The following is a 113,466-nucleotide window of genomic DNA, read 5'->3' as shown; positions in this document are numbered from 1 at the left end:
TGCGTTGTGGTCCTGGTTCATGTGTGCTAATCCAGAAGTCTGCTCTCTGGCTTGTGGTGTGTGTGTGTGTGTGTGTGTGTGTGTGTGTGTGTGTGTGTGTGTCCAGCGGTGATCAGCATCTTCCTGTTTATTGCAGTTATGCAGATAAACATTTCGTCTGTGTCTTACATTGCAGCAGCTGGCAAACTTATAGCTAATTCTATGGAACTAACTAAACACATTTTACTTTTTTTAAATTTTTTTTTATTGAAAAAAAATTTCCGCCTCCTCCCAGCCTCCCATTTCCCTCTCTCTGCTCCCACTCCTCTCCCCCTCTCCCCACTTCTCTCCCCCTCCCTCTCCAGTCCGAAGAGCAGTCAGGCTTCCCTGCCCTGTGGAAAGTCCAAGGTCCTCCCCCCTCCATCCAGGTGAAGGAAGGTGAGCATCCAAACTGGCTAGGCTCCCACAAAGCCAGAACATGAAGTAGTATCAAAAACCAGTGCCAAGGACATATTTTACTTTTAACCACTAATTAAGTGTACAGACCAAGATGCTCTGTAATAGATAAGAGGTTAAACAAGTGTATTAGACTTTCTGTCGCTGATAATAAAATACCTGACATTAATCAGCAGAATTCATTTGGGCCCACGGTTTCAGTGGTTCATCGTGCTTGGCTTCCATTGCTTTGGGACTTGTGAGGAGGCACAGCTCCTAGGGGACTAATTAACAGAGGCTACTCAGTTCATGACAGAGACATACGGATCGGTCTGGGATTGGCTATAGTTCCCAAGGACACCCACGATGGTCTACTTCCTCTACTAGGCTCAAACTCCAGAACTTCGAGAAGTATTCAAAATGATGCTGCTAACGGCTGAGGGTTGCGCTTTCAGGACCTGAGTTTCTTCGGGGATCCTTCACGTGGGGTCATAACTGCGAACAGAACGTTAAAGCATCGCTGTCCTTTTGTGAACTGCGCAGGATTCATGGTATTACAACCCAGCAGTTAGAGTTCCAGATGTTTTGAGTCTCTAGAATTCTCATGTGCTTCTGTTCTCAGAAATCATATGAACAGAAATGGGCCAGCAGAAAATACGTGGACATTTGGTTGATCTCCCTCCAGTCTGCCTTCTAACGTGCAGGAGAGTCACTTAGCAGTGGAAGACTCGTAAGGAACAAGAGCAGATCTATTCGGGGATTAAAGGTCGCTGTTGGAGGTGCATGGTTTTGAGTTAGCCCCGGGAAAGGTCAAAGGGCAGCCATCGGTCTCATGTAGACCCGAGCGTCTTTGTAAGCAATGAAATCTGTCTGAATCACCACACTCTGGAGATGGGAAACGTCAAAGCAAGAACAGTACACCAGCAGCCAAACATAACGTGAGGAGGAGTAGACAAATAAGGAAAGGAGATGACAAAGAAGACATCGGGCAACCGAAACACTTCCATCAAGGATGCTGTGATTAAACAGATGAATCTTTCAAAAAAATGGGACATACAACTTTATACAGCTATTTAAATATGAAACCCCTTTTTAACTTTTAAAATTGCACATTATACAACTAACTATGAAAAGACAAGATCAGATCCTCAATGATATCTAAAATATCCCTCGGATTTATTCTGACTCTGTGAAACTTTCCTTAAGGCATAAATATTATCTCAAAATGTAAACTTTCTGTTTTGATATTAATGGTTAAATAGAGTACTAATTCTAACCTTAGAGTTTATGTCGCTTCCTGTACATCATTTCAGGCCTTTTTATTGCATTGCTGCCAGAATTCCTTGGATGTTAAACATCTTCTGTGTGAGAAAAACTGATGAAGGAGAGAGAAGAATGATATCCACAGGATTCCTGTTCTTTGACCCAACTATGAACCTCTCTAAGCACCTGTTTCCTCTTCTAAACGTAAGACAATCCAGGGTATTTAATGTAACAATATTTTAAAGGACATACAGCATTAGCATGTGGTAAGCTCTCATCAAATATTAGCTTTATAATCCATTTAAACAATGTGATTCTTAAAAGTACAGATAGTTACTGTTTGCACATGTTGTGTTTGAGTTAAAACAACTTGCTTAAATCTCATAATAGTATTATAGAGTGTCTATAAGCCAGATTCCTAGGCCCTCCCTTTATTCTCTTGAACTCAACAGACAGTAGCCAATGTCAACAGAATAAAATGGCCCCAGATGTATGCTATTACATTAATCCATGGGAAAGAAAGACAGTCCATTCTGGGTTCTGTCTTAATTCATTATCTTCCAAACTAAAAGTATTCAGTTCATGGAACTGCTCCCTTTCTTTTTTTGTTAGGAATTGATTACATTCAGCTTTTATTCTTGCCAAGAGCCTATTTGAAATGTCCATAAATAATTGATCTTCAAGAGCAGACTTATTCTTTAGGCATAAACTCTTTAGTGGTTTCTTCTGTCTAAATTAAGGTAGAACTACCTTCAGGGAAGCAAGGAGTTTCTCATGTGGAAAAATGGCGTAGTTGACAGAAATGATTAGGCAACCTTCTATCCTGACAAAATGTCCACACCCTCATCTCCACAGCCCTTGGCAGGTAATTTGATTAAAAGGAAGGCATGTAAGTAGGGCTTAAAAGATGGGCAAGAATTTGTGCAAGACAAGAATGGCTAAGCGCTCTCTTCCCTGAGTGAGACAGATAAATCAGCAAACAGGAGTCTCACTACTTTTCTCTTACAGTGGTGAAATATTGTGATGAAGACGATTTACAGAAGTAAGACTTTATAAGGGCTCACGATTGCAGAGAGAGAGTCCACAATGTCAGCGGAGGCATGGCAGGAGGCCGCTGGACCAAGAAGCTGGCAGAAATCTTCAATCATACACTTGAAGCAGAAAGAGTGAATTGATAGTGGGGCAAGGCTATTGACCCTCAAATCCTGCCCCCAGTGATGCATTTTCTCCTGGAAGAACGCGTTACCCTGCAACGTTCCCAAACAGTATCACCAATCAGGGAACCAAATGTTCAAAAATGTGAACCTAAGGAGGGGATATATCTTAAAGCAGCAGCACACTTGGTCAGGAAGAGGGTTCTCACAAAGAATTCAATTTGTCAGCATGGTCTTGAACTTCCAACCTTGAGAACAGTGAAAAATAAGAACCTATAGATTATGTCTATATGCTTTTATGGTAGCAGTCTAAGCTGGCTAAGACTGGTGTCCAGATTACATTCAAACTAGATATTTCAGAAATGTCAGTAGCAGCAGAAATTCTCCATACACAACTCTTATGACTATATTAAGTTTTTGTTCTCTTGTTTTCCATGGTTGTGTTTGCTGAGGAAATGTCCACACAAGAAGAAGCTTGTATCTACCACAGGCCACTCCGGCCATAGAGAAGCAGTTTGTTTTTTTTTTTTAATTTTACATTTTGTAATATTTAATAGTTTTTGATTTAAGGACTTTATAAAAATATTTTCTTTGGCTGGGCAGTGGCGGCACATGCCTTTCATCCCAACATTCGGGAGGAATGAGCAGGCAGATCTCTGTGAGTTCAAGGCCAACCTAGTCTACAAGAGCTAGATCCAGGACAGCTAGGACTGTAACACAGAGAAGCCCTGTCTTGAAAAACAAACAAACAAATACTTTCTTTGTGACAGTGGATGGATTCTAGAGCCTGAAGATTTTCTTTACCATCCTCTCAGAGCTGGAAAAACATCAACAGCATAGTAATTGGTGCATTCCCTAGTATTTATTATTTTTCTCATTACATGCAAACACTAGGACTATGTATAAGGAAAGACCTCTTCCTGCATTGAGAATTAGGTTAGGTTTGAGCAAGCACCAATGCTGAAGAGAAAGGCTGAGAGAAGAGGGGAGGCCATGGGTCAGGAGTTCCCTCTGGGACAGGAAATCCTCCTGGGGAGAATGAGGCACGTTTCCAAGAATGTGAATGAGAATGCGAACTGCCACTTGTTCCTTGTGACTCTTAAAGTTTAACTGGTTGTGTAGATAGGCACAAATGTGGATAATGAGCCACCAATCACTTCTTCCAGACGCCACATCTGCCACTCCTCTTCAGGGCTGCAGCTCAGCAATTAGCTAAGCACAGACTCTTTACCTTTCTCACAGAGTAGCTCTATGGGTCTGGTATGACATTGGGAAGCATATAGATCTCTCCTAGTCTAGCCTCTGCATATGGACATTTGGTTATCTTTATCATAACCTACAGAGCCTATGAGAGAGTTAGCAAAATAGAGAGCATCTAAAGAGGTTAGAAGTCCCATGACTAACTTAATACACTCCTGGTCTCAGAAGTGAAGAAGTGCTGAGACCTCATGGTGAACACAGAGTGTTTTTGTATAAAAAGAGGACACACAAAAGTTAAGAAGACAGGATTGCTCTTTGTAAAATTTTATTTATTTTACATGTATGGGTGCTTTGTCTGCATGTATGTCTGTGCACCATATATGTACCTGATGCTCAGGGAAGGCAGAGGTGGGTGTCAGATTCTGAGGGACCGGAGTTACAAATGTCATATCGGCAGCCATGATATGACATTCATAGAAATAGAACCCAGGTCATCCAGCAGAGCAGTCAGTGCTCCTATCTACTGAGCCAGCTCTCCAGTCTCCAAGATTTCTCTTCTGAAGACAGCTCTAAGCATCATCATTGGGTCCAGCAAGAGTCCCATTTGTTTTCCCAAGACTGCATCCCCAAGCCCTAAGGGTCCCCCACTGCACCCTAAGGATCTGCCGCTACTCCCTCCCTCTTAAGAGCACTGCCACCTCTCACATCACCACGCTGAGACCCACGTCTCTGAAGCATGAACCATCTTGAGGAAAAACAAACTACACACCATCTGTATCCATTGACCACTCCACTTGGTCAAGAGCATCTTTACCAGAGCAGCATGGTTCATTGCCAGCTGCAGACTTAGACTTGTCTTAGTCAACAAGAGAAGAATCTAGACTAATGGCTGCTCATCAGGTATCTAACATCTCTCTTAAATCCTTGAGTTACAAGAATTCCTTTCTGTCCACATTCTGTAAGCACAGACTAGGGGAAAAGGCCACCTTGACTGTGTGAGATGATAGGAAGAAATGGGAATGATCAGAATAATCTATACAATCTTAAGCATTTATAGAAGGCTTGCTCTTTGTCAGACATTATTCTACACTTTGTACTGCCTGTTATTTCAGTGGTCCCCATTATCATGAGATTGATGGGCTCTGTTCAGACTAAGTCCAGCCACAGACAAGATAATATAGAAATATTTACTTCTTACATAGCTATACAATATATGCAATAACATATACAACACACATATACATACATATATACAACACAATATAAATATTTATATATTTTATTAATATATTTAATATTTTATGTGTATTACTGAGAGCAGGTGAACAGTGAAAACAGCGTCTTTATGGAGCAATGTCTTCAAACCTACACAGAGAGAGACTGATCTTCTCAGATCAGGCAAACAACTTATATGCTCCCTATTGGTGTCTGTCAGTTGGTGCACTTATTTCACACAGCCTGGAATCCATTAGCTCTGAGGAAAGAAGAAACACACTCAAGTGAAGAGCAAAGTGTACCCTCCCTCCTATACACTTGAGCTGCTTACAATGAGGGAGGAAGGGCATCACTGAAAAGATACACATGGGAGAAAATGCCATCTCTTTGCAAATGCAGGGACACATCTCTTCCTGACAGGTGTGGATAGGGCTGTCACCTCTCATTGACTTAGGCATGAGCTAAGAAGGGACTGTGGGGTTTCATCCCTCTCTTTCCATCTGCTTAATGGACAATGAACCTGCTTTTAGACAACCAGCTCTTGGTGTTTGGCGGCCTCACCTACTGAACTGCACCCTGAGAGTAGCTTCTTTTCAGGAGGAATTTGGAATAAGGGGTGGGACTGTGACGAAGCACATTTTAAGAAACTTTCATATGCAAGAGCTGGAAATACTCTATAGCATTTTCTTGTACCTGATCCAGCAAACCTAGGGAAGTAGGAGAATTTCACAGAAAACTCCCTGGACATTGGTTTCACATTTTTTTTTTTTATTGCCATCAGGGGAAAGGAAAGCGGGAGTGTGAAGAACAAGACGTTTCATGGAAACTAGAACTACCTTTCATTTGGTCCATTTGTTTGGAAGGCACTGCAAAAAGCTGTATAATTGTTAAAGCAACTAATTCCTAAAACCCATTACCTATCTCTCAATGAAAACACAAGTGGCTCAGACAAGTCTGCCTTTAAATGGAATTCTAAAGGAGTTTCTTAAGTCAGTTTGTTCAGTCGCAGGAGTCCATTGCAGTGTCTCTTAGCATGGATAAGCAGTCACTGACTGGATGGCAAGCATGGTTGGCTGCTGGTATTCCCATAACTATGAGTATTGCCAGGAAACCATGTCAGTATATCTCCACTTCTGAGATCAGGGTGTATTAAGTGAGGCATGGGACTTTAAATGGAGCTAACTTTTTCTCTTTATGGTGTCCACCTTGGTAGTGGTGATGATGGGAACCAAGTCTTGGAGCAGTTGCGTTAAGTCTACATGGACCTAGGGTGGTAATTTAGAGACTAGTATTGGCGAATAAAAGAATTCAGAGGAGCAGGTGAGTAAAGGCCTAGAATGCTGTGTACAGAGCATTCCAGAAGAGTGTGGGGGGGTAGAATAATGACCAGGGAAGACATGGAGTATCTGAGAGACTCATGAAGTGATTTGACTGAGTAATGATAGAAATACAGACAGGAGCAGAGTCATTGTGAGGTCTCCGGTGGATTCTGATAGACATGGATACATCCTGCACATTTGCAACGCAAATGAACCAGGAAAAGCGAATGGCATGTCAAGTTTCTTCCCATAGTGGGCACCTCCAACATAAACAAGTATCTCTGACTTGGTCCAAGGATTCAGTACTGATAGTTTTCAAAGTTAGTAACTATATACTGCATACTAGGGAATTGTTGTGAATAAATACTGCCTGAAGGGCCCAGAACCTTAGTCCCTAGGAATTGCCACAATATTTATAAAGATGCCAGATCCACAACCACCATCACCAGAACTTTCCAGTGAGTTTCATTTTTTTTCATCCACCATGTAGATTGCCTAACACATTGTTCTTCCAGTTTCTTGGGCTTTTTCGCTTTGTTTTGTTTTAGTTTATTCTGAAGTTACCTCATAATTCTTTCTACCATAAAGAAGGGCTTGGCAGAACTTCAGAGTAAACAAACATCTCAGCAGACTTTTTAGGACTTGGGCACCATGCACGTTTGCTCTGCTAACCAATTTTCTTCAAACTCCGAGATTCACTTACAGTTTCTTTTTCTGGCATCAAGTGTTTAAAAAAAATATTCGAAGCTTGAAAACACTTCTCTCTACAGTCTTTTTATGGAATATCTTAGATTAAGCCTTACATCTGCCATTTAAATTTTGTCTTGATTTTAAATGCTATATTTTAGACTAACACAGTAACATATCATGAAAGTAACTTAATTATGATTGCAACAGATCTGCCCTGATACGGAAGAAGTGAGGGTTTGAGATTATCACATTTTCCCTGTTAAGTTTTGAATTTTTAAAAAAATTAATCATTTATGAGTACTTTTCTATTTTCTTATAGAAATGTCAAATTTGAAGAACTGAACACGAACAAGGAAGTAAAGATTTAGATGAAAATTCTGTGGGCTATGTGGGTTGCTCCCAACAGATGCATATATGGCTAGGAAATCGAGATTAATAACATGCACGGCATTTGAAGTGGCCTCAGATGAAAACACCCTGTGAGTCCTATCAGTGTCATAAAGAAACATTTGGAGGGCACACCACCATCACAAACCCAGACGCTGACTTTCTAAGGAAGGAAACTGGATGCAACAAACACTCCAAGGGACAGAGGGCTTCTGCAAGAAATGGAATCCTTTTCCATCTCCGTGAAACACATAGAGACTTTCTAGATCCTGAGAAGTCTCCAACCAATGGATCTACATTATGTTGTGGTCCTGTAAATCCTGGTTGGAAATGACTTTGGTATCTTCTGTGTAATCAAGCAAGCAAATCTGCCCTAGCTGTTCGCTAGAACTTTGACAATTGAATCGCCCTTCCCCTCATCTCTGCTGAGTAGTTTCTGTTGAGTGGAAGATGCTAATGGCTGCCTTTGCAAACACCCCCCCCCCCCACACACACACCCAGGTACCATATCTGGTGCTGTCACCATTTAATTCTACGTGTAACTGTCCAACTCACATAAAGGACATTATCCTCAAAGTTTACAGGTCATGGAGGTCAAATATTTTTACAATTCAATGAAAAGTAGGGAGTCGTGGTGTTTAGAAGTGTTACTGTTCCCTAAAGGCCTGTGTGTTCATGGTTTCTTCCCCAGCGTGGCACTCTTGGGAAGCAGTGACACTGTAACCAGAAGGGGCTAGTGAGAGATCAGTTAGCAACTTAAGGCCTGCCTGAGGGGGTAGTGAGACCCTTCCCTTTCCTCTCTGTACTCTACTTCACTTCCCGGCTATGGCATGAACACGTGGTTCTAGTTTGGGGACTGAACAGATGCCACCACACTTGCAAGAGTCGGTTATTCTGTTCATTCTTCTGGCAAAAGACCCCAAGGATGACGTGAACTGTTTTCCACTAAGAGAGAAGTGACTGTTCGTGCCGCCACCCCTGTGCACTAATACTCATTGTCATCTGTGAATTTCCTGAAACAGTTTTTGAAAAACACACACTGTCTCTCACCCACATCCTTTCAGGTCCAGCATGTCCCCCTTGTCCTTGTCTCATGGTTCTAATACTGTTGCAGAAGCAGAAGGCAATGGCTTGGCTTGGCTTTGTCGATTGTTAATGGGCCCTCACAAGCAGGTCTAGGGAACCCTATAACAGAGAGTCTCTCCAGGAAAATAATTTTTGATAATATTTTTATTTAGTAAAATGCCAAAATAATAAAAAAAAAGTTACAAGACTCGGACACGGAGTGTCCATGCTTCTTTTACTTGGCTATCCACAGTCCCTCCCTTTTTTCCAGGTGTACACAGGTGACAGAGGTGAACGTGATCATATATCATATACACATGAGAGATACATGCAGTTTCTTCCCACCGCTTGGCCTGGAACTCAGGACAGCATGCATGCTAGGCGATTTTGCTCTGCTATTGAGCTATATCTCCGTCCCTAAAAGACCGGGTGGAATTCTAATTAATGTGCAAGCATCTGAATCAGATTATTAGTGGCATAGCAACTTGTTATATACACAGGTGATGAGAATGATGTCCTGTCTGGTGCTTCTAATTGCCTGTATAATTCCTATTACTTTCCTTGTAATGAATTTCAGTTCCAGAAAGAGAAAGAGCGTGTTTAATGAGACTCTACCAGCCTCTGAAGAAACCCACTGGGGTGTTTTAGTCGTACCCTTGGGAAACTGGGGCTTGGCAAGTGGTAACTATTAGACCCGATGCCTGGAGACTAGTGGAGGTAGTAAAGGACTTTAAACGGATTTTCTTTTCAAATCCATGCCTAAAAAGTCAGAATGAATATAGCTCTGCTAATACCGATTCAAAAACCCTACTATGCATCTTTCTCTTGCCTTAAAGTTGATCTTGTTTTTAAAGTCGTATCCTTTACCAGACTGAACACTGGGACTTAATTTGGGAGAGAGTATGAAATGATATCAGCAGTAAAATCCAAGCCCCCTGGTGACAGAGTCACTCAATAGCAGAGCCCTTGCCTGGCATGCATGAGCCTTCTGCTCTATCCCCAGAATCACACACACATGCACAAGAAGGAAGGAAGAAAGAGGGCTTGAGAGGAGGGCAGAGGAGGGAAAGGAAATTAGTTCAAATTCCAGAAAACAAAATGTTTGGAAATCTCCACAACGAACCACAGTAAGGTTTTCTTCATTAGTATTAGTGGTTTCTTTAGAAAACGCTATCAAGGTATTTTAACTAGAATAAAAGCTTCACAGATGTACACCAAATAATACAAAACTTAATTCTTACACAGACACTAAAATGGTCAGCAGAAATACTTATGAAGCTATTAAAAAGGATAAAAATAAGTCTCATTTTCTACTTCTGAGCTAAAACTTTCCTCCTTGGATTTCACGGCTCAACATGGCAGTAGCGGATCATTTGGTCATGTATATTTGAGAACATGTTACCACTGCGCTCTCCTGCAGGCTCTCTGTATGCAAGCTTTAATCCACGTCGCAATGCCTTAATTAGATTAGATTATCACATTTTCACTGTAAGCCTTTTATTATGAAAATTTTGCTATTAGTATGTTTTACATGGATTAATAGGAAGTAAATTTTCATTGTTAAATAAAATAGACTTTGCCACATATAGAGTCAAAACAAAAAAAAAGCATTTGTTTTGTGATATATTGTGCTATGGAGACTATTTCTAATGTTAAACATGAAAATATTCTTTGATAAATGCAGAACTATTTTATACCACATTTGATCTAATGTCTAATTGCTTATTTTCTAAAAAAAGAAAAAAGGGGGGGAATAAAAGGAAAGAAATACACACGCAAAGATGTAGCTGAAAAGAAGGAGCAGGCCTAATGTTCTACAGATGCTGTGCTTAAATAAGGAAATTTAATCGGACACAGCCTTGAAAAGGCCAGAAGCTCCTACAAGATTAAACACTGTCACTTCTGTATTTTAAAGGCAACACTATCACAAATACAATTTAATAACCACGGCATTGCACTGGGCACAGGCTGTAGGTGAATCCATGGCTTTATATAGTTGAACTTGGCTATAATTGCCTGGGATATGTACAATGTGCTGGATTTTGAGTGCAGGTAGTGATTGTTCTAGAACAAGACTATGTCCTCAAAAGTCACTTTTGAGGTTTGTTTCTTAAATAGAGGATTGAAATGCTGAAGTGTATACATTTTGTTATGTTAAGTGGGAGGCAGAGGAGACAAGGACTTAGTTCCTGAAATTTCAACACTGCTTTTCATCTTCTGTAATCCTAAAGTCATTTCAGAGATTCTGCAAGTCCTCAAAGGAGTCAAATCCGTACGCATGTGGCTCCCTAATCTACTCCCGACGCTTTGCCTAAGAAGTTGGCATTTCCATCTTCCACATCTTTCTGCTGGAACCATGGCTTAGAATTAGGTCCTTGCTGCTGATAAGCATCCAGAAAATGACAGATCCCAGGAATGTCACTAGGGAAGTTTGGTGGAAGCTCCTCCCTTGATCTCGGGGTAAACACAAAACCAGGACAATCTTTGAGTAACCTGAAAATAAAATATAATAAAATAAAAAAATCTAATGCTAACAGAAACATTTGGCAGTTCATGACAAGACAACAGAAATAATTGGGTATTACTACAGTAGTCACATTAGGGATAACTGATAAAAAGATTCCCATTAGTCAACAGATAGTTACACACACACACACAGACAAATGCTACAAAGAATCTAAATCATACATTTGGCTCATAGTAAAAGAAAAATTAATTATGCAATATCGGGGATAATGTGATTGACATAACAATGAGATTCATAAACATAAACTTTAAGTTTTAATCATAACAAACATATATCATTTTAATGTCACTGAAAAGGGTTTCTCCTAAGTTAAAAATGATAAATGATTATCCAATGTGGGATTCTCCTCTGTATGCTGTGAATGTCATTGGTTAATAAAGGAACTGGCTTGGCCTGATAGGGTAGAACAGAGCTAGGTGAGAAAAACTAAACTGAATGCTGGGAGAAGGAAGGCGGAGTTTGAGGAGAAGCCATGGAGCTGCTGCAGAAAAGACACACTGAAACCTTGCTGGTCGGCCACAGCCTCGTGGTGATGCACAGATTAATAGAGATGGGTTAAATTAAGATGTAAGAGTTAGCCAATAAGATGCTAGAGCTAATGGACCAAGCAATGATTTAATTAGTACAGTTTCTGTGTGATTATTTCGGGGCTGAGCAGCTAAGAACCAGCAAGTGCCTCCCCAAAACAATTGGCCATTCATTCATTCACTCATAACTATACAAATTCAATTAAGAAGAAAACATGGCCAAGAAATTGTGGGAAAAAAAGGTAAAATTATAGAAGTGATATGAAATTGGTTTTTAAAATATTAGTGGATTTTTAAAATGAATTCCATAAATGTAGGATTCAAATGAGCTCTTTGGTGGGAGGGGCTTGTTGGAGACAGTGCTTCTTGTAGCCCAGTTTGGCTTACAACACACTATTTACCTAAGGATGACCTTGTACATCCGAACTTCCTGACCCCATCTTCTGCGTACTGGGATTGCAGCATGCACAACCACTGTTGGTTCATGCAGTGGTGGGGATATCACCCCAGAGCTTCAAGCATGCTACATAAGCATGATACCAATGGAGACGCATCTCCAGTCCCTAAATGAGCTTCAGTTGCATGTGTAGAACTCTTACTGTCAGTATCTATTTGTATAAAGGCGCATGAACATAAGGGAATGGCGAGAAAATGACTTGCAATATAGAAGCTTTTATGTTTTCGTAAGGTGAAATAGTATGATATTCTTGGGATCTGTAGGGATCTGGAATACTTTGTTACTTTGGAGTCTCCATTAAAGGGCTTTTTTTTAATAAGACAAAATCTATAAAATAATTGAAGTCTATGGACATAGAGTAGCTGTTTATTTCCTGGTTAAATGTGGATAAATGGTACCACAAGACAGGAAATCATTGGCTCAGGTTGCTAAGTGACTGTACTGGGATTGAACCTACAGCTTCATTCAAGCTAGGTCAGCCCTTTACTACTGAGCCATGTCTCCAGTCCTCCTTTAGCTTTTTAAAAACGATTTACTTATTCATATTTTATGTGTATGGGTGTTTTGTCTGCATTTTATATGTGTCTGGTTGTCCTTGAAGCCAGAAGAGGGTTGCTGGATCATCTGGAACTGGAATTACAAAGGTGAGGGTGCTTGATACTGAACCTGAGTCCTCTGGGAGAGCAGCAACTGCTCTTAACTCTGAGCCATCTTTCCAGACCTCTCCTTAATGTTTTCATTTTGTGACAGTCTCATAAATTTTCCAGACTGGCTTTGAACTCACTGCAGTTCAAACTCTCCCTGAACTTGATCTCATCCCGATTCAGCCTTCAGAGTAACCTGAATTCCAGGCCTGTGCCACCACTCACACTAAGATCTCCTCTTGATGCTGCATGACACTTGGCTCCTGTGTTACAATGTCACCAATTGCTGCTGGGCCTCAAGAATGCAGACTGAAATTGGTTAAGGACCTGACAGTTTTCCTCTGCTGGACCCCCCTCCCCCCCTCCACACACACACTTTTGTCCCTGTGGTTCTGAAGCAAGGAATTTAACCCTTGTCCTTGGTTGTCAGAGTGACCCCCAAACCCTTGGAAATTTCCTGAGTTACAGAATTGCTGCTGGTTTGTTGTTGTTGCTGCTGCTGCTGGTGGTGGTGGTGGTTTTTTGTTTGTTTGTTTGTTTGTTTTTGTTGTTGTTGTTTAAACCCTTTGGGTCCCACCTGGTTTATATTAATGAGATGACCCAGAGTGGGGCCAGAGTTCCAGAAATATCTTCCAGGTTAGAAGAGGGCTTGAGGCAGGGGACTGGAAACTGTGTTTTATTAACCAAGCAGGTGGGGCAGTCCATCCTCCCTCAGAGCAGGGGATGCAGGCATTAACTGTTAAAAGAGCAGAGCCTCCTGGTTATGCCTCCACTGTTGTGGCAAGAGCCAGTAATACGTCCAGATTGCATAGGAACTCTGCATTTGGAGCCCAGCCAGGCTTCACCTTCTTCATTTGCCTGATCGTGACTTGTATTCTTTACAATTAAGGCATCCTGGGTTGCTCAGGCATCACTTGCCTGAATCTGACATTATTCTAAGGACTCCTTTGGAGGGCTCAAGGCAGCCCTCATATCTGAAGTTAGTTGGTCAAAAGCGATATAGCCCAAGCACTCTTGGAGTGTGGCCGGTGTCTGATCTTAATCAGTTTTGTTGAGCACTGACCCCTCTAAAATGTTGTCATTGTGTTAACTCTGGCCAGCTACTGTCAGAACTGTACACCAAGATACCAGCTGGTGTCAGAATACCCACTGATATACTGAGAAGGTTAACACACATTTAATAAAAATAAATATGGAAGAAGATGTGATATCTGTTAAGAGAGTAGTGAAAGCCTTAAAGCAAGTTAAAGTAAGAATTCTAAACATTATTTCATTTCATTTTCCTGCAACATTTCCAATGCAAATAAAACAGAAGGGAGGACAGATACAAAAGACAACGGCATCAAAGGGAAAACCATGCATTTTAGGTTCTTAATGCAGTCGGTACCTGTATGTTGTGGGGCTGGCATTGATTAATGCAATGGGTACCTGTATGTTGTGGGTAGGCTCCTAATTCAATCAGTACCTGTATGTTGTGGGGCTGACATTGATCTTCCGCGGTACACTGCAGGACTCAAATTTGTTAGCCAGAGTGACGTTGTTTCCAAACAGGCAGTAACGGGGCATTTTGACTCCGACAACCCCTGCGAACACTGACCCAGAATGCAATCCAATCCGCATCTGAAAGCAAAATAACAGTATTCCCATATTCCCAGTCTCTGGAAAGTCACTTCCCACTTGCCAGTATTGTTTGAATGCGTTGTCTAGATGCTTCTAACCAGTGTAACTAACTATAGTGGCAGTTCATTTGTATTTTAATAAACAACAGCCACACTGGCCAGTCTTACAGATCAGGCAGTAATAACACTCACCTTTAATCCCAGTAGCCACACTAGTTTGCCATAGAAACCAGCTGGTAGTGGTGCACACCCTTAATCTCAGAATTAGAGAGGGTTATATAATGGGAGAAGACAGCTCTCAGACTCAGTTTCTTTCTGACGTTTCCTGGAGGCAAGATTGCCATTTCGAACTCAGATCAAGATAAGAGTCAGTGACTGCCTTGTTTCTCTGCTCTTCGGGTTGAACTCCAGGATCTGTCTCGGAAGTTTCATTAATCAATTGTCCTTCAACTAACTCCAGCACGTTCCTCTCTTTCAGTGAGTCACCCTCTAATGGCCACACAAAACTACAGTACCAGGAGTCAGTGGTCACAGCAGGTAACTCTGCTCCGCAGGGTGTTTTGTTTTATTTCACCTGTCTTTAGCATCTGGAATAAACTTGTTCTCAGGCCGCTCAGGAGCACTGCGGCAGAATAATTAAGAACCCCTGGGTTGCTGACACAAAGCTGCTCTGTCCTTTAAAGGAGAGAAACAGCCTTTCTAGAGTCTAGCAGGAAATTCTTTTTTTTTCTTTTATTTTTTTTTAAATTTATTTATTTATTAAAGATTTCTGTCTCTTCCCAGCCACCGCCTCCCATTTTCCTCCCTCTCCCCTAATTAAGTCCCCCCCCCCCAGCCCGAAGGACCACCTGTAGTTGCAGATAGTCAGAAGGCTAGCGTAGGTTGTTCTCCTGAACTCTGGAGCTTGAGGTCAGCTTGTGGGATCTAAAACAAAACACTTTGCTTTACAGTAATTGTATGCCAAACACAAGTCCTTTATTTAAGTGACTAGCAACTGAGGAAAAGAATTGTAACATTGAACTGGAAATGATAGAGGGTAGAGAAAATTGTAGAGTGTCGGGAACCCAGAGCCCTGTCGCTACCTTCTCTACTGTCTAGACTCAGGAACCTAAAGTCCAGACTCATACAACATGAAACTTAGACGATATCTAAATATCGTCTAGATACAGCCCCAGCTGTCCTGGAGCTGACGATATAGCTGAGCAGAGTCTTGAATATCTGATTCTCCTGTTTCCACCTCCAAGTGTTGGAATTGGGATTAAAGGCTTTAAGTGGGTTTCTCTTAAAGATCCAGGCCCTTGAGGAAATGAAAGGATGCACACATTCTTAACCGACGGCTGCAGCAAGCATGCTAACAGACAGTAAGGATATGATATTATGCTCTCGTTTTCAGCTTCTATATCCAGCTGTTCATCTGAAAAGTTTTATTAGTTGTATGCCCTTTAAATAAAGGCCGAAGACCCGGTTATCTGAGGGGTTGCTTGCAATTAAAAGATTCTGCGTGTTTTTAATTTCTAAAAATACCTTTATTATTCAGGTGTGGTGGCTCATGCCTTGAATCCTAACACCCCAGAGGCAGAGGCGGAGGTAGAGACAGGTAGATCTCTGTGGTTTGAGACCACTCTGATCTATATCGTGAGTGCCAGGACAATCAGGGCTGCATAAAGAAACCCTGCCTCAAAAATAAAAAGTGATGGGGGATGGAACATAGCACAGCAATCCGTGGAGGTCTGAGGCCAGCTCCGCAGGGTGGGTTCTCTCCTACCTTTGACTGTTGAGGAGAGAACTCACCAAGGCTGCACGGTGTCTTTGGTTATTGCTGAGCCATCTCTCCAGTTCAGGCACTTCTTAGTTTAAAGCTAATGTTGGGCATTTGCTAGCAACTTCCTAGAATCATTCAACATGTCCTACCCCAAATTCCCCATTGTTCACAGACCAGAGCATCAGGAGAGGAGACTTCTGAAGATCTGCTTCCTGTGCCTTCGTCTCCCTCTGCTTATTCCTTCATCAATAAACAGGGGTGGGGATTCCTAAAGCCAGAAGTCTACACTAATAAACAAAACTTAGCTGTCTCCTGTACCTAGGTTTTTCATCCTTAGTAGAATATGGATTTACACAGTAATAATTGTGCAATGTTAAGTTGCACAAATACAACCTTAGCACAACTATGCTAAGAAGGTTGTGTTCTCTTGGGCACACTCTTTTGCTCCGGTTTCTCTTTTGATTTTCAGATTTTTTTTAAATAAGTTTACCATAACGTTTTCTTGTTTTATTTCATAAGTAATATGTGAGTGTATTCCCCTCAGAGATACAGCCAAAGCCCCACACGTTCCTCCCACACAGCTCTCCCTGTCTCCCCTTCTCCAGCTCTCTATCTCACATTTATCCCAAATTCAAGAACAGAAGGTCACCCATAAGATGATCAGCATGTCTGAATGAACTTCCTTTCCCCTGGGAAAAGACAGGAAAATAATGAAAGGCAAAAGGAATTACATCTCTCATAACTCTCGAAGGGAACCTTCTGTAATAGGGAAGCCCTTGGTTGGAGGATTGTTTTGGTGTTGCCTGTTTAATCTCCTAGGCAGCTAAGCGAGGAAGGTACCTGATTCGAATTTTCCTCTTTCCTGCCTCTTATTGACTTTCACTGTGAATCCAATTCCCAGCTCTCTACCCCATAGCCTGCTCAGAGTTTTCCACTCTGAGGGGATGAGGATGAGTGAGGAGAGCAGGAAGAAGGGACTTCGTGATGCAGGTATGTGACTATGCTAGGGGACAGCACAAAGTTAAGAAACAAACAAACAAACACATCCAAAAACCAAAACAAAGAAACACCAGGGAAATAGTTTTTACTTTTTTGTGAGGAAACCAGATGAATCCAAGACTTCAAATTCAGATTCCCAAGGAACTTAAACAGCCTTCAAATGTTGTCCCCCAAATTAAATGAGACAATGTCTAAATCACAGTGTGCAGCCCTCCATGCACACTCATGTTTCCCTGTCTGCTAAAAGCACTCCCCCCTCAACCCTGAGTTGTTCACTGTAAGTCTCTAAATCCTTCAGGTATTTCACAGGACTGCAGATGAATAGGCAATGAAAGAACTAATTAATATCTCACTTCACAGGTCACTAAGGCTAACCTGTTATTACCCAGGTAATTGTCTTTAAGGTTAACTATAAATAATTCTCCTAGCTGCAAAAATAAGAAAGACTACATTGAGGCAGCTAACAAAAATCCTGCCATTAATCTTTCTGATACGGATCTGACATATAAAATAATTTAAGTGGCTATCTTGACCTTATTGCTCACAGTCTAGATAGTTTTTAATATTTATTGTGATGTTATGAACTCTTTTACCAAAATATTAGAAAATAACCATGTGTTTCTTCTCTAAAAATGCAAGGATAGAAACTAAATCTGTTAATGTGAGATGCCGGGAAGCTACTGAAACACAGCTGCAAGGGATTCCGTACCCATCTTCTGTAGGGTTGGAAGCTGCGCTCCCTCCCCTGAGCAGACAGGTGACTGCCGTGAATGACAGAAGAGGCGGAAATGCCTATTCTGTGTAAGGTTAAGTCATGGAAGGCCATGCAACATCTGCCTGTCATTCGCTGAAATGTCAGCCACCATGGGAAACGTACGAGTACTCTTAGCCCACCATGCTGGAGCATGTAGTGTGTGCGTAGACAGTTGTAGCTGATGCCAGACTTCCTACCGTCCTACCCAGCAGGTGCGTAAAGCTGCTATTTCGGAATGGATCCTTCTGTTCATGCACTACAAGCCTAACTTTTCAACAGACTCCAATCCACTTGGTTATTCTTAGCGAGAGTCCCAGATATTTTACACCAAAAACTTGGCAGCCTTCTCTTAAGTTCTTCAGGCTCATGATGTGCAGAATCAATGTATAACAAACGGCTGTGGATTCACACTAGTGAATGTTGGGACGTAGGCAACAGAAATCTATGAATGAGCTGACCGACGAATTTGAGAAGCTCGTGAAGGCTTAGACACACGGCTTCTCTTAAGGTTACAGAAGGCCAAGGCAAAACTTGCTTTCAGCATAGCTTTATTTTTATGTTTCGCTTATTCCTTGAAATTGGATACTGAAAATTGGGATAGAGTTTTGCATTATTTTTAGAGCTCAGAGCTGAAAAGTCATCAAGTAAAGAGTGTTAAGATTAAGTGGTCAGTTTACTATAAGACAGCGCCTATAATCCACTCAGGTTTTATCCATGAAGCCAACTCTTGGTATTTTGCTTTTATTTTCTTTTTTGCAATAGTACAGTATTCTTATTTATTTATTGTTAGTTAGTTTCAAAACAGAATTTCCTTTTATAACCCTTGATATCCTGGAACTGTCTCTGTAGACTAGGCTGGCCTTGAACTCACAGAGATCTGCCTGCTTCTGCCTCCCAAGTGCTGAGATTAAAGGCATGTGCCACCACTGCCCCGTCCACAATAGTACATGATTCTGTTTATGTCTCATCTCGAAGTCCAATAGTATCACAAGCCTAGAGAATCCTGCTGGTTTCATAGTCAATATTCTTTCACTTTTATATTTTTATTAAAACTTTGTTATAAAAAAAAGTTTGCAAATAAAAACATAGCAGACAGGGAAATTAACCATATCCAATCTGGCGATGCCCTCTATAGACTTAGAATAGTCATTCCACAGTCAATTTCCTAAGGGGATATCCGCTGTTATTGCTGGAAAACAGATACTTCATTTTCTAAACTGCCTGTCCTGGATTAAATACATAAAGCTGACTGGATGCTGCACACGCGCATTGGGCTCGGGAAGGTCAGCTTCCCGTGGGGACTGTGTCCCTTCTATTTCCAACTGTGAGTACAGTCATGGGAGCTTTGGGACTGTCTTATAGCATGCTTAGGAGAGCGCATTTGCCAGTCTCATATCTTGCAACAGTAGTGATGCAAGAATTTCCATCTTGCCAGTTAAATTCCCAGCAGGTGTCAGACTGCCTTTCAGCCACCAGTATAAGAAGCAGCTTTCTGCTCAGCATGGTTTTATGCCAAACCTGCAGCCACGGAGGTCTGGCATATGATTCCAAACCACAGGAAAGCACTGGTCTGCTGTAGATCTTTAGAAGATGGTTTAAAATAAAAAAAAAAAAAAAAAACCAACTTGCAAGGAATTTTCACTTATCTTGGTTTTCTTGTAAGGCCGTGTAACAGCCTATGGTGAACCCCTGCCCCCCCCCCACACACACATATCTAAACAAACTTGAGAAGACCTTCCTCTTTAAAACTGAACAATGGTCAGTGTACCAGGTTTTTCACAACCAGATAATCTGCCACTTTGCCATTGTCTTACCTTGATGGGTTCTCCGTGGGGAGACATGACCTCGTTGGAGAGCTCCATCATCTTCAGGGCCATCAGGGCTATCTGGACAGCATGGGTATCACTCTCTCTGTGCAGTCCCCCGGCCACACAGTATGCATCCCCAATTGTCTCCACCTGGATAGAGTACAGTTTGTCCGTTAAATAACAGTTAGGAAGGAGCCAGCCCAGCATAGTCTTATGGCAGACACTGGAGCATTCTGGCCCTGGGTAGAAGCTGCAACAATGGTGAAGGTAACCATTCATTTCATAAAATGCACAAGAGGCCAACTGCTGAGCTCAGGGACGTGAAATAAAGGACTGCACAGTCTGTGAAGACCCAATCAAATGGTCTCTATTGTAGACTACGACTAATCACATGTGTTCTTCCCTAAAAAGCAAACAAGCAGCAACAGAAACTATATATAATAGTACAAAATGTATTTGTTGCTTAGATGTTTTTTTAGATTTCACTTTTATTCATTATATGATTTATGTATATGTGTTTTTGGAAACCGTGTGTGTATGAGTACCTATGGATTCCAGAAGACGGCATTGGATTCCCTGGAGCTGGAGTTACAGGCAGTTGTGAGACTCCCCGTGTAGGTGCCCAGAACTAAACTCATGTCTTCTGGAGGATCAGCAAGATCTCTTAATGGCTGAAGCATTTCTTCAGCATAGTTTGAATTTCTAGTGAATTTTGATAGTGGAATCAATTTCCCATCACAAAACTACATTTCACATGAACTCACTCTCCCTCAACAATATTTTATGAATGCAATAAAAAAGTATGATGTAAAACTGAGATACTAGTAGGCATAACAATAAAAGATATAGAGCTTCTCAAAAATATTCCTGAGAATTTTGGCAATTATTAATATACTCAAGTATATTAAACACAAAGGATAGGTAGAAACCAAATTATCAAGATGGGAAATAAAAATAACGGTGCTCAAAAAGCTATTGGAAAACAAGTTGTTTAAATTTGAACTAGGCTTAGTATCTTTATCATTGTTGTTTCCACAGCTTCCTCTGTCTGTGAGTGGCTACCGAGAGGTAAGTGTTAATTTATCAATTTAAGTACATATATAATTCTTCTACTCCCAGTGGTCAAACTTTTTCTGTCCTTACATTATGCTATTCTCATCTACAGAGTCCATTATGAATTATGTAAGCAATAAGAGAACCAAAGGAAGGATGGGCAAACATAATGAGCTACTTCAATTCATTTCCATTATCTGTGCGAAAGCTGCAGTGTTTGGAATGCCTCCAGAGTTGCTCTGAGCCTGTCTTTGCCAAGTTATAACTCTATTTCATTGCATCTCTTTCTCAGGTCACTGAAGTTCCATTATCACTCAACCACACCAAGCACAATCTCACTTACTCTTCATTTACCTAGAACAAACAGTAGATACCTGTTTGCTTATCATTCATATCCTTAAAACATCACCTATTATGGCATACACCTTTAACTCCAGCACTCAGGAGGCAGAGGCAGGGGGATCTCTGTGAATTCAAGGCCAACTAGTTCCAGGACACGCTCCAAAGCTTACAGAGAAACCCTGTCTCAAAAGTCCAAAAAAGAACAAAAGTCTACCAATTAGAAATGTCTATTTTAAGTCTTGTGTAGAACTATGATCTTTTAGGGTCTTCATATACTCCTTAATCAGCTCTCTGTTTCTTCAAAAAATTCCATCAACTGGAGTTTTATTTAGAGCCCCAGCTTCTTCCCCACCACACTAGAATGTAAAAGGCTCTGAGTATGGCCATGGAAGTCACTGCATCACCTGCACCCATAATGCACGAACAGGCAACTTTTCCTCACTAATAGGCTCATAAGAAACACCCATCCTAATGCAAAACATCATGCCAAACAGCACTTAGGAGAAGTATCACTTTCCACTTGTACTGCTAGCTGCCTATTCTGCTGTCATCATGGTTTCTGCCTACTAGAATAGTGAGGCATCCAACACATCACATAGAAAGTGGACATTTGTTAAATCTCTTCGTCTTCCCACATATGAGCTCTGCTCAGACAGGACCGATGGTATTTATAGTCCACTCATGATTGGATAATCAACAGTAATATGCTAAGATAAGAAGGGGTCAGAGAAAGGAACAGGAAAAATGCTTGAAAGACTGAAATACAACAAGAAAATGAAATCGTGTAGTTATTTCCTTCAACACAAGCAATTGACTATTCTTTAAAGTCATATTCAATCACAGGGCATGCTAAGCTCATTTTATTCAGAAAAGCCAGTACTAGGAATGAGTTGCACTTTTTTGAGTCGTTGTCTAATATAGGTCCCACGTACCCTTAAAAATACAATCTATTGTCAGTGCTGTGGATTACTCCCCAGAAATTGGCAGTAAGATTTTTTTCTTTCTTTATTCCTTCCTCCCTACCTTTTTTCTTTTTTGGTTTTTGAGACAGGGTTTCTCTGTGTAGCTTTGGAGACTGCCCTGGAACTCACTGTGTAGACCAGGTTGTCCTCAAACTCACAGAGATCCACCTGCCTCTACCTCCAAGTGCTGGGATTAAAGGTGTGCACCGCCACCACTCAGCTTCTCAGTAAGCTCTTATTGCTGAATGGTGTGGGAGGTCCTTCTGTCTGTGTGTTGTTTTTATTGGCTAATGAATAAAGAACTGTTTTGAGCCTATAGCAGGGAAAAACAGAACTAGGTGGGGAAAGCTAGGCTGTATGCTGGGAGAAACTAGGGCAGAGTTAAAGTGAGACACCACATAGCCAGACCAGAGATGGATGCTAGAATTTTAGCCAGTAAGCTACAGCCATGTGGTGAAACACAGATTAATAGAAATGGGTTAAATTAAGATGTAAGCCAAAGACAATGGCATGGGGTTTTGATCCTACGCAATGTGTTGGCTTTGTGGGAGCCTAGCCAGTTTGGATGTTCACCTTCCTAGATATGGACAAAGGGGGGAGGACCTAGGACTTACCACAGGGCAGGGAACCCTGACTGCTCTTTGGACTGGAGGGGGAGGGGGAGAGAAATGGGAGGCTGGGGGGAGGTAGAAACTTGTTTTTTTTTCTTCCTTTTCTCAATAATAAAAAAAAATGAAAAAAAAAATTAAGATGTAAGAGTTAGCCAATAAGAAGCTAGGGCTAATGGGGCAAGCAGTGATTTAATTAATACAGTATCTGTGTGATTATTTCAGGTCTAAGCTAGCAGGGTAGCTGGGACCAACAAGCAGCCCTCTACCAATAGCTGAAGACATTACATATTTGGGGCATAGAACATGGAGCAGGTTAACTGATACTCAACTGGAAACTTCAACCCTAATGGCTTGCTTTTATGGTGCTGGTGCTAGAGGGTTGTCAAAGGCAATTTGAGAAGCAAAGTAATAATCTTACCCAACTGTGAACACTGTAAGTTACATGAATGACATGCCTGGCAAGATATATCAAGGCTATAACCAACCACATTAAGAAATTGGATCCAGTGCTCATTCTACAAGATGGAACCTGTACTTGATAATTTCAAGGAGACCAAAAACATGTGGTTAGAGAGGTTATGGGCTATAGGTGAAAACCTACTATTACTACTCTGCTAAATGGATGTAGCATCAAAATTATTTGTAATGATATATTTCTATGCCCACAAATCAGTACATCTCTCAATTCTCACCAGAGAACCTTCTTACGATAGATGGTAAATAACATTGAGACTCACAACTGGTCAATGTGTAGAAAATAGGAATTTTGGAATGCTCAGCATTAAATGGGATGCCTATATTCCCTCAAGGTTTGGAATCTACTTGGAAGAGAAGACAGAAATATTGTTGGAATAGAGGCAGAAGATGACTTCAGGGAAACAGTCTATTAAACACACAACAGAGCAGATGCACATAAGAACTTGTAGCGATTGCAACAGCACGCAAATGTCCTATGAAAACGCTACCCAGACCAAAGCCCAGCCTGGAAGAAGTAGGGTAGAAATGATCTTCCAGCTCCAGCTGAGAAGGAAGTTTTGGCATTTGACTGCTGCAGGGAGAGGAAGAGTCAGTTTTCCATAGTGATGTGGCACCCAGTCTATTAAGCACACTCCATGACAGGGCCTATTCCCAGAAGTAGCTGGCCAACACAAGCTGGACTTGGTACCCACCAAGTGACTAAGAGACCGAGAATTTGACATTGAGTGGGTAGATAGGTAAGAGGGGTTCAGGGAGGGAAATCAATATGATCAAAATATAATGTATGAAACTCTTAAAGAATTCATAAAAATGCTTTAAAATAGGCCCTTCTAAAGCTATTTTCAGTTCTGTCTATGCAGAATCAGAAATAAGGAAAAGGTGGAAATGAGGACTGGGAAAGTGGTGATCAGTTGTGTACTGTCTGCTTCTGCTGAAGCCTGTTAGTCAAGGAACTCTATGGACACCCTTCTTGGAGGGGATATAGCCAGGAATTCTTCATAGTGTCATTGCCACTAAAAGCAGGGGTGACAAGTCCTTCTGAGGCACTCAGAACTGCCTATTTGCTGGAAAAAGATTTGTTTCTCTTGGTTCTGAGGAAGGATCTGCTCTCCGTAGAGAACATAACTAGAAATCAACAGTGAATTCCACAAGAGGCCATCAGACATAACTGAATCAGGGCCAATTATTTTATCTGTAATTATACAAGGTTCTCTTCCCTCCCCTCCCCTGAGAAAAATCACAACTCCCTCAGAGATTTCCTGTAAGGAATGTCACAAGATGTTGCTAGCCTGGCCTCAGCAACAAGGCTGGGACTATGCTTTCCCATAGGTGATATTTCCTTCTTCCCAGTAGTTTATTTCTTTTGTGTTGTGCTGACCTCTGCACCAGCCGCTGCGACCAGCTAAACAGATGACTTGAGTCAGACACAGATGAATGTGTTATTCTTACTGCCACTGTCCAAAATGAGCCAAAAGGATTTGAACAAGAAAACCTTTTCATCGAATAAAACAAGCAGAGCCTGAAATTTCACTTCTCTCCCCTTTCATAATACTTCATTTCAAGAAAATGATATATTTAGCTCCAGGACATAATAGTGTTGTTGGATCACCATACCTAGAGAGGCACCTACATGGTCACTAACACCTTTTCAAGAATCCTGGATCCTCAGCATCTACAAAGTCTTCATGATGGTCCTGTTCTCAAAGGTTATGGGATATGGAACGTTATTTATGGGTGTAGGTGCTGGAAAGAGCTATTGTGTTTGCTGTTTTACAATTGGGAAATCACTTGCTCTGTTCACAAAGCAGAGGAGAGGATGGGATTCGAAGGCAGAGCTCTTTGAGTATCTCTGCCTGCGAAGACACATTCAGCGTCTGAAGTGGCTGATTTTGATTTGCTGCTTACAGTCTATGAAAAGTGTCAAGTGGACCGTGTATTGCATTAATCTATTTTAGGACAGTTTGTATGAACCTTTTGTTTCTTTCTTTTTAAAGACACAAAGGATAAAGTTTCCCTGTCTGAGTCATACCTTTAATTAGCTCTTGTTTAACTCAGTTTCCATAGCTAAGTGGCTGGTCCACGGATGGCTTAATGCCTTGCTTCTCACCGTGGGAATCATCATTCAGCCTAACCTCTCTCCACTCTGTTGCTCATCTCCGGGAACAATTGGTTCTTATTAAGCTATTTCTGGCTGGAGAACACCCACCTAATTAACGCACAATACCTGATCCCCAGATATAGCCTGTGTGACCCAAATGCGGAGATCTACTCATCAGCATTGCAGTTCACTCAGGCGCTCTCCCAAAGTGATGTCTGCCTGCCCGACCATCCCTGTCCCACCTCCCCTACCTTGTAGACATCCAGCTCTCCACACTGCTGGTCGAACCGTGTGTAGAGCGCGTTGAGCATGGTGATGACCTGCAGGGGTGAACACTGAGAGCAGATGGCCGTGAACCCCACGATGTCGGAGAAAAGCATGGTGACGTTACTGAACTTCTTGGCTTGCACAATTTGTCCTTGCCACAGCTGCTGAGCAACCTCACAGGGAAAGATGGAGCACAGAAGATCCACTGTCTTCTTCTTCTCCTCCTCCAGGGCCTGGTGGGCATGCTCCAGGGTGGCTTTCAGCTTCCCCAGCCTCTTCTTGAGGCCATCTTGAGCCCGAGCCTGCTCCCCTATCAAGACAACATCCCTCAGGGCATTATGAATTGGGATGTCAGACAGATAGAGCCCTCGTCCCGTGAAATCTTCCAATCTGTCCACACAGGGAGATCCCAAGAACAAGATGGCGCTGGATTCCACAATGTAGATCATTTGACCTTTGAGATCCATAACCTGCCAAGCAAAGGAGCACCAATTACAGTGTGTTAGCCAACGTCCCCACACCTTTCTAAAAACAAGAGAGGGAGCGGATGTAATCTCCTTTGTTTCCAATTTGCTATAGAAGAATAATAAGCTTTCTAACCACGTCCAGTGTTCTGTCAGTTCTAAAATTTATGCAGACATTTGGAGAATATGTCAGAATATACTACACAGACATGAGCTCTGTGAGGAATGCGTAGAACACCTAGCTCTCAGGACCTGTGAAGGCATACAGGTGCTGCTACTACTGGATTCTTATGGTTTTCATATGCATTTGATCTGGAGCTAGAGATCTCACATAATGACGTACCTATGAAAACCATTTCCATTCTCCCTTCCCCCTCATTCTTTTTCTCACTATGGTTTCTTCATTTTTTTTTCTTCTCCATCTTCTATTTTAGCAAGCTTCTCTTCTGCCATGAGTTTCTTGCTCCATCTGGCAAGCATTGAGACTAAAATGTCTCCAAACATGTATCTGAACATTTCTTTCTATTCTGTCTGGAGATGGCAAGAGAAAACATCTTTTGGGTGTGATTATTTCTCCAGCGATTGCAGTCTAAGATAGCAAGGTCTCACAAGAGAAGCCATGTCTGTGTTTTGGTTTTGCCTTCAGATCTTAACAAAGGCTATTCTCCAAAACATAAGGAAAAGTACTACCCAACCTAGTATACCCAGAGGGTCTCGCAAGCAGTGGGACTTCAAATGAGTCTGCCCTGGACCACACAATTCCCTTGTACAGACAAGTACAAACGTGTGTTTGCACTGTATCAGAGTCCAAGCAACCCAAGTTTTCATCAAGGAGAGACTGGACAAATAAAATCAAGTATAACAATGCAATATAATCTACAATTCCAAAACATAGAGATAAACCACTGTCCAACAACAGCGATGGAAGACCAAATTCTGTCCTTCAGGGATGCAAGTAGTGTAGGGATTTGTTGCTGCTGTTATAAGTGAGAAAGCATACATCACTTTGCTTGTATTTTGATGTAGTGAACAACATTAACATCATTATAAGATAACAAAGTGTATTTTTTAGCCAAAAAATAGCTATACAGCTGTTTTCATTTTGAGGAACAGTCAGTGTATTTGGGGGAGGGGGCTATGTTTCTAAGGTTACTCCTTATCCATGTATATGGTTTCTCCAGACAGTTAGCGGGCATCTGTTCCTGGGATTAAATGATTGCCAGTGTTCTTTACCATGAGAGCATGACCTCCCTTCCACATACATTCGATAGTGATCCATCAAGCTATTTATTTATCCATGTATTTGTATACTGATTGAAATTTACTTACTAGCTTCTTACAGCTTTGTTCTTGCAGAACAGCATTTTAATTATTCAAGCCAGCTAAGCTATTTGATAATAATCAAAAACAAATTTTCATATGAACACTTCTACCTTGGTTGTAAAGTTCTTCATTATGATTTTATATTTGTTTGTTTACTTATCTTTAAATGACTTTACCTTTATTTCTGGGGGGGGGAGGGGGGCTTACACAGGCCACAACACATGTGGAGGTCTAGGTTTTCCTTCTACCCTGTAGTTCCAGAACTCATACTCAGGCTGGGCGGCAACCACCTTTACCCACTGAGCCATCTTGCCCCAAATCTTGTTTTGAGATAGGATTCCATTTATTTTGAGCTGGCCTTGAATTAGATATATAATCAAGATGACTAGGAGCCCCTGATTCCCCTGCCTCTACCTCCTGAATGATGGGATTAAAAATGCGTTATGAACCAGGTCTTTCTGGAGGTCAGGCAGGCCTTCTGCGCACGAGAGGTACACACCCACACCATCCTTGGGATTTAAAGAGGCAAACCACAGCCAAAAAATGTTTGTAATGAATGAAGTAGACAAGAAAATGAACATAGAAAAAAAATGACTTCCTAAAGTTGTTTTAGAATTTTTGACAGATGTGTTACCAAAATAGCATGTGCTCATTCGTTCTGTGAGTTGTTTCCCTTAAATATTACACAACTGGCTTCATTTTTTTGACTAAAACGTTTTCTTTTCCTTACCCTTGATGATTTCTTCACAGAGTTATCCCATCTCCTCACTCGGATGACAAACTGCATGTTCAACATCGTCATGATGCCGCTAAACGTCTGGTTGATTTTGGGAGTCAGAATTTCAAAGAACTCTTCAAAGTTGGGCTTCCCTTGGAAGTCCCTCTTGTTCACCAGCCTTCTGATGCCGTTACCCAGCTGCAGGATGGCCAGGTCTCGGTCCAGCATGAAGTGGAATGGGAAGGTCTTGCAGAAGAGCGAAACAGGGATCACCAGCGAAGACTGAGGCTTGCCTGGGGACAGCGAAGGCTTGGTGCTCTTCACTTGGACAGAGTAGAGCAAATAGGGCTGGTTCACAAATTCGGCGCAGTCACTTCGGAAGCAGGGAGGCATCAGCGACACCTCCACGAGGCTTTCGTACAATATGCGAGCAGCCGCTTTAATGATACCAGGGAGAAGCAGGGCTGTGGTTCTCTTGGGGAAGAAGTAGTAAACATTTAGGAAGTCATGGTCCTTGTCCAGGCATAAGATGGAGGCATCTTCCAGTCGCCCCCTCTTCTCTGCCTCTTGGCAGTGACTGCTCTGCTTCAGGAGCGTGCTGAAGCTATTCAGGAAGTCCTTCAGTGTGCCGCCAACCACGCCCAGCGTGTGCTCATCTTCCTCATAACAGATCTTGAACAGCTCCTCACCCAGCGAGTCTTTGAGCGCCTCCACGGGGACCCCTGAAAGCACACAAAAGGGTAGGCTAGCAAGTGTGTCAACCCAAACTCAGAAGGGATGACTGGCGCGACCAAACGCAACCTCCCTTGATTCGTGGTTAACTTCCTTTACTCTTTCAGGAGCGCCAACTCAACTCAAAAGCTCACACCCAACTTATCAACACAGATAAGCTTCTAGAATCCTGGGAACTCTGATTAACAATCTTCAAACTGTTTATTTTAAGCCAAGAATGACTAGGTGAGCAGAATGGACTATTTTTATCTTTCTTAACTCTAGAACAACCAGAATTCCAGGGTAAGGACCATTTCCGATGATGCCTGTCTGTCTTTCTCTTAGCGATACAACATGGCTCTTCTGGAAGTTCCAGGAGGCTGGAACAGTGTAAGAGTCACACCTGGAATTAATTTAAAACACAAGACCATTTTATCTGGAGATGATTTCAGGAGGGTCTGTTAGTTGAGTTCCCTAAGCGAATATTTGCATGAACATTGAACATCTTCTATCTATTCACCTTGAGCATCTTCTTCCCAGGCTTCTGTCTTGCCTACATATGCTGGGCACTACAGCTTTCATTATTTCTATTGAGAATATAAAATAATGACATCATTTCCCCCTTCCTTTCTTTCCTCCAGATCCTCCCATATACCCTGCCTTTCTCGCTTTCAAATTCATGACCTCTCGTTTACATACACTGTCGCTGCATGCACATGTGCATCTGTATATATAGCTACAAGTCTAAATAGAAACTGCCCAGTCTGTATAATACTATTTGAATGTGAGTTTTCAGGGCTGAGCATTTGGTACTGGTTGATGAGTTAATTGGCCTGCTCTTATCCCAGGAAGACTATTTCTCCTACGCTGGGATTCCTCAGTTGCCTGCAGTTCTTCGCAGAGGGTTGAGGCTTGTGGGCTTCTCTTCATTCATTTTGGCAGGCCCACTGTCCTTATGCAGCTCATGTTTAGGCAGACATGTTGCTGAGACTTTCTGAGTCTAGCTTCTTATATTGCTAGGAGACACAATCTTACAGCAAACTCTCTGGTCCATTGACTCTTCCCATCTTTCTTCCACCTCTTCTGTAATGTTCCCTTACATATCTTAGCGACTCCCAGCCTGTGCTACATACATGAATGCTTTGTAGATGTTCCATTGGGACTGGATTCCATGACTCTATAATTTGATTGGTTGTGGGTTGTTTTTTTTTTGTTTGTTTGTTTTTGTTTTTGTTTGCAATTGGTCTCCATCTATTGCAGAGAAGTTTCACACATTTTTCTCTTGTAAAATAGGAGACAATGCTACCCTCTTGGAGGAATATTGTGTGCCGTGGAAATTATTTTAGAACAGTGTCTGTATCTTCCAAGAATGGCTCAGTACAAAGTAGCTGTTGCTAACGTTATATTTCATAAACGCAGTACTTGTGCAAGCCTGTAGCCTCTCGTTTTCACACCCATATTCTGAAAGGGCTCGCCAGCAGTCTCCCCTCACCTGTCTTTGCCCTGGAGCTAATTATTAATGTGGGAACTCTGCCAGACTGTTTTCCCATGAGTACTTCCAACCTTTGAAAATACTCTTTAATCTGCTTTGTGGAACAGATTTTTTGTATGCAAACGAGGAAGACATGGTTTGGATTAAGACCACAGCCTGTAAATGTGAATGCCTGTGAATCAGCTTCCCACACAGCCTTATCTGCTTCTCAGTAAATAAACAGTTTAAAAAGAGGAAATGTTTGAGGACTCACAAAAACATACAGTATACAAAGGGTTACTCTGCATTAGTACACAGAGTTCAAACACTTCATGCTAGAATCGCTAAGCAATAAATTCAAAAATGTTGAGAAAAATATTAATTATTCAGGAATGTGGTATATGTCCTAATTTCATATATTTAAACAATTTTATTTATTACCTGCTGCAATTGCTTGCTCCGCAATTATTTTTTCAAGGTCTTCTTTTTCTGAAGATTTCCTGGAAATAATTAATTATCTTAAATTATAAACTGATTAAATAAATGCTGGAAATTCAGATTATATACAACATATAGATAACATCAGTTAATTATTTTCCAGAAACAAATCTTGACTTGCAGTATATGAAACAAGCAGTTAGAAACAACTCAAGACACTTTTGGGAAGACCCCAAAGTATACATAGTGTGGAGAGTCTTATAATTCCTCACCAGGCTTCTTTGTCTCTGTGGTTCACTTTACAGAAGCCATTGAGAAAGAGAATTTACACTGGCAAGTCACCAGGAGGATGACAAGCCACTGTTAAATGGCAGAGGAACTGAATTGTCTATGGAGGGCCTGGGTCCCACCCCTTACCACCAATATAAATAAATAAAAAGATACTAATATGTTCTCAAGGGGCTGATTGTCTGAGATAAAAATCTATCTATGGTGAATTTCACTGTAGTTCCATGTTGTCTTTTCCTGAAGCTAAAACATAAAATACAGGAGTCCTTGCTGCTGAAATTAGGGATCTTTATATCAGATGTTATTCCTCCATGCTTATACCTAGTCTTATATGTTAACTAGTTTCAAATCTATTTTTCTCATCAATTATTGCATTCTAGATAAAGGAATCTTAAAACAAAGATAGCACACATGGGCATCAATAGGAAGCTGAAATAATTTCAATTGGGCCATCTTTATATTTTTTTAACTGTAGAAAAAATTAGGATTTATTTATCTTATTTATCAGATAATTTGCTATAAAAGTATGATTTTCCTTTGGATTTTTAGATTCTTTTTCTGTATGTCTAGTTTTTGTTGTCATAGGCTAAAATCAGCATCTTCTTCATTTTTTTTCTGTAGTTCCTAATTGATCATTTATACTTTTTGACATTTCTGTGTGTAAGAACAACATGTTCTTCATGCCCACTGATGCTCAGCCATCGAGAACGTCGTTGGCTTCGTTCACTGACTGGACAACTTTGTGAGATATCGTTGCCTAGTTGCTTTCTGAAAACTCCTCATTATGGTGACTGATGATGGGCACTTTTGCCAAACTATTCAAGAGCTTTACAAGTATCAAAGAATCTATTTAATTGCGAGGTTCAGCTTACCATTGGCTGAGCCAAGTTTAAATGCAGGTATAGTTCTCTATTTTAAACAGCCTTTCAATAAAACATGATACAATTTAAGAAGTTTTAGGAGTAAATATTTGCAGGAGGAAAATGGCCCAGAGCACAGCCCTGTTCCATAGAACTGTGATGCCTCTGAGTACGGACAGTGCTGGCTGGGATACTTTATCCAAATGGACTTGGGATCATAGTACAACCCTGTGCCAAATCTGCATGTGGAGACTCGCAGTCCCTTTGTTAGCCAAACCACTATCACACCAAATACTTATTTTTCCTTCCTTTTTTTTTTTTTATTTAGGCATATTTTTCCCCCTAAAAAGTAAGAGTGAGTCTCCTAGGTTTAATTCTGCCATTTCCTCACACTCACACTGTCGGATAAAAGCAGAGTGTTGAGCGTTGTCATTCCAGACAGCAGCAAGGACCTCTAAACTAAGTATCCCTTGTTTAGCAAACACAGCTGACAGGAAGACTTGGGAGCAGCCAGTAGAGGCATCCATCACACCACACACACACATACACACATACACACACACACACCAGTTGTGAATTCATCCACCTCTAGTGAAAGAAGTGGGGGAGGGACGGCATCAAGAGGGGGTCACAGTGACTGTATTAGATAAGAACTGGGCTTTGTCCCTTCATTCAAGGCAAGTGGACGGCTTCATGCGTTATTTGTGTTCTGCTGGTTTTTAAGTCCCAGAAATAAGCTGCATGAAACAGGTTTTTAGGTGTTTTCATCTGCTGGCAGATCAAGGATAGCACAAACACGTGAGACTCCAAGCAAGCGAGGGACAGAAGCACACAGAATTAAAGGAAGGCGAAGGAGCCAGAGCCACTCCACACCAGCAGGCAGAAGGGAAAACCCTACTGCACCAACTGGGTCATCATCATGAATAAGCATTCTCTTTTCCTTAAGAAAGGATTTCCAAATGAAAGGATTCTGAGGGCTCTCCTACAGGGTGCACCGCAGAAAACAAATCTCCATCCAGCAGCAGGGATGTTTCAGAGCACAAAGGCCTGAGAATAAATCTCAAACAAGCTGACTGCCAGGGAGCCAGGGACGTGCGCAGACAGCCCCAGTAGCGCAGAAAGATTGACTCCTGGCTATCTTATCAGCATGTCTGGGAATTGTGGGTAGAGGCAAAGGCGCCTCTGGGATGCTTGTCAGGTCTGTCCTATAAACAAAGCTTCTGTCAGACAAGGATTCACACCCTCCTGGGCAGTTTCCGACTCTTGCTTGGCTCAGCCCAGCTGCCTGTCTGAAGTCTGGCTGCAGCTACTCGGCAGGAAAATCCAGCCCAGACAATCCAAGAACAGACAACGTGCTTGTGGGGAGGAAGGGTGAATGAAGGTGTTTGTACATTGTGCCCACTGTGGTGTTGGCATGCAAAACTCCTATGCTCTCTGCAAATTTGCACTCAGAATAAAAAAATAATTATATTATTCACAAATTAAATATGGAGAACAGGGGTACAGATTTATCCACCAGAAGCTCATGTGACCAGCCTTATTAAAAAAAAAAGTAAACAAAAACCTAACAATACAAAGCAGATTTTTTTAAAAGCACCAACCTTCCAACTCTGACGAACCTTTAAAAGTGAGTGGTGCATTTATTCAGTTCAACTCAGAGATATAACAGAAATCCAGCACGAGCCAATATATGCAGTAAGGATGCATCATTTTGAACAGTGTCTCCATGATGGGGGTTCATTCAGCTAGAGGGGCTCACTCACCTGTCTTCTTCAATTTTATGCTTTGCCAGAGTTCTCTGAAGTGCAAGGTTCAGTCGCTCAAACTGGAAATACAAAGAAATATTTGCAACAGTTTCCTTAAGGTTTCTCATAAGGGAATGGGGACTTTCACTGGACAGCAAGGGTGGTGCATTTGCCGTGTTGGGAACTGAGACTTCTTTCCCACGTGTTTTTCAATCCTGGGAAGAATCAGTGAGCTCAGACTATTTTGCGTTTGGTTGTGTAGGGGTCCCAAGGCCGTAAGTCTCACAGAGAGTTCAACTTAGTCTGACCTCAAACAGAAAATGTCAGGTCCTCTGCAATGCACGAATCCATACCATCTCTTCCTCCTGGCCAAGAAGTCTCCCTGGACACACTGCCAATATTTCAGCTGCAGCTCAAGCCAAACACGCTGTTCCCCTCCACAGTTCACCACGGACTACAGTGCCTTTCCCACACTCTGCTCACATTTCAGACTCTCCTCAAAACATCTGCAGTTATCTCTGCTTCCCTTTTAAGTCCTCAACTTCATCTGTCAACAGGATTGTTTATTTCAAGTGTCATGGGTCTACCTCAACTATACCAATTTCCAGGTTCTGAACTAACAATCCTTACCAATCATTGGTACTCTTACTCTCTTTCATTGTGTTCTGAGAGTTTGAGTTTTTCTTTTTTGTGAAACGTACATAGGCAATGCTCCCTCCCATAAACACTTTTGGATTCTCTTTTAATGTATCTTTGCTTCTACTTAATAAATGTCAAGGGGGACACTGACAAGAAATGTTCAGTTTTGCAACTTGAATGAAAATCGCAAATGTCTAGGCGTGGAGACATGATCATTGATTCTTATTTTCAGTTTACACAGAGGAAAGTCAAGAACTTTCTGGATAGGGTCCAAGTTGGGAAATTCCTTTTGCCTTAATCTATTTATATCTCTCATCAAGTTTCCACTAGCCACAGAAGGCAATGTTAAAAAAAAGTAGCAATCGTTTTTTCATAAAGGACTTTGAGTTTTAAACATGCAGATCAAGCTTAGAAAATACATATAAAATATATTCAAAGAAAACATAACCCCTCAAAACAAATTCCAAGAGATTTTAAATTTATAGTATAGCGTAAAGTTTTTGATGGTTCGGGAATGGAGAATGGGGACCCATCTGTGACAGGATGAAGAAAAACAGGTAAATGTACCAAAAGGTAGACTCTGAGTATGTCTTGATGACCCTGTGACAGCAAAGAGCCTGAGAGATAACAGGTGAGCAATAGGCTCAGAAGGGAACAGGTTGGCGTACTTCCCAGTAGTCTTACATGCCAAGGTAAGAGAAAGGCCCAATGCAACTTATGAGAGTATTAAGGAGTGTTCCAGGCAGGTGCCTAAGAAACTCATTTTCTCAAGAGCCTTCCTCGCCGCAGTTAGTCTACATTACTAGCTATAGACGCCAGTGTGATACAAACCAAAGAAACCACAGACTTCTGAGAATTCTCCATTCTGAGGAAGATACCCATGTGAGGAACAGATCATGGCAGGGAGTAGGGTGCAGCTTCTCTGTGCAGGAGGTCTTGATTTTCCTTCAGTGTTGCTACTCAAGCAGTTTTTCACTTGTTTTCTGGCGTAGAAGCCCACAGTGAACAAGAAAAGTCCATTTTGCCCATCTCTATCAGCTCTTGATCAGAACCCTTTGATGGACCATGAAGGAAGGAAGAAAATGCTGTCAATAGGAAATTGGTCCTTTCTCCTGTGTGGTGCTATTGGCGACATCTTTCTCTCACTCTCCAATTTCAAGTACCCCCTCTGGTGCACTCTTTGGCTGGTTTTAAAGCTCCTCCCCTTGTGTTTCCAGTCCTTCCTATGGTCTCCAGTGTCTTTGTTGGGTCTTTCCTCCTAACATGTGTTACGGGAGGTCCTCCCACTCCTCCAGCCTATCGCTGCTGAGATACCAGCCCATTGGGGCGTGGTCTCTCTCCCTTTAAAAAAGCTGCCACTTCCCTCTCCTCTCTCTCTTCACTTCCTGCTCCGCCGGCGACTAGACTCACTTCCTGGTTGTGCAGAGGGCTGACAGTGATCTGTAAGTTTTTTCCCCTTTAAATAAATACCACCCTATTAATCATAATTCCAAACTGGTGTGGCATTGTTTATGACTTACGCCTTCAAACATGCACTGGCATAGTAAGTTGGACAGGAGTAAACTCAATGCATTTCTCCAACATTGCTAGAGATGGTGGAACAGATGCTTTTTTGGATTTTTTACTTGAATCAGACAGATCTTCCTTTAAAAGAAGCAATGGATTCTTAAGAGAACATGAGTAGAATGTTACAGTGAACGTCTGCGGGACTATAATTTGTCTTATAACAATGCTGTATTTGGTGGCTTCTTCTATGCCAGACAAGCCCAGAGCCTGACATGAGCACCAGGCATCATTCAAGAGAGTTTGCTATGGTAACGTACAAAATGGCCTTGGCCCCATAGTTAGAACAATGGAATAAAATACAGCAATAACTAAGTCTATTGATATGGTACACAAGTTGTTAACACTCCCTAACAAAAGAAATTGGGAACGGGATAGGGACTCGATCCCTCCCTGGGATTCCAGTAATTTTTTTTTTCTGCTGTCCTATAAATGTGCTTGATCTTGGGGGATTCAGGAGTCTAAAAGAGGTAGAAGATTAATTTAAGAGACTCTTTATTTCACTTTGAGAAGTCCTCACTCGCCTTGTGTTTAGACTTTTGGATGATACAGCTGTTTGTGGACTACCTATAGTCTCATTAGTAACCCTGATAAGCTTATCAGTTCACAAAACTGTCCTTGGACGGAATTCTTATATTCATCTGCAGTCACTATGCCCTGTCTGGGGTAATTAGAGCATGTTACATGTCTCTCTAGGAAAAATCAGACAACATTCATTGTTGTTATTAAAGTGAATTGGTTCAAATAAAATATAAGGTTTTTCTAGGCAAAGAGTTTCCTGGCAAAGGCCTGGTGCACAAGGTGTCTTTCTTCATGTTGTATGTCTTTAGATTTCTCCAGCCAGACACTGAAGTGGTAAATATGTATGTGCAAGGGTGTTTGTCTGTATACATGCTCTACCTGTGTGTGCAGGTGGACTCCAGTGATCAAACATGGGTATTGTTCCCTGGGTTTGTTTTTGTTCTCATATTAAAGCAAGACATCTCTCTGAGTTTTGCTAATGAAGCTTGTCTAGCCGGCAAGCAAGACCGGCGAGACGCGTAGCTCCCTCAACCTTCCTAGTGCTGGGGTTAGGTTTCTAGAGCTCTGAGCATTAACCTCAGGCTCTGATGTTGCATACAAAGCACTTTGCCCACTGAGCTGTCTCCCCGGAAGACTCTTCAGAGGTCAGTGTCTTAATAAACCAATGGGTTTTAATCACAAGGATAAATTATAATGCTATGAATTACTAATGAGATAGAGTTCTCCATCACAGTTATCTCTTTCACTTTGAACAAATGATCTAACTTGATGTGCCTTAGCTGTTGCTTTTCAAGTAGAAATGGTAATTTTTCATTTGGTGATCAAGGAAGCTCCTTCAAATACAACTATTTCATTTTTTTATTAATAATTTACTAAGGCTAATGAATTTTCATTCTTGCCATCCCCTATGAGGACACAACTGAAGAGTTAAATCTGATAACCTGAAGTAAGAACTACTATTATGAATTGAATTTTGAATATCTTTCATAAGTCTATTAAAGGTACTGAAGCGAAAACGTAAGATTGAATGTGCCAACTCAAAACTTAACTCATGAAAAGCAGATGTTTTTATGAAAAGACCAAGCAGATATTTGGACAGTTGATAAAGCAGAACAGACTGATTGATACTCATTTCAGACATATTTAACAATGTGACATTTGCTGCTCTAAAACAAATGATCTTAACTGTTGGAAGAACGCCAATAAATAGTGCTAACATATTCCTCCCTACCAGAATTCCTATGGTTTGCAGTAGTCTGCCTGTTTCTTCTGGATTGTGGCAAGGAGATGAGGAGAGAAAATAGAAGTACATGGCATAGAAAAGATCTCTGAGACTTCTGAGAACTTGTGGTTGGGCAATTGCTCAAGGGATTTCCAGCATTAAAGTTGGCTATCAGTGGTTGGCAATGCAGTGGCACCTTGAGTACATAAATAGCAAAGCAAAGCAATACAGAGAACCAGGAGATGGGGACAGTGGACAGAGAACCAGGAGACGGGGACAGTGGGCAGAAATTAATCCCCAGCCATCAACCCTAGAGGCATGGCAGGTAACTCGGAACAATAATCTTGAGGAAGTTTAATAACATGTGAGAGAATGTTGACAATGAAAGACAAGAAAATTATTCATGAGCAAAATGAAATAGCAACAGAAATCAGTAAAGAAAATATTGAGCACCACCCCTTTTGCCGCCCTCTACTTCACTCTGTCTTTGAGGAAAACCTCCAGGACTACAATATAAGTCACTTCCATGGGAAGGGCTATGTCTCCCCGTCTCAACATAGCTGAGTATCTAATGACTGGCATTGGGAAAAATGATTAAATATTTGCAGTTCAAAGGTGTTACATGCAGTAAATACCATCTTTGAAATAAATGTCTTCAACTTTCTGCTAGCTCTACTTTACCTTTTCTTGGAGCTTCACTTCTGGTCTCCCATTCCACAGGCACCACCACCTACCCCGCCCCACCCCTCCCTGGCCTGTGTTGTTAGAACAGCATTGCTCTCCCATTTAAAGGAGGTTTAATTGGGATCACACCATCCCACCTGTCTAGCATTTCCGGGGGCAAGAGTAGGGGGTGATTTCATTCAGTGAGCAGTAACACTCAGAGGTAGGCGTGACCCAGCTTCATGTTACAGATAACGGAAGCTGAGATTGGGGGGATGAAGCAAAGACTACACAAGTTTGTCAGAGTTTCATGATTTTTTGAATGAAATTCGTGTTGACTGAATAAGAGTGGATGGAGTGGATAGACGGGAGGTGGGGGAGGAAATGGGAAGAGAGGAGGGAAGAAAAACTGTGGTTGGTATGCAAAATACATGAAAAATTTAATTAAAAGAAGAAAGGAATTCAAGATATGAGACTTAAGAAGATGACCCACAATTTAGAATGATTATTTAAAAAGATAGTTTTCATATGTTTCAAGGAAATTCTGTTCGTCATGCCATTAAAAGCAAGAGACACATTTCTAAATATCTTCTCTTGGAAACCTTTTCTTTTCGAATTCTGAAACACCATTGTCCTTGTTAAAGGGAAAACACTCACCTCTGGAAAGATGAGCTTTCGGATGCTTTCTGCCAGAGTGTGGAGGTAGACTCTGTTGCGGCTTGTCTTTCTTTGGGGAAGATTCCCTTGTGGATTCTTTTCAGGAATGTTCTGGCAGATGGGTAGAGTAGCCCGGCAGCCCTCAGAGCCTCCTGCCACCTCCTCTGTAGGCTCTGTAGGAACCTGACCAGGGGCCAGTAAGGAGAAAGGACACTCCCCTGTGATCTTGAGATCCTTAAACTTCCTGCAGAACATGATGCTCTCCAGGCTCTTCTTAGGTTTCCCGCTGACCAACTGGTGTTGGTGTGAACTGAAGAGGATCTGCTCCTTCTACCAACTCAAGGACACTGGTGACCAGGCATCTGTGGGCAGCAGGAAATCAGAACAGAACGAGGAGAGAGGTGACTTCACATGCAACACAAAGCTCGGCACATAAAGGAAGAGTGTGCAGTCATACAAGGGGAAATGGCCAATGCAGTACCCACTGAAGAGAAGCACATTAGGAAACAACTTTAACATGTGCACATTTCAGTATACTTCAGCAGAAAAATACTTGCCTAGAGTAAATTAAAAATCTTTAAAATAAAATCTTGTCTTCCCTAAATGTCCCTGGCACAAACTACCGATTTCCACCTTTGCAATCCATTTGTTTGTTTGATTTCACAAGGATAAAACATTACAGTCTTCGCTTCATTAATGCTAGAAGTATTTCATTTCATTGCATCCTGTCTAAGCACCAGAATAGTACAAAGCCAATGTTTCCCTTACATATTTCAATCGATGTTTATTTCACACACATGGAGAAACTATCTGGATGGGGGGAGAATGGAACGTAGGATCAACTCGACTTTAGTTAGCTGGTGTTGGGTCAAAACTTTCGGAATCTGACCCCAAGCAATGTATTTCTTACACATTTAAATACAGAAAAACTCTGGGAAAAAAAGTTTCCACGTGACAATTATCACAACAAAGCTTTAGCCATGGCTGCATCTGAGACTCCATTGCAGAGTGTAGCCTTCAGCAGAACCCCTTTTACACAAATGATCATGAATGTATTCCAATAAAGCTTTTGCATATCAGACTGAGTATCAAGGAATCTGGACCACAGGCTGTGACTTGCTGACTCCTGGCTCTAAACAGCTCTAAATCAATGGCACCATTTGAATCCAAATGTAAGGATAATGTTGCTCTTCTTTGCCCTCTCGGTGTGGGAAGTCCTTCTGTTGTATATGTGTTGCTTTTAATGGTTAATGAATAAAGAATCTGCCTTGGTCTGTGATAGGGTAGAGTAGATCTAGGCAGGGAAAACTAAACTGAAGCTGGGAGAAAGAAGGCGGAGTCAGGAGAGATGCCACGTTGCCACCAGAGGGGAAAGACGTGAGCTCCCAGCTAGAACCTTGTCAGTAACCCACGAGCCTCGTGGTAAAATATAAAATAATGGAAATGGGTTAATTCTAGATGTAAGAGCTAGCTAGCAATATGCTCAAGCTATTGGCCAAGCAGGGATTTAAATAATATAGTTTCTGTGTGGTTATTTTGGGAGTCTGGGCAAGCCTGGAAACATACAAGTGGCCTCTTACAACCCTCTCCTCTGTTTAAAGGAGGTGGATCCTATGTGGTTATGAATGTTTCCAAAGATAATTTAAGGTGTCACACTTGCTGGGCAAGCACGCTGCTCTTGCACTGCATCCCAACACATAGATGTTTGCAGTTCTAGGGGAGAACCTAGCAGATCACATGTTCTGGAGAAGCACTCTCCTCCTGAGCAGCATCCAGGAGTATGGATCCACATTTGTAGAACTTGTAAGTAGATTAGAAGATAATTTAAAATACACATTTATTTCTAGAATAATAATGATGACGCTTCTATATTATTATTCAAATGAAATATCCGTAATTTAGCAACGCCTCATCTTCAGTTCTCTCTAAGTATGAACATAATAACCAGAATAGGGGACTCAAAAGTGAGACAAAGTTAATAATTAATAGATCATGGGTTGAATCTGCCAGAAATATAGCGCTGCTTCTTATAGTAAGTTATTCTAAAACATACCAGAGTTTGAGTGTTGGTTTTGGGCATTTGGCAGAATACTTCATGATAAATCTTTCCATCATACTTCATCTTTCTTCCACAATGCATTTGAACCTTGGACCCCAAGTCTAATACTTCCCTGGCTGCTCAGACTGCCTACAAAGTATATATAACCTGTCAGCTAACCTTGTAATTCTCCCTTCTTTTGAATTGCACAATGCTCCCATTTCCAGAAAATGTTCTTGGCATGGCTTTTTATTAATTTGGAAAAAGCAATGGGAAGTAGGTTGCACTTATTGAAGTTTGGCTGAGTGTTTAGCCTCATTAAATCACACATGTATAAACAAAGTAATTAGGAGTCTTCATCTGTGACTGATGAATTCGCACTGTGAAACACATACAAGGATCAACACACTTGAAACCTCTGTGTGTCTTGGGTTTGCCAGGAACACAGGAGACATTCTTTCACTAAACTAGAGATTATTTTTATGTGTGATGTCAGCACTCACTTCAGAAAGAGTGTGGTCACTTGATGGGGTCAGTATAGAGCTTGCTGGGAAGAGGGCAGATATGCTAAGGAAAAAACAAATTAAAATAATAAGTTTAATGACAATGGCTTGGCAACCAGTGAGATCATATGTTCTCACAAACTTGAAAGAGTTTCTTGCTATCCTAAAAGCTGATTATTAAACAACCCCCCTCCCAAATATTAAATGTCTCTTATTTTCCCTGAGAGATTAACTCTTTATTGATGATATAGTAAGCCCTCTATGGGTTTATGTTAAAACCCAGGGTATTTTGTTGTTCAGATAAGGGCAATCTTCATCATAAACTCTAACATTTCGTTAACCATGAAAACTTGGCTGCTGTCAATGGTTTCATGCAGACCCGAGAAGAGAGCTTCTTGGTCAGCTAACGACAGGTGTTGCTCTCTCAGCAGCAATTGAAGAGCAGATTTCAGACTTAGCAGAAGCTCTGAGGAAGGTGCAGTTTAGGAACGAGGCCCTCCACCTGAAGAGAAAGCATCGGCTGTGTCCAATGTTGATTGTATAAGGCCTAGACAGGCCTGTGACTTCAGCGGTATACCCATTTTAACATGGACCACCAAAGTTGAGGGTTTTAAGACAAGCCAAAGGGAGAGGGGCTCAAAAATATCAGATTTCTACATCAGGGTACAATTTGCACCCCCTCGTTACAGACTGCAATCCTTTATAAGTAAAAGGAAGGACAACAGTGACTACTGAGGTGGATGGGAAGAGTCAAAGTTCTTCAACCTTCACAACTAGGGAAATGCCGCAGGGTTATCTCAAACAGAGCGATCTAATCCGCAGTGGGAAACACTTAGGGAATTTCTCCTGGAGTCAAAACAAGATGATTAGAAAAATTGGGGAGCATGTCCAAGTCTCCCCAGTATTGCTATTTCTTTAAGGTGCTACCCCATAGACTTTTTAGCTGGATCATTTCTCTCAGAGCAACCGCTGTCTCTAGCTACTCATTTCCTGAAAGGACAGGGCTGTGACTGAGTTTACTTTCGCTTATCACGTCTATTTCCTGGGCTTCAACTTTCTGGCTTTGTTGTTGTTGATGACGATTTATCTGTTATTTATTTCTGTTTTTGCATTCCAATCAAAGTCTCCTCTCCTTCCCCTTTTTCCAGTGCCCCCCCTTACCCTCTCCTCCACCCCTCTTCCCTCCTTGTATCTCTCAAGATACAGGCCGGCTTTGCCAGGGAGATCAGCCAGCCACCATGTATCAAGCTGCAGTGAGGCTAGACTCCTCCTCTTCTATTAAGGATGGATGAGGCAGTTCAGTAGGAGGAGAAAGTCCCAAAAGCAGGCAACAGAGTCAGAGACCCTGCTCTCACTGTTACCAGGCAAGTGATGGAAACAGAATTAGAGACCCAGAGCCAAACATTAGGCTAAGCTCTGGAATCCTGCAGAAGAGGGGAAAGAAGAATTTTAAGAGTGGCGTCAAGGCACCACAAGAAAACCCAGAGAATCCATTATTCTGGGGTCATAGGGACTCACAGAGACTGAACCAACAACCAGGGAGCCTGCATGGGACTGACCTAGGCCCTCTGCATATACGGTATAGTTGTGTAACTTGGTCTTCATATGAGACTCTTTTGCAGTTTTATTTCTAAGAAATGACTGCAACTTCCTTGTTAAGTCAATCAATAATGCTTGCAAGACGAACCTCAAGATTCTCTTGCCTTTTAAAAAAATTAAATTCTTAATTTGTTTTTTCCTTTACATAATTTTGACCCACACTGTCATTAAAATCTCTAGATGCCCTTCTACCTCATTTATTCTGTTCCACAAATCTGACCATCTTGCTGAGCAGTCTTTACGACACAGTGGCCCAGTGACAGCCAAAGGCACTCTTTGCTCTCCCAGAGCCCATGCTCTGTGGCTCTGGACATCTGGGACATTGGTTCCCAGAGACAATGCTCGGTGCCGTGGGAATGCAAATCAGGGCCCAGCTTCACTCATGTGAAAATACCTTCATTAAAAATAGCATGCTTGAATAGTAAGATGCCATGTTTAAGAGCCTGCAGTCATTCCAGGCTGACTCAATTAGGGCATCTATCAAGGAAAGCAAGGGGAGAAGATGAAAGCTTAAACGAACATAGGTCACCATTGAGCAGGCTTCTGTGATTAAGGAAAACGAGCAAAAGTTCCACAGTATGGTGGGCATCAACTGGACAGAGAATCCAAAGTCAGTGTGAATGACTGACTTCATTTCTGGAAGATTGGTGGAGATGCATAATGGAAGCCGGGTGAGAGTTGCACAGATAAGAAAGCCAAGGTGGGCTGAATGCAGACTCTGAGGATGAAGGTGTGGACCAACTCCACAAAGGTTTGCTGGAGAAAAACCACAGGTCATGGTCAGGTCTTGAGACTGAACCCTAAATAAATCCACTGAAGTTTCTCTCTCTGCAGGCCATGACGTGCAATCAATATAGAAAATAATGTCCTTGTTTACCTTGGTTATTTGATTATAATGACATTCAAAATCAGGTTTCTGGTAACATATTACTCCTTGTATTACATTTTATGAGAGTTGGGGCACATCAGTTCATCTGACAAAATTCTTTGTAATTTTTAAACTTAAGATAATAATCCTGATTCTTGTGAGCCTGAGACAGGAGAACCATGAAACAATGGTATGAAACACTGCAACCTTATCACCAAAGAAAACAAAACAAAATGCATTTTAACTCTATAAATTTCCAGATTTCTTGTCTAATGTTCAAATAGACATTGAGCAGCTCTACAATGTGAATTGACTCAGAAGACCGTGGGTAGAGGCAAGTTTCTGCGTGGAGTGGAGTGCACAGACGGTCACACCAGATCCCCCATCTCAGAAGTACACATTTTCCTCTCCTCCCCACAGTCTTCACACTCACAAAACCATTTCTTTTCATGTTTTTCTCCTCTTTTCCTTGAAATCAAAGCCTATAGTCCCTGTTGGATGATTTGCACCAGAATTCAGCATTTGTCTTTTAACTAAGCTTAAGAATTGCCTTTTAGGATTGTTACTGCCTTATTAGGGCTCATAGATAACGTGAAGCTTTTCCTCTAAGTATTTCCTTCCCAAAAGGTTTATGTATTTGCAGTGTGGAGGTTTGCCGTACTCAGGATGGTTCTGCCAGATAGGATGCATCAGCAAAGCTTCTTCCCGGTTTATCAAGTTCCACTTTTAATGGAGAACACTGTCAGTTGATGACAGCTGTGGGAGGGAGAGGCAGCTTTGTTCAGGGATGTTTCCCCTGAGCGGCTACTCATGTACTAGTAGCTGGTCATCCAGCCATGCACACGAAGGTTATTTATTGAAATATTAGATTTTGATATTTATATCTCACGTAATATTGATATATTTAATTGGGGGTTACATGTCTGTCATGTAAGAGAACAGAATTGATACAGAGGTTGAGGAAGTCAAAATTAACTGGGAATTGATTTATTTAGAAAGAAAATCCTAAATGAAGAGACAACAGGTAAACTCATGGTTCTTTTAACACAGCTGAAGGGGAACACTCAAGATGAAGTAATCCCACACTAGCTCCAAATAGGGTGTGATAAGGGGTTCTTGGGGAACTCACAGAGAACAACAAGGAACAGAAACAGGCACTAATATCTAGGTTTGAGAGTGGGGAGGGGAGAAAGGAAGAGGAAGAGAAAGAGGTATGCATGTACCTTTTGGTACCCAAAGCCACACCCAAGCTGGTCCAGCCTCTCAAAGGCCATTGGCTGAAGGAGGTTCCCCCATCACCCTGGGAACTTTTTGTGAGTACCTTGGCAAAATGAATCCAAGTGACATAGCCATGGCTAATTCACACTTTAATGCACTATTGGAAGTGAAAACTTTTCAAACATGATCAAGACCTGATTAATCAAGTGATGGGCTTGGCCACAGCGAGTACACCAAAAAGTGTCTGGAAAGAGCAAGGATAAACATGTCAATCACAGAGTGGGAGAGGTGCCAGTGAGGTCTCAAAGGCCTCAAGAGGATGCCCTTCCAGAGACTGCCTGGTGGCTCAACCACTGTCCAGCAGGTCCTGTGAACAACTGGAGCTTCTTGAACAGGCAGGTCAGCAGCACAGTTCTTTCTGATCCTTAAGGCAGAAAATGAACTTTGGTTGCCAATACTGGGACAGTGTAATACATTTCCCTAAGGTTCATGCCAGGACCAAGCTAGTAGCCGACAGAAAATGCTAGCACAAATCCAGTTCATTTTGAATATTTATGCAATGCTTAGTTCTGAAGGAATCATGACCAAAAGTGCGTTTGGCTTGTTAACATTTACTTAAGGTGTATATCTAGATACTAGTAAGGAATGTGTGGAGAAGAACAGAGCTTTTTCCCACTACACTCAAAACCACAGCCTTATTGTTTAAATATTTTCTGCTTCCTCACTGATTCAAAACAGGGAACTAAAAGAAATCTGTGTGTGTGTTCACAGTAACCCTCAATTTTCACTTTTCTTTCGGTATCTTTTACCTAAAGTCACTGAATATGCACGCTCTAGAGAAGAGAAGTTTTAACCCCAATACATGTTAGAGAGCATTTGCTGTGGTCTCTTGTACTTGACAGACGACAGATGTCCCAGGGCTCTTCAGGGACAAAGGTGATGCAGGAATCCAGTTAGTCTGTGAGCACAAAGTCGCGCAGTTCACCCTGACCACTTTCCTCAGCTTAAACGCAGAAATGCTCCTCCTATGGACTCTCTAATTCTAGCTTAGGGCCTCACAAAGGCTGGGTAAGTGCTCCCCCACTGGCCTACACACATTGGGTCTCCACTTAATTCTGTTGAGTTCTATAGGCAGTCAATGACACCGTGAAACACCCGTTTTCTCCCCTCTTTCATGGCACGTCATCCAGGAAACACAGTGCATGCTCCCTATGGCTCAAACCCTTTGAAAAGCTCCTTGAACAATTTCCTCTGTTACTGAACATGCAATGACTATAACTCTCATTGGTACACATGTTAACCTTCAACTATCTTCTCCAAGCAATATACGGAAGAAAACACCAGCAATAAAAATTATAAAAACAAATAAAATTAAGCTAGATCAGAACCTAAAAGTTACACTACCTCTGAGGAGCAGGGTTGGACACAGGTTGTTATAAATTCATTTTTAATTCAGTCAAAATTCAGCGACTGTGAAAAAATGATTTCCTTTTATATTCCTGAAAGGCTAACACGAATAGTGCATCCTCACACTAACTTCCCTGAAGGGCCATCACAAAGGCAGAGTGGGCGAGAAATAGATTATGGACAATGTATAGAAGAAACATCACTTTCAGGCAGCAACCAACAGGTTAGGTAAAAAGCCATCTAGAAACAGGCAGAATTTGAGTATCAGTATGAAGGTAACCAGGTTTAGACACAAAGACACTGGCAAAGGACCACAGAAGAACCGCCCAGTGAAGGCAGGGATGAAGGAAGCTGTGGGAAAGAAGCAGGAAAGGATGGCTGCTGGAGATAATGGGAAATTAACTGTGCATGAGATGGCAGCTAAGGAGCTCCAAGGACCACAGTGGCTCTGGGGCTCCGTCCAAAGAGATAACAAGGGCATTAATAGAAAGGGGTAACAGAAGGAACTCAGGAGATGCTAACGGCTGGGGAACTGTCTTTCTGTTTATGTGGCTTTTGGTTGTTAGGAGAGTATTTAGGGAGAAGTGCATTTGAATACGGAAGACTTTCCTTCAAGAGGAACTCACTGGAGACTTTACCCTGTGGCCCTCCCCCAAAGGAAGCTAGAGAATGCAGAACTTTAATTCAAGGTCCAAATGTGACATACAGAGAAACAAAAACAGCTAAATTTAGGCTCTGGGACTTGGGGTGTTTAAGGATTAGAAGAGAGACGTTATGAGTAAGTCATAGAAGTCGCAATAAGCAAAGCATAATGGGAACAAACACAAAAAAGGGAGACGTGTTCGAAAAGAGATGGGTGGGGCAAGAGAGCCAGGAGTTTGAGGGCATTGTTAGTGTTTCAGATTGGGAAGGAATGCACAAACTGAAACAATAAAGTTGAGTATTCATAGTGGGGTGGACTGAAAGGAAGGAAGGAATCAAGATGAGCACACTGATACCATAACTAAGGGCAGCTTGCTGTGAGTACTTCATTGACAAACACAAGTTCAAAAGAAAATATTTTTAGGATAGTAATTCTCTTTTATTTGTCCACAGTCATCATAAATAAAAACAATTATTATACCGTAACCTTCAACAATATATGTACAGCCATTAATTCTGACCAAGTTGAAGAAAGTCACAAGATACTCTCAGCTCCAGCTCTACCAATGAGAACTAACCATTCTTCACCATCATCAACAGAAGCGTGACTTCTTGTGCAAAGGAAGGATGACTCCTCTCACCGCGTCTACCCATCAACACTGTGACACCGGTGCCATTGCGCTCCACTAAGAAGAAACTTGACAGAGAAAGGATGTCTGGATTTTATGTGCACGGAGAATTGTTTGTGTGTAAATTCAGAAGTGATCCATGAAGCAAACATGAACCAAGAAGAAAATGTGGAGGGAGTTCAGGTCACAAGAGTAACATAGAAAAGTCCATTGTAACTTTAATCGTAAGAGTAAACAATTGGGAAACGGCTCGAAATATCAAATGTTTTTACAATGCAGAATAACTAAAGCATCTGTATGCTGCTGCTAACCAAATAGTACCGTTACACTAGCTTGACATTTTTATAAAATTTTAAGTACTCCCTACAACATGATGTATCTTTTCCAATTTTACATGTTTATTCAAGAGAAATATAAACACATGTTCAAATATAGATTAGTGTGTAAATGTTCATACCGGCTTTACTTGTATTCATGGATAAGCCCTCTCTCAGTCCCTTCAGTTTTATTTGTAAGAACCAAAAATTGAAAGCACTTCTAATGTCATCACTGTATAAATAAAATATTGTGCAGCCAGCCACCCATGAATGGGAATATTACTCAGAGGATGTGCACTTGACCAAACAGACAGATTTCAGAATCATCATTGTGAGTGAGTGAGACCACACACAAGAGGACAAACTGTGAAGTTATTTTTATATAAAACATGGGAACTAAAACAAATCTCCAAAAACATACAGCAGAATTCCAGCTGCCTGGAGACGAAGGAGATGGGAGGGATGGAAGGAGACAGGACCCAAGGACGTTTTCAAGGAGCTCAAAGGGTCTGTTATCTTGATTTCAGCCATTGCTTTTCAGGTATACCTGGCTACACGTGCAGTTCATTGTATATTATTTTTGCATGACCGAGCTGCTTACAACAATAACAACTCCCAGGACTTAAGAAACCTGTGTTCCTTGATCACAGGGAAGAAGGCTACTTCCTACGCCCTAGCCCCTCACAGCAACCTCCTGCCCTCTGCCCCTGTCCCCATCAAGGTAGCAGGAAAGAGCCTGCATGTGAGTGAGCTCTGTAGACTACAGCTTCTCATGCCAGATACTTGCAACTGCCTGGCCAACACTTATTTTGCTGATGATACTTTGGTCCTAGCCTTCTGTAGCTACAGGGCAGCTTTCCAGAGGCTATGACTTGTGAGGATGATATTATTCTAACAGAATTTATGGCTGGGCTAAATTTTCTAAACTAAATCTAGTATCTGCATTATAGGCTGGTACAATTCATCCTCAGAGGAGGTACACAGGACCAAATAGACAGATTTCATAATCACTATTGTGAGTGAGTGAGATCATGCACATGAGAGAACAAACTGTTAAAACATTTCTAATCTCCTCAACTATGTTTTTATATTCTTTAATCTCTTAATACTCTAATGAATGCTTACTAATATCCATGAATTAACATGTACATTTTGAAACCCTACATTTCTCTTATACTTACAGGAGGCAACTGCACATTATGGTTTGGTGGAATAATCAAATCATTTTAACATGTCTAAACTTAAGTTTTTTTAAAAGATATTACCATCATATTTACTTATATCTTAAGGAAATCTATTTGTGTATTCCTTATAATGAAGGTTGCACATTTGACTCAGAAGGAAGAGACAAAAATGCCCTCAGTCCACAGCTGTAGGACCTCCATCTGCCGTGACTGATGGATTTATAACACTTAAGATTCCTCATGAGACAGCACTGACATAATTCATGCAGCTCTCTGGTCCTGAGTAACGAGCTGGGCTTGCCATGTGTAATGTCTGCAGCTCCGAGTATATCTGTGGTTTCTAGTAGACCAGCATGCTACATGACAGTGATGTGTGACATTATGCAAATGGGATGGCTCAGAAAAGATGACAGAGCTTAGGTTAATGAGATCTTCAAGGCCCACGCTGCACAATATCTTTTAGAAAATTGTCACATCTTAATTGCAGTGTCAGACCAGAAATAACCACAACGTATGATACTACACACTAAAATACTCTTCAGATACATCTGTGTAATGCTCGTTTGTCATGTATTGCCAAAAACCTTCATTTGTTCAATGATAAAATATATACATTTTATTTCAAAGCATCCTATAGCATGATTGTGGATTCTTTTACCAAGTCAATAGTTACTGCTTAGAAATGGTATGCTCTTAAGTTTATAAGTCACTAATCTTATTGGTGACACTACCAAGTCCGTTAAGTGCCACATTAACTCATTGTCTGTGACAGAATCATCTTCACACGTGGTGATTCTTTCCCTTTTAAAGCCAACATTCCCTCAATGCTCTAGACTCCATCATGTCCTCCTTTCTTCAGGACCTTTCCTTGCTAACCTCTACACCTATCCTTCTCTTAGAATCTCCCATCAATTCATCCACTCATACATTATTATCCACCTGTTCATCCATTCACAGATCCCCAACAATACATCTCTGCTACAGTTACATTCTCGAGGCTGTAGTTTTAGAGATTTAGAGCAGAACCCAAGTCCATACCCTTAAAGCAAAGATTGTATGTGGAGATCAGAGTCACATGAGTTCATTTCAAGGTGAACTAATGTGTTGTGATGGGTTGGGATGGTGGCTTCAGAAGCTTGCATCGAAACCTGTGTGACATGGGCATTCTCTTTCTGAAAACATACACAAGCAGAGCTTTGTAAGACAAATAGGAAACAGTGGGGCAGAGAACTCAAGAAAGGATTTTCCAGGATAAAACGTAAGTGTGCCAAATACAAAGACGCAGGAAGAAAGAAGAATGTGATAACAACTTGCAGTGGAGGCGATTGGTCGATTGCCCTGAAGGAAGGGGAAGAAAAGGCGAAGTTGCAGTGGCAGGGGTGTGACCCACCGACGTGTTGCCAGCCTGAACTCTTTTTTTTTATTGAGAAAAGGAAAAAAAACAAGTTTCCACCTCCTCCCAGCCTCCCATTTCCCTCCCCCTCCACCCACCTTTCTCCCCCTCCTCCCACACTTCTCCCCCTACCCCCACTCCTCTCCCCCTCCCTCTCCAGTCCAAAGAGCAGTCAGGGTTCCCTGCCCTGTGGTAAGTCCTAGGTCCTCCCCCCTCCGTCCTTATCTAGGAAGGTGAACATCCAAACTGGCGAGGCTCCCACAAAGCCAGAACATTAAGAGGATAGGGAACCTGAAATGACCCTATCCTATAGCAATACTGACGAATATCTTGCATATCACCATAGAACCTTCATCTGGCGATGGATGGAGATAGAGACAGAGACCCACACTGGAGCACTGGACTGAGCTCCCAATGTCCCAATGAGGAGCAGAAGGAGGGAGAACATGAGCAAGGAAGTCAGGACCACGAGGGGTGCACCCACCCACTGAGACAGTGGAGCTGATCTATTGGGAGCTCACCAAGGCCAGCTGGACTATGACTGAAAAAGCATGGGATAAAACCGGGCTCTCTGAACATGGCGAACAATGAGGGCTGATGAGAAGCCAAGGACAATGGCACGGGGTTTTGATCAGCCTGAACTCTTAAACAGGTAGACTTGAACGCCCTTTTAAAATAGTTCTAAGTGCACAGCACACCATAAAAATCTACCAAGATTTGTGTTCACTGAACCAAGCTTCATTTATCAAAGAGGATTAATGCAACCATAGCCACATAAAAATGTACTGTGGAACCCTGGACTCGCAACCAACAGCTAGTAATCTCTGCTATGAAATGAATCACCACTGGTCATACAACAGAAACAGTTAAGCTGGTTTAATCTGGCTTGATTTAGATAATCAAAGCTTCAAACTGCTGGTGAAGAAAAATGTCCCAAACATCGCTACTAATGAAGACAACTGATAAGCTACCCCAAGGTGAATCTACTTTCTCCTAACCCCCTTTCTACCATGTGTGCACCATGTTGCTGCCCAGCACACCCATGTGGCCCTGCCTTTCTTACCCATGCCACAAGTGCGGTGGCTTCTTTCTTTCCTTAACTTTCTATTAACTTTAACAGTCTTTGCCCAGATGCCATGTTCTTGGGTGAAGGCAGTCAACATTCTAATAAAAGGCACTTTTGATCTTAGGCAAGCAATGTTATACTGGATAAAAGCTTTTCTGTGGAAGCCTAGAGGTCAAATGAAAAACATCACATCAATCCTAAGAAACTTAAGACTTAGGGCAGGACCAGGGGGACAGAAACATGGGTAAAAGTTAAACCGGGAATACCCCCCCCCCCATATGTATGGCCTTGCTCTTGGCTACGCCAACAAATGAGCCGAAGGTGGTAAGAGGTGTAAGTTAAAATGGGCTCATAGCTATGGCAGAGTAGGAAAGGGGGAAAGAAGATGCTGGAACTTCAGTTAGAACAATTTGCCTTTTAAGTAAGTGACAAACTTTATCAGGTAATACCACCAGTCCCTTCCAAACACTGCAGAATATCTAGCATAAGGCAACATAGTAAGGACATAAGAATTACCCTGAAGCTGTACAACAGAAAAAGACTCAGAAATTGATGTTGGGGCACATTCAATTATTACTTAGGGTACAACTGGAAGAGGAAGAGTGTCAACCATGATTAGTGACTGGCTTTGAAACATTTGAAGATGTGGAATTTTACCTCAATTTTCACCCAAAATCTCGTCCTATGCTAATCACAATTACAAACATGTACAGCCACTCCAGTGTAAATATACCTGGTTTTAAGTCAGCTAAAGGGGAATGTCCTGGCTCTTAGGAAGCCAAGACATGAGGAATGGTGAGTTCAAGCCAGAACAGAGTAAATTGGAGGCTAGCCTGGGCAACTTAGTGGTGTACTGTCTCAAACAAAACAGTACAAAAAGAACATCATGGAGGAAGATTAAATCTCAGCATCTCCGGTGTTAATCTTTTTATTGAGCCTATCCAAACCTCCTTTCATGTCACATATGCAACCTTCTAAATAATTCGTTCATGCTGACACTGTCACAAAGTTTATAATAGCAACTGCACAGTTTAACACATCACCTCTGCGAATGCAATATTGAAAACACTTCTCCAGTGCTTTGCTAACTCAGTGTTACAATCCCCTTTTGATTGATTTGATTTTCCTGAGAGATGCCTCAGATCCTAGAAAGCACAAATAGTATCAAACCAAATTTATTCATGCTATGTGTACATACATATCTATGATACCCTTGAATTTCTAAATTAAACACAAGAGATAGGAAACAATATATTAATATCTGTAATAATGCCTTGTCATAAAAGTTATAGAAAATTTAGGAATTATTTATCTCTGGAATGGTGTATCTAATATTTTCAGACCACTGTTAGCTGCAGATAAATGAGAGCATAAGAATCAAAACCATAGATACAAAGATTGTTGTAACATATATGAATCACGTTTGTTCAATTGCTTATAAGAAAGCATATCTGAATTTGCAGGGTGATGATTGACAACTGAGACTCTGCAGCTGACAATGTGTGTGTATGTGTGTGAGTGCGAGCCTGTGTGTATGAGTGTGTGTGTATGAGTGTGTGTGTATGTGTGTGAGTGTGTGTGTATGAGTGTGTGTGTATGAGTGTGTGTGTATGAGTGTGTGTGTATGTGTGTGAGTGTGAGTGTGTGTGTATGAGTGTGTGTATGAGTGTGTGTGTATGAGTGTGTGTATGAGTGTGTGTGTATGAGTGTGTGAGTGTGAGTATGTGGGAATGTACATGAGTGTGTGAATATGTGTGTGTTGGTGTGTGTGTGAGTGTGAGTATGCGTTTATGTGTGTATGAATGTGTATGAGTGTGTGTGAGAGTGTGCATGAGTGTGTGAATGTGTGTGTGGTAAATAACCATCCTTAACAAAAACACCCAGAATCTAAGAATTTTTTTAGTATTATGAAGACACATAAAAATCATGCAATGCTTGAATGATTGTATCCCCACCATAAGTCATAACTTAGTCCCAGTGTGATGGTATGTTGACTTGAAGATCTTTGGAATCCTTCATGAACAGAAGCCTCCCGTCTATGACCATCTCTTACAATACTGTAAGTGTGCTAGAACACAGTGTAATAATATCAGACAATTTCCTGGTTAAGTGCTCAAATACATTTTGAACTCTAGATGACTAGAATTGATTTATGAATATCTACTTAAAACTGGTGTGTATACCTTACAGCCATCCCCCAACTTGAAAAAGCATCAACACTGCTCCCCACTACCTAATGAAGCAAAGACTCTACCTAACATCCTGCCTTCTGATCTTATCCCTTCTTATCTTGAATGCCTTGCACAAAAGTACAAGGCCACACCATGACACACACTTTCTAGGTATTTATGAGAGGTCAGATTTTCTTCTGGGTGGTCATGAACAGAATGGGTATTTAGACTAACATCCCCCAACCCAAAAAACATACGAACGGGGGAAAGAGGACTCCAAATACAGTTATAATACAGTATGAGAATATAGAGGGAATGTGCAGGGTGTTGTACAAATGGGTATCAAGACACTCAGTTCAGAATTGGAAGAACAGGAGAGCTGATCTACAGTTTAAAGAATAAGTCAATGTGGGTCTCCCAACATATAAACAAGGAGTAAATTAAACACCAGGGCAGTCATTGCCATGGAAGAGACCACACCTGGAAGTGGCACACAACTGTAGCTAATCTAAAGACTGAGGCACGACCTGGGGCTAGGCCAGTCAGAGTAAGACCTGGTTTCAAAACCAAAACCAAAACCAGAACTGTGACTTGCAACATGCCCATGCTCTGCCCCCTCCCCAGTACCTGCCTGCCCCTTCATAACCTGAAAGACAACCTTGTAAGAGGATCAAGTCAATGAAAACCTGAAACAGAAGAGTTCTGGGACTGTGTTAAGGCTCCTTCCAGTTCATCATTCTGCAGTTACTTGGATAAAATGTGTCTCTTGCTTTGTCCCTTGCTGGCACACTGTTTCCACTACTCTGATACATAAACCATGTGTGTCCTGTGGAACCCAATACACTAGCCTCATCTTGGGCTGCTTCTGGAAATAGTTCCTCAGGTTTTCCACCGCAGGACCGCCTGCCTTCTCAGTTCTTTAGAACCTATTAAAACTGCCACACGCATATCAAGCTGCTCGTTAAGGGCTGACATGTATAATTTGGAGACTATTTCTTGCTTTTGCTAGCTGCCATGTGCAGACTTTAAATTCCATTTAATCAAAGGCTGTGTCATCAACTTGGTTGTGTCTCCTCGGTGACAAGCATAATCTGTAATAAACTTTATTGAGAGAAGAACAAAAGAGCGGCTGGTCCTCCAAGAAGGGCCCCATAAATTACAAAGCATGAAATGAAACCGGAGTCTTTAAAACCTACCATCACAAAAATGTCTTTTGATTTCTGTTACTGATGGGAATAGATAAAGCAGCAATGACGGCATTTTTATTGGATGTGGGAAAAGCGTTCTGCCTTTAAGAAGACAGAGAAGGGTGTGTGGTACTCTATCCTCAGACAGTCTGTGTGACTCTAGACTCAGTGCCACTGCTGTCCCCTCGCCCCCATCAGTAATATTGAGACAAAAAGTAGAATAAAAACTACATAGTCCAGGATATGCAATGCTATAAAACCTTCTAGATGAGTTCAAGACTGGTCAAAAGGAGAAATCACACTGAAGAGTACCCAAAGGATTTGTGAGTAAGATGATGGAATTGCCCACACAGATTTTTTTCAAAATACAATGATGCTGAGCTTCTGTAGTGCAGCTGTGACCACAGCGCTCAGGAGGCTGAGGCAAGGGTATCATGAGCTCTAGGTCACCTTGGGCTATGTGGGAAGATCATGTATCAATATAGAAACTGAAAGGAAGCGGGGGAGAAGAGAAGGGGAAAGAAACTGAAGGAAACAAATGAGAAGCACTGTGTTAGAGAACAAGAAATGCAGCCATGGGCTCAGTTTGCAAAATAAAGTGCATCCCACTGACCCACACCAAAAAACAAACTTGACAGTAATACCAGGCACAGATCCAAGAAGATTCTTTAAAACGTGCTACTTAAGTATTGAACATGTGATGTGCTGTTAACAGGTCATTGTCAATGAGCCCAGCATGACTGCTTTTGGGTTTTGATAGTTATTTAATGTCATTTCTGCAGAAAGTGGAAGAAGATTCTGTCAGGGGTCTGACCAGGTCTGTCTGCCCCAGTAAACTCTTGGATCAAACAAAGAATGTAAACTCCAAGAAAAGAAAGCTGTGAGCCTTCATAACCTGCAGGACAGCCTTGTAAGAAGATCAACTCAATGATGACCATACTGATAAAATCTGTTAATGCCTCTATGGTGAGAAATGTTTGATCTGTATTATCAAATTGGAATCCAAAGAGATTCTGACCTTCTGTAACAATAACACGAAAATAAAGATTAAATGTAACTGTAGTAAGTATATTTTGTAACTCCTAAATTCCAGGCAGGTGTGCTAACACCCAGCTCTAACACAAGCTCTGAGTATTCAGAAGCAGGAAATTGAAAGCTCAAGGACAACTGGGAATACATAGTAAAGCCAAATCAGGCAGCCAAAAGCAAAATTAGGGGAAAGTAATGTATTTGTAGAAGAATGTGCAAAAGATGTGTGGCATTCAACACTGTAGGAAGAATATAAAATAAAGCAGAGAAAGAACAAAGGAAAGAAAAGAGGAGTGAAGAAAGGAAAGGAGAGAGAAAGGGCGAGAGAGAGAAAGAGAGAGAGAGACTTACAATGCACCACCCAGTGGAAATGAACCAGTACATCTGAGAGCATCGTGACAGTCTTTCACATATGTATGCTCAGCTATGAGATCTACATTTTAAGAAAAATGTAGCTTATTCAAAAGAGAAAATTCTCAGTAGCAAAGTCTCTCGTCTTCTACCACTATGAATGAATAAAAACCACTGATCATCTTAGAAATTACAAGAGCTGTTACACGTAAAAAAAAAAAAACCCTCAAATTTAAACAAAACATTCAAAACAAAATAGTGTGTCATTTGATACAAGATAGGGAGGGGCTTTTATGTTCAAAACTGGTCTCCTAAAGAAAGACCAACTCAAAGTAGCCTTACAAAAAATGTCTCAGTCCTTGTAACTGAAATTAGCCAATATAATCACTTGATAAGTATAAAGACTCAGGGTAGGCTGAATAGACAAAGAAAACTGATAAAAGTCTAGAACATTTGCTGCAGATACAGAATTATTGATACAGAATAAATCAAGAAGAAAAGATAGCTTCACAACCCTGTCAACATTAAAAAAAAAATGATGCCTATTAAGTGTCCATTGTTCTGAAGGCAGAGCAGGTCAGTAGGTGGTCACGCCAGAGAGGCAATGGAGTTAGTCTTCCAGTTGAATTCATCCCAAGGAAGGCTTTAAGACAGATGTTCCAAGGAAGCTGACAGAGTCTGCTGGGTCTTTGGGAAAAGATTTGGGAGTTGAGCAGAGTTGAAATTTGAGTCTAAAATGGGTTGGTTAAAAATAGAAAACTGTTAGAAAAGGAGAAACAAAATGGAGAGAAAGATATTGAGTAGTTAATAAGTTAGTAAAGTTTTTATTTGGAAGGACAGGAGAATTTTCTCAAAAAAGACCATGGGTCTCCTAGTTTTTTAGTTGAGGCTCAAAGTGACGAGAACCATAGGAGACTATGTTCTTAATGGTTCTTTAGAGAGTCGAGCAGGTTACGGTCAAAGCTGAAAATAGAGCAAGCACATTGATAGATGTTGAGGGAAGGCCTGACCACACAGGAAGCCTGGAAGGCGGTTCACCAAGCTGCTGTTGGTCTGGACTGGAGGGGGGTGAGGGATGCTCAGAAGGTCAGTGGGTGCTGACAATGGAGATGAGTACCAAGTGTAACGGATGAAAGTGCAGTTGGTGACAGAGATGCCACATCACGATGAAAAGCCTATATAAACACGCAGAAGGACATCAGCATGGCCATGCTCATAACAATCCACAGGTGTGCTCCCAAAACACGCACTGTGCTTTGCATGGTGTTCATGAATAACACCACCCATAACATCGGACACAAAATGCCTTAACTCAGTACCAGCAAGGAGTAACTCACTAGATACCTACTGTGTGGCCTGCACGGTTTTGTGAATCCTGTGGCAGAGAACTGAGACTGGCCAGAGACGCAGACATGGCAACAGATACCTTCCATGTCGTGTGGCAAGGTGGAAAGGTGGCCGGAGGGTTAATGTGGAAGTTTATCTAGCTTCCTTTCAGCCACCATCTCCCACTTGACCTCTTGCTGATCCTTACTACGTGGGGAGTAGCTGGTATGCGAGTTAGATCGACTTCCATTGTACAGAAAGAAAGGCTTGCTTTAATAAAAGATTAATACTACCTGGGAAGCATGCTGGGCGAGGAACTTTAGTAACCACAGGCACCAACAGCCACACTTCTGTGGCAAAAAATAAAATCATGCCGCAGAGCCTCTGCGGTTGTTATAAGCATTATTCTCTCATGGTACACTGAAGGTGCCCGTGGCCCCAATCTCCTCTCACCTGTCCTCCGAAACAATTTTTTTTTTTTCTGTAAGCTCTCTGGACTAGAGGAAGTGGACACCGACTGGCCTAGATATATGAAATAGATAAAGTATTTCGGAATGATTCTGAAGGAAGTAGAAGAACAAGAAAGCTCATGAGGCGGTTCAGTAGGTCAGGGTTCTTAACTGAACTACTGAGGGGCGGAGTTTAACCCCCAAGACATGCACATTCGAAGGTAAGCATGCGCGGAAAGCTGTCCTCTGTCCTCCACATGTATGCTGTGGTCTATGCATACCCATGCATGCACACACACACACACACGCACACACACACACACACACACACATGCACAGACACACACCCACAGAATGAGTGAGTGTAAAGAAAATGAGTCATCAGGAACAAGATGGACAAGAAAGTACCCAGTTTCCAAGAAGTCGACTCCTTCAAAGACACTGAAGCACTAACGCATTCGAGATTGTTGGAAGCTCTTGTGCCAGGGTAAGATGATGACAACTAAGGAAACTGCTGCCCAGAGGAGCCATCTAGATGGACTGGAAAGGACAACCACTGTCATTATGGATGCTTGGGAAAGAGACAGTTCCTTCTGCAAATGTGCGGAGACGTGATCGATGGGATGTCTAAGGAAAGTTCTCTTGGGTAAATAGTTTTAATCAAGTAGCATAAAAATAGTTCCTTAAAAGTTGAATATCCTCTCAAAGCAAACAAGGAAAGTCAACGACTTCCTTGTGAATCTGACATCGAAAGTAATTCCAACACGCTACATCCTACCATTCCCCCACCAGCACCAATAACAGATTTTAGCTTGTTCGTCTAAATATTACTCTGCTTTTCAGTTCCTCTCACTTAAATAGACCCGTTCTTAAAGCTAATTTGGTGTTTATTTTTTTAAAGATTCACTGGAGACTTGAGAAACTTATCAAGCTTCTGAAAATAACTTCTAAACAAAATCACTATTCTCCCATACACACTGTGCCAGTAAGTAGGAGGACTGGTGTTTCTTCCACTGTTTCTGACACAATCCAATGTTACATGATTTTAATTGTTCAGTAGAATAGTTGTTTTTCAAAGTCTGAAGATCTCTCTGACAAATCACTGACAATTTAATGCTCTAGGTAATCTACTGATACATTACTCATAACAGCACAATGTTAGTGTCGCTACTTAAGCTTGCAATGACGTCAACAAGCTAAGACAACTTTCCAGAATGTCTTGAGACAAGGTTATCTAATAAGCCATAGTTATGAGACACCAGCACTAAATATTATGAATTCTTTCCTACTGTTGGATATAAATCATAACTTCACATTTCCTCCCTCGTTCTCGAGTGGCAGAAGATAGTCATATATTATGCCTGAACATGCATAATGGGGTCTCTCTGGGGCTGTTTACACGCCATGGGACACCATATGAAGCAGAATTACTTCGTATTTCAGGTTGACTTCAACAAGAGAATTATGTCTTATTTTCTGTAATAACTGAAGAGATTTAACAGTGCAAGCAGAAACAAAAGGCACCATCTATGCATCGCAAACTCTATTGAGTAACTTCCATAGGAATCACGCTTGCAAGGAAGGCAGTTAATACTGGGCTCACGCCTACTTCATATGAACTTTTCTTCTTTTATTTTATTTAGTATACAAAGTAGGGGATATCGTTGTGACATTTTCAAGTATATGCATGATTATACTCTACGTTGTTTGGGTTTGCTCCCCTGCCTTTCTCACCTTGTTTGCTTCTCTTTCCCCAAGATAGTTTCTCCTTGTTTTCATATTTTATATATACCCAGTTGCCCTTCTTTGTCCCCATCCCTCCTGACTTTGGCTCACTTCCCTCCTTCTCATAGTTCTTCCATATATAACGTTTTATATATAAAAACATATATATATATGACTCTAGATTTTATATATGAGAAAAATGCCTTTTGTCTGTTTTGTTTCTCTGTGAATGGTGTCCAGTTCCATCCATTTTCCTGCAAATGTCAAAATCTGATTCCTCTGTAAAGAGGAATAAATGCGTATATATCCATCATGGGTATGTCCACATTGTCTTTATGCATTCATTGGCTGCTGGGCACTAGGCTGGGTCCATATCTTGGCTATTGTACCAAATATCTCTGTTGTGTGCTGACACAAAAATCTTACCTGTATATACCCGAGTTTACATAGCTCAATCCAGTGGTTATTTCTATTTTTAAATATTTTGAGGAACCTCCATCCTAATTTCCATCGCAGTCTCCCCCATTTGCATCTCCCTCCAGGGAGCGTATACGGATTCTTCTCCCTCTGACACCTCGCGAGCACTTGGACTATTTAACTACTGCAGTGCTATTCCTGACATCTTCTGCTAGTCTGTGTCTGCACACCATTCATACAGACGCTAGGATCTGAACCAGAAAATGTTCAGCTTAACTCTGGTCCCCATTTTCCTAATGGGTCGCAAATTTCTCTGTACAACAGAGTTCATTCTATTTCCCTAAAAATGCAACAGCTCGAACACTTGCTTATAATTTCTGAGAGTACCAAAACCCCTAAATAGCTGAACAAAAGCAACGTCCTATAGCTCCAGATCTCTAGACACTTTCATGTGGTCATCCTTGGCCTCGCTTGACCACCAGTGCCCTACACAATAGAGTACCTGACGCGAACTTTCCTGAAGAAAAACAACATCGCCCGTTTAGGAAAAACAACAGATTGCGCATACATTGTGAGGAACAGAGAGACATAATTGCTTATCTTTAAGTACCTCAACTCAACGTGTATGCAACACGAAGGTGAACACCAAGCCCAGAGTTAGTCTGAATACAGACAAGAAACATTGTTGGGGGCTGATCCTAAGAAACCACTACGAAAACTGTAATGAAGGTAATTTATATTCTTTTAAACCCAGCAAGGTTTCAACTTGTTGGAAGCCAAGATGCAACCAACTACTCCAGGGAGTGGGCTGAACAACCAACCCTCTGGCTAACATCAGAAGACATAAACTGTTTATCACATTCAAAACGAAGGGACAACGCTGTGAACCCCAGAAAGCAAAAGAAAGGTTCAGGAAACTTGTACCCTAGAACCACGTGACCACAGTGCAAGGCAGTCCTTCACACCAAAGTCGCTTAGGGGCAGCTCTGAGAAGCCAGGACAGGCTGTCCACTCAGCTAGGCCCTGGAGACTGTTGTGATGCCGGGCCGGGACACTGTCTTCCCTTCCAGCCTGTCACAGTCATAACAAGAGAAAGGCGGGCTAGTGAGCAGTCAGGCTCGCTCACTCTGCATGCAAGGCACACTTTGCTGCGGGGCCCCAGCAGCGGCTGGAAGTTTGCAGTTTGCATTCTCTGAGGTTTTGAGCTGCTTGTCCACCCTGGGGGAGGAAAGCCCAGATGAGGCCACAAGCTGGAGGCTATAGGTCCCGTTGCTACTGGGTGAGGGAGGCCACACAGTTTCTCAGAGCTGGAGGCCAGGCGTGGAAGACAGCCGCCCACGCTTGACACATCCCCACTGAGGGCCCACAACGCCAGCCAGAGCTGCTCCCGTGGACACTCCCAATCACTCCCGGGAGTCCCTTCCCTGCTTCTCCCCAGCGTGGGAACCGTGATCTTGCTTCCCAGGGCTGGGCAGGATCCCGGGAGGGCGTGGGAAAGGACTGGGCCAGGGCTCGGCAGAGGGCCGCGTGCCCGGTGAGCCCCCGCCGAGCAGGCGAGGGCGCCTCGAGCACTTACTCAGTGGCTTCCAGGTTCGCGACCACCCGCAGCTGCCGAGCACACCCAGCACAGCACAACCGCACAGGATCCAAGACAGAGGGCGGCAGCGCCGGCGGTGGACAGAGAGGTGACGCTGCAGTCGCACCTGTCTGTCCCCGCACGGGATCCCCGGGGACTCTCACCGCCACGCCGAACACACCCGGTGCATTCTGTCAATCGGCTCCATGGGCGCGGCGGGACCCACGGAACACCCCCAGCGCCCGGTGCCTACGTTACTCTAAACAGTTACTCCTCGCCTTTGTTTCTCCCTGTCATGACCCAAAGGGCTCTCCCGTGTCTTTCACGTCTCAGTGACATGCCTCTTCCCTTTCTCCAGCCCCCAAACATTAGAAAAGCAAGTCCGCCGCGCAAACCCACCATGGTGCGGTCACGCGAGGTCAGGACCACCGGGACACCGCGCCGCAGGTGTCCTAGCTCAGCTGACTCCCCAGGCTGTGCACTGCTGTGCTCTTAGTCTTGGGATCCGACTGGCAGACACTGGAGGAAGACTGCCTGGAAGGCTGCGGTGTGAGAAACCCTCTGCTCCGAGTCCCTCCCACTCCTCCCAGGCTCAGCTGGAGAACTGAGTCCTGTTCCCCGCCCAATCGCCATCCTCCAAACCACTAAAGCCACACACACACACACACACACACACACACACACACACACACACACACACACACCAGGAAAGGCTACAAGGAAAAGCAAACAAAGGAGAGACTCTAGGAAAAGTTGGCACATTAAAAACAAAACGAAAACCTTGTCTCTAGTACAGGCTGGTACAGAGCAACTGTAGTTTCCTAATCTAAACTTAACTCTTTTGTGGGGAAGTTTCTCTCTCTTTGGTTGGCTTTGGTGGCCTGGTTCTTAGGTCTGAGGCCAGTCTCCTCCTTGCAAAGATAATTGTGTGGTCACAGAAATGTAATTTCTTTTGAGTAAGGTCTTGCCTCTATTTGGTTTCACTATACAATTCTATTTGCACAGGAATGTGAGCATAACTGTTCTTTTATTTTTTAAAATCATCACACACACACACACAAACACAATCAAATTACTTCTGGTGTCTTCTCAATCCTTCAACTCCAAGAAATCTGAGACAGATAGTACCTGAGTGTCTCTTGACATATCTGCTTCCTGACTTCACCACCTACTTTGATTCCACTGAGGAATCAAAGCTTTGCCTACCACATAGCAAACATCAGAAGAATCGGCATAAAGAAAGGATAGAAGTGGAAAGAAACAGAATTAGCCGGAAATACCAACACAACTACAGGAACCAGGGAAATTTTGGCCCTAAGATCCAACTAAACCTCACAGCTCCAATGCTGGTTATGGTTCAGGCTTTGTCGTTGTTTTCTTGCTATATCATACACTTCCCTTACTCCTAAATGAACCAATGATGTTCTCTTAGATAAGTAGAAAAATCTATCCTCAAACTACTTTGAAGTTAAGATCCAAAAAAAAAAGGATACAAAAATAAATCACATAATGAAAAGGAGCCAGCCCTCTTAGTTTTAAAGTAATTAAATTATATGAACATACGAAGGAGGAGCAAGGCTGTGACAAATCAAATGTTCTGAAGTAAGGTGTCAGTGTTGGATCTAAGAGTCCCTCATATTTGGGAGAGGACGGTGGAAGGGCAGCTTGGTACTAACAGAAGAAACAGAAGAAAGGCCCATGAGCAGGGGGCAGATGGGGCTACGGTGGCAAATAGGAATGACCACACAGGGCAGGAGCTAAAGGTGGGTAAAGGAAAGTGTAGGAAAAGCAGAGGGCACAGGAGCGTGTCTCCACTGGGCTGGGAGGGTCATGGAAGGGCTCGATGCTACTCTGCTACACTGGCATGGGTCTTTCCTGTACGGCCTCCTTTCAGAGACATTGTCTGCTGAGCAGCTAGTGACACCTGAAGAATACTGCGTCTTCAAGTCTATTCTGACCCCTGAGTGTCATGTCCTAAAGTCTTCTCTCTGTTGGGAACAAGGAAGTCGTGCCAGTTTAACAGAAATGCTACCAAAGGCAGTTTCTCAGTGCCAAGCAAGCTTTCTGCAACCTCTTTGGCCCTGTCAGAAAATGTAAATATTGCAAAGAAACCCAATACAAGCAATACATGCATAAAACATATTCCCCAATGAAAAGTTAAGATCCAGTCAGAGGGAAGCTTCAGCTCCAACTGCGATTCTTACCATAGAGCCATTCATTCTGAAGTCTCTGGTTTGGTTAATTTTGCTGCATTCTCTTTTGTCTTCAAACTCTTGTTTGTGGTGAAGTTATAAAGAAAAACGTTAAGATTTGAAAGAAGACAGGGTCGTAGAAGCCAGGTGAACCCATCTGGTGCTGGGTTTCTGTGAGGGACAACTTGTTCTCTCATTGATTGTATGGGTCTATTTATAACTATTTTCATCTTCTGACTTTATTTTGATAGATCATATGCATCTAAAAACTCAGCAATTTCTTCTAGGTTTTTGAGCTTTGGGGAGTTTAAGCTTTCAAAAAATCCCCTCCTGAGGGTCTGCTTTCGCTGGAGTCTGTTCTAAGGACACCATTTTCATCTCCAAGGGAGACACCTCCTGCTTTCTTCCTCTTTCTTGACAGACTGGTCGGTGGCCTGCCAATCTCGGTAACTTCTGCCAAGCACCGACTCTTGTCTGATTGACTTTGTGTGTTATTCTTTTGGTCCCCACTTCATTAATTTCTTCCCTAATCTGTTATTTTTTGCCATTCGTTGGGTCTGGGATTGATTTCTTGTTGCTTTTAAGGTGCCTCAAGCTGTATCATTAGGTTGTTTATTTGAAATTCCTAATCTTTTTTTTTTTATATGAGCACTTATAGCCATTAAGGCTACACTCAGTACCAACTTGGCTGTGTCCCAGAGATTCAGTTAGGTTGTATTTTTATTTTCATTTGACTATAGGAGTTTAAATTTTCCTCTCTGACTTCTTGCAATCCACTATTTACTTGAAAATGCACTGTTAAATCTCCCAGGATTGCTATGGTTTCTGTAATTTCTCTTGTTCAACCACAAAAGACCATGAGAGAGATTTTATTTTAAAAATAAAAATGAAATGAAAGGGAAACAGAGGTTGCAGATGAAATGATACCACCATTATCTGTATGGACCCAGTGTAATTATACAGATATTTCTAAAAATCGGGAGACAGGAAGGCCAGCGTGAGAAACGGGCAGTAGGAATGAAATGGTGGAGCAAAGGCTTCCTGTGCCATTTCCAGCCCCAAGGATGGAAGGGAGCCAGAACGCTTGCTGCCTCTACACAGGGATGAGGGGAGATTATTTTACCTTAGATTGCCCACAAAAGAAAGCAGCTCCATTGTCACCCTGGGCTCGTTCTCGTCAAACTCAGTTCAGACTTCTGTAAGTAAAGAAGCCCAGGCTTCCAAAAGTATTATGGAGAGTTCTGCACCATGGGAACAAACAGGAAATTCACAGAGAATTTTGATAGTGTGGGAAGTGGGCGGTAATCGAACAAAGACCTAACAATGTGTCTTTGGACCTGTGGAATAGTAGAGGCTGTATGGATTTGGTACAGACAGCTTTTGAAAAGCCTAGAGTTTGTTACGAACGCTTTCAAAAGAAATACAAGTGTAAATATTGGTAGGGATCTCAGGTAAGACTCATGGTGGAATAAAGACTTGTCACGCTAGAGAATATACATAGTCATGAGGAGCGGACCGTGGACACAAACATGAGCTCGAACTGAGGACGGAGATGGAAGCGCATGAAGAAATGTTGTGGGAATTTCACGGAACAACACTCCTCTACACAGCGGTAGGAAAGCTCAGCCGAGGTGCGCAGTGTCAATGCTTGGAAATCATAATGTTGCCGGATGGCCGGGCGATGGTGGCGCACGCCTTTAATCCCAGCACTCGGGAGGCAGAGGCAGGCGGATCTCTGTGAGTTCGAGACCAGTCTGGTCTACAGAGCTAGTTCCAGGACAGGCTCCAAAGCCACAGAGAAACCCTGTCTCGAAAAACCAAAAATAATAATAATAATAATAATAATAATAATAATAATAATGTTGCCGGTTGAGCAGCAATTTCTGAGCAGTCTTTCTTGAAGGTGCAGCCTGAGTATTTTGTTGGAGCATATGAGAAAGTGGCCGTCTGTAACAAGGACTGCTAAGTAACTTGGAAATAGATAATTTAAGAAATTCTTAGTCTGTTCAAGTTTTTAGCGTGTGTGTGTGTGTGTATATATAGAGAGAAAGAACAAGAAAAAGAGAGATGCTGTGGGACAATGGTCTGTATTCTGTCTCTTGTATTATTTTTACTAAAATGCTGATTGGTCAGTAGCCAGGCAGGAAGTATAGGCAGGGCGACCAGGCAGGAAGTAGAAATGGGGCAATGAGAACAGGAGAATTCTGGGAAGAGGGAAGCTCTTCCCAGTGACCCAGCCACAAAGGAAGCAAGATGTGAGTGTCTCTCTGAAAAAGTTACCAAGCCACGTGACCAACATAGACAAAAATTATGGGCTAATATAAGTTATAAGAATTAGTTAATAAGAAGAGCCTGAGATACTGGACCAATCAGTTTATAATTGATGTAGACTTCTGTGTTCTTCTTTGGGACTGGATGACTGCAGCACCAGGCAGGACAGAAATCTCAGTCAACAGAGAGAGACATGTAATATTTATGTGTGATGTACATGCGTGTCTCCAGAGGCCAGAGGAACCTATCAGGTATTCTGTTCTGTTGCTGCTTCATTTATTTCATTGAAGTAAAGTCTACCACAGAAACGGGAGCTAAGTCAGTGGCCAAGCAACTGCAATGAAAGTCCTGTTTATGCTCTCATGTGTGAGTTCCCAGGATTTGAACCCATGTCCTCATGGCTGCGATACTCTCTACCTGCTCCAGCCATCTCTAAGCCCAGTAAGTACTTCTATCTGCTGAGGCATCTTTCAAGCCCCACTATTTACATCTTTAAAAAGGTACTGTATCCTTTGTCCCTGTAAACCTAAAGTCTTTTTGACTTTCACAACACTGAATTATCACACCAAATCTGAAACTGGGAAGTGAACTCAATATATTAACATGAAAACTCTGTGTATGTTTATCTTAAAGTCATAGTTACATTGGATGCCTTCATGAGGGCAACTTAAACTGCACTGACTTTGGTGTTTGAAACTCAGATGTAGGCTATACACACTGATTGACAGAGGAGTAAGGAGCGTGTGTTCTTGATAATGTAAAATCCAAATTTGAAATTTGTTTCACGGCTCTTGCAATATTTTCACATAAGATATTCCCCACAAATAAAATTTGGCAAGAACTCAGCAAAATAAGTTATGAATCAAAAAGAATCTATAAGTAGATAGCTATAAATAGATTTTTATTTTGAGTGGGCTCCCTGCAACCTTCTTATTTTTCAATAATGCTGTTTTCCCCTCTAGCTTGGTCCCTCTTGCACAGCCTTATATTTTCATGGGGACTTGAGGCTCCCTAAAACAACTGAAGATTTGAAGATAGATTTTTATTTTGTTGTACTTGAAAGTCTCTGTCTTTCCTCACACATACACAGACATACTTGAGTTTCATCTCCACTCTAGCTTTAGTTTATTCGTGTGTTGATTTATTCTTAATTTCTTAGTTATATTTATTTATTAATTTTTGTGAGTATTTTAGCTGCACGTACATATAGCACCACCTGCACGCTTAGTGCCTCTGAGGTCAGAAGAGGGCATTGGATCTCCTACAACTGGAGTTACATATGGCTGTGAGCCATCATGTGCTTATTGGAAATATAAACTGGTCCTCTGCAATAGCAACAATCTTAGCTACTGATGCATCTCTCTAGTCCTTATTTATTTTTATGGCACTGAAGATGAACCTCAAAGTCTCATGTACACAAGGCAAGCACTCATCCACTAAACTTTATATTCTACTATTGAGTGTTCTATTTTCTTTCTTTCTTTTTTTCTTGTTGGTTTTTTGAAGCAGGGTTTCTCTGTGGCTTTGGACCCTGTTCTGGAACTAGCTCATGTAGACCAGGCTGGCCTTGAACTCACAGAGATCTGTCTGCCTCTGCCTCCCGAGTGCTGGGATTAAAGGTGTGTGCCACCACCACCTGGCTGACTTTTCTATTTTCTAAATAGAAATTAATGCCAGTTTCCAACAAAGAGATTAGCAAATAATGAACAAATGGTTCTTTGCCACGGTTGTAACATTTTAATTGTCAAAAGAATTACACCAGCTGATATTATAGGATGTTAATCACATGCAGGCCCTAATGAAGCCAGGCACTATTTATATACATAACTGGATTAATATGAAAGATCTGTACATATTTAGTTTTAGTAAACCATAGTCATATTATGATGTCACCTTTGGAAAAAATGGAGATACAGGGATATTAAGTATCATTTCCCCCAATCACATAGCTAGCAAGTGGGAAAATCAGGGCTTAAACTCAAGAAGTCTAAGAAGAGTATTGTCCAGGTCTGTCATTTTGAAGAGTTCTTATAAAGTATCAGAATAAAAGTCCCCAGTCAGATTCAATAAATCTTTTTAAAGGTGTAGGCACTGGGAACTTGAATCTTGACAGACATCTGTAGATAATTTTGATGACTGACTTGCAAGATAGAAACACCACTGTACCAAGAAGGTTCTCAGGCAGGGGCACACTGAAGATCACTTTATGTCAGAGGCCAGAGTCACCGTGACAATAGTCCCTACTATCTAATTTCACCATTTCCTTGCTTGCTGATATTTAGAGATACCAAGGGAACAGCGCATAGCACGAATCAGAACTTGATAGAAAACTGCAATTGATCATGTTGAATAATACTTTATACTTTGGATCCTCTAAAAAGGTCCATGTGTTCAAGGCCTGGCCTCCAGGGTGGTCCTGTTGAGAAGTAGTAGAATCATCAAGAGGGGAGGGGCTTAATGGGACGTATCCATGTAGGCCACTGTATGGGTGTCCTCCAAGGAGATAGTGGGAAACCCAGCCCCTTCCCTCTCCCTTCCTGGTCATGAGATGAAGTGGTTTGTTCTGCCATGTATCCATACAATTATCCACACCCTCATCAGAAACAACATGACCAACGAATCGTGAAATGAAGCCTCCAGTTCCTGAGCCAAGGAGAGTATTTGCTTTAATGGAATGAAGGAAGAGGAAAGGAGAAAAGGAGATTACCGAAGCAAGCAGGCAAATCACTGTAAACGAACACAGCAGTCTATGGGTAGAAAACACACTCAGGTGCAGAGAAGCTCGGGATGCTTTGGCCCAGTTTTTCAAATTTCATACAAATTGTCATTTCCCCTTCCTTTCTTGGAAAAACTTGTTTTAAAATTTGTTGATTAAATAAATGTCTGTTTAGATAGCTGAACATTCTCTGCATTCTCTATTTGTAGACATCAGATATGTAATCATCCCAAATATCCTGAGACAATATCTCCCAAGGCTCTCCTTAGTGGTGGAGCTGCTCCCTGAAGAGTTTCTTGAATAGCTGGATTGAAGTAGGGTTTAAAGCCAAAGCTCCAAACACAGAATATAGCTCAGGAACAGATCATTTATCTAGCATGTGTAGGAAAGGTCTTGGGACTGATCCTAAGCACACTAGAAAGGAAAACAAAAGAATAATAAAAATTACAGTTTTAACAGTATCACTTTTTAGGATACATGTCCTGAAATTTGAAAATCTGAAGTGTGGATATTTCTAAGCACTGATTATTCTCTTCCGGGGACTAAATCCAGGGCTTTGCATCTTCTAGGCAAATGCTTTACTACTGAGCTATATACCCACACTTGAAAAAAATTATTTTTATTTATGTTTGTTCTGTGTGGTGGTGTCTCTGTAAATGTCACACATGTGGGTGCCTGTGGAGGACAGAAGTGGGTGTTAGAGCCTTTGGAGCTGTAGTTACAGGAGGTTGAGAGCTACCTGATGTAGACCCTCTTTGCTGAGGACTCTCAACTTTCAACCGTACCATAGAGTCATCCTGTGTTTTAGTTGTGCTGACAAAATTCGCACGGCACCAAACTGGGTCAGTTTAGTCTGCGTCCACCTACACCTTGTGGTTATATGTGCTTGTATGTTTATATTTCCTTAGCTTCTCTTTTGTAACCGCTTTTCTCTCAGTCACCCAGTATTATGGCCCCGTCCTCACACTTAAAAAAAAAATATCCCAGAGTCACAAGGGACTTCCTTCCAGCACAGAAAGATTATTTTGTGATTGTTGAAAGGGTGGGGACAACAATCAAAGCATATGTTAGTCAGTTAAAGGTCCTCTCATTTCAATATGATAACAGGGAAAACTTGGTCTCTCTCTCTCTCTCTTGGATTATACTTTCATAGTGGTAATATATGGGCTGAGAAAATAACATAACTGTTCTGGGCATTCTGCAGGAGTGAGGGATGGTTATTTTCATTATTCCTATGGAGTGTACACTAATCTACAGTATTTTTATTAATGAGATAGTTGAAATCCTTCAGAAACACCGGATGAACAGGTGTTAATTCTGCTGATGAGTCTCCTTTAGAAACCAGGGTGTTTCTTGGATTTTCATACCTGTGTTTCAGGTGTGCTGCTTCCTGTGGGTCTCAGACTGGATAAGGATCCAAGATGAGTTGGGGAATCCCAGTGGCTGTCTCACTGATAGGACCAAAATGCCCATCCTGCGCCATGGCTGAAAGAAAGAAAGAGAGAGAGAGAGAGAGAGAGAGAGAGAGAAGAAAGAAAAGAAAGGAAGGAAGGAAGGAAGGAAAGAAAGAAAGAAAGAAAGAAAGAAAGAAAGAAAGAGAGAGAGATTCAGGCCTCCCAGAAAAGAGCACTCTACTTTGACATTAATAAAGGCAAATTGTGCAGAGGCAGACTTGTTAGAATCTCATTTTATGAAAATGACAGTTATGACTGCTGTGCTCCTGTTTATGAAATGCTTCGTTTAAACAGCTGACAATATTACCGAAGGGAAAGAGCATCTCACCAAATCTCTTCCTTACTATTTCGTAGAGAGGTCTATTTTGCCGTTATTTTAAACAGAAGATCTCTGCTCTGCAACGTGGTAGAGTATATATAGCAAAAGCCTTTCCCAAAGCAAATATGAAGGAAGTCAGATAAAAGCTACCTTTGATTTTGAGGTTTAGCCAGGCTGTGTGTCTAGAAGAAGAGACTAGATCCTGTGAGAAAGGAAGGGACCACTGGAGAGCCAGTGTCTGCCACACACAAGGTCCCTTAAGTCACTGCCTGGGCCTAGTTGGCTAAGGCCTGGAGATTGGCCAGAAGAGACAGGGGGGACAATTAGCCACTCCCAGGAAATCACAGCCCACCTGTAGGAACCACATGGGATGAGGAGATGGGGGAGTATTTTCACACAAAATGCTGTGTCTTTGTGGCTTGGAAAAGAACATGAAAGAAACAGCTCCTTCTTGCGAGTCTCAAACCTAGAGCCTGTGTGTACTTCCCCTGTGCTGGATTAGCACCAGCTGTGTAGCTTGGAAATGTCAGGCCGGATCCTTACAGTGAGCATGGATTGAGACAGCTCCAGGAGTTCTGCAGAGGTGAACACAGATCTTCACTGAGGAAATCCACTTTAAAGAGAGGCCTCGGATAATCTTTACAGATGGACTCTCGAGAAAAGGAGCTGCAATGAGAGAGGGCCCCAGTTCTGGTGGCATTTCTGCAAGAAAGTACCCTGACAAAATGCAGCTTATGGGACAAAAGAGTTTAATGCTAAAACTCCAAAGTAAGGGGCTGTAGAGATGGCTCAGCAGTTCCTAACTCTTGCTGGCCTTCTAGAGGACCCGAGTTCAATTCCCATGACCATCTCTGGATGGCTCACAACCTGTAACTGCAGCTCCAGGGAATGTGACACCCTCTCTCAACACAACCTACACATAGTGTCAGACACATACATGCATAAATAAAGACAACATTTTAAAAAAAAAATCTAGAGGACAGCCTACCTTTGCTGGGAGTCAAGGCAGGGAGAGCTAGTCACCAGACATCTACATCAGGAGCGGAGAGAAATGAACGTGCACGCTTAGCCATCTCTCAAACGTTCAGGAGGCCCTGTGAGCCACAAGCCTCCCTGTTCCCAGTAGCTCCGCAGGCCAGAGACCCAGCCTTTAACATCTGTAAGACTGTGGGCCCACTAAAGAGCCAAACAAGATCACTATCCAAAATAGAATATAAAGTAATCGTTTTCATATACTGAAAAATTAAGTATATTGGTGATGTAGGGGAAACAATAAAATATGAAAGTTAACCAGTCTGAAACCAGAATCCAAAAGAATCTCCAGGGAAGAAAAGTATAACAATTGAAAACAAAATCTCCTGAGTTGGACTGCAAACTAGAGAAAATTGAAGATAGCATTCATTTTAACTCAGAGATAGTTATAAAGGAACAGTCCAGATTAAAACAAAGAGCAAGATGAAAATCGAAAGCTAATGGAGAAAATCTATCAAGTGTACCGCAAAGGAGGAAAAGAGATGAAAAGGAAGTCAGTGTACTCTGTGAGACAAAACCTGAGATTTCAGAACGTAGGTCAGTCATGTCTCCTCTGACTAGCCCAACAGTTTCTAGCAACTTTTAAGTTTTTCTTAAGACAGGTTTTCATGTAGTCCCTGCTGTCCTTAAACACAACTTACTATGTAGTCAAAAATGACCGTGAACTCCTGACCCTGTTTCTGCCTACCAGGTCCTGGGTTTAGTCACCTGTGCTCAGGAAATAGCTAAGGTTTTAAAGTCCACTCAAATTCTTGGTTAAACTGACTACCGCAGAGAAAATTAAATGTTTGACCCTGCAAGAAGCAGGCACAGCAGCGACCGACTCCCAACCTTGCTGACTTCTTAAGAGGTGCGAGCAGAGGCCAAAGAAAATGGGCCATGGTATAAAAAAACCAGAAAGCAATGTAAGAAAAGGACTGGCGGAATAGAATTTTATGTACTGCAAACTGACCTTCAGCAATCGGAAAGCCGGTGGCTTGGACATTAAGAAACTAAAGCATACTGAACATCTGTCAGAATAATTACTAAATAGAAGACCACAAAGGTGAGAGGGAGGAAGAGGAATGTAGAAGGAGTTAGGGGGGCGGAGTGTGGGGTAGAAGGGAGGCAGCACTTATGTGTGAAATTCTCCAAGTTTTATTAAATTAAATGTAAAAAATAAAATACAGCCCCTAGATTTTTTTAAAGACTTGACAGAGCCTGCACTACAGAAAGTGGATTTCTATTTCTAGCAGAAAGCCACAGTACAGAAGGACAGAGAGCAAGGAGAACAGCAAACAGGAAGTCTGAGTTTTCATTCAGTTTAAAGTAGTGCTACTATCATACAAAGAATTAGGTCCATGATGGCATTTTTCAAACAGATTTGGTTTGCTATTTCTTTTCCTTACTTCTTCCCCCTCACCCAGGTACCCTCCTGCCTCCAGTACCCCCTTCTCTGATTTTATGTCACTATAACCTCTAGCCCACCCCCCCACTCTTTCCCCCATACCTCATACTTTTTAATCACACCCCAAGGACCACACTCTGATTTTTTTAGCCTTTGCTCTCTCATTTACTCATGTCCTGTGGTGTCTTGAATATGAATGGGCCCCATTCACATATATGAATGCTTGTTCTCCAGCCAGAACTTTTTGGGAAGGATTGGGAGGTGTGGCCTTGTTAGAGAAAGCATGTGACTGGGGTGGGCTTTGAGCTATCTAAAGCCCACACCTTTCCTAGTCTCCCTCTTCCTCTCCCTTTCCCTACCCACTCCAACCTTTGTTCCTCTTTGTTGTTGTCTCAAGATGTAACCTCTCAACCCCAGAGCCATACCTGCCTGACACTGAGATATCCACCACAATATCATGGCCATGGACTCACCCTCTGAAACTCAGCCCAATAACTCTTTCTTCTGTAAGTTTACTTGGTCGTGGTGTCTCTTCATGGCAAAAGAAAAACAGCTAAGACACGAATATTAAAAGTTAGGATTTGCATATATGAGAAAATATCATGTTTTGTCTTTATGAATCTAGATGACCTCACTTAATGTGATACTTTCCAGATCTAAGCACATCCTTGCAAATTTCATAAACTCGTTTCTCTTTGGAACCAAATGAAATTCCTTTGTGTATCTAGGACAGTTACATTTTTCTGAGTAAACAGGGAATGGCTTAGAGGAATAAGCTGATGAACTGTGTCAATTTTTAATTTTGGAACTTCTGTTTATTAAAGACAGTCTAAGATGAGCTGAAAGCTAAATCAAATGTGACGTACAAGACACAATCGCGAACAGATGGAAGAGTTTGCCACGGTTTTGCCTGCATGCCTTTTGATTTCCTTTGATCCATTTTCAAGAACTTTGATTTCAGAAAAATACATTAGATTATAGGGACTAATGTCATTGACTATATGTCTTGGCAAGTCTTGTCGAAGGGTGTAATTGCATTAGCTTCAGGTAAAGGATCATTTACATGCTTCTTGGTTTTTTTTTTTATTAAATGCCTAGGTAGTTTTTATTAAACATGAATGCTAAATTCTATTTCTTTTATGGCGATATTAACTATTTCCTGAGCTTTTATCATCATTTTCATCACAACTATATATAACTGAAGCTTTTGTAATTGCCCTGACATAGTGAAAGACATTTCAAAGGAGGTCTTCACGCCCCTGCCTTCAGCTATCAGACCCCTGAAACAATGAACAGATAATAATTAGAATTTCCTCAGAAATGTCGTGGTGGGGAAAGGGACATGCTGGAAGTGGCAGTGAGAAAAGGCACTTGCATCTCAGAAACAGAATCCACAGAGTTCTGAGAATTTACAGGGTTGTCTTGAAGGAGAAAGTGGAGCTGGGAAGTTGATGGGTTGAGGATGGAACACACCTGGAAAAGAACTGCTTGGTTGTGAATTACCTCTTGCCTTCTCTTTAACAAGATTTCATTTCAGTATTGTTAGCATCACTAAAAGTAAGCAGAGGTTTCATTCCTGGAGTAATCAAATAGACTACTTCTCCCCTCTCTACTTTCACTCTTTCTTGTCTCTTTAATGCTATTGGAGATGGTGGCTGAGCCTAGCTGTTAGAGACCAGACCGTTACCCTGAAACCTCTATGTTTGTGTCATTTGCTCTTGGTTGACATTAACAGTGTTTCCCAGTTATTCAGAATTTGTTTATATGATGAGAATAGTAACTCACTCTATTAACATTTTGATCCTCATTATCGAATTCATAACATAGAGTATAAATCACATAGAGTATAGATAACATAGAGTATAGATCACAGGGGAATTTAAAAAGAAGCAATAGAAGAAAATAATGCTCAGCTCTGGGCTGATCATTTTGCTTTTCAGTTCAAACACCACCTGTAGAATGATGCCTTCAAGAGGCCAATGAATAGACATGGCATTCTTTCTTCCCAGCCCTCTCTCTTATTAACCCTTTCACTGAACAGGAAACACAGGGAAAACACTTGCTAGTGATCACTTAGTTAATATGTTGCAATGCTTTATCAAATGACAATTATACCTAAGCACTGCCCAGAAGCTTAGGGACAATGCAATAAAGACCACTGTTGCAATGGTTCTCCCAATGTATATACATATATATACACATATGCATACGTACATATATATCATACTCCAAATATAGTATGATACACAGTTTAAAATTTCATGAAGTATATATATATGCAATGTCAGTAATATATATGGAGGAAAAATAAAACTGAGGAGAGTTTGTGGGTGAAGAGTAATAAGGAAGGGACATGGGAGGAAACACCTGTTTTTCAGGCAGCTTCAGCTGTTTCATGCACTGTTTCTTTAAATTTGTTATATGTTACATATGTTTTTGTGACAAGCACTCATGAGAATTGTTTTCCTCAGGAAAACAGAAACCATTTTATACAATTTGGACAGGAAAAGGTACTAACAGGAAGACCCGAGGGCAGAATTCAGGAAAGAGAAGAAAATACTATTGGTGATATGAGCTTCCTGCATCGTGGGTGGTGATCAAAATCACAAGACCATTTGTCCCTGCAGGGTCACAGCTCTGGCCAGAGAGGACAGTTATTCCCCCTTTGCTCTGCCGTGTAAGTCTCCCATGAACTTCCAATCTAATTTCAACCTATGGTTGGCAAGGGATTCTGGGAGCACTCATTTCGCTCTTTGCATTGTGAGTGTGATTGTGTGAGTGTACCCAGAGTGAACTGAGTTGATCACAGAGTCACAACAACTCCAAAGCCGGAGAGCAGATCTACTGTCCCAAACACTGCAAACGTTTGTTGTTATCCAATCGCTCCACACAATTGTTTGCTACAGGGTGTTGGACTTGTTCATTTCAGTTCATCTAAGCTATAGATGAATTGACTTGGTTTGAGCTAATTAAGACATTTGGAGCACAGAGATGACACTGGACTGAGAACAGCCTAGAAGGTAGAGTAGAGGCTGTGGAGAAAGCCCTCTCCAGCTCCTTTCAGAGTTCTTAAGTAGATCAAGTTTAAGCATTAAGAGTTGTCTGAATATTAATTTATTTAATCATATTTCAGATCTATTTATGCATGTAGAATATTTATCTTATTTGTTATGAGATTAACTTCTAAAGTCAGTGGTATTCTCTAATCATTTAACAATGTTTTATACTTGGGTTTAATTGAGATAAAAAAAAAGCTAATCTAGTCACTGGTCCACAAAAGCTCAAAGTCTAGACTGGAAAGAGAAATTGGAAAATAATTATAGTACGATGATATGAATGTTGAAACTGAGGCGACCACTAGGTTCTTTTGGGGCCCAAGAAAGGTCAACATTCATTTTGATGAACTTAGATCTCTGAACTGTCAAATCAAGACTGCGTAGAAACTTCCTTAATAGAAGCCTAAGTTGCTGTCACAAAAGAGGAAGTTAGGAATTTGAATTGGTTAAGACTGTTTTGAAGTTGTACCGGGCTCAGAAAGGCCAGATTCAAAACAAAGGGCGCTAACATCAGCTTGTGCTGAGTATGCGGACAGGAGAGGACCTGAGATTCCTATAGCTTTTGGGAACCATTGAGAAATAGTTGAAGATGGATGAAATAAAAATCACAATATAATTGAATCTTTTTGCATGCTGCTTATTGCTTTCATTTTAGAAGGAGAAAGAAAAGTTGAAACAACCATTATTATGACAACTATAGCCTATTCAAGAAGCAAGATTAAAATTGCTTTTATTTTTATGAACATAATCCATCAGTAAAGGACCAGGAGCAGATATTCACTGGAATTAGGTAAGAGCTAATTTAGGTGAAATTTATAATTCAGCATTAGTCTTATCATCCTTTCAAGATGACTTTCAGTATGAGGTTTTAGTTAGCACTGGGTTCACCTCATTACTAAGTGGAATAAGGAATTGCTTAAATTTCCTGGTAAATTGAATCATCATGTAAACACTTGAACTCTATCTAACAGAAAAACAATTTCTGTTCATTTCAGAAATGGCTACAACTCAGCCTTCTGAGTTTCCACTAGCCTCCTTTGTTAAAGGTTCACTTTCTGTGGTAAACAGGCATGTGTGTTATGTCTCTGGAAGAAAAGGCTCTTCCAGAACACTTAGGCAAGAGGTACTTATGAAATATCTCCAGTGTAGTCAGAAGCTGGTGCACTAAGCTAGGGAAGCAATTCTCTGCAACAAAACTTTTAAAAGACTCTTACATAGGCCTGAAATGCTGATTCATGGTGGGGAAAAAAATCACAACAAAGTGACTGAAAATACAGTCGTTCTAAGCAAGTCCCACGGAACTCTAATCTCTCTCCTGAACACATACTGTGGTGGGGATCCAGGGCCCAGGACAGAGTACTAAGATGTTGGAATGCAGATCCACTGGACTGGAAGACCATCCTGTAGTACTTGGCAAGATCATCACATACAGGCAGAGGGGAAGATTTCACAGAATGGTGTAGTAGAGGTCTCCTGCCCTGTCCTAGCCCAGTATTTTTTTTTTTAAATGTGCTTAGCTGGAGAAAAGGTGATCTGGATAACATAAGAGGTCAGGCGCCATGTTTTCTTCAGCTCTATGACCAAAACAGCTGCAGAAGTACAGGCCGTAGAGGTTCAAGGGATACGGGATATGGGTGGCAAACAGACACAGATCTAAATAGTGTTTTCACCACAGCCCATACCTGATTGGGAACTTTGATTATCCTCCAAAGAAGGTACCATTAGAACATCTGTGAATTTTGAAACTTTGAATCGAGGCAACAGAGAAAATACCAATGCTAGTTAGATTTATATATTAATCATCCACTTGAAACAATATAGAAAGAATCACCTGAGAAAGGATCATCAGTTGAGAGGCATGCCAGATCAAATTGGCCTGGGGAAATATCTAGAAGTCATATCTCCATTGGAAACTGATGTAGGAGGGCCCCATCCAATATGAGAAGAACCGTTTCCAAGGCTGGGGGTCCTGGGCGGTATAGAAAAGCTAGCAGGGCACGTGACTGTGAGTGAACCAATAAGCAGCCTTCCCAGGTATTTTCTGCTCCCCTCCCCTCCTTGAGTTCCTGACTGACTGGCTCACCCATGGCCTCTGACTTGAAGTGAAGGCCGAATAAACCCTTCCTCCTCCTAAGTATTTTTTAGGAGAAGCATTTAATTTATGACAGCAACAGAAAATAAACCAGAATAAATCCCATTCTCAAAGAAAACAGAACAAAATAAAAGAAAACCCAGCTTCAAAGGAACAAAAACATCAGGGAGGTAGCCTGACCTTGCGGCCACTCCCACTCCCACTCCAGATTTATTCCGTTATTTGTGTCTTACGTCAATGTGGCATACTTGCGACAATTAGTAACCAGCACTGGTTTACTCCTGTAACCTGGTGTTTACACGGCTCTACAGTTTCCTTAGCTTGGCCCTTTTCTTTCTCTTCCCAGCACTACTTTACACTTGGGTTCCTTTGGGCTGTGTTGATGCCTCAAGGTCTCATTTTGTGGGGCTGGAATGCGCGTTTGGGAAGTTGTCATGTGCTCTTAAAGCTTGTTAAAAGCAGACTCTGAGAGTGAAGTGGGCTCTCCTGACTCAGACTCCGGTTATTTCTTTCACGTAGTCTCAAAAATGTTCTTCAAAGCACTGCTTCCTGGGACAGGCTAGCCACCCATCTCTCACGCTGAGCAAAGCGAGAAACAAAACAGCTGGAGCAAAATCATTGAACTCCTGGAAAACAACTCCGGTCAAAGTCTTCTGAGAGAAACCTTCGCTCCGAAGCCCTTGTTTAGCACAAGATCTGGAAAGTGTGCAGAGGAAGGGCAGAACTGGAAGTGACCGGTGGAAAGCTCTTCCATGAAGAGAGAGCTTAATCAGGCACTCCTGTTGACTGCCTAACCTATCCGGTCGGTTTCAGCTGGGACGACAGCATCATCTGCCTGTCATTCCTCTACTTGAAAACCTGCTTGGAGGGGCTCGGGCTCTGCCCAGGACTCTGTCTTGGGCAGAAACTCAAGCTGACTGCTTCAACCAGACCTTTTTCCTAGTCTATTTCTACTGAATGTTTGCAAGGCCCCGATTTGTTGAGGGGGTCTCTCTATCTTCTACTGACCATGTGTTCTTTTGCTTTTGTTTGCCACACATTTAATAAAGCCATTGATACAAATCCAAAAGCTTACATAGAACATAGCTGTTGCGGTCAGCGTCAGTCAGTCACAGGATAACAGCTTTCTTTCTTTTTTTTCTCTTTCTTTTTTTAATTTTTAAGGCTTTGATCATATCCTTTTCCTTACTCAATTCCTTCCATACCCCTTCCCCTTCCCTATCCACTCACCCAACTTTAGGTTCTTTCTCAAAAAATAAACAAAAACCCAATACATCAACAAAATCCCCCCAGGAAACCAAGAAAACAAAATAAAATTACACTCAAGATGAAAAAAAAAATCACAAAACTGTAAGCAAATAAAAGTATAAACACAAAAATAAAAAGCTACAAAGTCCATTATACGTTGGTCTGAACACATGAGGCCTGTCCTGCAGCGGTTGTTACACCCAGTGTTACTCTTCTGGACTAAACTGATGCTTCCTTTCCCAGCACGTGTGACGTGTGACAGTTCAGTCATCAACCTTTACCCTAGTAGCTAGGTTCTCATCCTTTCATCTTTTAAAAATATAGTAATACAAGACTACCACGTCAAAGTTAGATGAGACAAACTCCTAGAAAGAAAATTGTCCAAGAGAAAGCCCAATAGTCAGAGACCTGCTCACTCTTAGACTCAGCAGTCCCATAAGAAACACAGAATGGAAGCCCTAATATACACACTGAGAGCCATTCGAAGACCAGCACAGGCTCTATGCATGCTGCTTCAGTCTCTGAGTCTGTAAGAGCTTTCCTCACGCTGATTTAGAGGCCTTTTCTTAGTGTCCTCCGTCCCCTCTGGCTCTTGCTCTCTTTCCACTTCTCCTTGGGGAATGGCCTTGAACTCACTGGCACAGGAAAAGACTTTCTGAACAGAACCCTGCTAGCACAGGAACTAAGATCAACAATTAATAAATGGGGCCTCGTGAAACTGAGACATTTTTGTTTCAAAGGAGTAAATATTCCAAGGTTGCTGAGGAAATCTCTGGCTGAGAAGATTTCCCTTTTTCCAAGTTGGCTCAGACGTGGGTCAAGCAGACTGGTGTGGACTAGCAAGTTGAAAACGTCTGAGCCACATCATGTGGCTCGGACTTTGCAAATGGTTCCTTGGAGAAATTATCTGATGATTTTGACCTGATGAGGCTGGTGCTATTGAAAACTGAGATTAAACAGGACAAGAAAAAATTCACTTTTGGAAAAGAAGATGGGAGATTTACAGAGCCTATAACAACTGAACTGTCCCTTACAATGGCTGTGGGAGGGAAAGCCAGTTTCCTCCAATAGACTGACATGGGGCACATCAACCACTCCGGAACAGAAATGTTTTAGTGTCAGACATCTGTTCTCAGACACCAAGTGCATACTCACCAAAATCTAGTCAAGAAAGCCACAGGCAAAAGAGAAGCAAGATCAAGGCCTGGAAAGTCTCTAAGAGCTGCTGCAGCCGGGTCACACTGGGACTTCAACACCAGGGACGGTGATATGTGGAATGATTATGAAGGGAGTGAGAATAAACTCCACAAAAACCTGGACTTCCATGTGTCTACTGAAGAAAGCCAAGGAGAATAAAGCCTGCGTCTAAAACTGCAAAGACAGAGCTAACAGGTTAAGAGTTTTGGTTCCCTGTGTATTTTCTCTTCTTCATTTTATTTGTTATGAAAAGCGCTTACTGATCAGGGTCAATGATATCTCAGCATGCTCTTGTAATTCTTAGACTCTGTGAAAACACCGCACACACATGCATACACACACACACACACACACACACACAGTCTCTCAATATAAAAATCTAACCAGTGAAGATGTTTGCCTGGCACAGAAAATCAGATTACTTTTCATAGTTAAACAATACATAAGGAAAGAATCTTAATTTGTTACCCTAGTCCTTCAATATAATTTAAGTAAAAAGGACAGTAAGTAGTTGAGAAAAATGTTTAAAAGCTACAAGGTTAAAAATATTTTATATAAAAAAGAATTCATATGGTAAAAGATAACAATTTCCAAAATAAAAATATATAAACAATATTAACAAAGTTTAAATCCAAGCCATAAGGAGTTGGATAAGTCATCTAAGATTTGTAGAGAATAGAAGGTAGTGATGATATATTTAATAATTAAAGTTTATTAAAATCTCTATGGTGCTATCAGTCTGCTCATGTGAACACTTATGAACACTGACCATAAGTAAATAAACAAATAAATAAAAAAATATCTAAAAATAGCAATTGCTTGTGTTTTCCTAATTTTATCAGGCTTCTGTCACTTAGCAAAAGTAATTTTTAACAAAGTTAAGGTTATTTAAAGATGTTTGCTTTTTCTTTTCCCCAAACTTTTTCCATATGTTATACAAAAGTTAAAATTTTAAGACTGATAAAGTCATTCCTCTGGATGTTCGGTGGACAGTGAGGATTAGGAGATGAGAAAAGGCAGCCAACATCTTGATCCTTGTTCCCTAAAGACAGTGGGATACAGCAGATAATAGGACCTCTCTGGTAACTTCCCTGTCCTCTTGACCAGAGATGTCATGGAGTTTTCAGATATTAATCTAACCAGTACACATCCTTTAAGAGGTGAGTCAATAGTGAGGGCCAGGCTTCCTGTGCTTCCAAAGGGAGCTGTATGGTCAGCGCCAACTCTGACTCAGCCCCTCAATGGCACAAAAACTAAGGAAGTCAAGGGTTCTCCCCTAAGTCCCTGAGGTCAAGCCCTAAAGTGTCTCAACTGGCTTTAAACATTACAAAGTTTAGTCTGTGGCCGTCTACAAGGCCTTAAACACCTAATAAAAAGTATAGCCCCAAAAATGCAAATAATGCTGCCAGCTTTGGCCAATTTAAAAGGAATAATTTGTCAATTTCCAGTAAATGACTAACTGAGCTTATCTGTCTAGGATTAGGTTTTATTTAAAAAGCAAGCAAAAACAACAACACCCAAAATTGAATAAAAGAAGGGGCCATGAAGTAATTAAAAACATGTACCTTCGCTATGGATCTATGACCCATAGCTCTTGGCAGTGAAAGCATCCTCATAAGAAATTTCTTTATAACAACCTAGCCACTCTTGGGAAATCATTTTTATTATATATTTCTTGACTCCTTAAATGGCTAACCAGGTTTATCTTTTTCAAAATTTGATAAATTGCTTCTGAGGCATAATGGACAATATAGAGAAGAGATAGATAGGTTTTGGTGAATGTCCCTCTACTTGGATTTGTCTGATATCATAGTCATGATTAGACTGTGCTGAAAGAAGACCACAGATGTGCTAATTTCAGGGCATCATATTTAGGATATACATTACTGACATACTCACAAATCTTGAGCTTTGTTTCTAAAATAGTTGTACGTTTATAGAAACATTCTGAAGGGCACTGAGTTCTCATGTATCCCACATCAGCTGTTCCTATCTTAAAGTATTTATGCAGCATGCCATACAAGGTATAATTAACAGATCCAGACTGATAAACTATTAACTGAAATCCATGACTTATTCATATTCTCGTGGTTTTATTTATCCTTTGGCAATTTCATACATGCATATAAGATATTTTGATCATATTTATTCAAATTTGCTTCTTTAAGTTATTCTTTAAGCTTATTACCCCTGTAAGTCATTAGGGAAGCCTTCTACTTTCTAACACCCTTCACGTTTTTTAAAACAATAGAATCCAATGAGTTTTAATATTGTTGATTCCATGTTCATGGGTCCATAGGTATAGGGTTATTTACTCGATCATGGATAGCTCACCAGTGGTTACAGCCTGAGGAATATTGGCCCAATGGTAGCCACTAACTACCAATACTTCTTCATCTGGGGTGCTGCTTTAGTGAGTCCTCCCACCATCCATGCTGGCATGTTAAAAGGCATTATCCTGTGCAGTGGCTAAGAACTCCTGAGTGCAACAGTAATGTCCAGAAGACAGCATTTCTCTGAGAAGCTCCCCATTGCCCAACTCTTGCCTTCTCCCTAACCCCTCTTCTGTGATGTTTCCTGAGCCTTGGGTGGCAGGGTAGGAGAGACAGGTGTCCTATTCAGGGTTGAACTTCCGACAGTCACTTATCATCAGCTCTCTGGTGATATTTGAATCTCTGCATTAACTGCTATTTATCCACTTACATAAAATAACTTTTCTCACAAAAGCCTAGAGTAGACAGAACCTGTGGGTAAAATCACAACTATCTAGAAGGCGGTTAGACAATCTATCCATTTAACAAAACAGCAGTAGAAGGTAGCTGCTGGAGCACCTGAAAGCCTTAGTCATGGAATTTTGACCAAGTTTGCAATACCAAGCATGAAGACCTCTCATGCCTCAGTCCTAAATGCCAAGCAGAAAGTGACTGGTTGTACCCACACCATCCGTGCTACTGTTGAACTAATGCAGTGATCCTCAACCTGTGGGTAACAGCCCCCTTTCACAGGGTCACCTAAGACCATCAGAAAAACATAGGTGTTTACATTTCCATTCAGAACAGTAGTAAAATTTTAGTAATGAGACAGCAATGAAAATGGTTTTATGGTTGGGATCCTCATAACATGAGGAACTGTATTAAAGAGTCGCAGCATTAGGAAGGTTGAGACCATTGCAGTAGTTGATCCATCTTCTCTAGCAGGTTAACACTGCAGCAAGCTCTGCTACTGGGTTTGAGCATTAATGATTTTTTCTCCTCAGCAGCCTGCATGGATCTTTGGGCACTATGGAAACTAGCCAGTAGAAGGGAGATTTCCAGGTCAATTCAAAGTTGATTTCTTTATGTCTTTGCAACCAAAGGGTGTGGTGTCTTCAGCATCTAGTTACAATGGACAACCAAGAACAAGGGCAAAAACTTGTTTGAGGTACCTCAAAGGCAGGCATAGCCAGCAATTCACAGGGAGGCCTCCCACTGCTGGCAGCAGAATCTTCATCTAATAAACCATGGTTTCTGGGAATGTCATTGTCTACTCATGCAGGGCACCTCTATTCAAACCCTCTTTAAAATTATGCTCTTACTTAGCTTTACAAAGTAATGGATTTTCATAAATCTTTTATGCATCCTTTGTCTGGGTTTAACTCCTCCCCCACTCTCTCTTATCATCATCAAATCTTTCATTTCTGATAATAGTAATTTGTGTCACGTCTATTTTTGTCTTCATTAGTTTGACTAATGATGTTTATCAATTTTATTGATCTATTCAACTTAAACCTCTCTATTTTCTGCCTACTTAATATGTTAATTGCTGTCTGTTATTTTCTGCTACTGTAACAAATCATCTTAGATTGGATAATTTATAAAGAAGAGAAATTTATTTCTACCAGTGTGGGAGGCGGAGGAATTCAAGATCAAAGGGTCACATCCTGTTGGAACTTCTCACGGCACCCTAACATAATGGAAGCCATCACACAGCGAAAAGCATCTGTATAGACTGGGGAAGAAAGATGAAACCATCCATTCCTGGGACAGTGGCATAGATTCATTCATGAGGGCCGAGCTTTGGTCCTAACCAACCCTCAAAGATCTCAGACCTTAGTACTGCTAATTGACTGTCGAATTTGGCCTTGTGTTTCGGGATCCTCAGCAAAAACTAAAATGAGAATATCGACGTGCTCAACAACCTCAGTGGGATTGATTGCCTTCAGGGTCTCCTCGTGTTCGTCTTGCCAGTTTGGCTGGTATTTACAGACCTTTGCCTATAGTGTTGAGTCATAGTTTTGGAGAACTATTGTTGAGAGAGGGAGTTGTTACTATGCAACACTGGGTGACCTGGAACACGTTTTATAAACTAGGTTGGCATTGAACTCACAGAGGTCTGCTAGTCTCTGCTTCCTTACTGCCAGGCAGCTTGTGGCATCCCACTGAGGACTGACCCTCTTGTCACTGACTAAAGGCACTCTGTTATGCGTAGTGAAGTGGCCTGTGTTGTCTGACATCATTTTACTCGTAGACCTTTCTGTTGGTTAGTGTTATCTTGGGATATCTTCCATCATCAACGGTTTTATCATTTTTGTTTTTATGACGCTGGCACCCCAAAGATGAACTGGGGCTTGACATGAAAAGTACACTTTCTAACCTAAACTGAGTGACCTTTCCAATCCAAAATTTATTTCTAACGCACCTGTGTGTGTGTTTCTTATGGATAACATAATGGAATTAATTTTCACCATATTTAGAACTGTTCTCTATTCTCAGTGTTTTCTTTTTTTCCCTCTATTTCCTTCCTTCTCTGTTTAAGAGACCTTGTGTATGAAGGGACGTTATTTCTTCTTTGTGCCTTCCATCATTTCTTCTGCTTTTCAGTGCTCTATGTTCTGAATTACATAACTGAAACTGATTTAAAACTCCCACCACCTAACACTATACCACTTTACATGTAGCAAGACACCTTTCAACAGTATCTTGTCAATTCCTGGGCCCCATTCCCGTGACACGAATACGATCCCAATCACTTATCCATATTCTATAATGTTTCATCATATTATTATTTCTGTTACTTTATCTATTATTATTCGTTTACTTTTTAGGCAGACCTTTATTCTATTGTCCTAGCTGGCCAAGAGCTCGCTATCAAATTCACAGAGGTTTCCTCTTCTCTGCCTCCTAAGTATTAGATTAAAGTCACGTGTCAACACATCTACATTTGCAGTTCTTTAAGAGCAAAGAAAAAATAAAAAGGAAAAGAAATTAAAGAAGAAACAAAACATTCTGGGCCTATTAGTTTGTTTCCTTTTTATTTTTTGTTTGTTTTAATTTTTAACTTAGCACATAATGCATGAGAGATTATGTGATATCTCTTAACAGAGCGTGCTTGAGTGACTCTCCTTCCCCGTCTCTTGACATCCTGGCATCCTTTACCTACCCTTGCAGACCCACGCAATTCTCTTCTCCTCTTCCACATCCTGTATGTCCTCTGTCCACTGTCCCGTCTTTACTCATTACCTACCACCCTCCCTTGGACTCCTTGCTTTTATTGTTATCTTTTATTGTTATAGTTCAGTTTGGAAGGGTTTGACTGCTGTATTTCACTCTGCTCAGTTCTTTCCTTGCTCAGGCCATGTTCTTATGAGTCAGTCAAGAGCACTCTCCATTTCCGTCACAAACATTTTTGTTTCAAACATGTCTTTCTTCTCTGTTCTTAGCTTCTTTTTCTTTGTGTATGTTCTCCGTCTGTTCTCACAAATTATCTGTTTTTTTTTTCATGAACCCTAAACATATTTATCTTGTTGAAATTCCTGGTCTGATGAGTCCAACATCTGTGTTACATCAGAGTTGGCTTCCAGTAAGTTCTCTGTTGCTTTTTCTGCCATGCTTTGAAATCTCTTGTGAACACGGGTCTTGTTATATGTGGGCAATAGGAATGGAGGAAGGATGGTTCTATGTGAAGAATTAATAATAGAATGGGCACAGTGTCTTGCTTGGTGTTTGCTTTTGCCATCACCATATTTCTTTCCTGGCCTTTATTTTATCTTGACTGTTAGTTCTAGGCATCCCTACATATTCTTTTCATTACAGCCTGAGTTTTGTAACAGTTTCAACCACAGCCTACCACAAGTCTTCACGAGCTCTGTGATGTGGTGCTCACTTGTGGTAGAGTCCCACCGGTTTATGATCAGACCTCCATTCTTGAGGTGCTGAGCAGTGGTACTCACATCTGTATCCAGCATCGTACTTTTCGTTGCCCTCTCAGGTGCCAAGTAGGATTCAGGTGCCATGAACAGTGTCTTTAGAGAACAGGAACTTTGCCATGGAGATGCCCCTGGGAGGGTTTCACCCTTATTTCTCTATTCCTTCTCCCACCAAAGCCAAGAGGGAATTTTTCATGGATTTTTTACAGAGAACCTCTGGTGGTCCTCCAGAGTCACTGAGGTGTAAATGTCTCTTCAAAGCCTGCAGACTCTCGGTCTCACTTAAATCCTGCCTACATTCAGTGTCCTAAAGGTCATCAGCAAGGCCTATGAAATGCTCCCTCAAACTCCTGTGCCCCAAGGCTTCTTGTGACTCTGAGCAGATGTTGGCTGTGTTTCCGAATTCTCCAATCTCTCCCATTTTAGGGTGATAGTTTCATGCAGCTGCAGCTCTGACTTGTGGGAAAGTGTGTCAATTTCTGTTCTGTTCAGATTTCCTTCTTTTCAAGTTCGTTCAATAGTCTCCATGCCCCTTTGATGCATCAAGGTTTCAAATAGGAGTTCTGCTTACCTTATATTCCAGACAATATACAGAATAAATGTTTTCCTTTAGTTTATGCAAATTTGTTACCTTTAAAAGAAAAAATAAAGACAGATATATTTTGAAAAAAATTCGTAAAATATAACCTTCATAATAGTCAAAAGTAAACATGTCAAAACTCATAAAATATTCCAGCTACTTTTATTAGATCCTTCTTGCTGTCAAGCATATGATTTGGAGCATTAACTTAGTCGAGTCCTTCATTACCTAAAGCTGTAAATCTCTGTGAAAGTGCTGGGCTCTCCTAACTTCTGGGACATTTTTACCACTGTTCAGTGTCATTGCAAAACTATGTCCTTCTCAAACTACAGTGACTTCCCATTAGAAGGAAAGAACTTGGACTCTGTGACATAGTTCATTCATCTCTAGTAGATGCCAACTAAATATCCACATCAAATTGAGTAAGAGTTTTGTTTCACATCTGTTTCTCTTGATAAAATAAGTTCCTGTGATGAGGAATTTCTTTGATTTGTGTTACATTTTTTTTATGGCTAGGTGGTAGTGGATGTTAGCAATAATAATTTTCTTAGAAGTTATGGAGAAGGAAACATCTGACTTCCTCTGTTTATAGCAGAATTTCCTATGCCCTACATTAGAAGGCCTCAGGGTTCAGAGGTCTTTTCTTTCTCAGAAGAAAAATTTTATATCTGCCAAGTTAGATAAATCAAAAGAACAGCAAAGATGCAGAGGTGAATGCAAAAGACATTTTTCCTTCTTAAATCTTCTGCTCCAAAAGCAAAGTGGCCTCAGGGTACCTGAGATTTCAGCGTTGAAGGGCAATGGTCCAGATCTAACACGTTTGCTATGAGTGCTCCACCCAGAAATGGAGGATATTCCTGAAATAGAATAATAAAGGAGCACATCGAGTTGACTTTACAAATGAAGTCACCATAAAACTTACAATAAATGTGCATCTACAAGCCCAGAATTATCTCTGTATCAGCTCCATACACGGCAATGTTGACATTCCATAATAAAAACAGCTTTTGGTACATCCAGAATTTAAACTGGCTTTTTTACAAAGGGGGATTATCTACTTCCAAAGGGTGAGCTTTATTTACATTCTTCCATAAAAGATATCTGGATTCAGAGTACAAATGGTGGATCATGGGTCTGGGAAAGGTCTCAGCAGTCAAAAGCACTTGCTGCTCTTCCGGAAGACATGAGTTTGGTTCCCAGAGCCCATATGAGGATGCTTGTAAGCACCTGTAACTCCAGCTCTGGGGCATTTGACACTCTCTTCCATCCTCCTCTAGCTCCTAGACATACATCAAAGATAACAAAGACACATGCACACACACGTGCTCTCTCTCTCTCTCACTCTCTCACTCTCTCACTCTCTCTCTTTCTCTCACGTATACACACAGATTGTATTTTTGTTTTTAAAAAAATCAGTGTTCAAAAATGCAAAACTTTAGGCAAGAAATGGGAAAATATTGGATTATTATCAAAACTAGAAAATAAATATCTGTGAACCCTTATTCACCTAAATAATTAAGTAAACAAACAAGTGGTCGAATTTCGACAAATATGGAAGAATCTTAGATAAGCCGTGTAGATGATTCACACCAATAGGATGTGGAGCCTAGCCGTCCTCAGCTGGGGCTGCTCAGTCTTCCTTTAAGCACGCATTCTATGAAAGGGGAGATGGGCATCTTTACTAGAAGCCTGGATGTCAGTGCTTAGCAAAGAATAAGTCAAAGATGGCATGAGGAGCCGTCTACCCTCCTTTCCAGGTACCCTTGGTGTGGTGTGAAAGACACCATCCCTTTGTGGCCTTCACCTCAAAGCTCTTAAGTCCTGTGGAACTGTGAGAAAATTCACAGTGAGAACACATTGTGGAGCAGTGAACTGTGAACTAACACCTTCTTGGGGTTGGGAAGGTGAGCGAAAGTGAGGGAAGCCACTTACAGGCAAGAGGACCCAGTAAGTGAGGTGGGAGTGTCATATATCAATCTGTTGATTTCATTGGTTAAGCAATAAAGAAACTGCTTGGCCCTGATAGGTTAAAACATAGGAGGGAGGAGTAAACAGAACAGAATGCTGGGAGGAAGAGGAAGTGAGCTCAGACTCGACAGCTCTCCTCTTGGGAGCATACGCCTCAGAGAGATGCCATTCTCCCCTCTCCTGGGAACACACGATGAAGCTCTGACCCAGGATGGACATAGGCTAGAATCTCCCTGGTAAGCCACCTCGTGGGCTACACAGATGATTAGAAATGGACTAGTCCAGGTGCGAGAGTTAGCCGAGAAGAGGCTAGATATAATGGGCCAAGCAGTGTTTAAAAGAATACAATTTGTGTGTTGTTATTTTGGGGCATAAGCTAGCCAGGCGGCCGGGGTGCCAGGGATGCAGCCCCGCTGCTCCTAATACTACAAGTAAGGCATGAGAGGAAAGGGAACATGACATGTGGATGGTGTCCTTCCACACTGCAAGGACTTTAGTAAAAGGCTTTCTAATGAAGAGTGTACTGTGCTCAGTAGGAAAGAACAGCTGTCCTTGGTTGTGAAGAAGGCCTTGTAGGCAGGTAAGATGTTAGATATGGGCACGCAAAAAGCAGAAACAACAACAAAAGTCAGGAAGATCCTGTGTGGGTGTATATGTAAATGAAGACTACCCTAAAATTTTAAAATGCTTATTAATTTGTTTATCACAGTTTTCCAACTAGTGTACAATATTAACTGGAGAAGAATCAAGATCATATGTCTGCCTTAGTTATTTTTCTGTTGCCATGACCAAACACCATGACCAAGGCAAGTAATTAAAGGAAGCCCTGGGGCTCAAGGGTTCAGAAGGCTAGGGTTCATATCCGTTGTGGCAGAGAGCGTGGTGGCAGATAGGCAGGCATTTCAATGAAGCAGTAGCTAAAAGTTTATATTAGATACACAAGTAAGAGGGAGAAAAAAATAAAAAGAGGGGGGGAGCGAGAACTGAGGATGTCATGTGTTTTTGAAATATTAAAGCTGATTTTCATGGTGCCCCTCCTCTAACGAGACAACATTTCCGAATCCTTCACAGATAGTTCCACCAACTGGGAACCAAATATTCAAATATCTGAACTTATGGGGGCCGTTCTCACTCAGACCACAGCAATGAAGCATAGTCCGTCTGATTTTGATAAATTCATCCTGCAATAAGAATAAGGAACCATTTACTCATCTGCTCAACAAATGTATTTTGAGCACATATTGTGTGTCGCTGCCAGGCGGCAGACGAACGGCACTAGTCAAAATAGTTTACCATGTTTTGTCCTTGGTAACAGGGAAAAGGGCAATAGCACATATATGATGATTGCAATGGGTGACACTGATTGTCAGCTTGACTCCATCTATGATCAATGGAAGAACAAGCCTCTGCACACAGCCGTGAAGGGTTATCTCAATGAGGTTAGTTGAGAAGACTCCTCCCCAGGTGATTAGCATCCCATGACTAGAATCTTGGACTGAATAAAGAAAGTGAAAGCAAATACAGCTCAAGCATCGGTTCCTCTTTGCTTCTTGATTCTCAGTGCAATTTGATCAATGGCCACTTGCTCCCATGGCAACACCTTCACAGCTATAGTGGAATGCATCCCTCCAACTGCAGTGCAGAACAAAACCCTTCTTTTCTTAAACTACTTCTTAGAAAGTACTTTGTCGCAGCAATGAGACAAATAATATGATTTTTTAAAGCCCCAAGTTCTAGGGAAAGAAAATGCAGAGACGCCTGGAGCACTTTTAAAAGTAAATTCAGTCTCTGCATGTGGGAGGCAGTGATGGAGTCAAATCATGTCCCGATATCAGTGAGGCTGAAGCTACATTTTAGGATGTGGATGAGAACAGAGGGTGTGCTGAGGACGAGCCAAGGTTTCTGACAAAGAAAGACACACATGCACAGCCTGAACATAGAGGACAGAATGTGCTTAGGTCTAAGAGTGGATGAACGTGGATGGAGCAGAGAAACAAGGGCTTGGAAAGGGACTGATCATCCTTGTCGATGTTTTATTTTAAAAGTACAGTAATCTGGGAAGGTCTGGGAAGGTCTGCTCACAGCTACCAACCTCCAGCTCTTCTGAGAAGGCGCTGCATCCCACAGGAAGCAGATGAGGTGCTGGATAGTGTGGGAGCCCAGACTCAGGCCTCGGCAGATCAGATGGGGATGAAAGCTGTGCTTTCTCATCTGCCCAGTGCACACACAGCACAGAATGTGCAGCAGCCCCATTCCCACAGGCCCTCCTCCCCTAAGAACACAGAGGCTGAGAGAGCACAGAACTGACAGAGCCCTCACCCTATTGGCCTGCATGCTGTTTCCCTTTCAAGTTCAAGAAGACACTTGAAATGTAAACAAGACACTGGTGTGGGGATGACCTGTAACCTTGAGTCTATTCTGTTTTCAAGGAAATATTGGGGGAAAAAATCTTCAGTGCTTTGTGAATATCAGTGACATTCTGGACAAATATCACAAATCATCTCAACAAAACAGAAGGGAGAACTTCCATCTGATTTGATACATTCACCTTTGGTGAGAGGGATCCAGGGTATAGTGAGTCTTTTATTATCAATAAAGGGCATTTTCTTTTTAAACAAATAGACATAAAGGTGACGATTGTATGATTATATTTTTATCGCAATAGTGTGGATCAAAAAATGATACTCAGAGGGGCCGAACACAGTTCCTCACGTGGAGTATCGGCTGCACAGACTGGTTCCTTATCGTGCAGCTTTAGCGCATACTCATATGTATTGCTCCGGTTTTATGATTATCTGGAGATATCGTAATAACATGTAGCAGAACTCAAGGGAAGACATCAAGTGTTTGGTTTCTAGTTCTGAGAGGGGAAATACATTTTCCCCAACCAAGACGCTTGAGTGATGGGAATCAGACCTTCTCTACTCTTGGGTACTTGCCAATGTCACACAGCATTGACATTCATCTTGTAATTGTGATGTGAGAAATACGGCTTTTGGGAGAGCCGGCTCCAGCATGCTGAAGCTTCCTGGGGGCAGAATAATTTCTAGAGTAGAATCAGATAAATTCTCCCCACTTGATTGCTAAAGGGTGGCCAATTTACTCTACCCATTTTGTCAATGGAAAAATTAAATAGATGAGCAAACCTTCCTTAAAATGATTGTTAATTGTCTATTACTAATGGTTATTATGTGTGCAGGGACTCTTTGTGATGAACCATGGAGGATTTTCGCGTGTGAAGCTGAACTCTCTACAGAGAGGCTCAGAAAATGCTACTTCATGTGGAAGGCAGGTCTGAAGCAAGCGTTCTCAGACGGCTGTTTATGAGAGCTTCAGTTCTAAGGTCACATAGCATCATATCACAAGCCATGAGATACTATCATATGTTTCTATTGTAGCTAAAAACCATCATAGCTAAAAATCATGCTGTCTGCTCAGCCACCAGGGACCCCTCTCCCCCCTTCTCCAGCTAGTAGAGCTCACTGAATAATGTCATCCAATAGACCAGTTTCAAACACCAAGGCTTTATTGTAAGTACAGATTACTAGAGAGAATCTACTGAAGGTTTTACTAGGAAAGGGGACAGTTGTAAAATTTGTTCTAGCAGGAGGAGCATGAAAAAGAAGCAGCTGTTTACTGATATCTAGTTCCCCTAGCAAATCTTCCTCTCCATTCAAGCATTTTCTTTGTTTTTGTTTTGTTTTGTTTTGTTTTTTTCAAGACAGGGTTTTTCTGTAGCTTTGGAGCCTGTCCTGGAACTAGCTCTTGTAGACCAGGCTGGCCTCGAACTCACAGAGATCTGCCTCTGCCTCCCGAATGCACCACCACTACCCGGCTAAAACATTTTCTTCAAGGCTGGGGAAGATGTTCTGTATAGACTTCCCTGTCAGTCCCCATCCACCCCTGCTGTACCTCTCTCTTTGATCAGTGCAATTAGTGAAGGTTCATTTCAAAGAGTCAGAGAATATAAAAAAGAGGAACATGCCTCTCACTCAGAGAGAAAGGATGTATTCTAGAAGAATAATGGTTGCTTTCAAAATTAGTATTTTATTAATGCCCGATTTGTTATAGAATCACAAACCCCAGTGAAAAGATTAGCAGAAATCTGAAATAAACAGGCCGTAGTCAGAAAGTGATGAAGGCTTGGCTTCCAGCTATATTGGGGGTTGGTGAAAGACATAGTAGATGGGGTTTAAACCCCATTGCTATGGGGTTTAAAACCAGCCTGCTCTCACCTTCCCAGATTAGCCGTGGATAGAAAATAAACCCGGCGATAGCCACACTGTGAGCACTTGGCATTTAAGAATTGGCAAATGTTGCCTGTGCTGTCTTGGGATGTCAGTGGTGGGTAACTACCAGCACCACGATCGTGATTTACTGTCCCTAAGAAGTGCCAGTACCTATGGAGAAGGAGACAGCTGTCTGCATCTTTTACTACTTGCATCATAAAGTAAGTTATAAAACACTGTTTCATATGCAGAGATACAGTCTACATTCAAAGCATATCTACACTACGTGAAAGGGCTTGAAAAGCATGCAACCCTTGGTGTTTGTCACGTCTACAGGCTGTGGGGCTCAGGAAGGCAATAGGTTTGCCCTTCAAGTAGCAGTGTGGTTGACCAAAAGTAGTCTCTTGGGGTGTTTTGTTCAGAAGGATTCTGAGAACATAGCGAAAATGCTAACGGGATTGTATAGACTGCAAGCATTTGGGGAGGAAGTAGTGAACCATGGCTTGTGTTGGTCAGCTTTCCAACACCAAATCACACGCCTGACACGATCGGTTTATGAAGAGGAGAAGTTTAGGCTCACAGTGTTGGATGCTTCATACAGTCAACTGGTATGGTGCTTTGGGGATTTATACAAGACGGAAGCATTTTGTGGAAGAAGCTGCTCACGTCCACGTAACTATCAAGCTGAGAGGAGAGAGACAGAGACAGAGACAGGTCTCCAAGCCCCATTATCCCCTTTAAGAGTACTCCAGTGGCTTACATCCTCTCTCTAAGCCCCATCTACTATGTCTTTCACCAACCCCCAATATAGCTGGAAGCCAAGCCTTCAACTAGTAGATCCTGAGAAGTAAATACTTACCAAACTGTAGCATGCCCATCTACCTAATAATATTCTTCTGTCTAATCGCCAAATTTGAAAGAGCAAAGTGAATTCAATTATTTACATAGCTCTAAGTTCCTTTTTAAATGTTTAATCATCCAAGCCTGAAGAATTTTAAATAAATACACAAAAAGCTTTTCTCTCTTTAAATCATCACTAGCATGTAGTATTCTCATATTTCTGAGATACTTTCTGATTATGAGAATAAATTGAAGGACTGATTAGTTAACAGAAAGCGTGAGTTCTACTCTAATACACACACACACACACACACACACACACACATGCACGCACACACACACGAAGAAACCCAAAGTTATTACATATTGCTTGAGGCATGGGTATAAGCATCTTCCTGAGCTGAGGTTTATGAGAACTCATAATGAGAGTGAGATTGGTTTTTATCTGAACATGTAAGGGCCTTTGAAGACAGCATCTGTAGATCGGGAGTCTAAGTTATAGGAAGTACATTCCCTACCTTTGCCTGCAAACACAAAAACTCCTGCTGGCGATCGGAGAGGAGTCTTCTGGGACTTATTGTTAATAACCTCACAAATATGAGAGGCTGCTCCACAGGAAGAGCTTCCAAAGAACTCACTGTCACTTTGGTGCCGCGGGCAGCAGCCTCCTCTGTGTACAGCCCTGCGCAAGCTTGTGTGTGTCCATGGGAAAATGCCGGGTCTTGCTGAGCACCGGATCAAGGTCTGCACCGACCGACTCCCACACACTTACCCTGTCCAATGAGCAGGGTGAGAAATACTAGTCTTGTTCGAAAGGACTTCCACACAGCCCTGTTTTCCTTACTCTTCTCTTTAAAGAAAGCCTTGGCCCTTAACTGATAGCTGGTTTTCAAAGGAAAAATGAGTCATGTCAGAAATGTCAATTTTATTTTGTAAAGATTGGCAAGAGGCTTTCCATTTTCTCCTTATTTTATGAGATCACAAAATAGATTTAGGAATTCCCCCCACTAGAAGAGAGTATTGTAACACTAAAGTACCTTTTAAGGGCTCCCAACACTCTAACCTATGATCTGTAGCTTTGGTGTGAGCTTCCTGAACATAGAACATAGTGTGACTCCCTTGTTCGGTAAAAGAAAGGGTTAATGTTAACTGGACATTTTCCCAGACTCATGGCTGTTATGAGGTCAAAGGGAGACCAAGCCCAAGCATCTGAGTCACTTTTTAACTGCTTTCTTGAGCACTTTATATTGAATACAGGGGAAGGTCTTGAGGATGTACGACCTTTACCCCTCCTCAGAAACAAATGTCTGTCCCTGAGATTAATGTTTCTAGGAAGATGTGGATTTTTTAATTTTATAAAATTTATTTATTTTTTTAAAAAAAAACTTGCAAGTAAATCAAAACAGCACACACCAAAATTAACCAAACACAAATGATCCAGCTCCGTCAACTTCTAGACAGTTGAAATAATCTTTTGGAATAGAAGACGTGAAGCTATACATTGCATTTTGCAATTTCAGCATCAAATTTGCTTATGCCATTATCCACCATCACCCAATGCAAACATCCATAACAGAAACTAGGAAAACAATTGACTTTATGTACTCTGTCCTAACTTCTGTCCGTATCCTGATTTAGCCCTTTCTCACCTCCTAATATTTAGCTTTTCTTGTCCTTTAATTCATGTCAACCTTTATTTTCACATACAAAAATTTTCTTAATAAAGGCTGCAGATTAACTCTCTACAGGAAAAAAAGGATGGGTTCTATCACTCATAATCTTTTGTATCCTTCCCCCTTTGTGTCATAGCTTAGATGACATCGATGTCTTAGTCAGTTTGTATTGCCATAACAAAAATACCTGTGCTTGGGCACGTTACAAGGAAAAGTGGTTTATTTTAGACGCGGTTTTCTCTCTGGAAGGCTGAGGCTGGACTGGTCAGCCCAGGGGATGTTTGCTGTTCTCATAAAACCTTAGATGGTATCACATCAGCTCAGAAATCACAGTTGCCGTCGTTAGAATTGAGGAGTGTTATCGGTTTGATCCTTGTATTTTTACTTTCTGCTAATGGTGCCTCTCTTTTTGCTACAAACCTCACTTGCTACATCTCTCTCTGCCCATTGTGAGGTTATACATCTTTGTGCTTTGGATTAGACCAGGCACTTTGCTCTGTCTCGTGATAATGCGAACTAAGTGACTTGTGTTAATTTTGACAGTAACTCAAAAAGCAGGGCTTCCATGTGAAGATCATGGTCCTCACTCTGCAGTTTTTCCATGCAACCATCTATCTATCCAATCCTTTCCAATCTCCTTGGTCTGACTGTTGTTGGCCCTGAAAATTTAGTCTGTAGCAAACCCACAGCAGAGCCCCTAGGCAGGCTACAGTTGGATCACTAATGGAAAGCAAATCAAATATACTGATATAGACAAAAAAAAAACAAAAAACAAAAAAACAAAAAAAAAAACAACTTGAACAGGATGTAAAAGAGCAGTTTTTTGATAATTAAAATTGACTCCATGTTTTCAGCTCATTGGAAAGTTGGCTGGGTGTGGACTCTGGGTGATACCAGCTGGGGACACCCATAGGTTTATCGTTAAGCATACTAGGTTTGATGATTACTTTCCCCTGTAACCTACAACAGCAACCTGAAAGCAAAGTACACTGGTGCAACAATGTCACAAATGTTTTAGCAGTGACCAACCACATTTTTATTGGCTTTAAGGCCCATCTGATGAGATGGAGCCCATTCTATGGGCCCTGAGAAGGATGAAAGTTAAACTTCCATAGAATCCATTTTTACATCTGAGAGCCTCAGCCTTTGATGGTCCCTCTTCACCAGTACATTAACCAACAAATATCTTCAGGGATTTTCAAAGGCCTTAATATTCTCCTCCTTAGGATTTATCAAAGTAACTTTTATGAGACTTTCAGGACATATGAGTCATAAACATATGTGAAGAGAAGTAGGCAGGAATGTTCTTAGCTGAAGTAGAAAAGTGCCTGATAAGCAAATTCCCAAGTCCTTGGTAAGTTAGCAGTATTTCTAAACAATAGAGACTCACGTAAGACTGTTACCCACAGCCCGTCCCCTGCACTGTGAACATCGTTCAAACATTTTGTGGCCCCTGAGTTTCCCACCAACTCTGGTATAGAATATACTGAGAGATACAAGGAAGCTGCAGCCCAGTGCTGTGCCCGTCCGATCCGGCGGCATCTAGCCATCCTCCAGTGCTCCACAGTAGGGATTTTTATTTTTTTCTGGTGTTGGGAATCAAACACAGAGTCTTGAATAGAATAGCCTAACCGTGGACCACTACGATACACTCCCAGCCTCTGCAGATGCTGTTGAAAATTCCCTGGGCACTGTTTCTCCAGCGATGATCTAACAACCTAAAGCAAAAGTGAAATCTGTCCTCCAAGGCCATGGCCTAGTTTCTTCTCTTTTCCACCCAAGTGTCTTCTTGATTTTCTAACCAAAGTTTTCCGGGTGTATTTCTTTCTCAGTTTTATTCTCGATCCATAAAATGTAATCAGGTCTTAAATTCTTATAGTTCTTTCTGGGACTTGTAGGGGAAAAAAAAGCAAGAAATAATGTATTTGTCACATCCAAACCTCCCCTCCAAAAAAAGGAACAAAATGTGTTTTCTAACTTTTTTGATAATATCTCCCTTGTGGTTTTTCATGCATTTTTTTTTCCTATGCTCTCAAGGCTGAGAATTCTGTTTAGTTTTTTTTTTCTCTCTCTCCGTGTGTGTGTGTGTGTGTGTGTGTGTGTGTGTGTGTGAATGTGTGTATGTGTGTGTAGGAGTTGGAGGTTCACCAATAAGAATAGAAGCCAAATATTAGATTACAATTCTTAATTACTTTGTCACCTAAAAAGGAAGGAGAACCCCATGACTGGCCTTTCATCAAGCTCATTGGCAAAATGGCTGAGTTAACCACAGCTAGGGTATTGTTAACGTGACAATTTGTTTGGAATTAGGCTGTGGGAAAGAGGAGTTTCTACCAAGAGTTAAGCCAAGTTAAACAGACGAGGGAAAAAATCCTGTTGTTCCCTTGAATCCAAGTCTGGGTTAAAGGGTTGCCGATGTGGGAAGATGGCAGGGGGACAGAAATGCAGAACTCATGGAATCTGGCTTCGTGACAGATGCTAAATATAACTCATGGCTTCGAGTGCTCCTTCCTATCTTGTTCCATCAATTTGGGAATTCTGATAGAGATGGGTATCAGAACCCCAAAGGAAGTCATCTATCCTTTTTTACAAAGGGCTTAGACATTTACAAAGTAAAAATCACTAAAGCGCATAGCCCTTCATAAATGTTTGTGTGGTTTTATACACGTTACTTTAGAAAGGGACTATTGCGGTGGTGTGGAGACAAAGAATCTCACTGTGTAGCTCAGGCTGGCCTCAGACTAGAGTTCCTCCCGATTCACTATCTAGAAAAAGGACGGAAAACGGACCTAACAGAGAGTCACTTGACCATGGACTCTGTGGAGTCTAAGCTGTAGGGAAGATGGCACCACCTCAAATCAAGGGTTTGTTCGATGGCATTGCCTATGCTGGTGTGCTGTTATGGGGCTCACTGTACCTATGGATTCAGCTATGCACTATGCTTGCTTGATACCGTGCTGCTGCAATTCCTACACTGTGTTATGCTTTTTCTATCATTATTAATATGACTATTAGAGTTTTGTTCTTTATATATACTGCTTTTCTTACTGGTCCAACAACAACAACAACAACAAAAAAGATGGTTCGTTTCCAGGAATCATGGTGCTGTTTATTCTCTTGTTTGCTGTATATTCTTTTGCCTGCAATCTTTAGATTTAAATGAAAGCCTTTATACCCACTAAATCACATACTACCTACCCCCCCTTTTCCTGTTCTTCCCAACCCCACGTGGAATATCTGCCCTAGCTTAAATATATTTCAAATTAACAGTTCTTTTAAGAGGTAATTTTTCCCACAGTCCATTTGACCCAGCTTGAGGACGTTCACAATAGTGCTAGACAGTGTTAGCATCCTTTTGAATGTGCTTCCTTTGCTAAGCAGGGACTGCTGTTGTTTGTCCTCCAAAAGCAGCAAGCAGAAATGTCAGTTGTGATGGAGGAGGTCGGAGTCCAGGTTTGAGTTTAATGATGATGAATCAGTCTGCCTTTTTCTTCCACTGAAAGTCTTTCCTTCCGTGTGCCATGCAGTTTTTGTTTCAGAATTAATAGAAAATGAACCCCCTTTCATAAGTGACTTACATTTCATAACACAATTTCCAAACTGACTTACTGAATAAGCTATCAATAAGAGTTGTCTTTGGTTTCCTGAGAATTTCTCTAGAGCCAGGTTTCTGCTAACCCTATAATGGCTCCCTCAATCAAGGCATCTCTTTCCTTGCTCTCATCTCTGTCCTTCCTCCATCTCAACTATCTCATCCCCTCAAGTTCTCCTCAACCCCCAGCTAAAACCCTAAGCAACAGAGGAGAGGGGGCCCAATCTTGACTTACCCTGTGGTCAGGCTGATGAATATCTTTAATATCACCAGAGAACCTTCTTCCAGCAACTGCTGGAAACAGAGGCTGCATCAGAGCACTGGGCTGAGCTCCCAAACTCCAGCTGAAGAGTGGAAGGAGTGATATGAGCAAAGAGGTCAAGACCATGATGGGAACACCCACTGAAACGGTTTACCTGAGCTAATGGGAGCTCACCAACTCCAGTTAGACAGGAAAGGAACAAGCATAGAACCAAACTAGTCCCTCTGAATGTGGTTGACAGTTACATGGCTGGGGCAGACAGAAAGGCCACTGCCAATGGCACCAGGATTTATCCCTACTGCATGTACTGGCTTTTTGGGAACCTATTCTCTTTGGATGGATACTGTGCTCAGCCTAGATATAGTAGGGAGGGCCTTGGACCTTCCCCAAAGCAATGTGCTTCACCCTCTCTGAGGATTAGATGGAGGTGGGGTGGGAGGGTGTGAAATCTACCTGCTGCACTGTGTGGGGTCAGACAACTCCCTTGACTATCATGTGACCTTGATGAGGAGACTTCCCACGTGATAGAGTTAGCAAAGCTTGGCCACCTTTACTTGGTACTTTCCTCTCTGTTAGCTACTGTATATATATATATATATATATATATATATATATATATATATATCTACTGAGATGGGGAGTAACTGCTTATCTTAAACCGCTTTCAAGCTGTGTGTGAGGTATATAAGGGCACACACCTTTTCAGTTCCGTTCTACAGAAGTCACACAGTCAGGAACTCCTCCTGTGTCTGATGATCGTGCCCTGTGTTGTTACAGAAGCCTGCGCTATTCATTAAAAGCTGGCAAGCTCCAAAGTGACAAAATGTCATCTCTACTCTCTATTTATGGGCATGTTCTCTGATACATGAGCATACTTCACGCTCCATGTCACTGTTTCTCTCGCTGTACAAATCAGAGACTTAGCAACGACTCTCAGCGTGATTGGACAGGCATCCCCTGGGGTTTAATGAACAAGGTTTAGTCATGAGAACTTAGGAAGAAAAACATGGTATTTTAGTACAACAAAGGGCAGAATTCTTGGAGGGTAGTACAAATGTCACCTGTGGAACTCTGGTAGAGTTCTGACAAGAAGACTACGCATGTATGTGCATTGTGTGCACAGACATTGGGGGAAGGTGCTGATTTCAGGAAGGCCTGCCCCGTGGATCAGGTTGAGCCATCCACTCTGCAAAGGCATGAGATGGTAATGGAAGAAAGGAGATTCAGAATGATGATCCCTCCAAGGAAAAGGGGCTATTTATAGAAGATATATCCTCCCATATTTACAGCAGTCTCAATGTCTATGGAGAATATGATAAGCTGGACCGTGTTTCTGTTTGGAGAAATGTGGACCTGGGGATTTGGGGTTAGCGGAACAGTGGAATGCTTCATGGGCCATACTAATAAGATTATAGATAATAATGGTGTTGGGGATGATTTGAACTGTGGGGGCCCAGTTTAAGAGGTTTCAAAAGAGACATAGTTAGTAAGTGGCCTAGAGACTGCTGTGATATTTTGACAAGGAATGTGGCTACTTTTTGCCCTTGCCCAAAAAGTTTGCCTAAAGCTAAAGAGTTTTGGGTTATTTGTGTTGGCAGAGGACATCTCAAAAGAGCCTAGTATGTATTCTGCCGAGTGCTTACTAGTGTTCACTCTCGTTCAGAGCTATAATGAAAGCAAGTCGTCAAGGCAAGGAGAAATCGAAAATGTACAATTCAAGAAGGGCACAGGACGTAGAATGGAGCTTAGTCCTGTGTTCAAGCAGACAAACATATTCGAAAAAAAAATCCCAACTTTAAATGGAATAAAGGAAATGATGACCTAAGGGCAAGACCTCACCCAGCTAAGTTTCCAACTTGTGAAACAGAATTAAAGTCTATCATGGGGTCAGGCATTCTGGCATGCATTTTTAACCCCGACGCTTGGAAAGCAGAGGTTGGCAGATCTCTGAGTTTAAGGCCAGACTCTTCTACAGATCAAGTTCCAGCATAGCCAAGATCAGGCAATGAAAACAGCAAGCTGGTGAAGACATATTTGAACAGCGGGTCCATGTTCCACCCCCAGCAAACAGCAGAACTTGGCAATTTAAGCCACTTGGTGCTGGCTTTAAAGTCAAGGATACAAGAAAGGGGTTATAGAATCTCCCTCTGCAACTAAGGGATGCTTACGAGGCCAGGAATATTTCAGGGATGTCCCTACATAGAAACCTATGGAGATCATTGCATGAAGCTGTTAAGGTGAAACCTGGATTGTCTTGGAGATCCCAAGATGGTAGAGATGACAGAGTCATAGGATACTTGCCGAGGAAAACTGCTGATAGGGAGTGGAGTCAGCCAAAGAGAAAGTGTGTTGCAGTCAACAAAGCAGAAAGGACTTGGAGATCTGAAGAGTGTTTTAAGACCAGAAATGGGGGAAACTGCAGAGTTTGGAGTTTACTCACTTAGTTTTCAGTCTTACTGTGGCCCGATGTTTCCTCATTACATTTCCTTTCTTCCCTTTTGAAACAGTAATGTGTATCCTGTGCCATTGTGTGTGGAAAGAATGTGATCGACTTTGTGTGTGTGTGATTTGATTTTTTAGGAGATTACAGTTAAGAGATTGCCACGAATCTCAGAAGAGACTTTATAATTTGGACTTTTACAGGATTGAGACTGTTATAGAGACTGTGAGGACTTTGAAAGTTGACTTTAATATATTTCTGGATTACAATATGACTACAAACCTAAGGGGGTCAGGGAGTAGAATGTGATGGTTTGAAAGAAAATGGCCCACATCGGCTCATAAGGAGCGACACTATAAGGAAGTGTGGCCTTGTTGGAGTAGGCATGGCCTTGTTGGAAGAAGTGTGCCACTAGGGGAAAGCTTTGAGGTGCCCGATGTTCAAGCCAGGCCCAGTGTGCCTCTCTTCCTGCTGTCTGCCAATTCAGATTTAGAGCTCTCAGGACCTTTCCAACACTATGTCTACCTACGTGCCCACCACGTCTCCTGCCATGATGACAATGGACTAAACCTCTGACCTATAAGACAGAACCAATTAAATTTCTTCCTGTATAAGAGTTGCCATGCTCGTGGTGTCTGTTTACAGCAATAGAAATCCTAACTAAGACAGGGAAACAAAGGCAATCACTGGAAGTTCCTATCCAGGGCAGGCTGATACTGCCATGGGCTGGTTGCTCACTTCCTTGGGCCATTACTTCTGGACCAGCTGTGCACAGCCATACTGCTGCCTGCAAGCTTTCTGTTGCTTCGGTGACAGTGTGTGTCCAGTATCCAAGGATCAAAGGCAATTGTGATAAACACTTGAGAAAGCTCAGACAGAAGAAAAAGAAGTAGAATGGAGTCGGTGAGCGGGTATCCTCTGCGTACATGCATGGGTATATATACCTTACACTCACATGTAGTTATGCACTTGGTCTTTGTAACTAAATCCTTGGCCTCAAGTCCTAATATAAGAGAAAATTATATCCTCTCAGTCTTAGTTTTGTACTTCAGAAGATGTCTGTGGTGAGTTCAAAAGCTGTCATGTGCTAAATGATATTACAATATCTGGACATTATTAAGGATGCCATAATCATTATTATTATCTGAATACTATTCCATCCTATTCATAATATAAGCAACAAACCTCAAAATATTTCACATATTTGAGCCCTTCTGTTTTAGTTCTTTAAAAAAATGTTGTGGAATCTCTCAGAATACATAGTTAAAGAACAAAGTCAGCATAATTATTTAAATGCATGAATGTAGAAATTGCTTGTCATCTTGGTGTTTTAGTGCTACCAAACGTTCAAGAGTAAACATGAGAAAATACTATCAAGAGCTTGTTTGCATTGGTGGGACTGATAACCCACTGATTCTTCATTCATCAGGTACCATCAGGAAACAAAGATGGACAAACTCCTCTACTTATGCTTTCTGTGCCTTTCTCCTAGTTCATAATCATATGTATATTCCATGAATTACATCCCTGCAATTTCTCTAATTTGTAATCATATGTACTATCCTTGGATTGCATTAAGTAATGTATTGTATTTGCTGGGGATTGAAAGTCAAAGGCATATTTAGTAAAAAAAAAAATTAAGGGTTGGTTGGATGTGTTCTAAAAGCATAAAATGTTGATATGAGATCCTAGAGTTGTTGGGTTGTGGTTGTCTTCCTAAAAGCAATGGCTGTCTTTCTTATCTGTTCCCTACACCAGGTTTCTAGGCCTAATTACTGAGAACATGATATACTTCTAGACTTTCATTAATGAAATTATTTATTTCCTCCCTTAAATTGTGTCCCATAGGTCACCAAATAGTTTCAGTTAGAATATGAAGTAGCTGTTTTCTACAGGTATACCATTTAATACACATTTTAACAATGAGATAAGCACTCAGCTTTTTATAACTATCATAAAATGATTCAAATAATCAACTTAAATAGAGGAAGGTCCATATCTGCCAGAAAATCACATAGGTTGCCTACAGGAAGCTGTCAGGTACTTTTTTATTCTCAAAAACGGAAGAATCTTATCTACACACAGGACTGAATTAAATGACATAGAGTACATTTGATTTTTGTGTTTGTCATTTTAAAGTATTTCAACATGGACTACACAGTGAGACCTTTTAACAGAGTCGAGGTCACCAGAGTGAGCCCTACAACAAAAATAAGTAAACAAATGAAATATCTCGAAGCATGTGCCTTGTCTCAAGGGAGATGTTCACAGCTTGCTTTTCGTTCAGATTAAGTTGAAAGTCAAAGGATACAGATGCCCTGAACAAATGGCCCAAACTGGCAAGCCTGTCAGCAGCATTCCGGGGACTGCATGCTGCTCAGTGCCCCAGGGATGCTGCTTCTGCTGAGCAGCTTCTCAAGCAGAAGGAAGTTCAGAGTCAGAAGCTGTGCACTTTTCTTTTCAGATTCTGAGTTTAAATGCATTCTTCAACAGCAGCAGGTCTCGCTGGATGCGGTCTTACCTTGCCAGTATGTCACATCCTGGCATAAAGGATGACATGGAAAACCATCTCATGTAGGCACTGAAGTGGAGGCATGGGTACGCCTATGCCAGGGGGAAAACACCCCAAACACAAAAACAGGAAAAGTGACCATGTACAGCGATTCCGGGAACAGCATGAGTTGTTAGAAACTGCACAAACAGAAACTAGCTAGTCAAGATTAATGGTTGCAAATGCACCCTATTCCTGGGCTACCATTTGAAAAACCAGAGGACACCAGTTTCTCAGAAGAGATCATTGTGTCTTGTGTTCCTACCTTAGATGTGGCTATTCACTGCTGTGAGGGTTTCTACTCTGGCCTGATCCATTGCAGCAAGTGTCTGTGCAGGTCTTTAGATCAGCAGGTGGAACCCATTTGTCTTTATGCTTTCTTGGTCTCACTCCTCTCTAGTCAGGTCCACGCCCTCCAGTGAAAGTTCACTTAGTAGGTAAGAAATTGAATTTTACATTAAGAAGTTTTAGACCAGATGAGCAGGAAAGCCATGGGATATTAGTGACAAGAAAAGCCACTAATTATTGAGTTGGTGAAAAAAAATATACACAACTCACAACATTGCTGTAGATAAGTTTATTTTAAAATACAAATCTAGCAGCCAGTGTATCTTTTTAAACATTCAATTTAAGTGTCGATGCCCATGGGTCATTCGAAAATGAAAAGAATATCAACAGTAGAGGAAATTTCTATTAAGAAATTGTCAGTGAAATGAAATATATGCTCTAGATTCTTATTACCTACATAATTTCATCATATGTATACGTAGATTCCCTTCTAAACCTTCACACAACACACAACTATGTCATTTTGCATATCTCATTGTTAAACTTTTGTTATTTGCAGATGATATCATAGTATACATAAGTGACCCCAAAAAGATGAATATAGTATGTACTTGCTCATAAGTGGATACTAGCTATAAACAAAGGATATAGAGTGCATAGTTCATGATCCTAGAGAAGCTAAGTAATAAGGTGAATCCTAAGAAAAACATATATAAATCCACCTGGAAAGTGGAAACAGACAAGATTACATGACAAAATTGGGAACATGGAGATGGGAGTAGAAGGGAGGGTGGAAGGGGAAGAAGAGGGGAGAAGAAGAGGGGTATGTAGAACTTGAGGGAATGGGATAGTTGAAATGGAGGAAGGACAGAGATGAGAGCAAGGAAAGAGCTATCTTGATTGAGGAAGCCATTATAGGGTTAACAAGAAACCTGACTCTAGAGAAATTCACAGGAATCCACAAAGATGACCCCAGCTAAGACCCTAAGCAACAGAGGAGAGGGAGCCCAATCTTGACTTGCCCTGTAGTAAGACTGATGAGTATCTTAAACGTCACCATGGAACCTTCAAACAGTAACTGATGGAAACAGAGGCAAAGACCCACATCGGAACACTGAACTGAGCTCCCAAAGTACAGATGAAGAGTAGGAGGAATGAGAATATGAGCAAAGGTCAAGACTATGATTGGGGACACCCACTGAAACAGTTTGCCTGAGCTAATGGGAGCTTACCAACTCCAGCCAGACTGGGAAGGAACAAGCATAGGCCCAAACTAGTCCCTCTGAATGTGGTTGACAGTTGCACAGCTGGGGCAGACTGAGGGGCACTGGCAATGACACAGGATTTATCCCTACTGCTTGTACTGGCTTTTTGGGAACCTATTCTCTTTGGATGGATACCTTACTCAGCCTAGATATAGTAGGGAGGGCCTTGGACCTTCCCCAAAGCAATGTGCCTCACCCTCTCTGAGGAGTGGGTGGGGTGGGTTAGGGGAGTAAGTAAAGAGAACGGAAGGAGGGGAGGGAGTCGGAACTGGGATTAGTATGTAAAATAAAAAAGATAGCTTGTTTTCTTTTTTAAAAAATTTAAATTTAAAAAGCATATCCATACAGTCTGAATTGCTTATAGAGGACTTACTCTCTTTGTGGAAACGTCATTTTAAATAAGCGTTTAGTACGCGTCCTGGAAATTTTGGTCCTACAGATGTGAGCAATGTCATATCTCTATTTTTGACAATGCCCCAGCTGATTGTTTTGGCCCTTCATTTGGAACATTCTATTTCCTGTTCTGCTGCCTTTTCCCACTGATTGCTAGCTGTAATTTCCTTCATTCTTTAGGCTTCGAATGCTTGCATACTCTACTGCCACCTTCATTTTGTCCCTGCAGTTGTAAGACATGGGAATTACAGGTCCTCGGGCTGTCTAGGGCCATTAATTGCATCACTAAGACCCCTTGGCTTGGAATGTCCTCTACTCCTCCCTTATTAAAAATAAAATAAAATCTCAGAGGGAATTGCATTAGTTACCTTAGTTGCTAGGATACCACATCCTGACCAACAGCAATTCAAGAAGGAAAGTTTAATTTGGCTTCTAGTTTCATGGGATCTTTATGTTCACAAAAGTGGGGAGGAAAGGCGGCAGGAGCAGGCAGCGGAGAGATCAGAGAACACACTTTAAGCACGCACAGGAAACAGAGTGCTGGGACTGGAAATGGGGTGAGGCAGTAAATTCTCCAAACTGGGCCTCTAAGGATCCACTTTCTCCAGTGAGGTGTCAAATATCAAAGATTTTATTAACACCCTCAAACAGCGCCACCAACTGGGGACCAAGTGTTCAAACACTGGAGGAGGAGAGGGGATTCTCATTTAAACCACCAACAGAACAGTCCTGAAAGGAACCTTTGGAAAATGTGTCCACTTCAAAAGACAGATTGTGAGGAGTTGACCAACAACTGATAAATACATACCTTAGGTTTTTTTTTTTTACCCCAAAGATTAGAATGCTGCAAGCTGAATTTACGTCTAAATTGCTCTTTTTATAGGCGACAATTACTTTTCAGCTAAAATCTTGACTTGCTTCTTTTAATGTCATTTTTATTAATATACAGAAATAGCAAACATTTGTAATTCATTCTAAGAATTTATATGAAGATAGTTAGATAGTTTAGGATTTAAAACATAAAAGAAAAACTCAAACTTATAGAAGCCTATGAATTGAAGTGAGCTTTTTTTTTAAAGCAAGCTTAAGATACAGGTATATTTTATTCTCCTACTTTACAGCAAAATAAAGATAAAACTAGTACTTATATCATAAAGAAAAATAAGGGAAAGAAATAAAATTAAAAAAAGAAATGCATTAGAATGTTAAGGGTAGTATTGCCTGGTTCCAAATTAAGGGATTTTTTCCCTCATTATTTCATTGCATTTTAAACATTTTCAAACAATTAGACTGTATTATATTTATTATATTGTAAAAAATGTATTGAAAGAAAACTCACATTGCTTTTCTTATGGTATAATTCAAGATTTGTCTTTGTAACTTGTTTTTCTACCCCTCTTTTGAAATGGACCTTAGAAAGTTCATTTGATATTTGTTCAAACCCAACCAATAAAATTATTCACTAAAAACCTGCCACGGAAAGTTCAGGCTGAAGGGTGTACTTGACGAGATGACACTAATAATATACTGTCAATTCTATATTTATGTGTCTTCAATTCAATAAGAAATTTTTAGCTCCAGATGGAAACAGTCATCTTTTGTTCAAAAAGCAGAAGCAAGCATTGTTCTGAAGAAATGATTTTCCAAGAACTCTAGGGAACAGGCTATACATTTAATAACGACACAGGTATTTTTCTGAAACTTAAAACGATTTAATTTCAAATTTAAAATATCTTCTAGAAACTGTATCTATATATTTGTATTTATTATGAGAAAAAATGATGAACGCAGTTAGTGTACAGAAGGCAAATTCAGTAAGAACGGGAAGCCCGGGATCTAACTGTCTAAGCACCGTCAGGGCTGGGCTTACAACAGCACACTGTTGCATGCTGTTACTTCTAATTTTATTGTTTTGTTATCATTATTATTATTATTATGGTTGCTTGATTGATTTCTTTTTTCTTTTCCTTTCTTTTTTTTCCCTTTTGTCTTTTGAAAACGTAGCAAGTATCTCATTTTACAGAACCAAGTATGACCTTGAACTTCTGACACTCTAGCCACGCCCCCAACACACACAACTGTCAGTATTTATTCCAGGTGTGTGCCACTACAACTTGTTCGTGTTGTGCAAAGGATCGATTTCAGGGTCCGTCATGCTAGGCAAACACTCTACCAAGTGAGCTACTAAATGGATTGTTGAAAAAGACTGCTTCTCATTCCATCATAAATTGACTCCTGTCTGAATGATGCTCACACGGCGCTGTAGGATGAAGCTGGCCCCACCCCACCCCACCAACACACTCACAGACAGATCAGTCTTAGGTCTGTAATATTGACTTTGCTTGTCTCCTTGAAACACTTTGTAGAATCACCTGGGAATGGGAGTCTCCGTGGAGGATTGTCTGGACCAGAGGTTCTCAACCTTCCTAACACTGTGACTCTTTAATACAGTTCCTCATGCTCTGGTGACCCCAACCATAAAATTATTTTTGTTGCTACTTCATAGCTGTAAATTTTTTTTACCATTGTGAATATAATATAAATGTCTGTGTTTTCTAATGGTCTTAGGCAATGACTATGAAAGGATCCCTTGACCCCACTCCCAACCTTTGACCCCACTCCCAACCTAAGGTCATGACCCACAGGTTGAGTCTAGATTAAGCTGACCTGGGATCACATCTATAGAGGGTGATTAAGGGCTTTTGTTTTCTGGAAGAGATTAATTAAGAAAAAAATCCTCAAAGTAATTTAAAATTTTAATGATATCTTCACTCTCGTTCCTGAATAACTAAACTTTTTTTTTTTTTTTTTTTGCTTTAAAAGTCCAAGTTCTCTTTATTTTTTTTTTAAATTTATTTATTTATTAAGGATTTCTGCCTCGTCCCCACAACCGCTTCCCATTTCCCTCCCCCTCCCCCGATCAATTCCCCCTCCCTCATCTGCTCGAAGAGCAATCAGGGTTCCCTGACCTGTGGGAAGCCCAAGGACTGCCCACCTCTATCCAGGTCTCGTAAGGTGAGCATCCAAACTGCCTAGGCTCCCACAAAGCCAGTACGTGCAGTAGGATCAAAAACCCACTGCAATTGTTCTTGAATTCTCAGTATTCCTCATTGTCCGCTATGTTCAGCTAGTCCGGATTTATCCCATGTTTTTTCAGACCTAGGCCAGCTGGCCTTGGTGAGATCCCAATAGAACATCCCCATTGTCTTAGTGTGTGGGTGCACCCCTCGTGGTCCTGAGTTCCTTGCTCGTGCTCCGTCTCCTTCTGCTCCTGATTTGGACCTTGAGATTTCTGTCCGGTGCTCCCGTGTGGGTCTCTGTCTCTGTCTCCTTTCATCGCCTGATGAAGGTTAATATTCCTGAGGATGCCTATGTGTTTGTCTTTGGATTCACCTTCTTATTTAGCTTCTCTAGGAACATGAATTATAAGCTCAATGTCCTTTATTTATGGCTAGAAACCAAATATGAGTGAGTACATCCCATGTTCCTCTTTTTGGGTCTGGCTTACCTCACTCAGGATAGTGTTTTCTATTTCCATCCATTTGTATGCAAAATTCAAGAAGTCCTTGTTTTTTACTGCTGAGTAATACTCTAATATGTATATATTCCATACTTTCTTCATCCATTCTTCCGTTGAAGGGTAAACTTTGAACAGTGTCAATAGCTACCTCACACTGGTTTGCTTCAGCTCAAGTTCTGAATCGCTCTCAAGGCCTAAGGAGCTCTACTAAATTCAGGCAAGGCATCAAAAACGCTTCCCAAAATTTAAAAAACTCGATTAATAGCAGAAGGCTAAGAGCACAGATTGAAAGGCCTGACAGAAACGGATTATGTGTGCTGTAATTCTTACTGAAACCTCAGGAGGCCTCTAGTGAAAACAACACAGCGCAAGGTTGGTAGTAAAACCCTCATCAAGTCCCATCCTGCTGGCCTGTCAGCTCAGCAGAATATGTATATCAGCATCGAGTAGTAAGTGAAATTAGTTTAGAAGATGCGCGGCAAGCCCTGCTTCTTCACTTTGCCCTGTGTCTTAGGAGTCTGAGCATGAGCGGTGCTCCAGTCTCTCGGGGCTTCCCAGCATCCGCTGAGCCTGAGAAATGATAAAATAGAAAGGTATCAAAGACAGGAGCATGAAATCGTAGGCTTTGGTGTGAGGGTTGTCTAGGCAGACTGCATCCCTTCGCTACAGCAAGAATTTTACAGCCAACTCTCTAAAACCTCATGGTAACCTACAGCTTACTAGGAGCCTTGAAATGTGCTTTGTCACGCTGGCAACAAACATTAAAAACACCTTCTCGGTTGTATTATTTAATACAGCAGTGTCCAGAGGTGAGCAGAAGCGGAGAGGGAGAAACTATGCAGATGGAACCACTGGATTAACTAATCAACGAACCTGACACCGGATTAGTCATAAAGTTATAAATTGCTTATGCTTTCCTTACCTTGCACGATTTTGTGAAGATCAAACCCCTTCTAAATAGGTCTCTGAACATTCTCAATGTTGAATAAATTTAGTTCTTGCTCAGTGTGTGTTTAGTGAGAGTCATAAGTAAAACGTATCAGGTGGTAAACGGTAAATGGTGAGGCTCTTAGATCAGTTGATACTGGCGTCTAGAAACAGGTGCGCCACACATATGAACAGTGTGAAGGTTGGCATGGCTATGTAGATTGGTGGTGCTCGAAGTTAACTCACTTTGCATCTTAAACGGCTTGTTGAAAATAACTAAGGGCTATTTTCATCCTTGAGGGCTTTTTTTTTTTTCCCTTTCTTCATTCATCTGAGGCAGAGATGCGTTATCAGAGAATTAGTCTTTGTTCAGTCCTGGATCTGACCGGTCCTCCAGTACGGCCGTGTTTCCCTGGTCACAGCCCACACAGCAGAGGATGGAGTCTACCTTCGCACGGACCCACCTTTGTGTTTTAGTGACCTTTCGTTCAGCCAACGTTTCTCTCTCAAATGGGAGACTTAGAAATCTGAAATATTTCCGAGGAGATAAAAATGTCTTGCAAGGGCAACCAGCTGGATTCTTTCATAGCTTGAAATGTGTTTCTTGTTGCAAATGAGTTGGCCTTCAGGGAAGACAATTCATAAGGATATGAACTCTGATTGCTTCATATTCCAGTAAGGGCAAATTGAATAACGTAAGCTGCATAGCTAGGGGCTGTGGGTGCTGGAACCCACTGTACAGTGCATTTCTCATAGCTTTCTCAGGACATGTTTGAATAGTGTGTGGGTCTGGAGATCCTCAGACTGCATCATGGTTGCTCAGCAGACAACGCTTTCTCAGGCATAGGACTTTATGAAAAGATAAGGAGAAGCATTTCGTTTCCTTGCAGGAAGATTTATTCACATAAAAGTACAGCAGCTTTTTTTTTTTACTGAGATGTCTGAGAAGTGCATGATTGTTTCTGAAAATAATCTGTTATTGAGCTCTTCTAGCCTCACAGGAGAATTACCCTAGCTACATTATACGATCTGCTTCCTTCAGCCACCATGACTCTGCCACTATCAATCTCCAGCCACTAGGCCATCTTCCTGACGACATACAGTTGGCATCCTCCCTCTGCTTAAAACCCTGCAGCCCCCTCTTTCTTTCTTGAGAGATTCATGTAATTTGTGTATGAGGTTTCATCAGCTTGTATGTATGCATGCCACCTTAGTAACCCCAGAGACCAGAAGAGGGCACCAGATCTGCGGGAGTTAGAGATGCTTATCAGCCACTCTACAGGGGCTGGGAACTGAATTTAGGTCCTTGTCAAGAGCAGCAATGGTTGAGTTATCTTTCTCTCTCCACTCTCATGTCTTTCAAAACAGAAGTGAAGTTCTTGATTCTTACACATAATCATAAAATCATGCCTCTCTCCAACCCAGCCATGTTATATAGCATCCGATCCCAAATAACACTGGAACAGGCTTTGGCTAGCCTTCCCCCTATTGGTGTGATCTTCAAGGAATCTGCCTCCCTTGTCTCTTCCAGTTTACTTAAATTCATTCCCCCAGTGTAGGAGCAGGCTGCTTGGCCACTTGCTTGTTTGTTTCTTGGCCGCCAAGAGCCCCGAAATAATCACGCAAGAACTGTATTAATTAAATCACTGTTTAGCCCATTAGCTCTAGCTTCTTATTGGCTAACTCTTACATCTCAATTTAACCCATTTCTATTAATCTGCATATTACCATGAGGTCATAGCCTACCAGCAAAGTTTCAGCACGTCTATGTCTGCCTACGGATCCATGGCGTCTTCC

The 113,466-nt window shown here is 41.5% G+C and overlaps 1 protein-coding gene across 3 annotated transcripts; it reads right to left on the bottom strand.

Annotated features, from left to right (window-relative positions):
• Window positions 1-8,863: 8,863 nt before the first annotated feature.
• Window positions 8,864-62,549, bottom strand: Gucy1a1 (guanylate cyclase 1 soluble subunit alpha 1). Of its 3 annotated transcripts, XM_041659224.1 has the most exons (10): window positions 62,121-62,137; window positions 41,440-41,503; window positions 38,899-39,260; window positions 33,651-33,712; window positions 30,743-30,801; window positions 28,132-28,841; window positions 25,599-26,084; window positions 19,811-19,954; window positions 14,328-14,482; window positions 8,864-11,200 (listed from the first exon to the last, which is right to left on the bottom strand). In XM_041659224.1, exons 3-10 carry the CDS (start codon window positions 39,151-39,153, stop codon window positions 10,996-10,998), a joined length of 2,076 nt encoding a protein of 691 aa, XP_041515158.1. In that variant the 5' UTR covers window positions 39,154-39,260; window positions 41,440-41,503; window positions 62,121-62,137; the 3' UTR covers window positions 8,864-10,995. The 3 variants fall into 3 exon arrangements, with proteins under 3 accessions (XP_041515158.1, XP_041515156.1, XP_041515157.1); XM_041659222.1 differs by lacking the exons at window positions 41,440-41,503; window positions 62,121-62,137 and adding an exon at window positions 62,393-62,549; XM_041659223.1 differs by lacking the exon at window positions 41,440-41,503 and having other exon boundaries at window positions 61,994-62,219.
• Between the last annotated feature and the right edge of the window lie 50,917 nt (window positions 62,550-113,466).

The sequence above is a fragment of the Microtus oregoni genome, unplaced genomic scaffold (assembly GCF_018167655.1).
Source record: "Microtus oregoni isolate MIOR12 unplaced genomic scaffold, Mior012 000010F_ref0000083, whole genome shotgun sequence".
NCBI lineage: Eukaryota > Metazoa > Chordata > Mammalia > Rodentia > Cricetidae > Microtus > Microtus oregoni.
This window is presented reverse-complemented; position numbering and strand designations above follow the sequence as displayed.

Excerpts from the sequence above, each read along its gene's own strand:
- Gucy1a1 (XM_041659222.1), bottom strand. The coding sequence starts at position 39,153 with ATGTTCTGCAGGAAGTTTAAGGATCTCAAGATCACAGGGGAGTGTCCT. Across the intron at positions 26,085-28,131 it reads CTGTGAAGAAATCATCAAGG|GTTATGGATCTCAAAGGTCA; the intron begins GTAAGGAAAAGA and ends TTTGCTTGGCAG. Across the intron at positions 11,201-14,327 it reads GTCAGCCCCACAACATACAG|GTTACTCAAAGATTGTCCTG; the intron begins GTACTGATTGAA and ends TTTTATTTTCAG.